The 144179-nt window shown below is 39.3% G+C and overlaps 5 protein-coding genes, 1 long non-coding RNA gene and 1 pseudogene across 8 annotated transcripts; 5 read left to right on the forward strand and 2 right to left on the reverse strand.

Annotated features, from left to right (window-relative positions):
- Positions 1 to 6966: 6966 nt before the first annotated feature.
- On the forward strand, positions 6967 to 36318 carry bcl9l (bcl9 like). Its single transcript, XM_044353636.1, has 9 exons — positions 6967 to 7327; positions 27188 to 27261; positions 27599 to 28040; positions 30060 to 30182; positions 30556 to 30730; positions 30956 to 31040; positions 31456 to 33865; positions 33984 to 34238; positions 35017 to 36318. The coding sequence occupies exons 3-9, from the start codon at positions 27683 to 27685 to the stop codon at positions 36207 to 36209; spliced, it is 4599 nt and encodes a 1532-aa protein (XP_044209571.1). The 5' UTR covers positions 6967 to 7327; positions 27188 to 27261; positions 27599 to 27682; the 3' UTR covers positions 36210 to 36318.
- A 492-nt stretch (positions 36319 to 36810) lies between these two features.
- LOC122983664 (C-X-C chemokine receptor type 5-like) lies at positions 36811 to 40043 on the reverse strand. Of its 2 annotated transcripts, none has more exons than XM_044353637.1 (2): positions 39661 to 40043; positions 36811 to 38136 (listed from the first exon to the last, which is right to left on the reverse strand). In XM_044353637.1, exons 1-2 carry the CDS (start codon positions 39721 to 39723, stop codon positions 37078 to 37080), a joined length of 1122 nt encoding a protein of 373 aa, XP_044209572.1. In that variant the 5' UTR covers positions 39724 to 40043; the 3' UTR covers positions 36811 to 37077. The 2 variants fall into 2 exon arrangements, with proteins under 2 accessions (XP_044209572.1, XP_044209573.1); XM_044353638.1 differs by having other exon boundaries at positions 36811 to 38124; positions 39661 to 40018.
- A 2006-nt stretch (positions 40044 to 42049) lies between these two features.
- On the forward strand, positions 42050 to 43034 carry LOC122984635. Its single transcript, XR_006403939.1, has 2 exons — positions 42050 to 42196; positions 42579 to 43034. It is a non-coding gene; the product is annotated as an uncharacterized LOC122984635 (long non-coding RNA).
- A 1325-nt stretch (positions 43035 to 44359) lies between these two features.
- LOC122984123 (C-X-C chemokine receptor type 5-like) lies at positions 44360 to 46041 on the reverse strand. The gene has a single exon (XM_044354445.1). The coding sequence runs from the start codon at positions 45660 to 45662 to the stop codon at positions 44700 to 44702; it is 963 nt and encodes a 320-aa protein (XP_044210380.1). The 5' UTR covers positions 45663 to 46041; the 3' UTR covers positions 44360 to 44699.
- Positions 46042 to 49844: 3803 nt separating this feature from the next.
- Positions 49845 to 63891, forward strand: ddx6 (DEAD (Asp-Glu-Ala-Asp) box helicase 6). 2 transcript variants are annotated; one of them, XM_044353666.1, is made up of 14 exons: positions 49845 to 49943; positions 51142 to 51753; positions 51856 to 51919; positions 52815 to 52919; positions 54229 to 54358; positions 55448 to 55594; positions 56568 to 56662; positions 56768 to 56890; positions 57538 to 57666; positions 57842 to 57958; positions 58542 to 58605; positions 59381 to 59482; positions 59598 to 59777; positions 60643 to 63891. In XM_044353666.1, exons 2-13 carry the CDS (start codon positions 51557 to 51559, stop codon positions 59771 to 59773), a joined length of 1449 nt encoding a protein of 482 aa, XP_044209601.1. In that variant the 5' UTR covers positions 49845 to 49943; positions 51142 to 51556; the 3' UTR covers positions 59774 to 59777; positions 60643 to 63891. The 2 variants fall into 2 exon arrangements, with proteins under 2 accessions (XP_044209601.1, XP_044209600.1); XM_044353665.1 differs by lacking the exon at positions 49845 to 49943 and adding an exon at positions 50099 to 50398.
- Positions 62569 to 71309, forward strand: treh (trehalase (brush-border membrane glycoprotein)). Its single transcript, XM_044354534.1, is given in 13 exon segments — positions 62569 to 62588; positions 64762 to 64862; positions 65392 to 65506; positions 65667 to 65756; positions 65931 to 66047; positions 66279 to 66425; positions 66519 to 66572; positions 67218 to 67414; positions 67515 to 67732; positions 68405 to 68516; positions 69364 to 69476; positions 70151 to 70204; positions 70603 to 71309. Coding segments are annotated over 13 exon segments (1476 nt in total). The 3' UTR covers positions 70741 to 71309.
- Positions 71310 to 98586: 27277 nt separating this feature from the next.
- Positions 98587 to 133388, forward strand: LOC122984205 (annotated as a pseudogene).
- Positions 133389 to 144179: the final 10791 nt, after the last annotated feature.

Consider the following 144179-nt stretch of genomic DNA (forward strand, 5'->3'; position numbering starts at 1 on the left):
GGGTTCTGGCTTTTACTGTATATGAAGGAGGTCTCAAGAGCTTTTTGGGTGGGAAAGGTGCCTGTAAAGGGGTCAGTAATTTTTTTCAAAGTAACTGTTGCTTTTTGTTCCTTCTCTCATTATTTGGACCCAATGAATGTTATGAGAAGGAAGGAAGTTTTGTTTTGTCACAACCCTGGATATATTCTTTCATTTTTGAATTTTAAAATGGTGAGGGTTATTTTCTCTGAACCTTAGCAAAATCAATGGGGAGTGTCAGTGTACACATGCACACAGGAAGCCTGGGTGTGCTCAGAACAGATTTTTAGAAACAACTATATTTCATTTTTTATGTCTAATGTGCCTCCGGAGAGGAAGAATAAAGGTAAACAGACTAGAATGTGTATACATGTATGAGAATAGATGTAAACTAAGTAATTCAGTCACAGATAATTTTACAACAGTTCGAGTCTGCACACACCAACGACAGTGTGGAGTTGTACTCAGGAAAGCCATAAGCTCATACTTTCACCACATGCTAACCACTGACACTGTCACAAGTGTACAGTTATATGCTTCCATTCACACGCACGGTAGTCACATAAATAAACATAGGTAAACAACAAATTATCTGCATGGCCTATGAATTTCACAGAGTGACATAAATCTGTGACGAGCTGTATCATGTAGGTTTTTCCTCTCGCTGCATGGTTTTTGTAAGGTAAAGACATTAAAGCATTACATTTTTTTTTTTCAAAAACAAACTTGAACCCTGGAGTGCCTTCCCCATCTGGAAGCAGTAGAGGGCTTGTCTAAAAGATAAAAACGATATGAATCGCTGCTGGCAACTCAAATGTCCAGTCTGGGATCAATTACATAGACAGGATTCAGAGAGAGGAGGGGAGCTGGGGGAGACACTCGGCACAGATTCTATATCATGGTCTGGTCCAGCACAGGCATGTAGCCCACATAACACCCACACACAAACACACGCTAAACAAACTGCTCTGTGACCTGCAGCTTGTGCGCACAGTTCCCAGTGTCTGGTTATGGATTGGCTGAGACCGCATGCTGCCATGTTCCCGCCCCACTCGCACACTGCATTTAACAAGCAATGATGGCAGTTCCAGATGAGGCCGCTCTCAGCCAGCTGCTCTGTCATGTGGGTTGGGGGCAAGGATTTCTACTAGGATCAATAGAATAAGCTGGTTGTCTCTTTTACAGCTCTGTGTAGTTTTATAGTTTAGAACGATCTCATAGGCTGCATAGACGTGAATTATTCAAGTTTAAGTCTTACTTCCTAGCTCAGTGTCAAAGTTTGTCTACCACTTCTGTACCCAGAATTTATCCATGAAAACATCTGCCTAACAGTCTCAACGAAATGCATTGTGGGATGCTTAAGACGGGGAGAGAGGGGAGGAGAGTCGTAATGGAATGAATATGAATAACACAAAGTAAAAACAGACCAGGAGGGGAGAATGGGAGAAAGACAAAGGGATTTAATAGGATCCAGACTGTTTTGAGCTCTCACTGTTTCAAAGGGAGACGCTGCCATATGTACATATATACGCTCACTGTGTTTGTTTGAGACCTGAACAGGCACGGCCAGACATTCACAGCTTTACAAAAGGTCACGGCAACACCTCCAGTCCCCATAACCTTTTTTTAGGGTCAAGCCTCAATTCACAAATAGTGCAGGACCTCACCTCATGTGGCCCCATTAAACTTCATAGGCATGGCCTGCTCTGTGTCTCCCATTACCCTCACAAATGTAAATACAGTCGCTACTGTGTAACGTGTAATTGTACAGTGACAGATTTGAAGGCTTTTTACATGTAGTATAGTCACTCTGAGTTGAGATAAAACATTATTTATTAGATTTATTAGTTAAAATGAAACAAAATGCTCAATTATACCTGCCACGATGACAGAATAATGTTTATACTGCACTTTTCTTTCACTTTAAGTTTTTAACTTTGTTATATTAATTTATTAAATATTTTCTGTGGTCTAGTGATTTAGTTTTTCCACAGAAGAAAAATATATTTGAACACTAACCCAAAACAGTTTTGAGCAGTGTACACTGTTGCGGAGGTTTCAGGATACTGTGCCAACATGCCACACAAGTGGCAGAGAAATCTGGATTTGGTCTGATGCTAATACTCTTTAAATCACTATAAATTCACTATAATGTTTTTCTTCTGCTGCTTCTCAGTGAGTCATACCTGTGTTTGTGCTGAGTAAAGTCAGTCACTGGATTTCAGGACTGGTGAGGGGACTGTACATGATTAAAATTCATCAGAGTAACTCTACTGCCATCTACTGTTTACTCTTGTTTTCCACAGTGAAAAGTGTGCAGATTGTTCTGTAGCGTTGTACAGCCTCATGTTGAAACATGAGGACATTATTGTGACATATGATATGATAGTTATCTTTTCTAAACTTGTTTTAATCTTTTTGAAAACTGACTGCAGCATTTATAGCAGCTTGTCCAGCCCAAACTTACTGTAAAGCTCAAATATGAGCTCTGTAGTTTGACTAAAAGATCACCTTCTCTGTGAAGGCTTTTCACTGATTCATAGAAGACCTAGACTTATATTTGAATCATTTATATGTGTTTATTCTCACTGATATTTTGTATTCAGTTAGTTCTTTGTTTAGCTTCGTTATATTTCATGTGTGTGCATTACTGAATATTCATCCCATCCCAGCAAAGAGAGAGAATATTTTAGACTTTGTGTTACCGTGGTTTAAAGTGGGCTCTGCTGTCAGTGTGCCAATACTGAACTCAAACTAAAACATTACTTTGATACACCACCTACCTGGGCCCAATCCAAGAAAACAAGTTGGCCATCTAATGCAGAGTATTGGCCTCATGGGTGTTAAGGTGTGCCAGCAACCTTGATCATAACACAAACAAGACTGTAGGAAATGAAATTGACTTCCACAAGAACCCAGATGCTCATCTCTCCCTGGTAATTAACAGCAATACCCTTTGCACACAGTGGAGTCTATTAAATTCATCAAACCCTCAGATCAGGTGAGGACATCACCAGTCTGACTTGAAGAATGCTCTTTCTTGTCTCAGCACAGGCAGCTGAACATGTCACAACAAATTCGAGTCCAAATTCTCAACAATGAAAATCCGCTCAGCATCCTTTTCTGCTTGCTATGGCGCTCTGCCTCCCGCTCTGAGCAGCTTGTCATTTCCGCGACTGCTGGCTGCCCTTCATCAAAGACCTGTGTGATTCCAAAGTAAAGTAGAGAGAAAAACATGATTGCTGCTGACTTTGCCCATCTGGGAAACCACCTGTTTTTAGAAAGCTGTCCTGTGCATCAGTGCCTGCACCAGCCGCCACGGCAACGCCTTCTTCCCAATTACAATTACCCGCCTCACGAGCACACGCAACACCATCAGACTGACAGACTGAACAAACAAACAAATCTGCACATGGCTGCTGATTATTTGGTTATTCAGGCTATTTATCACTGTCAGCCATTGATGCATCATTGTCGCTTTCTTTTGTGCTTCACTGCTTTCTCAAGTTTATCCTACTCTGTTTGAGGTATTGCGGAACTGATTATTTATGTCCAGGCTGCTGCAGTGTTTCAATGTACAGCATAGTGTTTAATCTACTGCCAGAAGGTACATTTTGTCTGCCTTGTCTATCATGCCCTGTAAAATTGAATATCCACCTACTGTGTCAAGTACTGTGTTACTGTCTCATTGTATGCACACATAAACTGATGTACAGCCTAAAAGTAAACAGAAATATGTACTTCATGTGCATAAACATGTAATGCAGGAAGAATCATTTAATTTTTGTGAATTTGATATGAAAGAACAACCTGAAGATGTGTGACGCTTTTGTACTCAAGCACACGGATACACACATGTTAGAGCACAATACTTTGTCTGTTGAGTACATGGTGTACTATGTTTCCACTCTGAAAGGGGTGGTGGAGATTGTAGGTGAGGGACTTGACTTCCTACATTTCTACACACAATGGCATGGGCAGTGTTTGTCACCACGGAAACCATTAGTTTCTTGGCAACATTCGCATCATCTCTAGCAGACTCTAAAATTGAATCTAATGATGGGATTCCAGCAGTCGACTGAAAGAGGAATGTTTGCGAGCAAAGTGATGGGGAAAAGGTTTTGGGTTGGGTGTGAAAAAAAAGCACAAAAGGTGAGAGGGGAATTAATGATGAGGTACACAAAACTTTTTTTTGGCCTGTTCTAATGGGTCTGCACAGACATCTTGCAACTGTTTGAAAGATGGCTTTCTAAAGACGAAAACTAGACATTCAGGATTCAATTTTGCCATCTGTAATATTCTTGACTGATAAGCGTGAGGTAGCCAACATGCATCTTCATCACGAAATGTCAATCTGTTTAAAAATAAAACCACATTCCCGGCATACAGGCAGCAGTTGCAGAGCCACAAGTTGTTTACCCACATTAGTAATTCGCCCACTCAGACTGACCTCTGTGCCTCCCAAACTAATGCATTTTATAATTAGTCATTTGTAAGTAACTGTGCTCCGCCTAAAGAGATGAAGGGTGATCCTACCAACTGCTGCTGTCTCGATCTACAAACACTTTGTGGTAGGTTTAATCGACTGTATTGTATGTAGTGCTTGGTGTTATTACTTTAAGCTTCTCAGGATCCATATTTTCATCGTCATCATTACTATGATAAATTTATTTTTTCCCCAAATCCCTTTATTTGCATATAATGCTCTGGAAGGTCCCCCCCTTAAATACATCTCCCTGCTTATTTCTTCCCTGTAGCACCATCACATTCCCTAAGGGTAAACCAATTTACATTCTTGTTTTGCTCTTCAGATCCATGCCAGTTTCCATGACAACATAGTTTCACTTTCTCATCCTCTCTGTCTCACTCTCTCTATCTCCCTCCTCTCTCTCTCTCTCTCTCCTGTTCTCTCATTCCCCACTGCTCCTTTCTTATGTTCTCTTGACCTTCCTCCAATGTTTCATTTTCCTTCTCTCCAAATACCAGGGTCCAATTCCTCCTCTCCTCTCATTTCCTCACCTAATTGAGCTCATTCCTCCGCTTGCCATATACCAGCAGAGAATAATGGACTCAGATAAAAACATATCTCAGGGGGAACGGCAGGATAGAATTCACAGCATCTCGTTGCATTTTTATGATAACACACAAATGCAGCATACTCTGTCTGCGGGCTATTTCATTTGCTCTTAAATATCCTTGAGCTGGACTGTATAGCAGGAGGGATGCCCAGAGCCAAAAATGACTGAATCAAAATATTGTGCAGCTGAGTATACTCTCCCTTGATTAAAAATACACCTGTTTGGCAATTAGTGTGTCCACAAAATAGAGTATAGCACTCAAAGTGAAAAAGAACTACGGGAAAAACAAGATGTCTCTACCAAATAAAATGTCCATTTTCTTTTATTTAGATATTTAAACAAAGAGAAAAAAAAACGTGTCCATCCTAAATTGAGTCGGAGCTTATTTCCACTCTAATTAGGCAGATAATGACAGAATAATATAGAGTGCACATCTCTTCCAAATGACGTAATTATAATCTCAAGCTATATAATTACACGATGATAAAGATATCTGATGCCAGCAGGTGTAATGGTGCTTCTTCAGCTGATTAATGTCAGTCTTGTCTGCCTTGTCTGGGGAGGAAGTCATGAAAAAGGTCGTCAGTCTTCTTCACGACTTTGACCATTCTGCCTGTGCTCGCTCCACATCTGCGAGTTGATGACTTGCAACAAGTCACTTTTGTGGTTTGTGATTATTTTCACTGCTTTGTTTTGACCGTTGGATACTGCCGGTTTGTGCTTTATTCCTATCCCTCCCAGTAAAAAATCATCGCTGCTCCCTCCACACTGATTCAACATGTGTAGACTATTTGTTCTTCCCTAATATTCGACTGAATGTCAGATTTTTTAAAAATAGATGAAGGCTTTCTTTGTCACCCCTTGAGCACAAAAAAAAAAAAAAAAATCTTTCTCCTACATTGTGGGTGGTCTAGAAACCTACATCCTCGAGGTCAGAGATATGCAACTGGGAAGTTATCGGTGCAAATCCTTGTACCAGTGAACATCTGGACAAAGTGTACGCGATGTGCTCTCTTCTCTAAACAATGTCTCATGCTCTTTTGATGGCAGCAATTACTTTGGTAGCGTTAAACAGTAACCAACACTGGAAAGGTATATTCTTATGCAGCTCCTGAGTTGTTAGTGCTGTTAATTATTTGAAACTGCTGGAGTAAAACATGTGTTATACTTAATCAGCCTTTTGGGTAACAAATTGTATGAAAAATAACATAAACTTCAACCCCCTCTACCTCAAAGCACAGTCAGTAGCCTATATTTGCAAGAAATGTCTTTCCCAAAGTTCACTTAAGGGCATGTAGCCAAGCCTACTTCTGCTACCCATACCACCAGAGGGAGTATTCATCTGAAAAAAGAGCAAGTTTAACAGTGCAACAACTGGATCTTCACTCTGAGTAACTTTATAATGGTTCCCCCAAACCTCAAGTGTCTCAGCTCGGTTTACAGTGTTTCAGAGTGTCTTCTCAGGTCCTCTGCTGAAGGATGGAGCACATTAGTGACGTCTAAAATGGATTGATTGATTGAGCGATTTTCTAAAGTTTAAGGAAATGTGCATTTTTGTGTCTGCAATACTGAATTTAATGTCAAGGTGTTGACATTACAGCCATCTGGAAATATTAAAAAAAATATTGATGTAATCATATGTGTCATAATAATATTCAGCCAGCAGTGGATTGATTGATTGAGTGATTTTCTAAAGTTTAAGGAAATGTGCGTTTGTGTGTCTGCAATACTGATTTTAATCTCAGGGTGTTGACATCACAGCCATCTGAAAATATCACACAAAAAAAAAAAAAAAAAAAAAAAATGATATAATCATCTGTGTGTCAAAATAAGTCTCAGCCAGCAGAGAAGTCCAGTTTGACATATCAGTACAGTGACATACGGATGCCCGTGTGGCCACATTATTGTCAGCGGCTGGATATGGACTCGCAGAGAAATGCAACGTCCTGCCCTTCTACATCTTGAATAGTGGGAGTCATGAACCGCTGCAAGGTGACGCGTCCTCTGATTTCAACCGAAACTTCAACCTAGCCACGCCGTGTTATTTATCACCCTGTGAACCCTCCGTCAAACTGCACCAGCTCCTTTCCTACCAAACAGCGGGATCGGGACCATCTTGCGCAGTGGTACAGCGAGCAGAGCAAACGGTGGCGGCGGCCACTCCGGGGAATGTCGGCTGGCCGTCAGTCCTGACATCGGCCTCTTCTGATCTCAGACACCAGCCAAATGGGGTAGAGTACACAGCATTTCTAAACACTGTCACTACCGGAGCATGCTAGCTGTCGCATATTTCAGAGCTGTCTTCCTTATGTGTGGACTCGTATAACTTTCTGTTCTTTTTATGAAGTCGCTAGCGAGCCCGTAACAAAGTTCAAACCCCGTTAGCTAGCGCTGGTTCGCTTGCAGATGTGTGCCACGGCAACGTCAGCTTACAAGCAAGTAGCCTAGCGGAGACATGAATTAGCATGCTAAGTTAGCTGGCGCAGCAAGTCTCCACTCAGGAGCGCCGGGGTTCAGATCAGGGGCATGTGTCCTTAAATTCTCCCCCACAACAGTGCGGTGCTTGCCCAACTTTATGCTTTAACGTGCTCAGTGTGTCGATAAGAAGATTTAAATCCAGATGTGTAAATGACTAATATTAGCTTGTCAGCTAGCTAATCTGACAGACTCAGCCAAAGCAACGTTTGAAAGGTTTTTTGTGCTCAGTAGGTGACAAGCTGCGTAACGATACCTGTCACTTCAACACAGACCTGGCGAGGGCATGTGGGGAGCAACATGCAGCTAAAACGACCGCTGCTGAACACTTACTGCCACTTTTCTTTCACAATGCTCAATGTTAACGTTAGTGGAGTAAAGTTATATCTGTATAATTCAAGATATATTGTATTTTTAATGGGCATTTCCTGCCCTGCCCCCCGCTGTGATTCAGATAAGCTTTTACTGTGTTGGCTGGACGTCAAGCTAAGTTTATGATAACGATACCTTTCATTTGAGACGTTTTATTGGTTTAAGGTAGCCGTCAAAATAAATATGTTAGTATTACTGATAGTACAAGCCACTGTTAGAGTTGTAGTTGCTATAATTTTATAGCTAAATGCTTTCATACAGCTTGTGTATCATAATTGTTATAGCAAAGTTCCCTCACATATACCCTTTTTCTGTCTCTCTCTTCCTTCTTTGTGTGTGTGAGTGATTATACTTATGTCAACCCTATGACCTTATAGTTCACAAGGGTTAAAGGTCTCAGGCACCATGCTGAGCAATTTTAAATTCATATAATACTTAATTTAATTGTACACATTTCCTCCTGGACAACTTTTCAGGCTCACAAATCTTTTCTTGCTTTAATCCCTGAGTTCAGCCTGTTGAATGCGGCTGTGATAACACTGCACTTAAACTTGTTCACCATCAGTTCTACCACAGCTTTTCTCTTTTGGTATCACACACACAAAGTCTTTCCGTGTGTGTGTGTCTGCATGCGTGCGTGCGTGTGTCCACAAGCGCTTAATGCTGTGTGTGTATCTACAATATCCTGGTGAGCTATATATAGCACCTAACAGAGTTTGCAACTTGATCCGAATTGTCTTTCAGGGCTACAGTACACTGTGCGTTGCTTTCCACTGGAAGTGAAATATCTCCCTGATCCATCTCTCTTTTTTTTTTTTTGTTCTTTTAAAAGGACAGGTCACTGCCTACCTGTAGGCCTTTGTGCAAGCCTTTTTTTTTTTTTTTTTTTTTAAATTTGTGCTCTTGTTTTTTGTGTGTGTGTGTGTGTTTTTTTCCCCTCAGGAGCTCCTGTAAATGACGTTGTAGCGCATAATGATGGAAGCTCTGTGTGAGACAATTACTCTAATCTGTCCAGGATTAATAGACCAAATATTATTTATTTATTTCAGTCCATCCACAGTGCTCAGCGGGTTTATAAGCTGCATGGATATTTTAGTAAGCACTTCTGTACACTTGGTTTGGATAAAAACAAGTGACAGAACAGATGACGGTGAAGCGGACCTCCCCGTAACAAGGAGGTTAACGTATCAAACATTTATGTATTGCGAAACGCGAAGGCATTAATTGACATATTGAAAAAGGCCAGAATTGATTTGAATGAATAAACATGTGGCAGCCACTGCATGTCCGCACAAACTGCTCCGGTGCAAGCAGAGACAGATTTGGTGAGCTGCTGACAAAGTGTTTCTTATCTAGAAGGGTGATCTGAGAACTTTGGGGTGAGCTACAGGGAGCCCTGCTAAGGTGAGCTATGAAAGAATAATGTGATACTGAGAACGCTTCCACATGACAGAATATACTGAGACAGTGAAGTACTGGACTGCATAGGCCTAGGTCACAATCTAATCCCTAAGCAGGAAACATTTAGGTGAAGCATTTTTATGACACATTTCAGTAATTGTGGCTCACCTAAATGTCTGAGTGTCTATAGTTGTTCTGTGTCTTTCTGTGTGCTTAGTGTTTGCATATTTTTGCATACAGTCTTTGTAGGCAAAAGTACTCTGTCTGCTGCCGGTCCTCAACCTTTCAAAAGACATTAAATACATTCAGTCACTCAAGGGCCATTTGTTGTAAGTAGTTGTAATTTGTTGTAAAGTGTTTATAGCTGTTCTGAACAGCCACACTTGAAGGTGGGGTGGAAGGCCGTCTGTCATAGAATGGGGCGAGACGCGGTAAACCTTTTAAATAAGGGGACAGACTGTATATAAAGATGGACGTCATGACAGCTCGCCAAAAGTGAAGCCAAAACTTCTCGATCGCCCCCTGGTGGATGGCTGCAGTATAGGTCATAAGTCCCGCCCCCTCCGTGTTAGTGGATGGGACATGAGTCAAACTAAAAAAAATCAAAGTACACATCAAACAAAATTTTCTTAAAGATGGTTTCTGTCATTTCTGGTAGTTCTTCTTATGCTGATGTTTGTCCAAGTGCTATTTTTTCTGATAAGTTTGTTTTTAATTAGTTATTTGACGATATAGAAAGGGGGTCTGACGTTATGATTGACAGCTGTGACAGCCGCTCTCAAACCTCCGTCCTCCGTGCTTTCGACAGATCGACACCCATTAACTGGTAACTAACCGGTTAATTTTTAAGAAAAGTTTGTGATGTAGCTTTTGTTTGTGAGAGCTGTCCAGCAGTAGGTAGTCAGAGCTAGCTTGTGCGCCCTGGTTAGCTTGACTTTTAGCTCATTCTTCTTCTCCTCAAAGTGTTTTTCATTGTGTTTGATCATAGTAGCTCATGATGACATAACGTACTCGGGCTCGAGGTACGAATATAAATAATATTACGAACATTAAGAGGCTGACTTTGCAGCAGCAGTAGCATTGGTCAGTATTCAGCACGTCATTCTTTATGTCAAGCCTGAGAGAATAACTGATGAGCGGTTTCACTTGCTCACTCAGTGGTGAAGCGGTGGTCAGCTCGACTCGGCGGTGAGTGTGACGTGATTGCGTTACCACGGCAATGCAGTAACCACGGCAGCTCTAAATGGAATCATATCACGTAGGTGGTCACAGTTCTTCTCCAGAGGAAGAGGATGTTTGATTTGACTCACAATTTTTGCCAAATGTCTTAATATCCAATAAATAAGATACTCATGGGTCTGTGTGACTTCTGTTGATAAGTTTGAAACTTGTTAGTGTTCTACTAGTTAACTCAAAGCGGAAAATGCATCAAAGTAAACTTTTTCAGATGCAAAACAAACTGTTGGTGTTGGCTTTTTAACAATTTCACAGAGTAAAGGAACTATTAATACCAAGTCTGCTCTAATGCAGGAACTGAGTATTGCAATCACAATTTTCATGTTTTAGATGAAAGATAAGTTTTGTTGGTTAGCTTTAATGATCCTCATGTTGGCTCAGACTGCAGATCACATTGAAACAATATAATATCAGTTCGATTTATATCATTTATCAGCTGGAGGATTTTGTAATAGCACGGTGCTTTTATGTATGTATTGACTGCACCTGCTCAAAGTCATTATGGCTTCTTTTGATTGTTCAAGCAGTATTTCAAAATGCTGCAATATGCTTTTCCTGGCTAAAGCTGTTGGCCAATTTATGGTAGTAAGCAGAAAATCTGTATAAGTATGACCTATGACCTTTGACTAAACCTGAGCTTCTTACACCCAAAGCAACTGACAGTGCCATCCATACATCCACTTGGCAGGACTGAAACACGTTTGTAACTAAGACATGGACGTCTTAAACTGTTAAAAGTGTGTGCAGCACCTCTCTGGGTGAAGAGGTGTTTCAGAAATAGAACAAGTGGTAACAGTTTTACTGAAAACTGAGAAAGAAAACTGAATGATGAAACTCCTATAAGAAGAAGTGTGGGAGTGTTGTTGGAGAATCACCAGACAACATTTTTAATTCATGCTTTGACTGCAGAAAATTACCAAGTTGCTTCCTGGTATGTGGATGAGGAACTCTTCACAAGTTGATAGATGCTTGTTTGATGATTACTGCTTGCTATAAAAATGCAAAATTTATATTTCCTTCATGGAGCGCTATGTGGCTTAAAGAGATTTTTTTTTTTTTTTTTTTTTTTTACCATTATTAACCTAAGCAGTGTGTGGTGACACCACCTCTATCCTCTTCATCCTTGATAATCAATTAATCGTTTTAGTCACTTTTCAAGCAAATATTCCAAAAATTGGCTGGATTTAGCTTTTCAAATGTGATGATTTAATGCTTTTCTTTTTCATACATGAAATCCAGCAATTGAATATTTTGGGTTTTGGACGGTTGTTCAGACAAAATAAGAATGTTCTCACTGAAAAGACCAGCACTCGCAAATGAATGTCGGTTATTTTGTGTCTACTTGAGTAGATGCTGTTAATTAATCAGAAAAGACCAAACAAGTGCAAACACTTTGATGATCTGGAGGTAATTTCCCACCTTGTTTATATCCATTGCAATAATTACATGTATGCTTATTTAACTCAGGTGAATGTTCCTCTTGGCTTTCTTTCATGTCCTTTTTCATCTAAAGTTTCTTTCAGCTTGCATCATTGTGTCAGTCCAGGACACTCACCTTTCTACTTCTACTACCCTCAACACTTGGAAATCTGTTATAAATTGCTAAAACTCTGCAGTAGGACAATGATGATGAATGTAACATTTGTCAAATTTGTAATCTCTCTTTTTGTTGTCCTTCTTTCCCTCAATGTGGCTAATGTTGGGCTAATTATTTCGGGTAAGGTGGGTTATGTACATGCTAAACTTTTGGTCACAGTTTATGGTTAGTTTCATATTTTTTGGGGAAAAGAGGCTTTGTATATTTCTTAATGCTCCCCATGAGAACAATTCTTTACTCTACCTGGTTAATGCATATAATGATCAAAAAGGGTGAAATCTTTGACGACAAGCCCACGTATTGTATGATATACCACATGTTGAGTACCTTCTAACACTCATTTTCACTGATTATCATATTTGACCTGTGGGGGAAAAAAAAACTTACATCAGAGTATAGTTATGTACTCACAAACTCTCCTGCCAGGCTCCTGGAAGTGGTCAAAAATGATTTTCTCTGGCAGTTAGCATTTATACATCTGTTTGTTTTTTGAGCTCGTCACCTGTGACAGTGGTATTTGGCAGCTTGACATATTCCAGCGTCTTTGAGATGTCGAAGACGCTTTGCGCTCGTTTTCACTCATCATGAATTTATTTCCTCCGTGGCAGAAAAACATGTTATACAAGCCTTCAGAAACTCCTGCAGGTTAAACTGGACTAACGAAACACAATTTAATGGCTGACTGACTCTAACACACCATAAACAGACTTTAAGACACTTGCTAGCTTAGCAACATTAAGGCTACAAATAACCCATAATGCAACCCTCTGTGTAGGAGTCGGTTTTACACCGCTACTTTATCCTTTCAAAAAGAACATCTGATGTTGTGAACACATAATTGTCTGGCCGTTAGCTGAGTGTGTATGCAAATTAACCTACAGACTGACACGTGTAACCGGTCAAAAATATTCTCGGCAGTTCACCGATTAACGGTTAATCGTTGACATCCCTCGTTTCTAGCAGACTGGGAGGTGTGTGTTCAGTTCAGAATGGTTTCTGTCCATCAGCCTTCCGTTTCCAACTGCCTCTGTGCCGTAATGCCACCCTTCTGTCTGCACTGAGGCTGCAGTTTGGTCTGTTTCCTTGCTCTAGTTGGCTCTCTTCCCAGAATGTGTTGGAAAGGATGCAACCCTTGACCCTCTGTACAAAATGAACCAGTACTTCCTTGTCGCTGAACTCAGGCAAAATCATCAACTAGGTGCCTACAGTATTCATACCACTTAATTCCTATCCTGCTGAGGAGCTATTCATCTGTTTTTGTCTGGAAGAGCTGACAGATTTTTTTTGTAAACTGCTCACAGTTTCATGCCTTCAGCTAAAATCCCCCCAGTCCTGTCAGTCCAGAATATGACACAAGCATGTGCAAATATTCACATGCAGCACATAAAATCATGGCTTTGTTTAGTCTGTTAGTCTTTTAGCTGAAATATTCTTTTTCTTCCTCTGCTTAACTCACTACTTCATGTACAGTACATAATGTTTTCCCTTTGTGTAAAAACAAAGGTACATTTCAGGTCATCTCTTTGTTTGGTAAGGCATGCTACATCAAAAGACAGTGATGCTTTGAGATGTTCACAGATGTCTCGGTTTTTTTTTTTCTGTGGCCTTTCCTCTATTGCAGGCCCTCCTTTCTGCACATCGCCTACTGGTTAGCCTATATTTACCCAGCCTCTTGACATGTTATGTTGCCACAGCAACCTGCCACAACCCCCCCCCCCCCCCCTAGTGCGCAGACCTTTTGGCTGTCACCTGTGTACTGTCCCACAATGCACTGCAATTTACCCCCAACAAGTACTACTAGCAGACTAAGAATTGTCAGCACAGAGGAATGCAGCCCTGCAGATCAGACTTGTAAACAGAATTAGTGGATCAACTTTTCCAAAAAGTATAAATATCATTTATCCGTGATTTAAATGGCAGATCTTTGGACCAACTGAATACTTTCTCATTTTTATATACAAATGGATCCTGCCCTGCAGTAACCTCTTGTTATGCTTGTAGAATACATTCCCATAACACCAGGCTGCAGAATAACAAACTGCATGTTGGGAGACCAAAACAAGTGTGTGATTGAAGGAAAGAGGGGGGATATCACAGCAAGGACTAGCTAAAAAGACCAAAAAATAGACATAGCTATAGGGCTAAATGTAGTCAGTAATCCATGAACAGGGTTTCCCCACCCGCCTGTTGCAATCGAAGCAAGCGTACTTGAGTCTTCAGACCAAAAAATGCCAAACATGCAGTATACTTTCTGTTTTTTTTTCCCTCTTGCAAGACTTTTGAACAAGTTCCAGTTGTGTCCTCTCCTTGCCTACACCCGCTGACAGATTACAAATATAGCCTTCTCTTTACTTACAGAAGCTATGAGTTTTGAATCTAGTGCAAAAAAACGTTCACACAGACTGTATTAACACCAAATTGCCTCTCTAAGATGGGTAGTAGCCTCTCACTTCATAACCTGAAATCAGCTGTTGTATTATCAGACATGGATGGTTGGTGGTTTCCAATTAGGTGACCTCAGTGGTCATATTGTTAAGAGACCCATGAGGGAAAGAAAACAGAAGCATACAAAAGGTTAAATATTATTCATGGAAGAGAGTATATAAAGGCTGTAATTTATTGGGAGCTCGCAGAAGAAAAATACTCAAAATGTACTGATGGTTGTCACTCGTAAGCAGTTTCATGTTATTGGCCTCAGTTGGTTTTCCTTGAGTGTAAGTTGGCAGGGGCTCGATGGCTGATTCAACATCTTTAAACTTAGCAAAGCTTGCCTGTCATCATTCTTGTTGATTTATGTAAAGTTGCATGACTTGCAGGTCACTTTGACTCCTACGACAGACTTGTAGCTGCGTCTTCACCATTTAAATGATTTTAATTCAGTCAAAAACAGCTTACTATAGACTTAAATATGAGTTTCATTTGTGATGTTTGAAATTTCTATTTCAGACAATGCACACTGAGGTTTTTTTTTTTTTTTTTTGTGTGTGTGTATCGTAACAGCAGACATATTTGATATACAGTGCCACAGTGGGATTTAAACCACAGGAGGCAGCGGCGGTGCTATGCTGTATTCTGTGTCCGCAGGTCTTATCTAAATTAAACTCCCTATACCAACAATAGGCTAAGCTTTGTGTTTTGCTGCTGCTGTATATTCTCAGACTCCTTTCATCAGTTTCAGCTGTATCCTTGAACTGCTTTTCTCTGGAGGAGCTTAATGGTCGTATTTGTCGGTATGTGTTCAGCTGCACTCCTGCTGTAAACTGTAGTGGTGTTGATTTTAAAAGTAATGTATAAAGCAGCCCAACTAAACAGCTAAAACATATTTTTATGTCACTAAGACTTTTACATTTCAAGGAAATCATTCATAGTGGTTTTACCTTAATTTTACTACACAATGTTTGTCACAGTGCACTTCAAAGTTAATTACCTTTTTTAAAGGAGGCCCACAGGAACATTCACCACCAGAATCTTAGTGAAATATGCAGTTTTCTAACACAGTGGAAAGTGGCCATAGTGTGGTGATAAAGGTGACAACTCTGGGTTTGTTTGAAACCTTTTGTGTGTGGACATGAAGGGAGTCATTACACCAGCCACACATCCCACATTACACAAAGCAGGCAAGCCAAAAGCCCACCAGACCATGAGCAGGTTGTGATAAATCAGAACTGTACCTTTTTTTTTTTTTTAGGAGGCAGCACTTGGCTAGAGAGGTTGAAAGGGAACAAAAATGCAACAGAAAAGAATGAAAAAAGTTCAAACGTTTGTACAGTGTTCAAAATGTGCACAGTGATGAATACAGTTTGTTCTGTTAAAAGACAAGCTTAAAGTGAAGAGTCGACTGCTACATTAGTTTTGGGGAAATCTTTTTGTGTAAAACTGAGCGTTACGTCAGCCCTGGGTGAATTCTTCTTGAATATGCAACTCACAATCAGGGACTTTATCATCACCTCAAAAACTAGTTTACCATTTTCTAGTTTTCCGGTTAAAAAAAAAAAAAGAAAAGGTATTTACGCACAGTGATTTAGGAGGATGGCGGTTAGACATTCAGATCAAGTATGGAAATGTTTTGAACATATTGATGATAAGGTTGAGTGGAAACTATGCCTCAGGTGGTGAGAAGTAATTTGCAGTGAAGACGAGATGACATTTCTGGAAAACAATGACAAGCATGAATGAGAGAGCGCTCAAATGAGCAAATGTGCATCCTTACCTGAAAATATTTTTTGATAGAACAGGACCAGAAGTGAGTGGGTTTCAGGCTTCACAAAGGTGAGTTAAGTCACTTCAGCTAGTTTAACTCTGTTTAAAGGAGCGAGACCAATCACACACTTGTTTCATTATCACAAAGCCTGCAGCATTTTCAATAATTGTGCACTCAAAATTCTGCTATTCATCCCCCCCTTCATCAGATGTGAATGAAACTCTGTGTATGTTCAGCAGATAGCGCAGGATGTCTCCAGTGAATTTAATCAGGATTGCTAAAAGGCATCTTGAGTTATGAGCAAATATGTGATAGGCCGCGTCCACTTGTACCGATCAATATGGCACTTCAGATTTTGGTTCATATTTGCCCCCAAAGCAGAAACACCAATTTTGGTGAAATTCTGTCCACCGGGTTTTCAGATACATGTTTGTGGTATTTGTGGCACCCCCTATGGCTCAGGCTCAAAATGCGTTGGGAGACCTATTACCAATCACAGACTGAAGTTATGTACCAAGATTTATGATGATTGGACAAATGGTTAATAAGTTATGGCCAATATCCTCTAAGCCCCGCCCTTTGCGAAGATATTTTGGTAGATGGCGGCCATGTTTTTCAACCGATCTTGCTCATTTGTAATAGAAATGTGTATGTCAGTCCCCCAAGGCTGTTAGCCAAATTTGGTGTTGATTGAGTAAAAATACAAAAAGTAGATGTCACATTACTGGTTTTCACATATGCAAATTGGCAAAAGATCCATCATGGCAGACTTTTTGTAGAGTTGGACTTTCGTGACATTTCAAGTCAATCGGAGTTACGGTGTGAGGGGCGTGGCCTTTCCAAAATTGCATATTTGGGCCTTAATTACAGCACCAACATCTGGCTGATTAGGCTGATGTTTGTTGGGAAGCACACATGCACATCATTTCCAGTTATTGGGCCAAGTTTCATGGTTTTAGCTTATTCCAGCTGAAGGCAATTTGAGCTGCGACAGAAGACAACGGATAATAATAATAATAAACTGGCACAAACACATATTACTATAGTATTCTTACAGTGTTGATTTTCATTTCATCCTCCAGTCCTGTTAGGAAATCACTGTAATATTCCTACAAACTGTTTTTATTCTTATGCTTTGGTACATGTCGCACATAAAAAGTTCCTAATGTGTTACATACAAAATCAATTTCAACTGATAATTTTCTTTATTGTATCCCTTTTTGACAGTATTGCGTCTGTACTAAAGTTAAATATCTTCACCATAATTATGATATAATAATATAATATAATAATTATTATATAAAGACTAGAAGAACTTGGTGGACCCTTCAAGGACAAGTTTCAACTTAGATTAGTGCGTCACAGAAGATTTATTCTGGTCACAGTCATACATGTTGTGTTAGCCATGGCCTTGTCCTAAGTTGAAGCGCAGGGTGGCCAAGCACATTTTCCTCCTCTTAGGCTACATTTTGACTGGCGCCATGTGCAAATGCAGTTTGTTAACCAGCTGATTGCAAAAAAGTCTCAACTGTGGATCTCTGTGTAAATGTGCGCACTCCTGCGTCACACACATTATTCATTCATCAGTACTGTTAAACACGCCTCAGTGTTTACTGGTCTCAATCCACAGAGCAGCACTGTGGCATCTGTGTTTTGGACTTGGCTTTGTATTTTGTTCTCGCTGTTGGCCCTGACTCCCCAGGGCTCTCTAGGTCTATTAATACCAGCTCGCTCTAAAAATACAGAGGACTGTGTGACCCAGTGGGACTTAGGGCCCTATGATTTCCACGATGCGGAAAACATGGACGGAATCACAGAAATTTGATAATAAAAATGGAATCAACTGTAAATCGCGCAATAGCGTGGAATTTGCCAAAATGTGGATGCAATTTTTAAAAATCAAGGTTTTTTTCCTGCAGCGCCTAAGCATTTATTCATAGCGTCTAAGCTAAATGAACAGAAAATGGCCATCATATACTTCCATCTAAATGAACTGGGAATCTCTAATGTGTTCTGGTGTCATTTAAGGTCACGCTGCTGCAGCCCTTGCTGCTGCAGCCCTTGCTGCTGCAGCCCTTGCTGCTGCAGCCCATGCTGCTGCAGCCAATGCTGCTGCAGCCCATGCTGCTGCAGCCAATGTCTGTGTCTGTGTTTCACTGAGGACAGGGATCTGTGGTGAAACCCGGAGCGGACTTTTGAGTTGTCTTTTCTTTTATGATCGTGAAACTGGATTGAACTGAACTGATTTGGGGTTATGAGGAACACAAAACAGACTCTTTACTGAGTGGATTGAACTCCGAGACTGTGGGACGACATGCACACACTCACACACACGCGAGAGTTGCTCTGCTTACTTGATTTAATACACGTATTGAAAGCTAAATTGAGTTGTGGTCTATTTGGTTTTGCAATGCTGGTTTTTGGTGACGTCTAATTCATTGCTACTTGTTGTTTGCTTCAGTGTTTTGTATGGTTTGACGGAGCGATTTTCTTTCTGTTTCACAATTATTATTTGTTGGATGTGACTCTGGCATCCCTCTTCATTTAGAAGTGTCAAACCCGCTACCACACACACACACACACACACACACACACACACACACACACACACACACACAAAGTCATGTCGATCCTTTGATACAGCTAAGTCATCAAAAAATTGAGGAATTTGACACTAACAGCTAAATTTAGAGCAGAGCAGTATCCAAACTATAAGCCTAGCTTTACCGCTGTTATTTTGTGATTACTGTTTTTAATGGCACACAGTACAATCACTCACAAAAATGTGAAGGATTACTTTTTGGCCATAGTGCTTACATATCTGTTTCACTTCTTCATGCTAATGTCTGAGTGTACTGTGTATTGAAGCACTTAAAAAAATAGTGCAATGTTGTGTCGCATCATTACAAATTGATTGATTTATGTTCATTTCATTTGATGTATGATTTAAATTTTGAATACTTTCGTGTTGAATTGTTGAAATTTTATTCATCCACCACATGATTAAGACACTTTTCTGCTGACAAAATGTGCTTAAATTGTAAAACACAGAATTCAGGAAAATTAAATGGGAAAACACAGAATTTTGGGAAAAAATATCATAGGGTTCCAGGGAATAAATGGGAGCTTTTTTTTTTTTTTACCATACTTGCATACAGGCACAACAATTTTAAATTCTGACTTGTATTGTATTTGTATTATTGTCCTGGGATTTACACTGAAACCTGGAAACCACCCATGAGTGTTTCTTAGAATACAACATCCCTGGAGCATCAGCTTAGAAAAATAAATGGAACTCCTGTATTTTCCACACTCAAAGGCAAATACCTTTTAGCAAATTCATTTAAATCATCAAAACCTCCAGGCCTAACTGAGAACAGTAATGTTTGTTTCTATTCAGGTTGAAAGAATGTAGGTGTGTGTGTGTGTGTGTTGGACTGGTTTGTGTGTATATGCACTTGTCATTATGTTCTAAATAAATTGGCTTTATACGTAAAGACCATGTGCTATGGATTTCACTCATTGAATTATTTCCCTAATTTGCTGGGAACAGTGATTGGACACATCTTAACAAGGTCCAACAATTAAATTTGTTTTCCAAACAACTTGTGAAATGTCAAATGAGAAAAGGGAACGTAAAACATTTTATGCTGTAACACATTTGTTGATTAGGTAACAGCTCACCTTTGTGTAAACAAATGACTGATTTATGAAGGATTTGATATTACAAATAACACATGAAATTCACTGATATCTTCTTTTACAGCAGCAACATGTTTAATAATAATACACTGCGCTCAATAAGCTTCTCATATTGGACCTTTTTAAAATAAGGTAATAAGACAAAACAATGTACATCAGGGCATGAACATAATAATGCCAGCTCTTTCATATTTCTGTTTCTCTCTTGACTCTCATGGGCACACATGGGTTGGTTGGTTTGTTTGTGAGATAATTCAAACATATGACAGAGAAATACCCAGTTAGGTAATTTCTTTGAGCTATTCTTTATAAAAGCTTTTGTAACTCAGACTACAGAGAGGAATGCTAGTAACGGACAACAACATGTTGATTCATGCATAATACAGATAAACCTTTATGGACCACACTGTCGAGCAGATTTTGCAAATAAGGCAAGAACGAGCTGCTGCTGCGAGTCAACAGAGAGCTGAAAAAGCTAACAGTGACTGGTGGTGGATGTGCCAATATTGCACAACTGTGCCAGACGAGATTTAGTGTATAGAGCTATGACTGTCACATGTACTTAATCTAAAGCTAACAGAGAGGGCTGTGGATCATTATGTGTCACTCCATATCAAAGTATTGTATTGATTAATAATTGATAAGCAGTTATACCCATAACTGGGTACATTTTGGTAATTTGACAAATATTGTGCACATCATGATCTTTGCCTAATAAAGTGGTAAATGAGGGTAGTTTTCAGAGCCTTAGTACATTGAGATATTTGTCTTGACAATTCAAATAAGAGCCACTATTCCAGTTAGTCAGTATCAGCTGTGTATTAGTGGAATGATTCTTAACCCTTAACCTCTTCCACTCCCAACCCCCCTACCTTAGATCCATTTTAGAGGGGGGGGGCAGTGGATCTTTAGGGGGAGATAGCAGGTCAACAGTATATGACACATAGAAGTGGTTTACATCATCTGAAAGCTGGGAACCTGAAGATTAATTTGAGATGCAGCTCAGCACTGTGTGTCAAGTTTTTTTTTTAGTGATAAATCTGTAATGAACATTGTCTTTTGGTTAGGTGCCTATTCAAATTTTGAAAGTTTAGAGTGTATAAGGTCTTAGAACATTATGATGGACCTATATGATGGCCATTGCCATGCTCAGTTATGTCTCATAAGTTGTTGCAACAATTTTTGGGTTGATACCATTTTGTTACACAGATTTGGTGCAAAATTTAACTATTTTTGACCATTTGAGAATTGATAACAATGGTCAAAATATCACATTAAGACACCAAAACCTTGAGGAACACCATAGAAAAGTTCATGCTGTGATTTGGTAACAAAAACTCTTGACATTTGGAGATTTCAGTAAGAGTTGAAATTTTCGCCAATTGGATGGCAGGCACTTCTGTTCTCGGAATTGCTCAGAAACTCCCTATTGTCAATATACCTTGGAAAGTCATACATCCTTTGAACGCCCTAGGTCTCTCATTTGTGGTTTCAAAGTTTCATGAGGCTGTGATTATCCTAGAGATCACAATAGGTCATTTTATACAGTTAGGTCAAATGGTCTCACTACAATGAAATGGCTAGTGTGGGGACTAACATCATCACACATGAATACAATTGGGCTCATTGAATCCACAAGAGTCTCAGCTTTCCAGTCCTACCTAATTTATGCAATTGCAAGGGTGTTTAGTGACCCCAGTATGCAGAAATATTCAAGTTTTCCATTTTTAGAATAGGCAAAAATAACACGTTTATACTGCATGCAAAAAACTGCATGGTTTCTGCCAAAAACTACATGGGATTAGCACAAAGTGGGCATGTCTGTAAAAGAGAGACTTGTGGGTAGCCACAGAACCCATTGTGATTCAGATATCTTGAGGTGAGAATGGCCATGCCAGTTTTTCCCCCGCCAAAATTTAGCCTAACTTTTGAGCATTATTTAGCCTTCTTCCCAACAAGCTCACATGACATTGGTACCAATGGATGCCTTCTAGTTTCATATGATACCAGTATCTTCACTGTAGCTTTAAAACTGAGCCTGCTACAGCCTCTTAAAGACAGTAATGTAATGGAGAGTAATGGGGAGTGGAAGAGGTTAAATTACTTAATTAGTTTTCTTAAATTAGCAGCTTTATTTCATCCACTCCATTTGTTTTTGTGTCCTCAACACATGCTGCATTAGATGTTCTTTCAGCACCCCATGTTCACTCTCTGTTGCCAGCTTTCACTTCTTAATGTAATACGAAATAAATAGTGAAATATTGTCTTTGACGACCCTTAAATGTATTTTAGCGGACGGCAAATTGTTTTTCTGTTAATTCACACACATAACTGATTCATTTATGGGTGGAGATTACTAATTTGCAAAAAGCTTTGCTCCCTAAAAACCAGAGCAGCTCTTTTTTGTTCTGTTCATGTGCCAGATTTGAAGGGATCCAGATTTTATTTAGCAAAGTTATCCAGATAATTCAGTAATTCTGCTTTGTGACAGGCTCCTAATCTCTTCTTCGACTCAACATGACCAACGCCTCCAAGAAGTGCCTTGGGGCAGGTGTGGCCAGGTGCTGTAGTGCCACGATAAAGGGCCTCAGCATGTGCAGACCATCACCACAGTAGACTAATAGGCCTTTTTCAGACATTAAGACATTTTGACATGTCACAGTGGGAAAAGCAGAGGTGCAAATAATAAAATTCATGTTGGCTGAATTCCATTTAACTGCTTCAGTCTCAGGGTCCTGGTATTCTGAATGCTCACTCACAAACTATCATGGTTTAGAGTTTTTATGAGTTTTTAGTCAGTGATTGGTCCGCTGCTAGTCAGGGCCTTGACTAGTCAGTCTTTGTACATACCAGGTATGTCTGATTAGTCATAGGAGCCAGTGCCCTTTACATAACAAGCTAAACTGGTGTTTGTACATTTCCAAACTGCGTCAGCATGCACTTTTGCACAGTAAGACTTAGATCTTTTTATCAAATTTTATCCATCCATCCATCCATTATCTAATTATAACCACTTAATCCTTGCAGTGTTGTAGGCCGATCCCAGCTCACATGAAGCCAGAAATGAATATCTTCAAAGACTCGTGGTTATTTTACCCCTATTCCTCACTTATCTTACTATTTGTTAAAGGGTTAAATGGCTTAATGGGCCTGATAAAGAAGTGCAATATGCATTTTCTTGCCACTGAGAAGTTATTAAACCATAACAAGAGAACTACAGGAAACCCTGTTTGATACGGGAGGCTGCAGCCTATAAGGCCACATGAAGAGCAGCAACCTTGTCAACATGAACACAGTTAGACTGAAAATGAATGTTGAACCTGCTTTGGCAGCAACTGTTTGACTGGATAAGGGGGAAGGAAATGGAGAACACCTCCCTTAAGGGACATTAACTTTGATTTTACAACCTTGATTTTATTGCAAACTAATTGCATAGCAGCCAGGTTGGCTTGATTTAATTCATCATTCAAATGTCAACATAATTAAGTACTAATCATTTCTCAAGCTCAGCAGTTGTTATGTTCATGCGTTGAGGTCAGGATGTAGAGAAGGCAAATGACACCAATTAAGTTCAGTGTTGGTTCTCCAGGTGTGTCTGATTAGTCGAAGCCTTTTTATAAACAAGAGCTGTGGCAGAACATGGAAGTCACAAGTGTTCATTGATCCGTATCAAGTACAAATACATGTAGGTCATGCTCTTTACTGTGGTACACCTCAGTCATCACAAGTATAACCAGGTGTTTTTAAGAAGTTGCAATGTAAAGATTATCACCTCTGTAATCAAGATGATTTTTTTTGATTAATGTGCCTCAAATTAATAACTTGCAGATTCAAATTACTCAAATTACTTAAAAAAAACCTTTAATGCCATGTCACAGGTCTAATCTGAAATACAGTGCTGTGCAAATATTTTAGGCACTAAAAGTAAAGTGAGGATGCTTATAAAAACAATGCCATAAATAGTTTTTATTAATCAATAATGTCATACAAAGTTTCTTCAGTGAACAGAAGAAACCTAGGCTTTATCTTTAAAACAGCACCGGTTCTCCTTGGTACACCTGCATACAGTTTTACAAGGTACTTGGCCGGTTGGTTGTTCCTGCATCTTGGAGAAGTTGCCACAGTTCCTCTGTGGGTTTAGGTGTCTCAGTTGCTTCTGTCTCTTCATATAATCCCTGACTGACTCCATGATGTTGATATCAGTACTCTTTGGGAGCCATACCATCTGTTGCAGGACTGTTTGTTCTTCTTGTCAATCAAAATAGTTCTTTATGACTCTGGCTGTATATTTGGGGTCATTGTCATGCTGCAGAATAAGTTTGGGACCGATCAGACACCTCTCTGATGGTATTGCATTATGAATAAGAATCGAAATGTCTAAAGTGCCTAAATCCTTTGCACAGTACTGTAAATGGTATAAACAATCATGGTTCATGGGTCTTTATTGTATACTCTTGCACTTTTCTGTAGATGTTGCAACACAAATCAGGTTTGGAGACTCTTCCAAACAATATTTTTGAAGGCCTGTAAACACTTCTATTCAAATAGAATATCTTGGCTTGAGTAGAGTAACCTGCTTTGAGACCTGTGATCACATAACAGTTCAGTTAAACATTAATTTGCTTACCAAAAATTGCTTATACTTATACTACTTATACTACATAAAAAAAAATCCAAAATCTATGCAAATATTTTTCATTTCAAAAGTTTAACTGCTGGACACATGATGTCTCCTACTTCACTGAAAAGTCAGTTCTCAGTGTATATGCACTGGAGGTTTCAAGTTTCAAGGCATGGCTACCTTGTGATTGACAAGTCACTATCACGGCGATAACGTTGGTTACACACTTAACGTAACGTAACCCCAGATTAGAACAGGAGTATAGGCGTAGCTGTTGTTATTTGAGTGTGTTTTCAGTTCATGAAAGTTAATTCCAACATTTTGGTTGCCTAAAAAAAGTTCAGTGTTTGGTTGTACTGAAAGACCCTCTAAGGAGTCTGCTGTTCAGTTTTTCTGATAAGTACATTTTGTTTTAAGCCTGTTTTTCGCCAAAATTAGCATCAGCAATATCACAGTTAAGCATAGACTGTAAATACACCGTGATAACCAAGCTAGCAGCTAACACTAGCGTTAGGGTCAGCTTCCCCCTTGTGTCCAAATATGGTCACTTCTGGCTCCGCAAAACCAAGATGGGGACAGTGAAAACGCCAACTCAAGGCTTCAGAACGGGAGTCCACAAACCAATGGGTGACATCACGGTGCCTACTTCCATTATTTTTTTACAGTCTATGGTCACAAATCATGCTTGTCGGTCCACACCCTAAAATTGGATTTTCAATGAGCACAGAGAAACTTTCCACTTTCAGCAGATGAAAGTGAAAGCAGCCTTCTAGTGTCAAACTCTGCACATACATTATTCTGCACAGAGAAGCTCAAACACTGAACTGTAGGAACAAGAAGAGAAAAGCATTTTTGAGTGGAGGGGGACTTTAAATATAGCCTCCATACATGCAGCAGGTAGTAGGGATAATGGTAGTACAAAGCCTGACTCCAGGTTTGCAAAATATTTAACCAAGACACAAAATTTACTAGACAATGACTTGTACATGTTTTAAAGTTACAGCCCAAACTGGATACATATGACCTCTGTAGGCTTTTCACTTTGTTGATCATGTCACAGACATCCTTGATATCTACTAGATTCACTTTAGATAGGCCTATCCTGTCTTAATTGTCTGCTGGAAGGTCAGCGTCTCACCGCGTGATTAGTCTGCCTCCACTTTGTGTTGCACAAAGCAAGTGAGTCACACTTTGTCAACAGAAGCGACGTCTGACTGTCCCTGTTTTGAGTTAATGAGTGATGAAGGCCTCAGCCAGTGAACAAGGCACCTTTCTGTGCTGATTTGAGCCGGCATTAGTTAATGACTAATTGCAGCATTGTGTTTACCATTACCTGTCAAGGTGAGCGAGTTGTAGAGATGGTTCTGTTAGAGCGGGACAGCTGACCTGACTGACTACGCCGTGTGCAACAGCGAGATTGTGTCATCTGCCAAAAATGGAAAACAGTGGAAATGTTTACATGAGATCTGCATTATGTCAGCCAAATATCTAGGCTAGATGTTTTTGAACGGCCTGTGATGACTGTTTTGAGCAACTATTGTTCACCAGCAACAGGTGTGGAAGAGTCTAGTTGAGACCTGCAAACTGTTTTAATGCTCTGTGCACAAGCAGCCTTTGTCTGATAGTTGGTGTAAAAACATGCGTACAACCAGTTTATACGCTGCACAGACATTCTTCGACACACGGAGAAGTGCACCCCAGTTACAAAGGTTAAAATCAGAAGCTTGGGGGGGGTTATGGACACAGGCAGGTGGCGATGTCAAGAGGGCGTCAGCTTGCAGCTATGGACTTGAACCCAGAATAAAGCCTCATGTGTTGGGAAGTTTCCACTATTCTAAAATTTGAGCTTGAATCCTGCTCAGTTTCAAAGCTGTTTTTTATTCCCCAATTTTACCAGTAAAGCTAGAGGCAGAAAGCTGAGAGCTGAGGCATAAGCTTTGTCATCTGGACTCTCAGGTCACACTAAAATGGATTAAAGGCAAATGTTTGTAATGCTGATAAAACCTTGAGGTTTAGTGCTGTGTCTAAATAGGCCTTAACTAAAAATCTATCATGAGCCAGTAATGAGTTTTTGCCGATATGTGCCTCAACTCTAAGTGCGAAACCGAGAGAATGAGTCTGTGTGAGTGAGCGAGCAAGAGAGAGACAGGTATTGCTACAGACACTGTTGTGGAATGTGTGGTGGAGTTTTTGTGGTTTGCAAAGTGTTTGGTAGGGGGAGGGACCTAAAACGCTGCTGAGCTACTTCTGAGTTGCAGATCCCTCCCCCAGTTCAAACTCAGTCTTTGCTTTCTTTCCCTTAAAGGGACAGTTACCGCAGAGTGTCTCTGGCCTTGCTCCCTTATCAATCTTGTGGCTTCTTCTCTCTTTGCTCATGAGGTTGATGTTGACCCACAGGCTGTGAACACATACACTGACAGATAGCACTGACTGTAAAGGTTGCTATCTGCCTCCACTGATGATATTACTCTCTTGTTGTCCCTCAGGTCCATGTGTGGTCAGTGAAGCGTCCTGGAGAGCAACATGGCAGTATGTCAGTTGAGCGTCTGGGTGAGATGAGGTGAGTTAACAGGCTGAAAAGTTTGCTTTAAAGGCCTAACCCGGAACCAGGGTGTGTTTCCAATCATCCACTCAGTACAGGCTCAGTATAAGGTTTATTATCAGCTAAAATAGGTTTAATGAAGGTATGTATTTATAATCTCTGTCAAGAATCAGTTTTCTTCTTCATTCCTAAGTCACTTTTTGTGCACGGGCCAGATTCGTATTGCTCCCAGATGTGGCCTTATAGAGAAATTTTAATTAATTTGAATTTGCCTTAAAACACAACTTTTAGGGCCCAACACACACTTTCAGTCTGAAATGCTGATTATATCATAATTTTTTCTTTTCTCCATCAGTGTTGCCTGTAAGCAGTGTGAGCTCCACTGACAGGCACAACTATTCTCCATACCAGACCTCAACCTCAATCACCAGCCAATCAAATGCACCCAGACAATAAACTGGCCAATCATGGCAAGCAGGTCACAGGTGACAGCCGATCTCAAATAGCCAGTGTAAACCAGCAGGCTCAGCAGCAGCAGGGAGCTGCTGGTCACCTGGGCCCAAAGAGCGTCAGTGCCGGGAGCCATGCAGTCAAAACCAACCAGATTTCCCCCGGCAACCCTGGGCTGAAGGCTGTCAGCCAATCAGTGAGCGGCGGCGGCGGCGGTGGTGGTGGCGGCGGCGGCGGAGGTGGAGGGATGCTGAAAACCAAATCCAAGCGGGAGCGGAGCGTCTCCATTGACTCTGGTGAATCAAGAAATGCCATTCCTCCAGCCCTGGAGACAGATGCCAAAGGAGGTAAGGCACACATGCACAGAAGAAACTGTCAGAGTCTCGGACTTATAGACTGCGTGTTTCTGTTCGAAGTATGCAGAAGTTCACTTCCTTTACCTTCCTATCAGCCTAATCTTTACCCGAAATACCAGATTACGTACATTCACCTCCTCCACAGCAGGAAGTGAATGTAAGGACTGAGAGGACAGAAGAACTTGTTTTCTCTCTTGCTGAAATGCCCTGACCTTTCAGTGAAGCGTCAGAATTTCCCCCTGGCTTTTGATAGTTGTGCTATGCCCGCGCTGTAGTGACGTGTCTTAGATGAAAAAGCATCAGGGCTTTCTGTAGTGCTCCAAGAGAGAGACAGGTCATGAGGTTGTGTAAAAATTTAGTAAGCCTAGAGAGGTTGTTGTTGTTTGTAAAGCAGGAGATGCTGAGTGGGTAGAAAGATTTAAAGTTCCTTTTTGTGAACGTCCCAGTCAACACTTGTGTTTAATTTGCGTTTGTTTGCTGTTGTTCTCTTAGGCATGCGTGTTCACGTGAGTGTTATGACTGCAGATGACATTTACATGATTTTGTGAAACTCATCTGGGCTTCCTGTACATGACTTGAACCTCCTCTTTAAACACACACACACACACAAACACACACACACACACACACCTTGATAGACTCAGAGGGAGGGGTGTGGTTCCAACATAGAGCTGCAGATTCTGAAAGAGGGAGAGAATGAAAGACAGGGTGGGTCTTTTGAAGGCAAATCTCTTCTTGCTCCATTTGACCACACACACACACACACATACACATACACACGTTCCTTTTCTCTCTCTCTAGTTCTGTCATTCCCTGTGATCTAATTTCTGCCTGTAGAAAAACAAAAGTGCATTGAAATGAAATGCAAGCCCTCCCTCTTTTTTTTCCTCAAATCACTTTGCTGCCAAACCTGGAGAGGGTCAGTGACAAATAGTCTGAACATAGTAGCAGACACGGCTCAATAGCTGAGTTTCTTGTTAAGATAAACTAGTTACTGTTGGCAACAAAAACATTTGCAGAGAACAAGACATCAGCTCTTTTCATACTGCCTCTCTGAAAGGTAGCAGTCCTCCCTCTGCTGTCCTTTCACTGTACTGTCATAGCATAACTCACTTCCTTCCTTACTGTACATTTAGTCTTTTAAAGGTGCAGTGTGTAGTGGCATCTAGTGGAACGGACTTGGCAGAAATGGAATATAATATTCATAAGTATGTTTTAATTAGTGTATAATCACTTGAAAATAAGAACTGTTGTGTTTTCGTTACCTTAGAATGAGCCCTTTATATGTACATGGGGAGCTTCCATCGAGCCCGCCATGTTGCACCGCCATGTTTCTACAGTAGCTCCAAACAGGCAAACCAAACACTGGCTCTAGAGAGGACCTTTTGCGTTTTCCACGGCTAATTCTCTTACATGTTTGGAAGGGGAGAGGTGGGGGGGGGGGGGGGGGGGGTATTCAGTTTGTTGCAATCTGGAACCTCACCGCTAGATGCCACTAAATCCTACACACTGGTCCTTTAGGAGCTTGTCCGCAAAAGAGATAGTTCAAACATAAGTGCATGACCCCAGGTTTCACCTCACAGGCTTATAATGTTTTCAAAAAATATTTAAGTTGGCTAATAGAGACATGTTGGTCTGGTCAACATAATCCATAATGTTACATGACATGACTATGGTACATTTTGCGAACATCACTTTATGTGGCAGCTAATTACTGTTTTTAATGGACCATTTGATGATTGATTTAATGTGGTTTTGGCATTTAACATCATGTTCTGATTTAAAATGACTGATTACATTCATCAAGGCAGCTGGAGGCTGGAATTCAATAACTTGTAAGGCAAACTGCATTAGACGGAGTAGTACAGTAGCCTCTAGCTCTGGAAAATACAGTGGTGGGTTAAGACCATTAGCAGTGAACATTAAAAACAAAGACATTGGTAATACCTTTTAAAGGGAGAGTACTATGACTGTTTTTATCTAGATATTGATGTGTGTTTTATCTTCCAGAGGGTGTTATGCGCAGTAAGCGGCGCTGTGTTCTGGAGAAGAAACAGCCATATAGTGGAGATGAATGGTGCTCTGGACCTGACACAGAGGAAGATGAAGACAAGCCACACACTGCAACCCACCGTGAGTCTGTCTGCTTCTACAGAGGGTGAATGTAGCACAGTCCTCAATAACAAATGGTATCACTGTGACCACAAGTGTGAAGGCCACATAAATAATAACATGTAGGAATCCCCTTCCACTTCTCAATTTTATTTTCTTTGAGAACAGGTTAAAGCCATAAATTATCCATAGGTTCAGATCCTGCACACACTGAAAGGAAGAAGATGAGAGCTTGGAATGCCATGCTATACCTTCCCACTGATTTGACTTTACATGTGGTTTAGCTCCATCTAGTGTTTAGATGTTGTATATAAAAAGATGTACTAGGGTTGCAATTAAACACCAATATATCATTTTAGACTGATTAAACCAGTGTGCTGATGATTTTTCTCAGGGGAGCGAGGGCTGGCAGGTCCTATCCAGGGGCTTCCTGATCGCCTGTCTGCAGGATCCATGTCTGAACCTGGGGGTCCTGTAATGAGTTGTGGAGTGGGACCAGGGCTAAAGGCAGAGCCACCTCAGTCTTCACAGCAAGTGGTGTATGTTTTCACAACCAACCTAGCCAACAGGTACAAACTATTTGCAGATCTGAAATGCATTTTTTTTTTTTTTTAGCAATAATTCAATAATGTTTCACCTGCCAGTATTTATTTGCACTAACTGGAAGTAGAGATGTCCACATGTTCTTAATCTTATCAACAAATAGATTTTGATATGGTTTTTTAGATTTCAAAACTGAATTATATGACTGCAGTGTTCATCTAATTTGTAATATTGATGTATTATTTTGACAGTGCTGCAGAGGCAGTAATGAAAGGACAGACCGATTCCATTCTTCTGTTTCACCAGCAAAATGTTCCATGCACCAAGTTGGAGCAGGTCAGACATCTACAACTCAGTGGCAAATTAAACAAAATATCAACTTTGTGTCAAACCTATACTATGGTGAAGTAAAGGTTTATAATAAAGACCACAGGTGCAAACTATGTGGTATGGGTAATTTGTTTAGCTATTTTGGTCTCAGATACCTCTTTGTTCCTGTTTCCATCAGCAGTGGTTAGGACCGGTGTGAATATTTGCACCAAAAAAGTGAAGTGCACTATGTGTTGGTTTGGAAAATGATTTTAAATAGTAAGATTATTTTAGTAATTATATAACAAACGATTACATTACAATAAAAGTGATAATGATGATAATTCATGATAATAATATAACTTTAGTAACAGTGTAAAGTAGTAACAGCATTTTTTTCATAGCCTGAACCTATTTCTTTTTCTCCTTTTGTCTGCCACAGGGCCACCCATCAGGGAAGCTTCCTAATCTATCTGAGAAGGTGAACTCCAGCAGCTCTCCACACACAGGCACCCCTAAATCCCAAAGTGGAACTCCACAGCCAGCCTCTGCAGGAGTTGGAGGCCCATTGCATCCTGCAGGGACACCATCATCAGCCGGACACTCTGATAATGAATCTTCTCAGATTAGACCTGGCGGAGCTTCCAGCAATAATAGCATTGTGGCCCATAGATCAGAGGGAGGGAGCACGGCCACACCTACAGGCCCAGTCCAAGGAACTGGAGATGGGGAGGGTGGAGGGGGTATGCCCCTTCCTGTTGCTACTGCTTCTCCCTCGGGGAGTCCCTCCATCCTATCTGCACATCTACAGAGTGATACAGGCCAGAGGAGCGGCCCAGGGAACACAGATGGTCTTTCCAAAGAGCAGCTGGAACACAGAGAGCGTTCTTTGCAGACGCTAAGAGACATAGAGAGGCTGCTTCTACGCAGTGGGGCAAGTGGAGGCCTTGCAGACACAGGAGGCTCCAACAACAATCCTCCTAATAATGCCTCCAACCTAAATAATAACAACAATACTGATAGGAGTGCTATTCTTGAGGATAGTGAGAATGGCACTAATAACCCTGGAAATTGCAGTAGTGGTAATATGGTACCGTCAGCCTTGGCTCCGATGGGAGGAATGAAGAAATATGAAGAACCCCTCCAGTCTATAATTTCTCAAACACAGTCTCTTGGTGGACCTGGCCTTGACAGCCCTCAAATGGACTCTCACCATAACCTACCACAACACCAACATCACCAGCTGTCTTCACCTGGGATTGACATGGGTCCCTTACTTGGACCAGAAGGGCTGACCCCAGAGCAAATAGCGTGGAGGAAACTTCAAGAAGAGTACTACCAAGAGAAGAGACGACAACAGGAAATGCAACCCACCACACATCCTCAGCACTTTAGAATGATGACCGAGATGGGCATGCATGGGGGTCCCATGATGATGAGAGGACCCCCTCCTCCCTACCACAGCAAGTCTGGAGACCAACAGTGGGGCCCTGGCAATATGATGGGAGGAGGAATGGGTGGAAATGCACGAATGATGGACATGCACCAAGAGGGACCTCGTGGTCCAAGGTTCCTAGGACAGATGCAGAGAGGGCCACCGGGGGGAGGGGGGTTTCCTGGTAGTCCAGGGGGAGTTTTATCAATGGAGGGTCTAGGACCTCAAAGGGCCACCAGGCCAGGGATGATTTGGCTCGATGATATGCCCAACAACATGGGTGGTGGAGGTCCCTTTCATGGGTGCTACCCAGGTGGACCTCCTCAGCACTTGCAGGGTGACCCAGAACATTTGTTGACGCGTGAGGAAATGTTTCGCATCATGGAGAAACGGCAGATGCAGGGGCTTCCTAGGTTTGAACTTGATCGAATAGCTAAACAGCAGCAACAGGGAAACCTGGGCTCAAGAATTACGGAGAATCCTGGGGGCCCAGACTTCCCCAATTTGGGAATGGGCCGGGGTCCACCCTCCACTCGAGGTGATTCTATGGACTTTCCTGGCTCACGGGACATTATGGGCTCTCCTGGAGGGGGTCCTCAGATGAGAGACTTGGTGGATTCTCCTCTAGGGAGCAACCTTACTATGAACATGAACCCACAGATGAGTGTTCAGCAACAACAGCACATGATTCTATCTCAGAAGCTCCGAGGAGGTCCTGCAGGAGGGGGGCCTTTAGGTGAGATGTTTAGCCCAGGAGAGATTTCACGAATCAGAGCTTCACAGAATGGAAGAGGAAATAAGGGAATGATCCCAGGACCGGATGGTCACTTTCAGTTTCCCAATCAAGGTCCTTTCCCTGGAGGACAGGTGGAAGGACCCTATCTTCAACAACCTGGCCCTGAGATGTTTGGGCCTGACCAGCAGAGTTCTAATCAGATGGGAGGTACATCACGACTTAGTCATATGCCGATCACTGGAGGCCTCAGGGGAGCAGATCTTGGTCCTAGGCACCCCTCTGACCTGTCAATCAATGTCCACCCACTGACCTCTCCTGCAGTGCCTCTTCCTCGTCAGCTTAAATCTCCATCACTCAACCAAGAGCCTTCACCTCTTCTACCTTCTCCCTCTGCTCCAGGACTCAAGTCACCCTCTCAGATCTCCTCCGCAGGGCATCATCCACCTCTTCCCCCTGCATCTGGTGCTGGTACTCCTTCCTCTTCTTCCATGAAGTCTCCCCAGATAATGGGGTCTTCCAACCTTGGGTTGCACTCTCCGTCTGCCTCTCCTGGACGACTCAAGTCCCCAGCCATGGCTGTGGGCTCTCCAGTGTTCCAGGGCTCTCCAGCTCTTCCAAGTCCAGGTGGTCCAACCAGTGGGAGGGTAGTGGGCAATGGAGGAAGTAATTCCACTGAGACAGGTATGATCACAATCCAATATGTTCGGAACACACTGCTGGGATCTCTAATGTCTGATCATCATTAATGCTGTTGCTCATATTTCTGTGACAATAACTATTTTTTTTATGTTCTTTGCAGGCCAATCACTTCCTCCCAGGAGTTCAAACTCTACCCCCATCAGCCAGCCAGGCTCTATGAATCCTAGTATGCCATTTACTTCTTCTCCTGATGCCCCTCCATCACAGAATCCTTTGTCTCTGATCATGTCTCAGATGTCCAAGTATGCCATGCCCAGTTCCACTCCTCTCTACCACGATGCAATCAAAACAATTGCCACTTCTGATGATGAGATGCTGCCAGATCGACCTCTTCTATCTGGTGTCAGCATTGGAGGTATGAAAACAAGAACACACTGTGACTGTAATTTGTCAGTTGATTTTTTTTGTTTGTTTATATTTAAAAAAAAACAAGAAAATATATAATAAGAAGCAACAAAAAAAATGTGTGTATATATATATATATATATATATATATATATATATATATATATATATATATATATATATATATATATATATTTAAGCAAGAAAACAACACAAACAAAATCATCTGGAAACATATATATCAAAATCTTAGTATGTTCAAACAGGAGTAGGAAGAAGTTCAAACCTTTTCTAGCCCTACCCTTTTTTGTACTTTAACAATAAACTGCTGTTGTGATTAATATGAAAAGTCAACTATCCTCTACCAGTGTCCATGATACCCATCTCAATCAAATTAAACAAAAACAAAACATTCAAACAAAACAAGAACAAAACAGAATAATTACCACCAAACAAACAACACAAGAACAAATCAATCAGATAGGGAACAAACAAAACATCACAAGTCCATCCCATATCTGTTTAATATATTGCCATGTCATTAGAAACAGATTGAATTAATGATGAATGAGGTGTGTTGTTTCCTAGATCTGTGTTGCTTTTCCCATAAAATCCTTCACCTAGTCCAAACCCTCATATTATCCTACCTCTCGTATATAGTGCTGTTTTCAAATATGAATAGAACTCCAATTAATATTTCATGAGTAAAATGTGTTGAGAAAGAGGGCAGTCTATTTTCAAATGTTAATAGTGTAATTTCTCTCATGCTGGGCTTGTTTTATCACCAGGAAACATGGGGAACCCCCAGACCTCCCAGATACTTGTCTCCCAGAGCTCCATTGGGCCCCACAGTGATCCACAAAGCCCCATGGGTATTGTAAGCCAAGGTCAGCAGCACCTGTCCCATGACGCCTCAGGACCTGTGCTTTCTTCTCCAAACCAAATGGGCATGCCTGCCATGAATTCTGCCATGATGGGAGGAGGAGCACCTGACGGAATGGGGCCCTGCAACGTTTCACCCATATCTCAGAACCAGATGGCAGGTTTTCCTCGCATGCAGCCACCATCTCATGGGCCCATGCACTCACCTATTGGAGGAATGTCACAGAATTTCTCTCAGTCTAATGAGGCTATTCTGCCACCTCAGCAGTTACACCTGCTTAGCAAAGGCCATCCTCACCAACGTCCTTCTCACCCCGCAGACTCATTTGCCTCTTTGCCCATGGGGGATGGCCCGGATCTAAGTGAAGTCATACGTCCGACTCACACAGGTATCCCTGAGTTTGATCTCTCCCGTATCATTCCTTCTGATAAACCCAGTAGCACGCTTCAGTACTTCCCTAAGAGTGAGCCACATCAGAATCCACATCAGGGGCCACCATCCCAGCAACCTACTCCACAGCAGCTCCTCAAGCAGCTGTCGTCTTCTGGCCCTCCACACAGCACTGGCCCTTCATCCAACCCCCACTTAGCAAACCTACAGAATATGATGGCTGAACAGCAGTTGCCACCTCACCCCTCACATGGTGGAATACGCCAAAGCATGGGTATTCTTCAGGGGGGGTCTAGAGGAATGATTTCTGGCGGGGGCATGGGCCCAATGTGCCCCCCTGGGCATATGATGGGAAGGATAGGCATGGTGCCCCAACAGCAACTCCAGCAACAGCAAGCCATGATGGCTAACAGCCTTCTCCACCATCCCTCCAATCCATACCCTGGCATGATGTCATCCCAGCAGCACCCACACAATCTGATGGCACAGCAAAACATTATGATGATGCAGGCTAAGCAGCGAAGCATGTCAATTCCAGGGGATCCCTTTGGCCCCCAGGGTCCTTTAATGTCCCCTCAGGGTCCCATGATGGCCCCTCCCCACCCACAGTCTGGTATGATGGGGCCTCAGTCTCTCAGACAGCGGGGAATGTCTCTGGACAGTCCCATTGGCTATGGCCCTGGAGGTATGGCCAATATGCCATTTTGATCCAGCTCATATAAACTGTAAAAACAAAAAAAAAAGGTAACCTACCCATTGTGTCGAAATTTTTTCATTGTTACTCTTGCAGTTGTTTGAAAAGAGGAATTGTAAAAACGAGATATCAGTGATAATCTTAATATTTTGGATTACACCTGATTAGAAAATTGAATATTTAAAAGCACTGTAACATGGTTCAATAACAAATCTGAAGCCATTTTCTAAAATACTGTAAAATATGTATATTTCAAAGATGTGTGTATTTGTTTTGGGAACAGAGTGGTGTTCAGGAGAGGAGTGCCTCAAATTTCTCTTTGTTTTAATATCATTGATTTATTTTCTTCAACTACCAAACTGTTGTGCAAAGGAATAATATATATATATATATCTATATATATCTCTCTCTATATAGATATATATATATAATACCTACAATTATATGTATATAATATATACTTGCTGTATATAAGAAGCCATTTGTGATTGTTTGCAGTTGTTCTGTATAACAGTGTTTTAATAGAAGTCTAAAAATAGAATAATACTGATGTCTAAAGGTGGTTTTAGTTTGTTTATTGTGTTGTTGTTTGATAACATTGACAAGGGGACACAATTGATGTAAAACATTTGAAATCTTTATTAACAGAGCAGTAGCTAAAATACAAGCAAAAACAGATTTTTCCCAACAACATTTTAACAACATTTTTTTTTTTGACTGGGTAAATAAATCATCTTTTAAATGCAATCAAAACAACAATGGGTACTATATTGTCAGAGTATCTGATAAAATTGAAACACTCTCCATCATTACAAGTGAAATACTGTAGAAAACAACAGAACAGAAGCATTTTAGTTACAGCTGATAATGTATCAGGGTGTATTAGATTAAGATGGTGCTGCTGGTGGTCGCTCCATCAGAAACCGATGGTCGACTGTGACCCCGAGCTCTGATGAAAGGCAGACAAACACGACGGCAGCCCAACTGGCAAAGCAACTCTATTAACTCATTGCGAAACCGCACCCCAACAAAGGCGTACAAGAAAGGATTCAGACAACAGTGTGAGAAACCCAGGCTGCGTGTCACCTCAAGAGCTGTGTTCAGTAAGTTACGAGACTTACAGTTTTCATGTGTGATGATCTGGAAATCTACCATTGTCCTTATCAGTAAGGTGATGTTATATGGAAGCAAACAGAAACAAAAGATGAGGGTAATAAGTAAAGCTAGTCGAATGGCACCTCGCGTCGCTTTGTTTTTCTGACTTTTGCGCAAAGTAATTACTATTGCTGTGTAGCAGTAGCTCATGACAGCCAAAGGTAGGAAAAAACAAACATGATTTAAGATGCTATTGGTCAAAACCCAGTTGCTTCCATGGATACCGTACTGATAATAGTCACAGGACAACTTTTCTGTCTCTGCGTATTCCTCTGTCACAGTAAGAAACACAACATCAGGTATTGACAAACCCAAACAGACCAGCCACAGTGAAATGCATGTTTGGTGCACTGTTCTTGGACGTCGACTTTGCAGGCTAGGAATAGCATGAACAATAGCCAAATACCGATCAAACCCAATGCAAGCTAGAAGGAAACTCCCAAAGAGGAAGTTGAGCTTCTTCACCAGGCCCATCAGCTTGCAGAGAAACTCCCCAAACAGCCATCCATTAGCGAACTTAACCATTTCAAAAGGAAACGTACAAAGAAGCATCAGGTCAGCCAGGGCCAGGTGCAGCAGGTAGATCTCAGTGATGCGTAGAAGGCGCCAATGTCTCAGCAGCACTGTTATCATCAGGCCGTTCCCTGCCATGCCCAGCAGAAATATTAAACCGTAGAGCACAGCATACATGGTCTCCAAGCCCAGGTCATCATCGCAGAGGAATATCTCTTCAGTCGGGTATGTATAATTCTCAAGTTCTCCAAGGTCTGCTACCTGTAAAGGTAACTCAAAAGAGGGAAAATATTACTTTCAATTAAGGTTTTATTAATCCATTAATACACAATTGTAAGGTGGATTTATTTTGGCTAAATTCTGGTAGTATGTTGCTATTAATAATGAAATGAAAAACCAATCATCACATAACACTGATATGTCTCTCAGTTCCCACCAGCTCAGCTCAGTTCTCAGTCAAATTGTTTCTCAGGAAACGCTGAATTGACCAGATTTTTTTCACTTCCCTTTCACAGTAACTAACAGATGTTTTTGGCAACTATGCCAAAACATCATACTTTGGCTGTATACTAATTAATCGATACTAATGATGTTTTTTTGGGGTTTTTTTTTTTTTAACCTAATTTGCAACCAAATAGTGCTAGTGTATATTCTAAGGTATTGAAACCTAAATTGTCACTTTAAATGAAGGCTGGTATTCTCTAATGATGGGATTAAGTTAGTGAGCCGAAAATCAATAAAAAATGTATTGATATTACAATAATTAGGGTAAAACTCTATATTATAAAATGATATCCATAATTTTAAGCCTATGTATGTAGAATGTGCTAATGTTACACTAGTTTCTTAAAGTAGCTTCTAAAAATATTGGCATTATTTAAGATAGAGGGGTAAATATTTTCACTATTATCACATCATTTCATGGTATTTTTCTTATATAATTGTTTTCTGCCTTTTAAAACGGGGAAATCCTTTTCCAATAGGTAAATGAACTGTCTCAGTTCAATCTATTGTTGTCTTGAACGATTGTGATTTGGAATTAGAAAAAATCACAGATAAAATCATGCTAGTGTTTTCTTAAATCATATTATTTCTACCTTCTACATCAGTGTGATGATAAATGAATTGCAAGCTATTTGAAGCCTGTGATCAGAAAATAGAGTTAACCACTGCTCTCTCCCCTCATGAAAATGATACAGGATGCATTAGAGTGAATTTCTTCCTCCTATTACCCCAGTGAATCAACAGGAAAGAAGCAGCATCCCCCACACACATCTGTTTAGCTGCCTTTTTTTTTTTTTTTTTTTTTTTTTTTTTTTTACAGTTCAGTAATTCAACTTTAATTTTCCTGCCAGTCTATCACCTTATTACAACTACTTTGTAACAATTTACAAATCTTGTAGTTGAGTCTTAATCATGTGAGGCTGCTAGACAATGTTCATTACTTTAAAATCTTGCTTTAAGATGCCAGATGCCGCAGCTGAGGCTTATAAAATTGTAACGAGTTATGCTTTACTGTTTTAAAAAGTAGATTGAAGCTAATGTAGTGTCCACCAGCATTTTAGAGAATATCTCAATACAGTCTAAATCACAGAAAGACAGCCTGTTGCTAACTATTACACCAATTTTCCTAAGGTTATAGAATTTACAAATTGAAAATGAAAACATGCTATAGTCTAATATCTTACTATTCACTATATATATATGTCTGTAATTTAAAAAAAAACAACCCTTTCAGAAACATTAGTTACTTGAGAAATTTACCATTCACTTCAACAATTTTTCATAACAACTTACCCCAGAATCAAAGAAGAATGTTTCAGCCATTGTGGTTTCTGCCATTGTCTCGGTCACTTGCATAGCTCACTCTGCCGTGGTGAAATGTGCTTGTGCTTCCTGTTTGTACTGCTTCTTGAATATTCACTTAGTTAATTTCTTTGTTGGGGGTGCATTTGAACCAAGTCAAAACAGTTGAAAGCTACATACCAGGCTTTATATAGTAAGTATGCAGGAGCAGTGATGCGAGTACAAGTAACTGCACCCTGCAATATATTCTGTCTTATGGCAAGCAAGTGACAGTTACAGTCAGTCAGATTTATTTGGTGATGTATTTGGAGGATTTTTGGTAACAGCCAAACAACGTAACACATCTTATCTGATTACAACATCCAGCTTTCCTAATAATAAGAATGTGTTGGTGTGAGATCATACAACATAGTCCAGTTTTGTCACTGGCATCAGTTCAGTGTTTTTTTTTATTGAAACATTCAACACATACATCACGAAGGTATAAGTCAGCTGAAGTTTATTAAGAATTTAACTAAAGTATCGTGGAGATAGTTGGGCAGCAGTGGTTACAGAAGTGGATTTGTTACAGGAAACTCCCCTAGAGGATAGGTTCTCAATTTTTCAGTTCTGTCTTACAACAACAGTCAGGTGTCTGTATGAACATTAAAACAGATTTTGTTTGCTGTAATCACTCATGCTGTTCATACTGACCATTAGAAGATCACCTCCAAATGTGCTTACAGTGTAAGTGATGGGGGGGGAACAAGATCTACTAAAAAGACTGTAACTTTGAATGATATTGTAAGTAAGTAAGCTTTTATTTATATAGCACTTTTTAAAACACACAGTTACAAAGCGCTTCACATGCACATGCAAAATTGAAACATATAGATTAATAAAATAGACAAACATGACAGAGAGAAATCAACCAAAATGAAATAAAACAGGACATGGGAACAAGAAGGGAGGTCTATAGACAGGTTTGCTGGTTTGCTGATATAAGTGGGTTTTGAGGCGCCGTTTAAAACAGTCCAAGGATTCAGCCGATCTAACAGGTTGTGGAAGATGATTCCACAGAGTTGGGGCTAAGAATACAAATGCGTGGTCACCTTTTGATTTGCGGTTTGTGTGGGGGGATAGATAGAAGGCCAAGATTTGAGGATCGAAGAGGTCGTGAACTGGAATGGGGAACAAAGAGCTAAGAAATGTAGCTAGGGGCAAGGTCATGGAGTGCTTTATATGTAATCAGCAGGATCTTGTAGTTTATTCTGAATTTTACCGGAAACCAATGGAGGGATGCCAGAACAGGGGTAATGTGGGACCTACGGCTAGTTCTGGTTAGAAGTCTAGCTGCTGTATTTTGGATTAACTGTAAACGTTTTAGAGAAGACTGACTGAGGCAGGTGTAGAGGGAGTTACAGTAGTCTAACTGGGAGAAAATGAATGTGTGGATTGATTGTCCAAGAACAGTAGGGGGCAATATAGGTCTTATTTCTTAACCAAAGAAAACAGGACTGGACGAGCTTATTAACATGACAGTCAAATGTCATATACTGGTCAAAGATGATACCGAGATGATATTGACTTGATTTGACCAATTTGGACAGTTGAAGCTTCATATTAGCTGCAGAAAAACACTTTTAAATACATTTTTGCACAGAGGGTGGGCTGTGAATTTTGTCACTTACATTGAAAGTGCAATATGAAGGAATCTCTTAATGGCCAGTATGAACATGAGGAATGATTACAGCAAGAAAAACAAGTGTCAGTGTTCATTTGGGTACCTGAATGTTGCTTTAGGACAGACTTGAAAAATTGTGAACCTGTCCTTTAACCCCCAACTGCCTCAGTGGAGCTGCTCCATGGCCAGCAGATCTGTGGTTGTACTGGGCGGTTTTCCCGGCGTGGATGTGTACATCTGTATCAGTGCTAACAGGGGATTCCTGAAAAAGACAACTATTGCTCAGCAATAGTTCTGTGGTTAAAAAAAGGTTCAAACAAGATGCAAAGAGGCATACATGTGGTAAATGACACACCCGGGTTTCAGTTTTCATCTGACCAATAACAAACCTGCCATGACACTTTGTTAGAGTACACCACGGTCCTTTACAATCCACGTGCAAAAAATAGCTTTTATGACATATCTGAAAACAACAAATCCCTCAAAAATCAGCATCTCTATTTCCAGCCAGTCTATCACCTATTGCATTTAAACCGTTTCGTTTCCGCACCGGAATGACAGCAGGAGAGATTTGTTTCTCCCGAAACCGACTGAAATTTCTCATTTTCCGGTTACAAAACCAAAATATAACTATTATTATTATTATTATTGTTATATTACATGTAAGTGAGCTATATTTAGGGGAGACCAGGGACAGTTGTAACATGGGACAGTTGTAACAACCTTGAATTCCTCCAATCAGAAACAAGCTACAGTGATTAAACTTACTCTGCACGTGCTCAGTTAGATTGTCTTCTTGCTTACTAAAAAGGAGCCACATTTGAAACTCCCAGAGAAAGTTACCAGCAAAAGTGTTTTTTTGAGGTAAAAATTTAACTTTTCTGTTGGATACTGTCCTGAGATCAAATGTCTAGGAATCCAAACAAGTATTTTTAGAATCACTGTTTTGTAAGCTACAAATAGAAATGGCTAACATGTGTCAAACTAGCAGTCAAGCTAGTTCACATGAAGTGAAAGCATGACAGGTGATACTAGGATGGTTGTAACGCCTTGTTACATCCATCCCTGAACCAAGTTTAATCTATATTTTAAAAACCTAAAGGCCTACATAAACTAGGTAGATAGATAGATAGATAGATAGATAGATAGATAGCAAATTAAATGTAAAATGTCATAAAATTACATGCTAAGTTAATGATAATCAGTTGCATGCTAATAGTAAGTAGAAACACTTGTTTGCTTACAGAAAGAGGAAGACAGACAGGGGAATCCCACTTCTTTTGCTGTAGAGGCTTTCAGATGGCATAAAACAGGGCAAATCAGTCTGGACAGTGGCCAAATCATACGGCATTTACCATGTGACCCTGTACTGAATGTTGTCCTCAAACTAATCCATTTTGACTTCATGTTTAAACCTTTTTGGGGAAGTGTGTTCTACCCATTAAATAATAATCTTGCATTATAATTTGATGGCTTCCCCTCTTTTTCGTCATGTAGTGTGAAAAAAGGTATTTATTGTTTGTTTGTTTTTTAAAAAAGAAAAAAATAATAGTCACAATAACATGAATGATAAATAATCTTTTTCAATTGAGTATTTGATTGATTAATTATGTATATTTTTGACATGTTACAACCGTCCCTGGCATGTTTTACCGCTGTCCCTGTACACTGGGACAGTTGTAACAGCAAGAGAGATTTGTTTTTCCGTTTTCCTAACAGAAGACAGAAACAAAAAATACGGCCAAAATTTCTCATTTTCCGGTCACAAAACCAAAATATAACGGGATTATTTATTTATTTGTTTGTTTGTTTGGTTCTTTTACGTGTATCTGAGCTAAAATACCGAGGAAATACAATACAAGTGAGTAAAAACAAAACATAAAGTTCGGTTTAGTTACTTTCCATATGGGGGTGCTTCCGCTAATGTTGCAGCCCTGTCTGCCTGTCCTGTTTGTCATATTTTCTGTGATGTGACGAATAGCATTTAAAATCAAATTTAATCAGTAGGAGATGAGGAAGTATCGCTGAAAACAACTATATATATATGTAATACTTACAATTATATGTAGACCTATATAATTTAGGTCCTGTTTACACCTGGCGTTAACATGCGTCTCCACATGCGTCCTGAGTGACCACTTGTGTTCGGATCTCACTTCCCCGCTTTATATCTCTATATGCAAATAAACACGGACATCATTTCCGTTTGCAAAGACTAAACGTCCGTTATTAACCGGCAGGAGGACCGGACGGGGGGTCGGCTCCGTCCAAAGCTGTCTTCAACTTGTTTGATAACAGGATAAACAATTTGGTGCGCATTTACGCACGAGGCACAGCAGCATAACTTCACTGATTATTTAAATGTCCGACACGCCGACAGCAGCGGTCAGGATCTAATGTTAATTAATATTCCGTGTTCTTCTACACATCCAATAGGTCAGCTGTTACACACAAACAGTCCAGGTTCATACTGTTTGGAGTAAATCAGTCGTCCTCCTGATAAATCCTGAGCTCATTATGTCGAGCAGCGTAGCAAAACTAATAACTGTAGTTATCAACTTGACAGGACAGAGGAAACTATCCAGCAACGTTTAGCTTCTGAAATATTTTTTTTAGACAGACAAGCGAAAAATTAATTTTTATTTTAATCGTTGATTTGAAGAGGAAAACCGGTTAGGGGAACGAGAAAAAACAGGAAAAAACGGGAGATTGATTGGGTTTTTAATAAGTTGAACAGCTTTGGACGGAGGGTCCTGTGCCTAGTCTGCCGGAAAATAGAGGACGTCAGTTGAGTAGGCGGTTCTTCAATGTGGTCCAGGGCGCATTGCTTGGTCTGATCGGATCTCAATGCGTCCTCAATGCGTCTTGGGTGCATTTACACCTGTATTTAGAGCCGTCCACTTGTGATCTGATCACCGAGACGCATGTTAATACCAGGTGTATAGTATAGATAGATATAGATAGTATAGATATAGAAGAAGCCATTTGTGATTGTTTGCAGTTGTTCTGTATAACAGTGTTTTAATAGAAGTCTACAAATAGAATAATACTGATGTCTAAAGGTGGTTTTAGTTTGTTAATTGTGTTGTTGTTTGACAACATTGACAAGGGGACACAATTGATGTAAAACATCTTTATTAACAGAGCAGTAGCTAAAATACAAGCAAAAACAGATTTTGTCCAACAACATTTTTTTTTTTGACTGAGTAAATAAATCATCTTTTAAATGCAATCAAAACAACAATGGGTACTATATTGTCAGAGTATCTGATAAAATTGAAACACTCTCCATCATTACAAGTGAAATACTGTAGAAAACAACAGAACAGAAGCATTTTAGTTACAGCTGATGATGTATAAGAGTGTATTAGATTAAGATGGTGCTGCTGGTGGTCGCTCCATCAGAAACCGATGGTCGACTGTGACCCTGAGCTTTTATGAAAGGCAGACAAACACGACGGCAGCCCAACTGGCAAAGCAACTCTATTAACTCATTGCGAAACCGCACCCCAACAAAGGCGTACAAGAAAGGATTCAGACAACAGTGTGAGAAACCCAGGCTGCGTGTCACCTCAAGAGCTGTGTTCAGTAAGTTACGAGATTCACAGTTTTCATGTGTGATGATCTGGAAATCTACCATTGTCCTTATCAGTAAGGTGATGTTATATGGAAGCAAACAGAAGCAAAAGATGAGAGTGATAAGTAAAGCTAGTCGAATGGCACCTCGCGTTGCTTTGCTTTTCTGATTTTTGTGCAAAGTAACTACTATTGCTGTGTAGCAGTAGCTCATGACACTCAAAGGTAGGAAAAAGCAAACATGATTTAAGATGCTATTGGTCAAAACCCAGTTGCTTCCATGGATACCGTACTGATAATAGTCACAGGACAACTTTTCTGTCTCTGTGTATTCCTCTGTCACAGCAAGAAACACAACATCAGGTATTGACAAACCCAAACAGACCAGCCACAGTGAAATGCATGTTTGGTGCACTGTTCTCGGAAGTCGACTTTGCAGGCTAGGAATAGCATGAACAATAGCCAAATACCGATCAAACCCAATGCAAGCTAGAAGGAAACTCCCAAAGAGGAAGTTGAGCTTCTTCACCAGGCCCATCAGCTTGCAGAGAAAATCCCCAAACAGCCATTCATTAGCAAACTTAACCATTTCAAAAGGAAACGTACAAAGAAGCATCAGGTCAGCCAGGGCCAGGTGCAGCAGGTAGATCTCAGTGATGCGTAGAAGGCGCCAATGTCTCAGCAGCACTGTTATCATCAGGCCGTTCCCTGCCATGCCCAGCAGAAATATTAAACCGTAGAGCACAGCATACATGGTCTCCAGGCCTTGGTCATCATCACAGAAGAATATCTCTTCAGTCAGGTATGTATAATTCTCAAGTTCTCCAAGGTCTGTCACCTTTAAAATATAAAGAGGGAAAATATTACTTTTAATTAAGGTTTTATTAATCCATCAACAATCATCACATAATACTGATTTGTCTCTCAGTTCCCACTAGCTCAGCTCAGTTCTTAGGAAACGCTGAATCGACCTTTTTTTTTTTTCACTTCCCTTTCACAGTAACTAACATCCTACTTTGGCTGCATACTAATTAATCAATATCAATGTTTCTTTTGTTTGTTTGTATTTTTTTTTTTTTTTTTTACCTAACTGGCAACCAAACAGTGCTAGTGTAGATTCTAACATGTCAACAGTGTGTCTGGTAGAAAAAACACAGGTATTGAAACCTGAATTGTCACTTTAAATGAAGGCTGGTATTCTCTAATAATGAGGTTAAGTTAGTGAGCCAGAAAATCAATAAAAATGTTGTATTGATGTTGATTTGTGTGTATTGATATATGTATTGATATTACAATAATTAGGGTAAAACTCTATATTATAAAATGATATCTATAATTTTAAACCTATGTATGTAGAATGTGCTAATGTTACACTAGTGTCTTTAAATAGCTTCTAAAAATATTGGCATGATTTAAGACAGAAGGGTAAATATTTTCACTATTATCACATCATTTCATGGTATTTTTCTCATATAATTGTTTTCCTGCCTTTTAAAATGGGGAAATGCTGTTCCAATAGGTAAATGAACTGTCTCAGTTCAACCTGTTGTTGTCTTGAATGATTGTGATTTGGAATTAGAAAAAATTGCAGATATGTCAGTAATAAAAAAACAACCAACCCTGTCAGAAACATGAGTTATTAGAGCAATTTACCATTCACTTCAACAATTTTTCATAACAACTTACCTCAAAATCAAAGTGGTATGTTCCAGCCATTATGGTTGATTCTTGGTCACTTGAATGTATAGCTCACTCTGCCGTAGTGAAATGTGCTTGTACTTCCTGTTTGTACTGGTTCTTGAATGTCCGCATAGTTGATTTCTTTGTTGGGGGTGCATTTGAACCAAGTCAAAACAGTTGAAAGCTACATACCAGGCTTTATATAGTAAGTATGCAAGAGCACTGAATCAAGTACAAGTAACTGCACCCTGCAATATATTCTGTCTAATGGCAAGCAAGTGACAGTTATAGTCAGTCAGATTTATTTGTTGATGTATTTGGAGTATTCTTGGTAACAGCCAAACACTCTCACACATCTTCTGATTAATCTGATTACAACATCCAGCTTTCCTAATAATAAGAATGTGTTGGTGTGAGATCATACAACATAGTCCAGTTTTGTCACTGGCATCAGTTCCGTGTTTTTTATTGCAACATTCATCACATACATCACGGAGGTATAAGTCAGCCTGAGTTTATTAATAATTTAACTGAAGTATCATGGAAATAGTTGGGCAGCAGTGGTTGCAGAAGTGGGCTTGTTACACAAAAATCGCCAATTTGGTTGCTGTATGAATTCAGATTGGGAAGCCTCTGAGGTGCCCTTGGGCAAACCCCTAAAGAATAGGTTCTCAATTTTTCAATTCTGTCTTACAACAACAGTCAGGTGTCTGTATGAAGATTAAAACAGATCTTGCTTGCTGTAAACATTCATGCTGTTCATACTGACCATTAGAAGATCCCCTCCAAATGTGCTTATGGTGTAAGTGATGGGGGACAAAATCTATGGTCCTCATTTTGAGCAAAAATGTATTTAAAAGTTTATCTGAGGCTTATATGAGGCTTCAGATGTCTGTGTTAGTCAAATTAAGTGGATATCTTCCACAAAAACAGTCTTCAAAATTTGTAATTGAATTCACGGTTGTAAAAATTTCCCTCCTTGTGTATACACGGACAGTTTTCCTGTTCAGCTTGAGTGGAAGGAACGTAACAAAAAGAGGGACTATGGCACTAAAAAGACATATTGACTTGATTTGACTAATTTGGACAGTTGAAGCTTCATATTAGCTTCAGAAAAAACTTTTAAATACATTTTTGCACAGAGGGAGGGCCGTGAACGTTGTCACCTACATTGAAAGTGCATTATAAAGGAATCTCTTAATGGCCAGTATGAACATGAGATATGATGAGAAAAACAAGTGTCAGTTTTCATTTGGGTTCCTGAATGTTGTTTTAGGACAGACTTGAAAAATTGTGAACCTGTCCTTTAACCCCATTGCTCTCATTATTCTCAGCAATAGTTCTGTGGTTAAAAAAAGTTCAAACAAGATGCAAAGAGGCATACGTGTAGTAAATGACACACCCTGGTTTTAGTTTTCATCTGACCAATAACAATCCTGCCATGCCACTTTGTTAGAGTACACCACGGTCCTTTACAATCCACATGCAAAAAATAGCTTTTATGACATATTTGAAAACAACAAATCCCTAAAATATCAGCTTCTCTATTTCCAGCCAGTCTATCACCTATTGCATTTCAACCGTTTCGTTTCCGCACCGGGATGACAGCAGGAGAGATTTGTTTTTCCTGAAACCGACTAAAATATCTCATTTTCCGGTTACAAAACCAAAATATAACTGTATTATTATTATTATTATTATTATTATTATTATTATTATTATTTTATTTTTTCGTGTATCTGAGCTAAATTTACGGAGGAACGACAATAAAAGTGAGGAACACAAAATATAAAGTTGACTAGGTTTGGTCCCTTCCCATATGGGGGTGCTTCCGCTCACGTTGCAGCCCTTTCAAAAGAGTTTGTCATATTTTCTGTGATGTGACGAATAGCATTTAAAATCAAATTTTAAACAAAAGGAGATGAGGAAGTATCGCTGAAAACGAGTAGGTGGGGGATTGACGCGCTGTTAGAGACTCTGATTATCTGATGAAAGGTTGATAATTCTCAGATATCGTTTATTTGCAATGTCAAACAGAGGTCAGCTGACATTATGAAGCGTGGTGGTGCACCGTAATTCTAAAACAGCAGAAATATGTCAGCCTTTATTAGGCAGGTGAATTCTCCGGCCAGATGTAGTTGGTAGTTAATGCGGGTGTAGAGCGGTTGTTTACGTCGGTTGCCGGGGAAACCCATGGAAACCACGTTGACATATGTTACGGTATGTGAGATTTGTTTTCCTAGGATGGTGAAGTCATGACCCGCCCTACTCTGCTTCTGATTGGCTAGCCGCGATATTCTTACTCTAACCCTAACCAACCCAACCAACGAAGGCAATGAGTACTAGCCAATCAGAGGCAGAGTAGGGCGGGTCATGACTTCACCGTCCTAGGAACAATAAGGCGAACAGCATATGTGATGTCAATAAGTCAGGGCGCAGGTTTGAGAGGTTAGAGCAGGTTTTTGCAGTTACTCAATCTCCAGTACAGTTACAGCGGAAAAGATCATTCATGCTGATGTGGATAGGTTTAACAGAACTAGGCCTACATTTCCCCAAACCTCATTTTTTTATGCTAATGACACCACACATAACAGTGGAAAAAAGTTACAGCCTACCAGAACTGACAGAATTTATTCAAACACCAAATGAACATGCACAAATTATTCCAGTTCTAATTATAGTGTGCGTATCACAAATGTCTAATTTTTCTGAGAGTTGAGGGAGATTTTGACCTTTCTTGGCTGGAAACAGTCCTGGAGACTAGATTTGTCTGCATCTGTATATCAGAGCAGTTCAATTAATTGCCTAGGTGATTATCTGAAACTTAAAGATCATCTCCAGACATGTTTTAAGATGTATATAAAATACTCTACTTTGAATAATAATAATAATGTGGGTCTGATATGTTTTCCCCCCACAAAAGGGGTAAGTTATCTTGTTAAAATCCTTTAAATTACTTCTTTTCCCTCATTGAAATTTCCAGAATCTATGTATATGCAAATATATTTAATCTCAACTAATCGCTGGACACAAGAACTGTAAAGTCCATTCTCAGTGTTTGTGTACTGGAGGCTTCAAGTCTCCACATCACACTTTTCTGAGTTTAATTTTGGACCAGGATTGACTCCCAAACTATTTATGATGTCACAAATCCTGCTCGTAGACCTGCCCTTTAAAACTGAATTTTCAATGAGCACAGAAAAACTTTCCACTCTCAGCAGATGAATATAAAAAAGAAGCCTTCAAGTGTGAAACTATGCACATACATCATTCTGCTCAGTGAAGCTCAAACATCCAACTGTAGGAACAAGAAGCAAAAGACATTTTTGAGTGGACTGTGCCTTTAACTTTTACGGTGAGTATAAATGGGCAATACCAGATATCTTTCTAACATTTTATACCTTAGTTTTGTGGAACAGATGAAAAAAAAATCCTTCAAATTTGGGATAAACTACAACCAACCTCTCATCAGATCATTCACCCCACCCACCGTTTTTCAGCCGTTACTTCCTCATCTCCTATTGATTAAATTTGATTTTTTAAATGCCGATTGTACACACTGCCAAACTCGAGAACAATTGGTGCAGTGGATTTAGTAATTTCAGATAGTATGACAGGATTGTTTTGACAGGACACCGTGAAGGTAAATCCCTGATTTGAGATAAAAAGCAGCTGATTCGTTTGACGGGGGCGGGCTCAAATACGAGTGGAAGCCATTTTGAACGGTTGAGAAGACTCTTTCGTAGTCAGCTAAAAATTGATACACCTAGCAAACACCGCAGAGGGAACCGGTTCTTTAACTTGTCCAAGGTAAATGGCTGTGCCTATAAACTATGACTATGTGTGGACAGTTATTCACCAGATATTCAATTATTTCGCGGTGGCTCTCATTATTATCTTTAACTGTCAGTTCGCCACCGTTAGCTTGTGTATGTTAGCCAGCTAACGTTAGCAACCCTAGCACGGCACTCTCGGCTCGGCTAGATAACTAGTTTAGCTTTGTTAGTAAGATAACATTTGGACAGTGTCAAGTATTATTTGCACACACGTTATCACACACCGAGTGAAATAAACATCTCTGAATTCGGTTTCGTAACGTCGATGACTAAAAGAGTACAACATTGTGCTAACAAGCCAACCAGATGTCGGTCACTAGCAGAAGGGTAGCTTAGCTTCTAGTTATTTGGATCAAACAGATAGAAAATGTTCCTGGTAAATCCAGTATTCGGGTAACTTAATTCATCAGACAGCATAGTTTCAGTCTGAGATAACTGTACAGCACTGATGTGCTTGACTTTGTTAATATCGACGCTGGCTTTACATTGTTAGCAAGGGTTAGCTTGAACTAAATAACGTCAACAGCCTCCTATGTGTCGGCTAACGTTAGGACAGCCGGCTACTGTTACAGCAGCTAATCAGCGCACTTTCATGTTAGCGTTAAAGCACTTCACCCTCCAAATACAACATATTATAGTACGCCACACAGCGTCAAACAGTTATGTTATTTCTTCGACGGGTAAGGGGTTTCTAACGTTTTGTTTCCTGTGTTTCAGGGTTGTAAAAATCTGAGAAAGGACGCAGCGGCTCAGTCAAGCTAAACAAGATGGCAAGCTGAATAGTCGGCCAATACTTGAACGCTAGCAAAGCCCTCCTGGAGTATGGTTTTCCAGATAACACTGGCAGATTACATCTATGCTAAGCCCTAATTTGCTCAAGAAATACATGCTTAGAAATCTTCTAAGGTTTGAAAAGAGCAGTTTGTTTCTTGTCACTTGATGTCCCAGAAATAATATTGTTGAGGTACCTGCTGAGACAAAGATTTGAACTGAATTTATATTTAGATAATTATTGAAGTCTCAAGAAGGAAGGACAATCTTAAGTTTTGAGTGGTCCCAGCTGAGAGGACTCACTTCATCTAGACACTGTTTGAGGTCCATTGTTTGAACAGAAGAATTAAGCTAAGTAAACATGAGCACCGTCAGGACAGAGAACCCAATGATTTTGGGCTTGTCCAACCAGAATGGGCAGCTCAGAGGCTCAGTGAAGCCAGCTGGAGCACCTGGTGGAGGTGGAGGAGGCCCTCAACAACAGCAACTAAACCAGATGAAAGGCACAATCAACAATGGTAATTCCCAGCCTGCCCCCACAACTAATGCGGTCATCAAGTAAGTTATTTGACAGAAACCAAAGAATCTCTGCTTGACAACACAGTTATTACTGTTGGTTCTTTGGCATGCTTATCGCTTACAAGAACTTTACTTTTACAGACCCGGAGATGACTGGAAGAAAAATTTGAAATTGCCCCCAAAAGACATGAGGATGAAAACTTCGGTTGGTACAAGATAGTTCCCCTTTTATTAAGCAGAAAGTAATTGAATTGAGAAGTGGGAATTATTTGAAAAAGATCAATTTTAGTCAGTTAATTTGTAAAATTGAAGTAGTTTTTGGGTGTCTTGGACTTACAGGTACAGTTTTTAACTGGTGCTGTTGATGGGCTTCTTGCTAAATGTCACTGTCCTTCAAGCACATTAAAACTTCATGTTGTCTTAGTCTTTAGTCTAATCTCACAATGTGAAGCCAGTGTAGCCCCAATGAACACTATAAAGGCTTCCAGCCATTCTAGTAAATTCTGTTAAGCATAGCCATTTTTATGAAGACTTATTGTACTTATTATTACCAGCTGAATTTAAACATTTGCCTTTTTAATTTGTTTTTGTTTTTTCATTCAGAAAAGAATGCCTCACAATATACATGCATTCACTATTAAGTGGTAACCATGTATTGGCTATTATTCAATAGAATGTGGTCCTTATAAAGCATATACTTGCACCACAGTCACAACAGTATCACTGTTGTACTCAGTCATGCTAATAATTACCTTTTTAAGTGGTTGCAGTGGTCCGACCTTAACTTTTTTTCTTTCTACGCAAGTTCTGAGAGATACTTGCTGCACAACTGAGCCATTTACAAATTTTAGTTTACAAAACAAGTTTTCTAAGGTCTTTACCTTTTGTGTAGCTGATGGCACAGAGCTGCTAATCGATTAGTTTGAAGAAAAGCATTTATTTTCATTGGAAGTCTCTGAAATTGACACTTTGGCCTTCGGTTTTCTTAGTAATAACGTTCTCCCCTTTTATTGTCAATGGGAAATAATTCACAAGTTCACAAGACCATGAGCCAGGTAGATATTAGCAACCAAATGCTAATTATTTTATGACAATTACAGGATGTGACTGCAACTAAAGGCAATGAGTTTGAAGATTATTGCCTAAAGAGAGAGCTGCTCATGGGAATCTTCGAGATGGGCTGGGAAAAACCATCTCCAATCCAGGTACGTCCAGATACAACTCAGATTTTATACCTTCTTACTCCTCAGAAATACATTGTCTTTGTGTTTAACCTTGCCTTTGACATGTTAACAAAATGTTCTTTGATACGTTTACTTAATTAAAATCACATGATTTAGTATTAATAATGTAAACAGTTGATATAATTGTTAGTCTACATGTTGTTGACTGTAGGATTAGGTCTGATTAAATGACAGTACTGTGTTACTGAAATATTTTGTGAAGGGTTTCTTGTGATAGAATTGTAGCTCCAGTGTCTGGTTCCACGGTAATTCTAACATTGGGAATTTGTTTAAAATCTGGTTAGTGTGGCATCTAGGATTAGAAATGGGTCTGGCTTAGATTTGGATTTGGGCAGCAGTCAAACTCATGTGATGCAGCAAATAAGAAAGTGAGCCTTTACACTTGAAGTTAAACCCTTTAAATGCCAATCTGTCACAGAAGTGTCATTGTTTGACTATCTAAGTGGAAGCGTTGCAAAAAATTCAAATTTATTTTTTGGTGAAACTTAACAACTAGTGGAAAAACAATGACTTGAATATTGTATTGCACAGCGTTGCCGGGGGGCTGTCCCCTGAAAGTCACTGAGCCGATGCATCAGTCGATAAACCCGAGTCGAGTCACATTTTGTCAGTTAAATCGCTGCCTATTTTTCAAACCACGTCATTATAAACAGTAACACAGGGTGACAGCATTACAGGCTGTAAACCTGGGCTGACAGCGCTGTCAGCAGGCGGCAGGAAAGATGCTCTGTGCTGTGCTTGGATTTTATAACCACTAATACTAAGGATGCACACTTTTTGTTTCTGTGACTGTGTGGAAACGTGATGTTTTCACATCACAAGTGATGAACAACAGAATTAAAATGCGAGTCTTGCAGGTTAAAAAAAAAAACAAAAAAACAAAAACACAACTCATTTAGGCTGTTGTCGGGCCGGCTGCTCTGCAGGTGCAGAGACATGAAGAATTATCATGGGAGGCTGTATTGAGGAAAGAAAGAAATGAATGTTTAGTATGTAGGCCTACAAAATATATATGAGATAAATATAGATGAGAATACAGGTCACATCACCTGTTTCCTGTCTGTGATGAGTAGTTACTTGGTGTGCAAATGAGTTGTAACATTCAAGGTCAATATTTTGTTTTTTTTTTATCTATTTACTTTTCATGATGTTGTAAATGGGCAAACCTCTATCATTTAAGTGTTGTAAATGTTTTATCAGGACAGACATAACCAGCCATAAAAAAGTAGTACTTAGTATTAATAATCAGCTATTATTGCTTCTTTTGCAGGAGGAAAGTATTCCCATTGCACTGTCGGGAAGGGATATCTTGGCCAGAGCCAAGAATGGCACGGGGAAGAGTGGAGCCTACCTCATTCCCTTACTTGAACGCATTGACCTGAAGAAGGACTGCATACAAGGTGAGGAAACTCCTTTTCTGCAAGGTTCTGCTCACAGTCAATGTCAGGAAGTTGATTCTTGACTCTCACCTACTTTAAGATCCAGTCAATCATTTCATTGACAGAATGGGGATGAAAAAGGCATGAAATGGAAAAATAGTGATAGAATCTTTATGTAGAGCTGAATTTTTTTTATTTGACTAGTTTATCAAGACAAATTAATCAACTATTTTGATAATCAATATTTTTTTTTAAGAAATTATGACTAATATGGTCTCAGCCTCTCACATCTAAATATCTGCTGGTTTTCATATTCTTCTGTGGTTAGTAAATTTAATATCTTTGGGGTTTGGATTGTTGGTCGGACAAAAATACATTTGAAAATATCACTGTGGATTCTGGGACATTGTTATGGACATATTTTACAGTTTTGTAAAACGTAGACCAGATGATCAGTTAGGTCAAGAAAAGTAATTGTCAGATTACTTGGTAACAAATATAACAGTTGCAGTTGTGTGATTGTATTTAAATTGAACATCAGTAAAATGAACAACTAAGGACTGGAAGAAAGGGGAAATTATGTGATTAATTGCATTGTACTTAGAATCTTAATTATTATACAATGCCCATAAAATGTTTTCACCACCTTTTTATTTGAACTTTTAATATTTCACAATTAAATAACAGGATGTAATTTGTCTTTACAACACAGATGAATAAAAAAAAATGAAAACAAATGTCTTACTTCATCTAAAAGTTCAGTGCTAATACAGTCCTATCCACCAGCCTGTAATTACTGCCAAAGGTGAAGTGGGTGGATGTGAAACAAAATAAAGTAACTGAATACATATGCCCATCATTCACACCATTTTGTATTCTTTTTTTAAAATATATATTCAAGATAATTTTCTATCGATCAGTGTAAAAAGGCCTAACTACATCCTCTGCATATAGAACGAAACATGGAAAAAGTCTCAGGGACTGCTTGCTTGGAAAAGCCTTGATCATGTGTCCAGATGAAGTGTTAGCTGGCTCAGGGTACACAATGTAAATGTGTGACTCCTTTTTCACAAGATGTGTTTTTTAAAACAGATGGTTTCTCTTTTTCAGCTGTGGTCATAGTGCCCACCAGAGAACTGGCTCTGCAAGTAAGCCAAATATGTATCCAGGTCAGCAAACACATGGGTGGGGTGAAGGTGATGGCAACCACAGGTGGAACCAACCTACGTGATGACATCATGAGACTCGATGAAACAGGTAAGTTTTAGTCTACTTGAGTGACCTTTATGTTGACATCCCATATGACTCTTCCTGTTTTCACAAAAGTGAAAGTTCATGCTTACCTTATGTGACTTATTGACTAGATCATTACTATTGGTACTGAAGCTCTCATTCTAAACTATCCTGTCGTAATGTCTCTGGGTGGTTTGTGTGTTACGTAACATTTCACTGCAAGCAAATGTTTCATAGAAGCATGCCCACTGATCTCTGTAAAATGAAGGCTCCACAATTCAAAGTGGCATTTGTGATTTTAATCGCTGAGGGTTGCACTGTGGTCTGAACAAGAGACTAAGTTATACGTACAGTACAGTATATTATGAGGCACAGATGATGGATGGTCATCTCTTATGACTAAATGATACGGGAGTCTAGAAAGTCTGTCTGACCTTGTCAGTATTTTACACACATAATGAAGGGGCTCTGTCCTTTTTGGTTGGATATTGGCAATCTGAATCTCCCAAGAAGCTATCCATTTATAACTTAATGGCCACATCATGAAACAAATGTTGAAGATTGATCTCTTCATTTTTTTTATATGAAGCCATAATGAGGCCATTATTACTGACTACCATTTTTCTACTTCAGTATCAGGAAATAATATAAGGAAATGTATCCTGATAACTAGTTGGTGTAAGCTAATCGGATGTTTTTCTAATATCTCTGGGGGCTGTACAGCTGAATTATAGGCAGGAAATGGATGTTGATCATTCCGATATGCCATCCAATCAAAACACATGTTTTGTGTCTGAGTGGACACTGTTAAATGTTGGGAGATTTCCCCTAAAGTAGTGGATACAGCTCACTGGACCACACATTTGGTAGTGACATTATACTACACTGAAACAAAAGGGCTATACATTTTAATTCGTCAGCCAATAGGCCATCTTGTAGTGCAAGTTGAATGTACCTTATATTCATTTTTTGACTTATATTTTATTTATTTTTGCAGTACATGTGATAATTGCTACTCCTGGGAGGATTTTAGACCTTATCAAGAAAGGAGTGGCCAAAGTCAGTCAAGTGCAGATGATCGTTCTGGATGAAGTGAGTTTTATTGTTCATTTTACTTCTATGTTTGACTTAAACATTTAAGCAGCCGTTTGAGACAACTCTGTGTACCTTCTTCTCTCATGTCCTTGTCCTCAACAGGCTGACAAACTCCTGTCTCAGGACTTTGTGGTTATGATGGAGGAGATGCTGGGCTTCCTGCACAAACAGAGGCAGATTTTGCTTTACTCTGCAACCTTCCCTCTCAGCGTGCAGAAGTTTATGGTACATCTTTCTCATTTGTTTTAAAGACGTCAGTCCCATGCAAGTGATGGGGGGAGCAAAATCTGTAGTTGTCCTTGTTCTGTGTAAAAAAATGCATCGCAAAGTAAATCTGAAGTGAATATAAGGCTTCAGAAGTCTGAGTTAAATCAAGCAGGTATCTTCCAAAGTTGGTCTTTGTACTGAATTCCCTCTGTGTTCCTACGGACAGTTTTTTTCCGTGCTGAGCTGAGGTGGAGGGATAGTAACACGAAGGGAATTTCATACTAAAAAGACAGTGTTGGAAGACGTGTACTTGACTTGATGAACTCAGACTGCTGAAACAACATTAACTTCAGAGCAACTTTGGAGTGAATTTTAGCACAGAATGATTACTGTGGATATTGTCCATCTTCTATATTGGAAGGGCATTTTTTAAAAAGTCTTTTGAGCCAGTATGAAAAGGAGGAATGATTACAGGCAAGCAGAAATGGTTTTAATGTACATATGGGTGCCTGACTAATTGGAATGAAGAAGAATGATTTGAAAAGATGTAAACCTGTCCTTTTTAAGTACATGCGTCATTTCCCTTTTTCCCCCGATCCACAAATCTACCTTCACAACGTACAGCACAACCTGAATAACAACTCTTCTCTTCACCTACTTTGCAGAATTCGCACTTGCAGAAGCCCTATGAGATCAACCTAATGGAGGAGCTTACACTGAAGGGTGTGACTCAGTATTATGCTTATGTAACTGAAAGGCAAAAGGTCCATTGCCTTAACACCTTGTTCTCCAGGGTAAGTGTTGCTTTTCTGTGTTTAACGATCCTCTTCTAATTAACTAACTCTAGCTGTGTCATAAAAACAGCACTGTAAAAGGAAAACTTTATTGTATGCTTTTAATTCAAAGGGCACATTTGAACTTTGATTTCACTATTATTTATTGCTGTTTGTGTTCTTTTTTTCCTTTCAGCTCCAGATCAACCAGTCTATAATCTTCTGCAACTCCTCTCAGAGAGTGGAGCTCCTTGCCAAGAAGATCTCCCAGCTTGGTTATTCATGTTTCTACATTCATGCCAAGATGAGACAGGTCAGCTCAAAGTACTGGCTCAGAAATGCTTATCAGCTTCAAAACAAAAAAACAACACAGATTATGATGGATGCATGCGTGCAACAGCTGCTACTATTACTTTCAGGGTGCATAAATGCGGTGCATCATGTAGACGTGCATGTGACTCTACTTGCCGTGCTGCAACAATTCACACCATCGCCCTATTTTTGGAGTGTGATCTTGTACAATGAGAAACAGTCCTGACACTTAAGTAACTGGACAACATCTACAAATAGCTTTTGGACTATACCATGTTATTTGTTACCTACTGTTGCCTTGAATATATGATAAAGAGATTCACGCTAGAGCCTACTTGTGCAGCTTAGCTTGTGCTTCATAGTCATGTTTTACTGACGGTAATTATGAAGCTTGATACTCCTTACATGGTGCTTTTTCACAGCCGAAAGGTTAAAATGTACTCTGCATAATCCACTTAGCATAAAGTTTACATAACATGCTGCTGTGAAGGATTTTCTGTGTATTCTGGTGTTTAATTTGATGTAGGTGTCTATACATGAGTGCATTTGGCGTCTAAAAGCACTTTTCTCTTTCCTGCTCTCAGGAGCATCGCAACCGCGTGTTCCACGACTTCAGAAACGGCCTCTGCCGGAATCTCGTCTGCACTGGTAAGTAGTTAGTGCCGCGTGCAAGGACTCCTGCGTTATTTTATGAGTAGAATTATGAAATCTAAAAGCCATTTTGTTGCAACTGGCAGTACTTTGAGGCTGTCTACATGTGATCACCAGGAGACTTGCTTTGTGCCAGTTTTTGGTGTGGTTTGTGATGGTGGTGATGCACAATACTCAGATTTTAAACTTTTTTTTTTTTTAAAGTTTTAAATTATATAAATGTCAACACTGCCTGATAAACACATGGCATTCCATCCAGCAGTTGAGATATTTCACCATCCCTAAAACCAACATGAACAGCTTTAAGCACTTTTGTCTTCTGTTGTAATAGGACAACACGCTGTATGAAGTAGTTCTTTTCTAGCATAACCCGGCCCTGAGTCACTCATGTTGTCAGTGATTTTTTTTTTTTTAATTTATTTATTTTTTGAACTACCAAAGCTTTAGCTAGCCAGCTGGAGCGCACTAATCAAAGCCCAGTGTGCTCATGTTGCCTGTGGGAGCACAGCACTTCAGTTCAGATTGCACAGTTGGCCCTGGTTTTGGAAATGATAAGATTTTGCTACCATGGAAGGATTGAGAGAGTATGAAGAAAGCGAGACTCGAACTTTGAGTAATTGTGATGACTCATGCACGCAAATGCATACCTAGGGCCTTACTGGTTCAGGTTGACTCACTCAACAGGAGTGTCTACCTTTTTTGTGGTCGTGACAAACAGTTGGTCCAAATGTGACATGTTGACGTAGGTTTTTATTTCTTTTGTTTCCTCTAGACCTCTTCACGAGGGGAATTGACATTCAAGCTGTGAATGTTGTGATCAATTTTGACTTTCCTAAACTGGGAGAGACGTACCTTCATCGCATTGGTAGATCTGGTAAGAGCTCATATCAATAAGTTTGTTTGGGATCCTGCAACCTTTTAATCTTATTTATTTTTGGGTAGCAAATAATGATAAAACTATTGTAAATCTTCACCTCCTTAATATCCAGGTCGCTTTGGACACTTGGGTCTCGCCATCAACCTGATCACTTACGATGATCGCTTCAACCTGAAAGGGATCGAGGAGCAGCTTGGAACAGAGATCAAGCCCATCCCTGGCATCATTGACAAGAGCCTATATGTGGCAGAGTACCACAGTGAGAGTGGCGAAGAAGTCAAGCCATGAGCCAGTGAGTACACAGACATTAACAATCCATATACACAAGTACTTACTGATTCTGGATAAATCCAGGATGATTCAGCTGTTTCTGGATAAATCCAGGATGATTCATCTGCTTTTCAGGCAGGCATTATGTTTAGCTGTGCCATTGCCCCTCCATTGAGTATTGTGGTATAGTTTACTGGCACAACTAAATGGAATTGAGCCATCATCAGTGTCATTACAGTGAGAAAAGTCTAAAGATGACAAAGGCAATCCACAGTGATGTAAAAAATGAGGGTGTAGAAAAATCAGATATAACTCCAGTTGCTTTAAAACTCCTTAAATGCAGTTGTTGTTGTTGTTCTGTGACAAAGCTGCATTTTTGCCAACTTGAAAGTTTGTGTTCAAGCCCTTCCTTCCTAACAAAGTGTCTGACCTCAAGTGTCCTTGAGCCAGGTACCCAATTTCTACCAGCTGCAGAAGGGCTGTCTTTCATTTAAGGTTATCTGTTGAAAAACCAGAAGTGAAATCTTAAATGCCTTTTACTTGAATCTTGCCTAACATACTACATCCTTGGGTTTAGATTCAGCAGTACTTTCTGTCTTGAGCCTCCTCGTCATAATTAATGTTACGTCATTGCAATGGCAAAATGTTATGTATGACATTGAACTGTTAATGAGACTGATTATAGGCTACAAGTAATCTACAAAGGGATCACATGACTTATGAATGATTCCAGTATGCAGTAATAAGTGAAAATTGCATTAAGCATAGTTATCTTGGAACACTTAATACGGCCATCACATCTGTAACCACAGTAATGTAAAAGGGGCTTGACTGACATAATTACTTGAATACAATCTGATTTACCTTCTTTTCACTCTCCTCTACAGATCAGTCCATCCTCCATTCCCCTTTGTACCTTTTTTCATCCCCCTCCCCCTGACATGGAGTTTTGCTTTTCTTTTTTTTTTTTTTTTTTTTTTTTTTTAAATGTACAGTTTCTGTCCGTCTTCCTTTTTTGGATGCCACCATAAGGAATGTGTATTTTGATGGATGCGTTTTGGAAGAACTCATTTGCCTTTTCATAGGGCTCTATGCTGCACCACCACACCCTGAAGACATAAGCACCCGGAGGAAAGTATGGGACCAAGTCGAAAATATATCAATGCACATTGTGATTATTCATATCCACCAATGACACAAAGCCAGCACCAACAGACCCCTATATGACACCCTCCATTCTTCACCTTTTTATTTTGGAAGTTTTAACCAATTTGTATCAAGTGCCTTAACAAGCAGTTCAACTTGTTCTAAAGTAATAACCCTTCATTATTTGTCATCTTGCTCACTTCATACCACAAACTCATATTCACCTATTGGAAAATTTGTTCCGCTAATTTAATGTCCGACCACATGGGTGAATTCATAACTGTTTTTGGTTGGGTCATCCGTTGGCAAAGAATGGCGGCGGTCAGGAGGGAGGCTGGTCTGAATTATCTTTTCGCTGGCTTAGCTGCACTTGAGTCTGGCTGATATGTGAGGACTAACTTGGATTTTCCATGGACAGAGATGCTGGATTTTTTCCAAGAGACAGCCAGACTGTCCAGTTGCTTGTGAAGAAGCTTCGTGCTTCTAAAAGACCCAAACCCTTTCCTCTGTCTTCAGCATCAGAACACTAAAAATGAATAAGCACTCTGCAGCCTCTCAACAACCTGAGTCATGAGGATTCCTGTTTTGGTGGAGTTTAGAGGGAATGCTTTTCTTTTTTTTTTTTTTTTTTTTTTTCTTTTTTTGTCCTGTTTCTCACCTTCCTATGGATGGCCATACTTAACTCTGCGAGACGTGCAGCCGACGTGTAGGGTGCAGTGTACACCTTGTGTATATACCTTCATTTTAAGATTGTTTTAAACAAGTTCATAAGGCTGGCTGACAAACAGAAAAAGCTTTTTTCCCCCCCTTCTCTCTTGTTAGCACTGGAGACTGTTTCCTTAACTGTCAGTTTGTTTGATCTGCAATATTGGCCTGTGAATTTATTTATAATTTTAGAAATTGCAGAATTTATTAGAACCTAAAACAGTCAATGACCTTGTGCATGAAATGTTTTTTGGAGGCCAAGTTCATCACTGATAATGTTTAAGCCCCTCCAAATTTGATGGCGAGTGCAATTTTTCAAAGCTGCACTTAAACAGAGATTGTTTAAATTGTTGCCCTTATTCTCCTGCTACCAGTGTTAACAAGTGTTCAGTCTAGACAGATGGCTTTGTTAAGCTTGTGCATTTTTAGTAATGAATTCTTTGTTGTTGTCACCAGCCTTAACTTGTGAAACTGACACTTGAGACACACTCTCAGATCTCCAGTCAGAGTGTTTCTGTTGGAAGAGAAAATTATATTCTATCATGTAGTAGTACTACTTGCTGCAGTGCAGCTGAATTGGCAGAGAATTTGTTTTCTGGGGGAGGTGTTAGCTGTTACGTTTATGTGCTTTTTTAAGCACAGTTTCATTACTTCACAAATGTTTGGGAGGAAGCAGTGGGTTTTCTTTCCCCTTTTGAAGAATGTTGGCCGAATGCATCAAAAATGAACCATCTGACCTAAAATGTAGCAGGAACTCAATCTCTGTGCATTGCAAGTTAGCTGGCTTTACTGAGACCAGCCAAGAAAAGATGCTGCACTCAAAACAACTTGAGCAGGCTGGGCTGCACTTAAAGTACAGAGAGATGGATTCAGGCAATAACACTGACTGCACTGCTTTTTGTACACTCATGATGCCCAAATGGGGAAGACGTGCATGATGGTGTAAAACATTTAAAAAAAAAATGGCAAGGAAGGGGAACAGGTGTGAAGGATTACAAAATTACTATTACATGGACTGCTTGTTTAAAAAAAAAATAACTTGGGCACCTCACACTGCTGAGTTTGGCTTATTTCTCTGCCCTTTAATTGCTTTGATATTTTGGGTTTGGGTTACAGTTGCAGTTTTTTATGCAGCATGATTACAACCTTTATTTTGCATTAAGGTTCTCTGACCATTTGTTTGTTCAGCTAGAACCTTTTTGCAAGTGAGGTTCCCTTAATTACGGTGAGATGCTCTTTTGACTGTTCTAATCAATGAGAAGTATTATTGCACATTTAATTTGAGCTCTTTTTAAAAGATAACCATGTGACAACGTTGATTAGTTCATATTCACCCATGACTTTCTCATTGGTTAGGACTGTGATCCCTGTTCTATCAGTTCTGTCGTCCCCCAAGTCGTTTTCACATCAAATTTGGCTGTTTTGGCTTTTTTAGGGTGGGAGGGTTGTATTTGTTTAAAAAAATATCCAAATTAAATGATACATTAGCTGATTGAACAGGGATCTAATCGTACAGATATTTGGCAGCGGTCTGTTTCTTGTCAGCCCACTGGCAGTAATCGCCAGAGCAAATGTTTCAAGTCTAAAATCGACGATCCTTCGAGATTTAGTGTGTTGCTTCCTTTGATTGGATGCGGTTTCACTGCCAGTGGCTGTCATTTTGAGAACCTTAAAGTCTGAGACAAGAGCATCTTGCCCCAGATTGGGCGACTAATTGGATAGTTTATGTGACTAAATTGTCTCATTCTTTAAGGTCTTTTTTAAATTTGTAGGGGGGGGTTTAAATTAGTGCATTTGCTGCCCTGATGCACATGTTAATCATCTCTTGATAGTTGTTACGCATTGAAGATAACACAGCTTTTGTGTACAATTCGGCCTGTCCCATCACTTACTGTCGAGGAGGATGTGAGAAGAGTCCTTCAGGGAATTCTCTCAAAACTTGTGCATCAGTAAAACAACATGGGGAGGAGCCTTTGGGCATCACAAAAACAGGATTACAAAATCCAAAGTTAATGGAAATGGGTATAAATGGTTTGAAAAAGTTGCCCTTAGATTTGGATTTTCTTTTTTTCCAATGAAATGTTCAAGAGGAGTACAACTTATTTTAAAGTCTCCAAATTTAAGTGAAGCCTGAGTTCCTTTTTTTTTTTTTTTATTTGATGGAAATTTGGTCGTTATTTAATTGGCAGATTTTTCAGTGAAGCTCATTTTACAGTGGCATTAAGTTTGAAGGATGTCATGAATAATATGAAAGTTTTGTTGAAAATAAAGCTCACTGAAATTTATTGTGTGAAGTGTTTTTATTTTCCTTTGTCTACAGTCCTGTTGGAACAGCTCTGCAAAGCTACTGTAGGTGTCAGTATGTTACCGCTGCTCAGTTCAGTCTGTCTTAATATAAACTGACCAGCAGGCAGTTCTCACACCACAGTCTCACTCGTACGCTGGTGTCACTGCAGTTATCAGCTCAAAATGTACAACTTGATGGTAGTTTGTTCATTAGTGGATTTTCTTCCACCGTGTGACAGTAAGTTTAATGACTGAAAGCGTGTATATATGTGTGTGTGTGTGTGTGTGTTTAGGCACCTTTGACAATCCTATATCTTTACCTCTAAAGGTTTTACTTGGAACTTAACCAAGAATGAACCTTTTCAGTCTTAAACTATTGTAATTCTAAATATTGGCATACCTATTTCTTTTCTTTATGACTTAAGTTTTCTGGCTGTGTTGTTGGAATCCTTTCATAGATTTTCCCCCACATACTGTGTTTTTAACTTCCCAAAATAGAGATTACACTCCAACGGCAGGAAACAGATTGAATTTTCTTGGCAGCTTTCGGCGATGTTGCTCTTATTCTGCAAAATGTTTGAGAGAACAGAGATAACAGTGTTCTGCTGCTGCTCAAAAAAAAAAAAAAGTGTTGAATCCTCCACCTATTGCAGCCAGCAAATTGGAAGTTTTCCATATTTGTGTTGTATTTACTCCCTCAGCATTAAGTTGTCAGCAGACCTTTGCCCCTTGCTTATTTTTAGTGATATTGATATGGGTTTTATTGCTTACCTGCAGGACTGTGATAGGATGTGTGTGTATTGTACTAATACACATTTCCCCTTTATCATGTCTGTTTAATAATTCACATTTCTTTGAACTGATTTCAGTGAAGTATACTGTAATGGACCCATATTGCATCAGGTACAGAAAGCTTAACTGTTTGATGATGACAAGTACTTTGTTGACATGAAGCTGAAGGCTGCTCCTGGTAAGTCAAAGCCTGTAAAATGTGATTTTTTCTCCCCCCCCCCCCCCCTCAGGAGCTTCACCATGTGACTGCTTCTGTTGCTTCCCTGTGCCTTCCTGCAGATGTTGTTTTGTCTGCTTTCTACAACTTTTCAAATGAATCTCCAAACATTACTGTCTCACCTGCCAAACTGCAAGAGTTCCTCAGTGCATACTTTAAAAAAAAAAAAAAAAAAAAAAAAAGCAGGGACAGAATTTGATTCATAGACTCCACAAGACTGGAATGACAAGTGAGATCCAGTTATTGGAGGGCTCACACTCAGATAATACTTTCTTTTAACTGCTTTGTTGACATGAGTTGACTTTTACATGCAGGCCAAAGTTTCTGGAAAAAAGTAGTAGACTAAGAACTATGTAACTGGGCTGAAAAGATACGTAATCTGTGGAAGTGTCTTGGCAGAAAGGTGATGACAATGACATTCTTGAGATTTCTTTGGCACCCGAGATCCTGTTGCAGTGTTTTCAAGCACCCACCCATACTGAGAGATTTTAAACTGACAATGATTTTCTCCTCCAAATCCGTCTTAGTGTTAAAGATCACCCAGAGCTCCACTCCCCACATCCTGTCATCGTGCCAGGGGGGCGCTTCAGGGAATTCTACTATTGGTGAGTGAATGATGAAACCTGTCTCTCAGTTGTCTGAGAGCTAGAGTGGAGTCTCACCAGGAGAGATCACACAGCCAGACCCAGACAGGGGTCTCTGCTGAGAGCCCATCTCAGTTCTGCCATTTGCAGACATTGACATGAGCTGCTCTGTGCCTAACAGGGACTCCTACTGGGTCATCAATGGGCTCCTGCTGTCAGAGATGACAGACACGGCCTATGGGATGATTCAAAACTTCCTCTACCTCAACAGGTACGCTTTAAAGCACCTTTCATCTTTCATAGCACTAAAAAAAAAAAAAAGTCCACCTCGCTGCAGGTAGTTCAGTGGGCTCATTTTGAATAAGTCATTTAGGAACCCAAGCTGTACACTTGGGGGATTTCAAGATTTGTGGAATAAAAGATTTTTTCTATCACTCTCCTACAGATATGGCTTCGTTCCAAATGGTGGGCGGATTTACTACGAAGGGCACAGTCAGCCTCCATTCCTCACTCTAATGGTGGAGAGCTACTATCAAGCAACCAAGGATAAAGAGTTCCTCGGGTGATATTTAGGCCTGAGCTGATGTCCTGCCAGACACATTATCATTCTTCAGCTGCCTCATGTCTTTTTCAGGATAGAAAAAAAAAAAAGGCATATAAAACATCAAAATGTCAGCCCTCACGTCTCTTTATGCCTCCAGTGTTTTGTTTTCACTGCCATGCTTAATTAGATTGTGACACCTCAACTTGTGTGTGTAATGATATCAAGGACTGTGAAAAGTATTGTGAATTAAAACATTTCTCCCTGCTGTGTGTACATGTACTGGTTTAGAGCAGCTTTACCAGGAGCACGAGTACCAATTTTTGGTTCTAAGGTAGTGAAAGTAAACGGGGCAGAGCATGTACTCAACCGATATCATGTACCGGTCGGCTTGCCCGGGTATGCACAAAGAAATTTCTGTGAATTGTAAAAACAACTTAAAGACATGCGTAGGGTGTGGACCAATTACTGTATTTCTTCTGTTCTTTGTAGACCTGAATCCTACACAGATGATCTGGAAATGGCTGAAGGAATTGCGGATGGTAATGACTTATCAACATTCAAACACTTGGTGGCTGAATGAATCCCCTTTACGAGCAAACATCGGAAATATTACTCTGCAATGGTCATTTTATTCCATGAACAAAGGATAACACTCTGGGGTGCGGAATGAATGCGCTATAGTTTGTAATTGCTCCTCAGCAGAAAAATGGAATATATTTCCCCGGATTCAAGGATCTGTGCAAAATAAATTTGCTCTGAAAATACCTCAGTACCATGTTCTAATGAATATTTAATGTTAAACACATTCATTCTTCACATTGCTGCTGAGTAATTGGTCTACACATTTTAGGGAAATCTATTTGAAGGATAAACCTGTTGTCTAAAATGCTGATTTTTTTTTTCTTAGTGCTATTAAACTGTGTTTGCTCTCATTTCTGAAGATTTTTTTTTCTCCGGTAAATATCCAAGGTCATTGAGTTATTTCCTCCTTCTTGGAAGATACTCTTAATCTCTTTTTTTACTCGAAGGCTTTTGAGAAATGTTGTAGAATTACAAACAAACATATTACTAAGAAAATTTTTTTATTTGTTCCATGTCACGTTAAGATAGTAGACATTCATGAGTAAGTACCAAATTTTAGATGCTGTTTTGTTGTGGCTCTAATAGTGATTTCATGTTTTTTCTTGCTAAGGAGCAGCTGTGGATTGATCTGAAGGCGGGTGCAGAGTCTGGTTGGGATTTTTCATCCTGCTGGTATTTAGACAGTGATGGTCACAATAACAGCACTCTCAGAGAGACCCGCACCACTCAGATCCTGCCCACTGACCTCAACGCCCTGCTGCGCCTCAGTGAGAAGACTCTTGCTTCATTTCACAGGATAGTGGGTGAGCGTATGAGCAGCATTTGACCTTGTAACTAACTCGGGTCTGCACACTGATTTTAGCTCCTGGTGTTATATAATGGTGATGTGCTGTCCTCTGACAGGTAATAGTGACTCAGCTGCACTGTATGACCAGGCTGCAGCCTGCATACTAGAAGCAATAAAGTCAATGCTGTGGGATGCTGAGCGGGGAGTCTGGTTTGACTACAACCTGGTGACACATTCCAACCACTCTGAGTTTTACCTCTCAAATCTGGCATCTGTTTGGGCACAATGCTATTCTTGGCCTGAGATGAGAGAGAAGGTGCTGCAGTATCTGAAGGTTGGTGAGGACATTTATTTAAATGGTCAGTTTATTCAAATTACTTAAGATACGGTACATATTCTCTCACTTACCTCTACTGGCATGTAGCCATGCAGATATTGTATTAGTTTTTTTTTTTTGGGCAGGATCTGAGATCTCTGAGATTTTTGAGCAATTTGACTTTTCAGAAACAATGCTCTATCTAGTCTGGATACACAGTCAACAATGTTTATGGGGACTATTTCCTCAGTGGAAAGTAGTTAGAATTAAAAAATTGAGAATGAGTTAAATAACCAGTTGCCCTTCACCTCCATTATATTGGCAACAGAGATAGACATCTCAAAAAAATGACAAATAAAGCCAAAAAATCTCTAGGGCTAAGTGAGAAATTATGTATTTATGCCATTTGCATGAAAGAACCCTTTAATCTCTATTTATCCACATGCTGCAAGGGTGACTGAGCATTCAGCCTTTTTAAAACAATTATCAATACAGATGCATAAATCCACACCTGCACAGTATGACTAGTCTCCTCTTCTATGGGCCACTGCAGCTCCACTCTAACAGTTAAGGCTTTAAATATTTTGCTCAAGGGTGCCACATATGCTTTATGAAAAGTGCTCATTTGCTCCAGCAGATGGCACACACACACTACAGAGGAGTAACCCTTACATGCTTGTATGGTTGCAGTAAAGTGGTGCTCTTCAGTTCCCCAGTGGAGTCTCAACATCACTGAGAGAGTCTGGGCAGTAGTGGGACTATCTTAATGCATGGCCTCCTTTATAGCACATGCTCATTGAAGGTAGACTGAGATCAGTTTGTCCACCACTACAAGAATCTCCTCCAACCCACAGTGATAATTCACCAGCTGTTCAACATGATGCCCATGATGTCTTTGCGTAATTGTTTATTAAAATGTACATCAGAGTCAAAAGTATTTGGACAAACTACACTTTTTGTTGTTCTGGCTCCGCACTCTAGGATTTGGGATGACACAGTGAGTATAAACTTAAAATCCTGACCTTTAATTTCAGAGCATTTACATCCACATCACATAAACGGTGTAAGAAATGTAGCCCTTTTTTATGCAAAGTCCCCCAGTTAGGTTAACATACATAAATTAAAAAATTAACATACGGTAGACTTAAATTAGTAACCGTATTTAATATTTGGCATCAAATCCTTGGCAGTGTTCATCTTCGGGGGCTTTTTTTTGCCTTCAGTCTGGTCTTCAGTAGTGAAACAGCTGATCAGTTGGATTGAAGTCAGATGACTGACTTGGCCAGTTGTGAAAATTTGACAAATTTAGACTAGAAACTTGTTCTCCAAAAACACTGAGTCAAGAGCTTGTTGTAGTTTCTCGAAGATGTTTTTGCTTCTCTTCCTCTCGTCTAGTCTGTATGTTTTGTCCTGCTGCATAATCCTAAATCTGGGGCGTGTATTCCCTGCAAACACACCAAAAAGGGTCATGAGTTCACCAATATGATTAAGGCTGAAAGGCAGTTCTTTAAATCCAATATGCTGGAGTACAGAGCCAACACAATGACAAACATGTCACTTACCTAATATTTCCAGACTGTACTTTAGCTTTGAGCAGCCTCGTGTTTGAAAAGACATTTTGGGTTTATTTTAAAATCTTGTATTTTCAGGTTTATCCAAATTGCTTTCAGAGGAAGCTAAACAACTAGCATTTGATTTAGCCCAGTGGTGGATCAAGACAAACTGGTTAGCATACATAAAGTATGAAGCCATGTTTGAAAAGGTAAGTTTTTTAAAGGATAGGTTCACAGTTTTTTGAGTCTGTATTGAAACAATTTTTAGGTGCCCATATGAGCCCATATGGTTTTGCTTGCTGTAATTATTCCTCATGGTCATACTGTTAATACTGCGTGAAGTGATGGGAGACAAAATCACAGTCCTTGTTTTGTGCAAACATGCATTTAAAAGTTTATCTAAGGCTTCATCCACCCAAATTAGTCAAATCAGGTGGATATCTTCCAACTTTAAGTATTTTTAGGACAAATTTCCCTCTTTATGTTTCCCTGTTGAGCTGCAGTTAATAATAGTAACAAACATTTGTACTAAAAAAGCTGCTCTGGAAAATATCCAATTGTTTTGACTCATTTGGATGGCTGAAGCCTCATATTAGCCTCAGATAAACTTGAATACATTTCTACACAGAACTGAAGGGCTGTGGATTTTTATCTTGCATCACTTAAATTGGAAGCACAGAAGCAATGTATGAACAGTATGAACATGGGGAATAATTACATCAAGGAAAACCTCTTTCAATGTCCATATGGGCACCTGAGAACTGTTTAAAAACAGACAGGAAAAATTGAGAGCCCGTCCTTTAAGGTTTCAGTATTTTCGGTGCTTGTGTTGCGCCGTGATAACACAGCTGGCTCAGAATGTATAATTTCTTCCTCTTGACAGTATGACGTGAATGGAGATGGCAAACCTGGTGGTGGAGAGGAATATGAAGTTCAGGTATTTCCTTTCATGTGTTGATGGTAGAAAACTAATGTGTTTATAGTCACACATGTCTTTCTAATTTCATGCCAAGCACTGTCGGTTCTTTCTACCTCCTGCTTCTTACATTCAACACATTTGCACGCTCATATATACATTTACACTCTCCCCTCCTCACTTCTTTGTCATTTTGGATCTTTCTTTTGGTATAATTTCCTACCTTGTTGGGTTGTGTTTCTCATTTTGATTCTTCACTTTGGTTTTCTTATTATTCCCATCAGCACAAATAAGTCCTTTTGTTGTATTTATCATTGGATTTTATCACTGTATTTTTATGCTTTGCTGATGTGCTAAATACAGTTATAAGACTGAGCAAAAACATCCCTTACGCTCCATTATCTTGTCCTTTACTGTAGCTGGGTTTTGGTTTGACCGACAGCGTTGGCCTGCAGCTCTTGGACCAGTATGGGGCGACTCTCACCTCAGGATGCAGACGTGTGTCCTCTGGCCTCCTGCTGCCTCTGGTCATCTCAGTCCTTCTCACGCTCCGATGAATCAGAGGTGACAACCGAGGCTGACTGGAGGTTGGATTTTGTTTTTCCAGGTTTCAGTACACTTACATCGTGTCCACTGGCAGACTCCAGACTTACACAAATTGACATTAAAAATTAGACTAAATTGTGCATATTTTAACAAGATCTGATATTTGTTCCTCACTTCCTATGATCAGGATTTTTTTATTTTTATTTGCAGAAGGAACCAAAAATCCCTTTTGATGAATATTTTAGTATTTATCCTCAGAGGTAAATTATCTCTGGCGATATCTGAAGATACAGATCATTTAGGCAATTCTGGACTCTCTCCAGTAATGCAGGCTGTTTCTGCTCGCTGTTGCCTGGATTACAACATTAAGTAGTCCCAGATATTGAACTGACATTACAAACAGTTATTCACCTAATTTAATTATAAAGTTTATTGCTGCACTGTATCTTAAGTCCAAGTAAGGTGTTCCATTTGCATTTAAACTCATGTTTACGTTTAAAATAGTTCATGTGAGAAATAAAAATGTGAAGTGATTTTATTAATGATATAAATAAAAACGTAGCACTCTCTTATTAGTGACTCTTCGAGACACTTTTATTCATTTTTAAGTTAGCCAAGGAATTTTAGATGACACTGCATTAATTACATGTGAAATATACTCTCAGTGCTCAGTGTATTAAATGCAGTGTCATAGACAAGGGTGAGGTATGGAACGTCTATGACTGAAAACTTTGTGCTGACAGTGTTTTTCAAAGGCATCCCTCTACCAGGTGGGCATTAGACAACATTCAACATTACACCATATGTTAAAATGACCTTTGCTCCTTTCTAAAGATACATACTGTAGTGCAGATGTATATGTTGGCAAAAACACAACAATAAAACAGAAAACACATTTCACAAAGGTAGGTACTACTGTAATCCTTATTTCAAATCCTGATTGCATGTAGATGAAGCTGATCTGATAGCTAGATGGGAGGTAGAGTGAGGTTTTCCTTTTCATTTTTGGAAGATACCTAATCAGGATTAAGAATGAGAGATATGGCAGGTACCTACATTTTCCATTTTGTGAGATGTTGAGTTGTGCACCTAAGGGCTTCCGTAGTTATATGTTTAACCCATCAGGCATTAAAAGAGTCTAGTCTGACATTAGGGGTCAATGTGTTTAGATGAATGACAACTGTCGTTTACTGCAGTTTGAATTCAGGCTGTAACACCACAGAAGGTGGAATAGGTCAAAGGGCTTTAACATTTTTTAAAGACACTGTATTGTAATAAACACACCGTTAATTTAAAAGGAAACTTTTTTTTTTTTTTGCTATTTCTGATTGTTCCAAGGAAGTCATTCTGTCTTTGCCATTTCTGCTTACATCTATGGTGAAATGCAGGTCAAGCATGAAATTAAGTCCATATAGATATTCAAATAGTTGTAAAAAAAAAAAAAAAAAAAAAAAAAAAAAAAAAGTAATGAGAAATTTGCTCCTTGAAAAAAGAAAATGCATCCTTCTTGGCTTTGAAGATATGAGGCCTAACCTGGGACTTCACTGCACCTCTCTCCTTAGCATGAGTGCACAGAACAGATTGACTGTGCAACTTATACCGGCAAAAGGCCAATATGTGCAGCGGTCCGTGCAACCCCAAAGATCACACTCTGGTAATGTGCTATTGTGAGTCTCATCTACAAGCCATATCGCTGGCCTTTTTTTTTTTCTTTTTTTTTTTTTTTATTCCCACGCATGACTGTGACACCTATACAGTACCAGCCATGTGTATTAAGCTGTTTAGAGAGGTTTAAGCAGCAAGCAGCAGTCATTATGTTTTCAGCCCTCGCCGACAGCAGTAACTCAAGTAGAACCTGCTCCTTTTGATAACTCACACATTACCATGTCGTTTTAGAGGAAATGTGTTGTGCACAGTTAATGAGATCGAGCTGTAAAGTGTGGAAGTAGTTGTCTGGCAGTTAAGTGGCAGAAGAGGTGAAGCTACATATGTGTGTGTGTGTGTGTGTTTTGTGCGTGCGCGTGTTGGTGCATTTAATTACACAAATCTGAAGACGTTATTTTGAGAAGCACGTTGCATGGGCGGTCTGTGAATTGTAGAAGCAGCGGTGACAAGTGCATTACATGTTGTTGTGGAAGTAAAGGTCAGAGTTTCTTGTCCTCACCAGTCATCAAGTAACTACCCTTGCATACAAACTAGCATACACATACAAACTTGTTTTTCAGTTGAGGAAGTGCTTCACATTTCCAAGAAAAAACTTTTTTTCTTGAAAATTTACTTGACAGTTTTGTCAACCAAGTTTTTTTTTTTGTTTTTTGAAGTAAGGTGAGGGAAGAGTATTTTTTATTCAACATACTGTTTCATCAATCTTTGATATTCTACATGTGTCCTTAGAGGTGAGACCGTATCAAACAGCAGTGAAAGTGAAAAAAAAAGTAGGAGTGGAGGACAATAGAGGTGGATTCATATCTCTGAATGTCTGTGTGGCTTTAGACAGAGGCCTGCACTTCATTACTGCTCCCTGGCTCAGCCTTCACTAGCCCCTGCAGCACACATCACAAAGACTGCTCATTATCCACTGAGTCCTCATGGTGCCGCTGAGTCCCACTTGGTGCTGCAGGAACCCTGCTCTGCACTGCCAGGATAATCCTCCCCTCCCCCCCCCCCCCCCCCCCCCCATCCTCCCTCCCTGGGATATGCAGGAAGGGTGGCTGTCTCTCCTCTGATGGTGAATCAGAGAAAGAGATGGTTCCTCTGCTACCACTGACTCTCATTCAATATGCTTAAATCAATAACTCATTGAGGGATCGTGCCTGTCTTCCTCTATAATGCATTTCCCTAATTATGACCGTTGCCTCTGCAAAAAATTGGTTTGTCTCTGGCTTAGCGGCTAAATTGTTTGGAGATTAGGCCAACTCCTTGACCTCTAAACTGGAAGGATTGGCTAACTGGAGGCATTATACGGATAGATATGAGATAGCTTAGTAATATTGATTCTGCACTGTCCGCAGATATCAGGCTTTTTATAATCAATAACTCTTGAGGAATCATTCCTATAGAATTTCTCCTGCTTAAGAGGAGATTTTAAAATCCAATCTAATGGAAGGTAGAGAAAATGTAATATTGTCTCAGCTGATCTGCACCCTTGAACTGAAGATGGGGAAGAATCTCTCAAAAAAGAAAACTGCATCAAAAGCAATTCACCTTGCTTATGCAGTTCACAAGTTTCATATCCTTTTGTGAGGGTCCTTCACTCTTATATATATATATGTATTATATCTTTCTCTATGATACTGTCAAGTACAGCTGTGGATATAGTCTGACTTTATGTTTCGAATAAATGGATCAACTTCTCACTCAGACTTTCACATAGCAGTTCTGATTCAAAGAGGCACAACTTATAAATCTTGATATGTATTATGAGGTGGTAAGGAGTCACTTTGGTCATATTTTTATTTGTACCACTAAATAGTCTGTGTATGGAACTGCAATGGCTTAAGGTACTGTATTTGAAAATGTATTATTCTCTCGAAATCACACTTCAACTAAGGAAATTCAAAAGATCAAGGCTGTTTTTATAGAAATGGCCAGTTAATTAATGGCAGGGCTCAACAAACCCTCTTTGCACAAATGTGTTTTTTTTCTGTTTGTGTTTCAGATGTTTCAAAGCAAGCCCGTTTTTTTTCTTGAAAATGTCCAGACATCTCAGAAGGATGAACACATAGTGTCTCTATTTGATGTCCTCCCTCATGTCCAACACATTTAGGACTGTTGCCCAAATGTGCCACTGTGAGGCGATAGAGCTCTTTGTTGTATTGGATGATATGCCTTGTTTTCTCAGTCATGCCTTTTCGTTCTGGTGGTCATACAATATGGATACCACAAAAGCCTATCACCATTTGCAGTGTGGCACAGTGTCCTTGCCTGCTGATAGAAAGCTTTTACTGGGCACTTTGCATGGTTAAAGGAAAAAAAAACAACTAATCAAATGCTCCGAGTTTGTCTTTGAAGATGTTTTTGTTGTGTTTGAACCATAAGCCAAGAGAATCTCACACAATATTTCACACTGATTTTCCCATTATCCAGCTGAGTGGGGTGTCAGTATGATGACTGGTTTAGATCAATAGTGTGCTGTTGGTGAGGACTTGAATTGTTAGATTTAGGGCTGTGTACTCTTCTCTACGAGAGGGAGATGGTTTTGTTTTGTCGGAGTAATTGAGTGATCATGCATCTTGTAGTGTATATGCCACGGTGAAAACATATACAAGGTTATCACGTATAGGCTTTCAACTTGCTTTCACAGAAAGATGAAAGCAGTGTTGTGTTAACTGGCTGGGCTTACTGTGTAATGGCAGGACGTAATGTATGACACAAGTGTCTGAGCCGTTTTTATAGCATTCTTCCACAGAAAGATGAAAGCAGCGTTCTGTTAACTGGCTGGGCTCGCTGCGTAATGGCAGGACGTAGTGTATGACACAAGCGTCTGAGCCATTTGTGCACACAGCGAGTGTGACGGCATAGTGGCTCCGTCATGGGACGCAAACAAGGCATTCAGACATCCAGGCAGGGGAGGCCATGCCTGGTGAGTGGGATGAGTCAGAATCAGGAGGGAAGAGAAAAGCAAGGGAGTGAAAGGGAGCACATGAGAAGTCTTGCTTATTACAGCTGCACAGATGGCGCAGCAGATGAGATGGGAGGGATAGATGGATAGATAAGGAGTGAGAGTAAGACAGAGAAAGAGAGAAATGGCACGAGAGCACGTGTTTGACAGTGTACATAAGGAGCGCCGGATTGGAGAACTTCCAAGGGAAACACTTTAATATTTATTGTTTTGTGGCTGGTCGGAAACTTTCTTTCCACCTCCAATTCGTCAGCAAGAGAAATGGCTGAGGAGCCGCCTGTGAAATATTAATTTCATTGCAGAGAAGTGGAATGCTGAAGGTAGAAAGGATGGAGTGGCATATGGTGGGGTATCCTGAGGGAAAGAACACTGGGTTCACAACTCCACAGATGGGAGAGGGTCGGAGTGGTGTGGACACACGAGGAGGAGTGGAGGAAAAGGAGGGAAATTAAATTATTGGGAGGAGGATTCAGTGGAGCTCATGAGTCTGCATTTGCAAGGGAGCAATATTTGAGTCGCCCAGACTTTGTGCTTTGTAAGCTGTTATTCCAGGCATAGTCAATATTCATTCAGTCTGTCTAGCAGTGATAAATGCAGAAGTAATAAGAGAAAGATGACATTTCTATTTCTATTCCATTAAAAAAAAAAAAGGTAACCTTCACAGTTCTCCTCCCTAGTTTTAAGTGATATGTTTGACGATCAACATTGTTCTAGATGATCATGTTAGATTTTAATATGCAAATTCAGAGTTTAACGCTAATGTTTACATAATTGATATCTGACACAGATTTTAGATGATGAATTACATTTCAATCTGGAGTTTTATGAGCATTAAAGGTGACTTGTGGAGTTTTCTTGAAAACAAGTAAAGAACATTTACGTACATTTATGTATGTATTCTTGAAGTCTAACAATCGTGTTCAATGTATCTCCTGCCTCATAAAACATTTTTATTTGTTGATTTTTTTTTAAAGGTTTGAAACCTACATTGTTTACATCCATGTTTACCTGCTAGCAGTCTTGTTCTTCCTTGTTTTTGGTGGCACATTGCTGCTTTTCTCGGCATGTTACTGCCACCTGTAGATTAGAGTAGTGTGAAACCACTGGCATGAGAAAAAACAAAACAGATACTTCATGATTGGTTTAGACTTTAGTGCAGAGTTATACACAGATACTTGACAGTAATTAGAACCCATTGAGAATGAATAATCTCATCTACACACTGGTGGTGCTGAAAAACACTGAGCATATGGTTCCTGGGAGTGTATCTACTGTATGATCCCCTGGGACCTGTATTCCCTCCATGCAAGTTTTTTTTGTCCAAGTGAAAACAGCCTCATGTTCCTTCAATCTTAGGTTTTCTCAACATTCATACTGCCACTAATGTCAAATTTGCACATGTTTTTTTTAAGGTTAATCAAAAGTTTGTTTAATTAAGATTATTTTGGGAGCAGCTCGCGTATTTTTAACATACCACATGTGAATGTTTAAAACATTTCGGGAAAACCATTTCACCTCTTTTTACCAGAAACTCATGCACAATTCTGAAATCCAATTACACCTTAATGTTACCCTGCGACTAAAATCTGACAAAGATAGCAGCCTTCCTACCAGCTCTTGTCTTTTATTGTTTTCACAGATAATAAAATGATTATTAAAGCCCTTGCTAATAGGATTGAAACCATTACACCGTTTATGATACATCATAACCAAACTGGATTCATTTAAGAAATGCATTCATATATCAACACTCGCAGGTTATGTAGTATAACAGACTGTGTAACGCAGGGTAGCAAAGAAACAATAATTGACTCATTAAAGCGTCAAACGTCATTTGAGTCCACTAAATCTTTCTGATGCCACAATGGAGTCATTAAAAAACAAACAAACACGGATGGATGAATCTACCAGTTTCATGGGAGGAATTGCAGCCACTAAGATAATGACATTACTCAAAAATACCTACTTTTTTCAATGGTCCCAAATGCAATGACAGCTCTCCTGGTTCATGAAAATATATTTTTACTGAAAGATTAAAAACTAAGAACTAAATACACCATCCTACAACAGTAGAACAACCAAGGTGACCTTCACTGTCGAAATTGTCCCTTCATTCAGAGATCTCAGCAATTAAATTGTTGAATACAATCACTGATGACCCCTAGCGTTAATCTTCATCTGAAGAGCTGGATGGACCTTGAGCAGAGTTTCCTGGTGAACATTGCTGAACAGAAGCTGGAGCTTTATTCTACTTTGGCTCATAATGTACACAGGAGATGGTGGAGGTGAGTCACATAACTGCAGTACAGAGCTAACACCTCGAAACAGTAGAGAAAGTACCGTTTCTTTGAAGTATTGGGTAACTTAATGAAACTTTACTGGTTGAGAGTGAATAGCAGGAATACTAAGAGAAAACTGACAGGATAGAGTGATTGCATGATATTTTTATAAATAAACAAAATGAGTGTACATGAGAAACGTCGTCTTCTTGATTGAACATGTGCTAAGTTTGATTTCCTGCCACACATCTAAACTTACAGCATTGCAGAATGCTCTGTCCTGATCTTTTATTTTACAGGAGAGGAAATAAATCAATGTTCATTATAAGACACATGATTTGTATTTCAATTGAAGTAATAAACACATAATCGGTGTTCTGGTCCTTGTGTACCGGTTTATGAACAAATATGTGTTCAAATGCAGACTGCATCATCATTAATATGAACACCTTCGCAAAATCTGTGTTTGACGATGAAGCTAATTAACTCTCTTTCTAGAAAGACAATGAAGGATGTGCTGAGGTGATTTCTGTCACTCTCCCTCTTTGTTTCATGTTTCTCATTAGCACAACATCTGAATATTTACGAAGGTCAGGTCAAGACCATCTTTGTCCACTGGAGACCTGTTGTGTCCCAGTGGAATAGAATAATGAAGAAACCAATTTCCTCTTTTGTCAAAGCTACATGAAGCATGTAATCAGCAAAATCCTACCAAAACACTCTTCAGGGGGAAAGAAAGAGGGTTTTCATTTTAAGGAAATATTGGAGCTTCACAGCTTTTATTGCCTTTGATTGTCATCTATTCTAAATGAAAATTTGCCGGGTGTTATGACATATTATAACCCAGCATGCTATTCATTGCTGTACCTTTGTGAATTTTCCATTGGCCACAAGGAAATAGCTCTTGGTTCTTTTCATCCACTTTAATATCTGATATCAGAATTCAGATAAAGGAAGCAAAAAATCATTTTCACATCAGATGTGTCACCTTTACTCTTCACCTCTGGAAGACAGTGAAAAGGAGGTGCATGAAAATGAATTTTAATGAATAACACATGATGACGGGGGGACTCTTTATTAGTGTTGCAGGGCAAGAGTTTCCCTCCTGTTGTGGGCCTGTGAATCAGTGAAAACGCCCTCCCAGGTGTTGCTCTACCAGATGGGCTCTGGATGTGATGATAATATATTCCCCAAGCGTTGGCTCTGCCTTTGAAAAATGCTGGTGCTGGGAGAGATGGCCTTGTGCTGTTTGAAAGGCAAGCCGCAGGGGGGACAGATGCTCTGATATTCCAGCAGGGGTATAGCTGCGGGGCCTCATGGCTGTTCTCTGCCTAGCAGGGGGAAGTTCGGTTGAGTCACGCCTACGCTGCTCAGCAGGAGAAGCTGGGAAATGGCAGGCAATGAGCAGCGGCATGCTCCTCGGGTCACGTTGCTGCATTTACCAACAAGGGCGAGAGGGGAGGAGATCTGATCACAGACTGTACTAATTTACAGTGTCAGGGAGTCGGTGTCTTGTTCAGTGCTTAGCTGTTCAATTAGACACTGAAAGCAACACATTTTTGGCTTTTGACCCTTACAAAACAATAACAAGTAATTAGTTCCACAAGAAGTGCCTGATAGTCAGATTTGAGTAGAAATAAAATCTAAACTTGATTAATTAGTTTAATATTACTGACATTTTGCAACTCAGCTGCTGAATCTACGATTGTTTGTAAAAGCAACATTGTTATCTAGTTGGTATTTTTAATTAACCATATTATAAATAAAGCAGATAAGACCAACCTGGGGGAAAAAGTGTGAGACTTTCTCACATCACATTATTCCACTAAGATGAAAGAGATTTCAAAGTCTCTTCCCTTGTAACAGTTACATCATATTGGTCCCAGTTCATCCCTTTGTCTCTTCTGAAGTATCAAGTTACATTTCCATTAAGTTCGAATAAATAGACAAGTTTTGCTATGTGAAAAAAAAAAAAAAAATGTGACCATGACTTGTCAGATCATCGTGCTCTATTTTAGTCCAATGAAGGATTTTCAAAATCTGGTGTCACTAAACAACTTAAGACAGCTTCTTGGGGCTTGTAAATCTCTGTCTCAGAGGAAGATGACTAATTGCGGTTTTGGACTTGGCTACAGATGTTCATCCAGAAAATAGAGAGAGACAGAGAGAGAGAATAGAGAGAGACTTCTCAGGGGCAGTACCTAAATACAGTGCAGACAAAATACTGTGAACACCTCATGGAAAATTACCTTTAAATGCGAAGTGAAACTGGCATAAAGATTTACTAGGCTGAATGCCCATTACTAGCATTTATCACTAATGAATGCAGACCGGATACAAGTCAAGTGCAATCAAGAAGCAACAGAGACAGATTGCTGTTTGGGTTTGTTATCCAGATCTGTCACTGGGCTATATATCAAATCAAACCTGAAATTAGCTATGCCTATATGTGTTTTTGTTAGCTCTGTGTTAGTCGTTAGCTGCCTAGTTCATCTGTTTTTAGTACACGTTCTTCAGAAATGTTTTCTTCTCTCTTTTCTCCTTTTCTTTCTCTTTTTGTATTTTTATTATAATGGATCAAATGACTGTGTATATGTGAAAAGGTTGTTCATAATAATGAACCTGCAATGAATTATCACCTGATACTGCAGTTCCCCTCAGCTCTACAGAGCTTTTTAGCATCTTTCAGCGCTTATTTTTTTTCCGGCCTGCAAATTTCCATTTTGGTCCTCTCTCAACGCTATAATAGCGTTGTTTTTCAATGTAGAAGGCAGCTGTTTTCAGCAAAAAAAGCTCTAAAATCTCACTGTATTCTACCTGCCCAGCACAAAACGGCTGACAGACAAAGCTGGCAACTAGCCGGTGAACATAGTGGATCATTTAGCGGCTAAAGAGCCAGATATTTCAAAAACAGAACTAAAAGGAGTGCAGATATTGGACTTACATTTGCCAGGTGGCCATAAACACAGCACCAAATGAATGCTGATGTTGGTTCTGTGTCTGCTGGATGTGTAAACTGTTTGCAAACAAGTTTGCCATGGAGACAGAGTGCAATGTGTCATACTCTGAAAACCGCACCTGGAGGGGAAAACAACCGGCACCATAATATGCAACCAAGGGCTGAAAAGTTAACAAAATGCCTGTAGCTAGCTAAAAACATTGGATTTCAGCATGTCAAAGGATTATTTTAGCACCCTATGTCTACCAGAGAAGAAAAGGTAGTTTATAGCATATGCTGAAACCTGTTACATATTATGTGCATATTATGTTGTCACGTCTACAGTAGAGATAGCACAACTGTATAGCAAACTCCACTACATAACAGGCTGACACTATTCACAGCTGATATGGCGACTGCAGTTTGTAAACAGAGTCGAGGAAATTACACGCAGAGACATTCAATTATTTCTCATTCAGGCTCTTTTTACAATTAGCATTGCAGCTGAACGCAGGTTAGCTATTCTGTGATTTAAACGTCTGTTACAAATACTGCATACATTTCAGTTAAACAGCTGCTCTGTTTTTACTTTCATGTGTGTCCTCTGTGACTAGCAGCGTATCCAGGTATATGTGTCAATTTTATGGAGGTTTTTTAGCTACAGGCTGTCCGTACAGCTCAGGTCGGTTCTGTCTGCCCTGTCACGTTATCCACTTTTGTCTTTTTAAAGGGTCAGTTTTTTTGGTTTGGCAGCTTATACAAACTTAGTTTTGGGTTCTTTACCCTGTTGGTAGTGCATCCCACCACACAGCAGCTTTTAGACATTTTCTGTTGTTTGCTAGCAGACAGAAATGACAAGGAGGCACCTTCACTCAATACAAAGTCAATGGAGAGCGATGAATTGTTTTCCCTGTGGGGTGGGCTGGACCTAATTGTGCTCTGTCTCTATATCAACTTAGGTGATACGTCAGTGTTAGAATTGAAAAAAACAAAGACAAATGCAATTAGATTTCTTATTTGGCTAATGGAAATGCATAGTCATTGTATGTGTCCACGAATGAAAGTTGATAAATCTAAATTCTTCCTAAAGCTCAAAAGAGGCTAAATCATCTTTGACCAAACTGCGGGTGCATCAGTGTATGACGAGGTGAACAGTCTCAAAAATCATTAACATGTATGCCAGACACATTCAAACGTGTGCATCATTAGAGAAAAAGTGTACAAGTTTTGAACTTGAGCAACACACACACACACACACACACACACACACACACACACACACAGTGTGCAGGGAACTGACAAATGTTGCTGTCAATGGCAACCAACCAAATATGACCCATATTTGTAGCAGTATTTGTGATGCTGATTTAGTTGCTTCATATCTAGTAATTATTTATTCTAACCCTTGGAAATAGCCACTGGAGGCAAAACATGCAAGCTTTATTATGAGTCCTTGAAGTTGGGGAAAGCTGGTATTGTTCCATTCAGTTCAAGGTGAGAGCTTGGTGATTACAATTACACTCGTTTGGTTTCCAGGAGCAAATAGAGGCAGTTCTTTGATAAGACATGTCCCTGCGCTGTGCTGTGCAGTGCTGTCCCTGGCCTCACTGAATTGTGGAGAGGTCCTAGATGCAACCACTGAGTTTATCACTCTTAATGAGAGACTCTGCAGTAGGCCACACTCCATTACGCATGAGCCAGATGATAAATTACATCGCTTTCCATGACTCCCTGACCCCAAGGGATGTTTAATTAATCAGAAGCTGGACATGGCCACCATTAGTCGAACGAACAGCGGCCAAGGCTGCCCTGCACACATTCTCACTCCACACATCATTATTTGTCTATCTCTCCGGCTCTCTCACCTTGGCAGTCAGGTGTGAATATATAGAACTGGTGTATATATATATATAAATATATATATACAAAGAGAGAGGGAGGGAGGTATCTTCACAACCTCATGGGGGCTGTTACCAACACTAACTGGTATTTGAATGTGAGACAACCTCAGCTCTTAATCAGGTTAGAATATAAATAATTGAGTCTCACAGATTAGCTGAGGGGAGGAGGGAAACGAAGAGGAAGTGTTGCTGCACAGGTAGAGCAGCAGTTCCCAAAGTGGGATCGAGGAAATCCCATGAGGGATCCTGAAGGGGGATCCGGGGGGTTCCTGACAAAATTAGGAGTTGTTTAACTCAAATGAAATTCAATTCGCTATAAATTATCACAAATGGAACAATGTATTAGGCGGACTATTCCAATGATGTTTTATTCTCACTTCTATTATTTGCTCATTTACAGTGGAGGCAGTTAATTCAGCACTAAATCAAGATTAAATTGATTGACATGAAATAGTTCAGATCCCTTAACATTTCTTACTATCTAATAAAGACAATGTATGGACTATGAATGTATTGCATCCAGGGCTGCAACTAATAATTGTTTTCATAATTGATCAATCTGTCATTTGTTTAGTCCAAAAGTCAGAAAATAGTGAGAAAAAAAAGCTCTCAGAGCATCTTCAAACTATTTGTTTTGTCCAACCAACAGCCCAAAACCCGAAGATATTCAATTTACAATCATAAAGAGGGAAAAAAAACATTGATACCAAATAATTTTCTGTCAAACAGCTACTGAATCAAATAATTTCAGCACTGAATTTATTCAATCACAGCAGCAATCTTTATTTTAAAAAAAAAATCTGCATCAGTACAAAGTTAGCATCAGGAAGTGCTTCTCATTAAAAAAAGTTTTACCTGCAAATAGAGAATAGTTTATATTATACAGTCCATTTAGCAAACCATGCTCTTGTGCATTAGATTTATAATGCATTTGTCCTCCTTTCAGGGCGTCCATCGTTTTCCTTTCATTCATGTGCATTATAAGAATCAATTAGTGGACTCATTGCGTAATCCTTCACAGTGAATAAGTACCTTTATTTTAGCATGGTAACACAGCGTTAAGTGCAGACTGATTTGAAAAGTCTTCTCTGCATTACTTCAGGATGATTTAACTTAAAATTGAACAGAAACAGGGAAATTAATGAAGACTTGATGTTCACTCTAAATGTTTCAAGAATCTGCTATTGATTTTCAAGTCATATGCAAATGAATGGGAACCAATGGCAGCCTCGACTGTAAAAACTACAGTATGTTTGGACATGATTAGCAGTAATATAAAGTATAGTTTTAGTGCTATAAATGAGCTAAGACATGCAAAATCACTGGTTTGGTCCATTAACTTCTACTAACAACAACCACATTTTCAACATTACATGATGTGACTGTAAATGTGAAAATATAATTAAAACTAGATTCTCTCTGTGATCCCATAAATGTTCCTGAACCACATTTTTTAACTACTACTACTACTTCTACTGTTTGTGACAAAAATCCTGTGCTGTCCTGAAACTCAACTCTTATTTACTCTGGAGATGGAAAGCTCATTCAGCCTTCCATCTCCTTCCAAGTTTATGGCTTCAAAGTACTTTAAGATACTGGGTTGGTTATGATAAAGTTGTCTTCGGCTTAGACAATGATTGTAATGATTTGGGCATCATGACTGTCTGGCGGATCAAGGTCTTTATCCATCTTTTGATGCATTTTTGTTGGCGTACACTGAATACAGAACGCAACTTGTAACACAGAAAAATATTCCTCCAAATAATTTTCTCAAGTTTTTTCCTCACTTCATAACAGCACTTTCTATTACATGTAGATTGTTATATGCCGAGCTTCAACACAGCACTAAAAATTCATCAAACTCAAACAGCTTGAGTGACATGTTTTCCACTTCCTGCCCGGAGACCCTCAGCATCTCCTGAAGCTTTTGTTTCAGCTTGCCAGTCTTTATCCTACTCCCTGTACTATACATACGTCTGTACCGAACACATGGCTTGTATCCCTGTGACTCAAGAATACTCTGCTGTGATTTGACATTGATGGGGGCAAATGGTTGCATGCGTGTACCTCCATCACATTTATATTATAAGTGGCAGAGCTGTGAATAGAGTGGAGAAAAAGAGTTGGGCACGAATTTGGCCTCCGAATTTCACTTTGAAAGTGTGAACGTGCTTATTACTGAAATTTTGATGTAAATCTTGCTGTGAAAGGTCACAAAGAGACGACTGAAATATGTGAGCTGCAGGCTGCCAATTGGTGCCGCATTTTAAATGGGGCTCCAAGATACACACTTACTGAGCTCATATCACCTTTGATATCAGATGGAGGTGACAGACATTTCTTTAGTCTAGTTTCACTAAACTGTTCCGCAAATTTCACTGAGCACTCATCTTGTGGCATATGTGGCATCCATGTATTTCAGCTCTTTGGACATTAGGTATTTTATTTCCAATGACACGTAAATTGAGAAAAACAGTGACAGGTTTATAGTTGTGGGCTCTGGCTGAGGTGTGAGTTACAGCCTCTGTGTGGCAGTGTGTGCTCATACTGTCCCTCTCAGACGTGGCGGGCTTAGCCAACTCTGCACGAACAGCCCTCCTGGCTCCTCTGGTTTGTCTCATCTGCTCTCTGCATGCTGAGCATCTTCCAATCTGGCCGCAAGCGATGGAGAGACTGGCGCTCTCGGTGTCAGCTCTCCTCAGGATTGTCAGAAGTCCTCTGTCAAATCCCCCTACTGGCTGGCCCTGCAGGCTCCAAGGAAATTAACCAGGAGGAGAGACTGGGGGAGGGGGGTGACACTGACAGGAACTTTTTCTCTGTTTGTGCTGCAACAGTATTATTCTTTCACAAAGGATATCCTCCCATTTTATTTGGGTGAGTATGAGGGGCAGCTGAGGAGCACAAAAAAACGAAATGGACTTCTCTGTGTGCTCGGCTGGCGACTGACCGGCAGTTCTCTTGACATTTTTAGTCTTACTTCCTGGTGCACTTTCCTCAGAGTAACTCAACTTGGACTGTCCATGACTCGTTTTTGCACAAATATATGAAGATTCAAATCAGGCAAGAAATTAACATTTTTTGCTCACGGGCTACAATGGCTTCCAGTTTTTCAAATTCACATGCAATGTTTGACCTTTTGAATTAAAAATAACCCCCAAACTGGCGCTGGATACCTTCCAACAAGGCTGTGTGGTAAATAAATTTCAGCCAATGCCAGACTTGACCCGCCTTTGCCTTGAGTTTATCCCCCACCCTGACTGCAAAACAAGCAGCTGACTAGAACTGCAGCTCTTCAAGATCCATATTGCTTAAACACATTTTTTTTTGAAACACCGTCACAGTCAAAACATCATTTTATACCGAGCAGCACAACAAATTCACTTTACTGAAAAGATTTAACTTGTGTCAAAAGGAAATGACTTCTTCAATTTAATTTATATTTCATTATAATATTAATATTTGATTAACTGCCACCAAAATAACACATGCCTTTAGTCAAAACACTTGTCTAAGAACATTTCAGCATAGCAGAGGACAGTTAAATTGTGCAGAAGCGTCAATTACTATGACAGATGTATTGTTAAGTGGCACAGTGATTCACATCATACCTGCCCAGAAACCTGCTGTATGTAATTACATAATGGAAGCGGCAAGCTGTCCGCCCAAACAAAAACCTGTATGATAAATCTGATCCAGAGAGGCAAAACTCACTTCAACTTCATATATCTTTATGTGAGTAGAAGGGCTGGGTGATAGGACAATAAACTGTGAGGGATGATTATGTATATATATATATATATATATATATATATATATATATTTAATGCATAGTGTTTGGTGTAATGATTGAAATTTGTATATGTTTGGATTGAAACTGAAACTGATTGAAACTGAATTTGAATTAATTGTATTTGTTTTCTTGTCCTGCAGAGACTGCAGATGGAAATTAGCTACCAGCTAAATCTGGCAGAGTACACCTCCTGTCCTTGCATGGTTCACAGTTCCTCTGAAAAGTGTTAGAAGCGGTTGAGTTCAGGGCTCTGCTCAGGCCAGTCAAGTTCTGCCACACCAAGCTGGAAAAAAGAAAATCTTCACAGGATTATTGCAATATTGAAAACAGGAAAGGGCCTTCTCTAAATTCTTTCCAGATTGGAAGCACACTGATGCACAACATTTCACTGTATGCTGCACCATCAAAACTTCCCTTAATTGCACTAGACAGCTCTAGACCAAAATAACAAAAGGTTGTCCACATACTTTTGGATATATAGTCTAAATTTGATACTGCATACAGTACCAGTCAAAAGTTTGGACACACTTTCTCATTTAAGGGAATAGAAAGGTGTGTCTGTATATATCAAGATATGTACAGAATCTCAAGCACACATGATGAGGTCTTAGATGAAGGAGATTATCTACTTGAGCATAATAACTAAATGTGTTAGTATTATGTGTTACCACGTCCTTGTCCTGCTGATTGTATTATTAGATCTGACTGTACAGGCACTTTAGAAAGAAGTCATTTCTGTAAGACTCTTGTTCAGTCTCATCAGCGCTTCCCTCATGTTTGCTTCATGGTGTCTCTAACATAGTAGACTTGCAATCTAACAGTATTGCAGTTTTCCTCAAATTGCTTGACACTGGTAGAGTACATTGGAAAAAGCTAACAGAGCAAAAAAAAAAAAAAAAGCTACACCGCAGGGTAAAAAGTCATTGACAGAGATTCTCTTAAAGATAATTACAGTGACAGCGTAAGATCTATGATAATAAGCCTTTGCCAACAGACTGCAGCTTAACAAAAGCAGTTGCTAATGCATTTATACAAGACATTCTCTTGCTGGAAAATAGGGGGAATTTCAATGTGCAGATAAAAGTGAATCATTGCCTGCCTGTGTCTATACTTTATTTTCCATGTTGCCCCCTGTGACTTCAGAATGAATTCTGAATAGAAGTTTGTCCATATGCCTCTTAATGTGTGGCTCTTATTTCCAGCTGTTAAGAGGTTCCTTTTTGCTGATTATAATGAAAAGGAATTTTGATCAAGAAGACATGGTGACGCGAGAGAGATGGAGGAAAAATGGGTTTGATCTTGAAGCGGGGAAAAGGGCGTAGGAGTCCTCAGGGCCTCGGCTTCTTAAAAGGTGCTTGTAGCCTCCGGGGAAGATGATCGCTCACTCTCGCTCTGTGTGTCTTCATCCTCATCTCCCTCCACCCCCGCTACTCAAGATCAATTATGATTGACAAGCGCTCCGGTTCAGAACTCGTTTAAGTTGCTTGATCTGTGGGTTGATATCAGCCCCCCCACCCCCACCTCACCCCTCTCCTCTCCTCCCTTTTTACTCCTACGTCCCATCGTTAGCCAAATCTGGAATCATGCAGAGTACCTGAGGGATGCGTGCTTTCACTGAAGTCCTTGCAGCATGTTAAGCACTGTTATCTCAAGAGGACTTTCAATGACTTATGCATTGTTTGCCATGTCAAGTGATGGTGCTAGATTTTTCACATTGCAATCTGGTTGTTCACAGCGTGTTATGCAGAGCTGTAAACTGATATCCTAAGCTTAGAGAATTACCTCGAGCTTGTCCATTTGTTATATGTTTTTCAGATGTATGCCAGAAAACGGATTATCCTCACCATCTTGCTTTAGCTAGTGCAATAGATCACAGGCACAACAAAACATCCCAATTATTACTCAGTGTAAACAACCGTCTGTGCCTTGAGTTAGCCTAACCTATCCCAAATGAGCATGATGATGAGATTTGTGTACAAAGTGTTATACAAACCTTCAGATTTGCACACGACGTCCAGGCTGGATCTCGCTCAAATCACAGGCAGCCAATTCTCCCGTGACTCAGAAATTGACTCAGAGACAAAAATAATCAAATAGCTTCATTCAAAAATGAAACACCAAATCAAGACAAAGAAGCAGAAGTATCGACTCCCACTGAGGACAACGATTGAGAAAGTTGTTCAGCTGTTTTACAATTGTGTATTATTTTGGGAATCCAATAGCCACAACCTTTTAGCCAGAGATGAAGTCATTTTTAGCTATGCTAGCAGCGGTCAGATGGTGGGTCATGACTGAAATATCTCAACAGCTATTGGATGGATTTCCATTAAATTTTGTACAGATTCCTAATGACTTTTGTGATCCCTTGACATTTCCTCTAGTGCCACCATAAGGTTGAAATATTTGTTTTTTAAGTGAAATATCTCTTGGAGGGACTGCCATGAAATTTTGTGCCAACGTTCTCGGTGCTCAGATGAGGAATCCTGATGACTTTAGTGATCCTTTGACATTTCCTCTAGCATTTATATTTGTGGGTTAGAGTGAATTACACAGATTCATTTCGAATAATTACCAGATAAAAGAAGGTTTTAGATTCTTTCTTTCTTTCTCTCTCTCTTTTTTTTTTTTTGGTGGGTCGCTTAGATTTAAACATCAGAGTTATTGAATTTATTTCGAGCCAGTTCACCAAAGCCGGGCGGCGTCTGACCTGTGTCCAACCCCGGTCGAGAGGAGGCTGATGCAGGTTGACCCGCAGACATAAACTCCAGACGCGACTGTGCCGGTCTGAATGGGATATAAGTCCTGTTAAAAGAAGTGTTACATTTGTCTGAGTGACCAGCAAATCAACTTTCTTGCACTTTCATTTGGACTCCATGCTGCACAGACACAGTATAAGAAGCAGCACAGCGGTTCTGACTAATTTTCCTTTAACCACAAAAGCTAATGCAAATGATGTTGAGTATTAACGTTTAGACTTTCTTTTGGCAGCAGCTGTGTTGTGACTCTCTTCTATTCTTGATGGATTAACAATAACTCCCCTGGACAAATACATTTTCAATTTAAATGACGTGCCTTTTCACTTCGTTCTGCAGATCCTCTCTTATCACAGACTCTCCCCAACTGTGCTTATGTTATCCAGAAAAGTAATTCCAAATTACCTTATTGTAAAATTGGCTGTTAAGCTCCAACTAATATATTACAAGCAAAGTTGCTTACACTAGCTCATTGTTCCTGTCTGTAAACACATTCTAGGTCCTCCACGCAACACACCATAATGAGCCAGATATTGACCATCATGCAATTTAAGTCATGCAGAATTTTCCCTGAACTAATCACTGTGAAATTAACTGCGATAACCACAGCTAATACTACATTCTCAAGCCCCTGTGACTGGCTTTCTGTCCATACACTTCATTATTTCCCCTTCCTATTGCTTTGAATGTGTGCTCATGCTACTGGAAGGGATTTCATGGGGAAATAAGCCTGAGAACTCCCAAATTAGGCTAAACAAAAGCACAAAGCTCACCATTGGGGGATACTATTAAAAGTGCTGACAGTTTTGTTCTTTATGAAATGAGACACATCACAGCTGTTTCAATGAGAAAATCCCACCCATAGCTTTGCAATTAGGGTATTTCTTGGTTTACTCAAGGAGAGGATTTGGTTACTTTCAACATGAAATTCATGAATTCGAAGAATACTGATAGAAGTTTTATGCATCAGCGGAAGGGTTTTCTATTTATTTGGTTTCACAATACCCTTCGGCCTATTCAAGCATGGCTAATAGCCATATTTGTCAAATACCCATGAACCCATCAAGTTTAAACTATTTAGTCAAAATGGAAAAAAAAAAATCTTATCTTCACAGTTGCAACTGGTCCTGTAGCGTCAGACCCATAAAGGACAGTGCATTTGTTAATAATAATATCAATATTCCTCACAATCTTTGTGGAGCTGTGAGCGTGAATTGAGGTCTAGCTGATTGGTTTTCATTCTTAACAAGGGCTGTGGAGAGGCAATTTAATTTCTTCTCCTTCCTGTCTCCTGGGAGACAATTTTTTCTTTATTTTTCTGCTTTCCTCTCCAAAAAATGTCAACATGACTTTGTCAGCACTAAGCACATTCTCTGCTGTGACAGATATCACCTGACCCCAATTTATGAAAGGCACGGAAGAGACACATTTCTGAAGCACAGTATGAATATATTATCATCCCGAAATGTCCTGTATTCAGCATTTGAGAGTTATACTGAAGGATATGGTGGAAATCTAAGCAGCCTTCACTTAACTTAGACAAAAGTACTCTATTTGGATGCAAAAAGAGGAGCCCATGAATACTCTTAACATGCAGTTGTCCCTCAATCTGGTCACAGAAACTGTGAGATGACTGTAAAGCTTATATCAAATGACAGTGTCAATAGAAAAGGTGCATCAAAATGAGCATCCAAAAATAAGTAAATTAATAATAAAAAAAAAAAGCTTTTATTTCCAGACAGCTGAATTGCGACATCCCATCTCCCTGTTGACGGCCCCTGGCATATCTACATGGAGTTCCTGTCTCTCCTTTTCAACACAACAGCCAGCCTTGAGTTCAAATGCAGCCTATCTTCTTGATAGTGCAATGTCATTATGGCACTGATATTAGCTATGTGAGGATGGATCTCGGCCTTTCTCAGCTAAGCAAGGCAAATAGCAGTTATAGAGCAACTGTCTTTCTCCCTCTAATGGTGTTTTCTGCCACTCAGAGAGAAGTGCCTGGGTAATGTTTATTGAATTCTATTCTCAACAACAGCCATAAAAGCAGACAACAGTGGTTGTGGACTGAAATCTTGAGAAGGCAAATCTATACGTTACATAAACATGCACTACACACACACGCACAGATGGAGACGTGCACACGCAGAGCATCTCAGACATCTGCAAAGGTTTGACTGCGTGTGTGTGCATGTGCACATGAATGCGTGCACAGACACACACACACACACACACATAAACACACACATTGCATCCAAAAGACATCTGCCATCATGTGACCACGAGGCATTCAGATGCTACCCTCCAATGAATATAAAGTATAAACACTCCTCCAAATTCTCCACCCCTGGCCTCTATTTCATGCCATTATCTTGGCATAATAAACACATTAGCTTCTCCCTACCCAATTCCTGCTCCTAAGATGAATCTTTCCCCACTATATAAAATAATTTGCCAACATTATATGTGCTGATGAATAATTCATGAGGGTTCATAGAGAGTTCCAGCCCCATCTGAGTCCTGGAGGAGGCAGAGCTGATAGACACCAGGTTCTACAGTTGGACCGACTCTCAGGGAAGAAAGTGGAGGATTTACTGAAAAATTCTTCCTTTGAAAATGATACATAGTCCCCTACATTCACTCTGAAGGCTACTTATTCACACAGGCATGAGGGCAATTCAAATGAAGACGCAGGATCATTTGATGTCTATTGAATTTTTGTAATTGCTTTAAGTGAAATGATTTCTAAGCTCTCTCTGTCTGGTCTTGTGTTGCCTGTACTCTGTAAATTTACTGCAGATTTCTCCACTCCAGCTAAACTTCAGGAAAAAAACTACTTCTTGTACCAGTGTGATTAAAAAATTAAAACAAAAGAAATCCAGCTGTGTAAATGATGTAAGCATATGAGGACTCAATTAAGGTGTCAGCAGGGAAGAAATGAGGATTTTGAATGTGATTTTTAGGGAAAACAGAGTTTGATAAGAAACTTTCTTTAGACTCTATTAAACAAGGTAGTTTAACAGTACTTGACCTACATGAGCATTTTATAATCAACTAAAACACTTCATTACAGTTTGGGAAATAAGCTCTATGTGTACAACATAAAGTTTTCTGACCTTGGCGACTCCTAGTGGTGGTATCACAAGTGACACTGATGCTGACAGTAAGTCTTTCCACTAGACTGCATTAAATTTCACTGAGACTGTTTCATATTTTTAAGAAAAAACAACTCATGGTATCAGAATAATTTCAACAATTTTATAATTGCTTTAAAATTCTACACATATGGTCTTTAAAAGACACCATTCTTGACCATTAAGTCTACCTCAACAACTTACCTGTAACTTTTTGTAGGGCAAGAAGTAATTACACTACTTGCATTGATACATACATACAGTATCATGAATGACAACCAATGCTATTGTTTTCTGGGAAAGACAGTCTCAGCATCTAAACCAGTTAAGGTTAGGATTTTGATTTGATTAACTTTATTATATCCCAGAGGAAAATTGGTTTGCCGAACAGCTGAAACAGATCTAGCCATGGATTAAACCCGCTATGGATGATGACTTGAACACATCATTTCTCTTGCCTGTAGTCATGGTATGAATGTGATAATACACTCAGAGGAGTCCTGATATATGGAAATAATTGACTCAGCGAACGAAATGCCACTCTTTTATGATATGGGATGGCATTTTTCTAATATTAAAAGTGATTTTAACTGCACTGGAAATATCCTGCACTGTCTGTGTTTGGCCAAAATATCAGACCCAGGAGTGCAATGACCATCAGGGTGTTTTTTCCTGATACGGTGTATACGTATAAAAGGTGGATTTTTCCTCAAAGTTGAAGGGGATGTTAGTTACAGCTACCGGTTTTGTACTGTTACAGGATGTAGTTTCTTGCCAGCAATCACGTTAACATTATTATTAATTAAGTTAATGTTACAGCTGCTCATACCACTGTGTGTTTTGTAGAGATGGATTTATTTATTTTTTTAAGATTTTTTTTTTTTTTTTTTTGACATTTTGCCTTTTTTATTTGAGAGTCAGTGTAGCGAGACGGGGAAACAAGGGAAGGGAGAGAAGGTGTGACATGCAACAAATGTCCCCTGGCCGGGAATTGAACCGTGGACGTTGCAGTTATATGGTATGTGCCACCAGGATGCCCCGAAATAGGGTTATTTTCAAAGCTACAACAACCAGATGTCAAAAGAAAAGGGACATCGCTTTGCAAACAATGCAGATTCAGGTAAGATTTTACATAAACACCAATTTATTAAACTTTCATCCCATCTGAGCATTTTCCCTAACAGCTTCTGTACGCTGCTCGCTCTTATTGAGGACTGATTGAATAAATATGTCAGCTTTAATCATGTGTTGCTGTAACACTTTGGTGTTTTGTACGCCTGAGGCACGCTCTCTCATAAATAGTGGCAATAAGCTCAGAGGGCTTCAACTTCCAAGGGATCTCATACACAAATAGGATACACACGCAAATTTCCTCACTCAATCTGTTATTTACAAATGCTAATCTGACATGTGAAACTGTGGTAACATTAAAATGTATAGGTCTGCATTGAGGCATTGCTTTACCAGGGCCTGTGTAGGTATACAGTAACTTTACACTGTACAGTTTCAAAACCTACACGCTCAAGATCAACCTGTGATTAGCCATCTAGAGCTGCTAACTCCTACCTGTATGGTGCTGTTAGTCTGCCTCGGTACTCACGACCCTATAAAGCAACTCAAAGAAAGGCTGTAATCTTCTCTTCACCATTTGTGGAAACCAATTTCCAGAGAAAACATTTTTTGCCGCAATTTTCATCTTCTTGGTATCACAAAGTAAATTTAGGAGCATTAGAAACGGATTACAGGTTTCTTATGAGTGACTGCTGTCAAATGGTAAACCCCAAGTAAATCTTTATGTTGGGGCCTACGTTGAGGCCACCTATTGGGTAACTATGTATGATTCAGATTGAAGAAGTATAATTTAGAATGTGCTGCTGCAATCTTTGAGGCTTTTGATTGTAATGCTAGGCCAGGGTTTGTATTTTTAGCCACATTAGCGGCATGGCTATACGGCTGTCAATGTCGGTCTGTCAATCGGTCCACGACTTTGAGAACAGAAGTTTTTAACTTCAGCTTCAATGTTTTTAGTTTATTGCAGCGACTGAGTGATGCTATCCATTCGTGTCATTCAGGGGATTTGATGTGTGAACCCACAGCACCAAGACTGATTGCCTCACACATGATGTGCTGTCACACTGCGGCTCACCCATGAACACCATAGGTAATGTGCTAAAAAATGTGTTTTGTAACCAGAACATGTTTTAAAGACTTATTTATGTATGTATGTATGTGGCCACGTAACCTCTTTCATATTAGCATGGCACTCAAAATGTATGAGAAAAAGGCACACATGAATAGATGTCTGCAATACAAATAAACAAAGAACATCCATAATAGTACCAGAAGTGAAAGAATCACGTCAGCTCTGTGATGCCTCTGTTTTCAAATACAACAACAAATAGTACAAAATATTGTTATATTATGGCTGGATGAATCCATGAAGGATTCATCCTTGTCAAAACCTCATTCATACATTATTAGGCTACGCACATGCAATGAGTCACACCCAGTGTCTCAGATAATTGTAGACACAGGCACAGAGACAGAGACAAAGACCAAGAGCAAAGCTGGCTGAAGATTTAGGTTTAAATTGCTCACTTTACTCTCTACAAGCCTTCAAAGGGCAACCTTCACTCTCTCCAGATTCACCGATTTGCTGTTTCTGCCTCAGTGGCAATAACCTTCAGGTCAACCCAGACTCTTCTTCCTTCACGCCAGCATGAAACTGTGCTACCCTCATCATTACCATCACAGAATTCAATACAGATTTTTAAAAAAAAAAAAAAAATCCAAGTTATATTTTCATACTACTTTACAAATCCAGAGAGCAGCAACTGTGAGAAACTGAACTGACAGAAGTACCAAGGCCCAGAAAATAGCATATTTTAGTAGAAATTTGTGTTGAATATTAGAATCAAATGACACAGTGTAATGTGAAAGGGTTGCCAGTCCTACCAAACACACTGGGAATCAACACTAATGGGTGGGATGTGGCATAAAACATCAAATTCCAGGCACTTAAGTGGAATAAAAAGCCTTTATTAAATATGGGCTATTACATTAAAAATACATCATCGGGTTATTGGCACATTTGCCTTCCTCAGGGTGTCTTGACATACAATGAATTCAAACCAATAGGCAAACTATTACAAATAAGCAAACTACTTGATGGTTTGGGCCTGTATTCATTAAAGGTTTTTTAGTGGATGAGAGCATATTTTTTCCTCTAAAATCAAATCTAATCTATGCTTGTCACCATTTATCTGTTGTTATTTTAAATGGGTGTAGCTCGGGAATAAACTAGCTATGTTGGAAGCTGACATCTCCATTCTTAATCCTATCTATTAAGTCCTGCAATTCTTTCTCCAACTAGCTGAAATAGCCATTAGTGAGCACAACACCAGGGAGATCTTGAACCCGACTATGCTTTTCCTGCAAGGACAAAACAAAATGTCTGCCATGGAGTCTTTCGCATGGATATATAAAGAGAGCTGGATACAGTGACGGAGGCAGGGCCCCGTTCATTAACAATGCACCCATGGAGCATGCTCACTAGAGACTTCCACCAGCCGAGACAGCTAACTTTCGGTTTCCAGCCTACTTGAATGGGGATAAAATGATTAAATCATGCAGCTCTTCTACGCTTTTTAAATGTGATCGGACTGAAGAGATCAAATTCTGATCTATCTGCAGATTTACAGATGTCTCTGTCACAATGTAAGTCTATGGGAAAAAGTCTTTTTGGGCCCAGTAGCATCACATGACATTGTAATTACACGATTTGGCCACTGTGTCAAATTGGCTTCAAAGCCCAGCGCTCTTTCTGAGAGCTGGCTCTTTAGTGGTTAAAAATAACTTGATGCTGCTTTAAGTGATGGCCATGATTGCCCACTTCATGTAACATGTATAACACTTTGTGTACTCTGTATCTGTATTTTTTTTAAACATAGTGCATTGACCTGGCAACTGGTAGCCATCATGTTGTCATCTTAATGTTGTCCTTTGGAGAAAGTCCTGGTAAAAGTTTTGCTATCATTTCTAATCCGCGCCTGGAGATGTTTGCTTGTTGCTCTGTCAATTTTCAGCAAAAAATCAGGCAAGTTGGAAAAACATTGTCATCAAAGAGAAAGACAGGCGAAACTTTACACTTCTAATAATGTGACAAAACTGCTATCAGAAAGGGACTGCAATTTCATCATATCATATTTTGATTTGCTTATGACAACCGTGATTAAGGAGGATAGCATGTGATAAGCAGTAATGGGTTGTCAGTGTATTATCTAGTGTCAGGAAAAGGTGATAGAGGAGAGGAGGAAGGAGCAGCAGGAGGCAGGAAAGCAGAGAGGGAGGACAGTATCACATGGAAGAAAAGTGTTGCTGACAGTGCCATCTTTCCCCGAGGCCAATAATGTTATTTTGTAAAATAGATTTACAGGCACAAACCAGACAAAACAGACAGTAGAAATCGTTTTCAATAACCAAACTGTAGCAAAACTGAATACAAAAGACACCAGTTACACTGTTAATTTACTACAGAGGAGACAGGAATAATCAGCGTAGAGAGTATATTCTTCTAAAGGTGACGACATTGAGCTAAATGCAGACTTTTTTCTTATTTACAGAGCATTTCCCTCTGGCTTCTACGGACTGACTGACCGGAGAAGTCAATTTTCCACAAGCAGTGAACTGAAATGTTCTTGCACTGCTTAGCTTTATGGATGGTTTCCAGATGGTCAGTATACAAACCTTCCTGGAAACCTATTTGTGAAGGGACTGCAAGTAATTAATTTAGTTTACTGTAAGATAATTCACAAATAGTGGAGTAATTATTCTCTCTTTGAAGCCATAGTGTATAATAAATCTTAAGGGATGTATGTGATCCCTTTGTTAATCTGAACCTACAGTTTGGTGTGGTATATTATTATTATTATCCATTCAGCTGCAAACTAATAACAGATGACTAATGTTAGTTGTCTAGTTTTATATTATACAATATTTTCCAACAGAAGATCATTAAAAAATAATTTATAGATCTAATAATTCTTATGTTAATGCACATACATGCTCACATGCAGTATTCATACTGTTTCACAGGCTCCGCAGCATTTATTTTTCCTGAATAACAACGAGAGAAAAATGTGTTTTACTTGATATTAAAAAAATTATAATCTTTAACAAAACTCTAAAGGTGTTTTGACCGTTAAAACACAATTTACAAACACATAATAAATGGTATTCAATGAAAATTAATACAGTGTTATTAAAAATTAAAACTGAATGGAGTTCAGTGGTGAGAGTGGTTTTATTTATATCGAGGAACACATCCAAAACCTGTTCTCATGAAATGGAAAAGGCGAGGTGTTTACATTGTATTTACTTTTTTTAAATGACTTTTTAATATTGGAGATAATAAAAAATCCTCTTCCAGGTTCCAGCCACTCTGCATTTTATTTTTAATAATCAAGAGAACAGAATATACAACAAATTACATGATAATTAAAATGGCTTTCACACCTGCATGACAAAAGTTGTAATCCTGACAAAAGTTTGCTCATAGGAGGAAAACAAGCGAAAGCACTGACAGTATGGTGTGATGTATAATAGCTACACAAGGCTTGTTTACATTTGTTTACATTTGCAGTCTTTGGGGCATTTCTCTTGAGGTATGATGTAATATTACAAGAATCTTGTGTTTCCATCCAAGACATAGAAACACTGATCGCTTGATAAACACATTTAATTTAGTGAAATTAACATAATTCTTCACTGGAATTATAGCCGGTGATGTTTAGGGTAAGTGGTCGCAGTGGATTTGACTGCAGATAAACAAGGAAGACATGCTAGCACTGTTTGGTCAGGATGTTTTCAGTTTGTAATTTGAATCAGTAATTAAAAATATAAGTGCTGCAACAACTTTACATTACAATGCCAGTATGGCCACCATGAGCTAAACTGTCCATTCATCCATCCACCACTTACCTGGATCAGAAAACTAGTGGCAGTAAGGAAGCCCAGAAACCCGCTCTACAGTCACATCCTCCGCTCCTCCTGTGGGACTAGATTCCTGAGCAGAACCATCTCAACCAGTTTCTTCAAACTAAAAGCAAGCAGTGATTCCACTCCTTAATGTTTGAGCTCCTTATCCTATCTCTAAGGTTGAGCAGAGACACCCAGAGACCCTTAGAAGAGGAAACTCATGCGGGTAACTTGTAGCTGCGATCACATTCTTTTGATCTCTACTCAGAATGTGTGACCATATAGGTGACGGATGAAAGTAGATTTGTCTTCAGATTCAGCTCTGCCGAAGTTGCACTGACATGCCTGTCAATCTTGCATTTGATTTGTGAACAAGATCCCTGAGATACTTGAACTCCCTCATTTGGGCCAGCTTCTGGCTCCCAATACAAAGAAGGTAAGCCACTTTTATTCCAGTGGAGTATCATGGCCTCTGATCGGAAAGTACTGAGTCGCACTTGTCTTCAAACCACCAGTATGTGCTGGAGCTCAGCAATAGAACTACATCGTAAGGCCACATATTGTCAATGAAAATCACAGAATCAATGAGAAAGCACAACCTCACTATTGAGAATGCATTTGACTTGTGTCCCATATTCTCACTCCCCCACTAGAGATCCCAAAGGACATGGTCATCAGCCTCCGGACCACACAAAACATATAGACTGGACACAAAGAAGTGTTGGAAAGGTTTCAAAGGCAGCAGACCTTTTCCAGTATATTCAACCTTTAACACATCCGCTAATGATCTACATGCACGCGCTGTTGTTCTGAAACCACAGGCACGGCAGTACTGCAATTATATGAATCTATACTCTGCAGTAGGAGTAGCAACAGAGAGTGCGGGTGGCTGTTGAGGAGTCTGAATTGTTCTTGTGGTAACCGTGGCTGTGTTTGTGTTTTCCCTAGAGGCTTCACAGTGGTAGCTGTGAGAGGGAGCCTGTGAGGCACTGCGACATGATGAACAGAGGCAAGAGAGGGGTTGGCTGAAACCTAGCGGAGTAGAGGTATTTAGACCGGATCCTAAAGGTAACTGAGGACAGTCAGACCTGGTCCAAAAAGACCAGAAACAAAATGAAATTGACCAGAACTGACCATAGCAGCTGTCGTTTCTCCCCCAAACCTAACTGTTTGAATTCTCTGTCTCTGTTAGAGCACGTTTTGCATCTTAGAACATAAACAGTCCTTTCATTATATCGCAGAAATTCAGGCTGATACGTAACACTTACACTCGCACCTCTTGAGTTAGTGGCAATCTGACCTTATATGCCCCTTGTGTTGACACAATATTGAGCTATGTCGTAGATCATTTGCTATTATCTACACGGCCTAGCACATTCAGAACATTATTGTCAATGTCAGTTTTTTCCTCAGGGTGGTTAAGTGGTCAGTATAATATAATTTACATATTGTTTCACCCTATTAAGTTAATCTGATCATGACCTGACATTAACACATGAAGCTTAAAAGCCATAAACACAAACCTGTGCTTTGTACCTCTGACTGTAAGTGCAACCTGTTCAAAGAGAATAATATGTATTCTTGCAGATTAGAAGCAGATCAAGCCTTCTGGCATGAAACATGACAAGCAAAGCAGGAGGTTGTGAAGTTGAGGAGGTGAAGTCCAAATAAGGTAACATCCACAATCCCTTCAAAAAAGGTTTAATCACTGTAATCACTGTTATGTCTTCTACTTGAGGCCAAGTAGTGCTGACACAGGTTCATTCCTCTTCTGTTTGATCAAAGTCAGTTTTTTACAGGGAGGTATCCCATACGGATTTATGCCAAGAATGAGTTATAGCTGTTGAATCAAAATGCAGTAAGGCTGTAGGATTGCTAATTATATCTGCTGCTTCTTTCAGGTTTTTGATATCTTGGGTCATTCTATTCTTTTTTGTCAATTTCATCAGTTGTTTTATTTGGTTTTCAGTATGCATTATAATGTTTTTATTTTATGCTTCTTTTGTAAATATCATTTTTGTGGCTTCATTTACACATGGTAAAGCACTTTGTTAACTACTGTTTCAAATGGAATACATAACCTAGTATCTGCCTTTTTAGTATAAAACATTCACCACCTGTAAGCTTGAGAGGCGGCTGTTGAAAGCTTTTAGTTTCCTAATTAACAAAGAACAACTCAAGCTGTGGTCAGCTTGCAACACTTCTCCGCTGTCCATCTGTATGTTCAGTATGTTGCAGACACTCGAAGATTTGTCAAAATATGGCTTCATATGCCATTTTTGGCTGAACGTCTGAGCTTTAATTAGAGTAATAACGACATGGAAGCAGCGTATTTAGTCATATTTTGGCAAAATGATGAGTGTTTGGAGCATATTGAGCATACAGATGGAGAACGGAGAAGTGGATTATGAGTGGTTTTAGAACTTTTTAGTAGACATTTTAATACTGTTTTTCCACTGTGAAAACTTGTCATCATTGGAACCACTGAATCTGTTGTAATTGGCAGAATTCAAGCTGACTACAGCCGCTGTTCATTCTCAACGAGGAAACTGAAAATGTTTCACCATCACCCTAAAAGCTCACAGGGATGGATGAGCAAAAGTCATGTTTCTATCCAAATGTGTAACCTCTAAGTAGATTTCTAAAAAGTAAGAAAAAGTAACTGCATCACTGTGTTCGCAAAATAAAAAGCAAAGAAGTCAACAACATAAGATCTGAATCTGTGTGTGTTTCAATCAACAGGTGTTATGAAAGTACTGCATAGTGAGGAAGATGTGATATGATCACTGACATCAGTAAGACTGGTACATCATGGTAGTTCGTTGCTTTTTCCCACCTAAAATGCCATTTATGTAGTTTTAATGAATTAATTAGTCTTCTCTGTTCACATGCAAAGTGTGGCATTTGTGAGCTGTCATGAGGATATCATAGGGGAATGACATGAAAAGGTCCTGGGTTGGATTTGAAATGTGATGTGATTATTACAAGGTATGAATCGACCGCTCAGTTACCTGGATCCCCCCATTCTTTATGGGGTCAGGTAATGGTGAGTGGTGACAACATACTGAAGCTTTGTCTACCAATAAAGAAGGAACCACAATGTCATGTATTGAAAAAATAAAAAAATGTAAAATAAAATATAAATCCTGAATGTCCTTCAGTCTTTTTTGCATCACCTCTTTATTGCTATGCCAACTGTTTCACCTAAAACAAGTACAAATATCTATTTGCAAAGTCCAGGCCAGACTGGAACCAGAGACATTGCAGTTCATGGTTGGCATTTTATCTACTAGGCCTCGGGGCACCCCACAGCTGAGGACCTTTGCTGCATGTCATAAACCCCTACCCTTTTTCCTGCCTCTCAACTGTCCATCAAAGGTGAAAATACCACCAAAAATGAAACAAGCAACAGACATGTGAATGTTAGTCTCACCAGGTGGCAACTACCACAGCTTGAGGCTGAAGTCAATGTGGAAGAACCTTAAAGTGCAATGGCACCGACGGCCACTAGATGCTGGCTCCAACAGACTCCTATTCAAAAAGCCTCAACTTCTTTCTATACATACTAACACAATCAGTTTTTTCAACGAGTCATTATAGTCTGAGTCGTTAAACTTGGGCCCTGTAATAACTGTGCTGCTCATTTAGGAAATTATTGCTCTATTAAAAAGATTGGAAGACTTACAGTAGCTTTGGTGTCTGCTGTGTGGGCGTTGATTGACAGCTCTGGGATTGGCACTGAGCTGTTAAAGAATAAACTGATTTTTCTGCAGACCTGCAGATCTACTGTGTTTGTGGTTCAGGAGACACTAGCAAGACTTACAGGATGCTGTCATGCAATGTTTGGTAAGTTTAATGTTACTTGATACCTGCCCTGTTAGCACAGTTTAGCTAAAGTGGCTAACTTTAGCCCAAGTGTGCACAGCTCAGTGTCCCAGTAAGCTAGCTTCAGTCCAAGGTAGCAGGGCGTGTTTCCAGAGTGGAAAACAGAAAAGATGGTGCTAACCATAAGCTGGGCTTCAAACTGGCTCCACATTGTTACATCCATCTTTATATACAGCCCATGAATTTTACTGGTATATGTCAGCAAGTTCACAGAAATGGAATTACACACAACCCATGTAAAACCCATTAAGGCATTACGTGAACAAGAAGCTGAAAGCTACAAGCAGCCCAGAATCTGTCTGCTGAGCATGTTTTACGAGACATGAAGTAAAATAAAACTTCAGTCTGTCTGATTTAGATTGTTCTATGTCCCCCTGGGCTTTATGTAAGAACAAGTAGTACGTGTGCCGGACATCACTGATGTTATTCACTGCAGTCACTTTGTTCTGTTTTTCCACAATTAGGTTTTCAAATCAGGCTAATCCACAGAGAGTTTGATACTGTTCACATCACAGCTGTTGTTTCTTAAAAATACAGGTGCGGTTCCATTTTCCTGCAGACAGTGTGCTGTCAGAATACACATTTCCTTCACAGTCAAATATTTTCTTAATCATAGATGATAGTTTTATTTTAAGTAGAAATGTCCAAAACCTTTTTCATTCACCTTCATGGTCTTGTAACCAGCTTATATTCACGGTGTTATCAGTCAATTCCAGGATGCACCTCCTCTCATATTGACTCCTGTGGCCCTCAGTGTAGAGAGCGCACAGGAGAGGAACATGAACACGACAAAAACCCTGAGGTGAGACCTGAGTAAAAGAGTACCGCTCAGACACTTTAGCTGTTTAGCCTCTCTCTCTGAGCTTAAACTTACAGTCCAGTGTACACTACTCACAGTCTCACCCACACTGAATGAAACAACAGCAAGTTCCCTGAGCAACATTTGTGGCAGATTTTAAGTGTGACAAACAAGCACAAACAACTCCAAATAAAGTTCAAGGAACATGAATGGATGGACCGACGGACCGGGGCCGATCCATAACTCTCATTGATGAAATATAAGCCTCACAAAGAGTCCCCCTGGCATCACGAATGTGCACAAGTGGAGGCCCATCAACAACACCACAGAGAAGCTACAGACTGGAAGTAGCTGTGGATCAAGAGGAGCAATCAGTGGACTACATGTTGCGTGAAAACAAGCGGGGGACTGATTACCTCCAGTCGGTTCGCCCTGGAAAACTGATGCCAAATCAATTCTTCAAGGTGCACCTTTGACAAACACGCTGCAATGATTTTACCAATTGGAGGAAACTGATGGAGCTCTTCCAAAGCGTAAGTATACTGGCACTGAATTCAATCTGACAACTCTGTCAGTATGACAGCCGTGTCTGCAGAGACTGTGAGAAATACAGTGTTTTGTTTCAGGGTTTGCCACTGTAACAACCCAATGTCTGATATTTCAATTCAGTTATACAACAAGATGAATGCCAATAGATTAAAATCAGTGACAGGATAATAATGGCATGAATAAGGACTGAATAGTTTACATGCAAGAAAATGGTAACAATTGGGCAGACCACAGCACATTAAACAACAAATTAAGACAATTTATAATCTGACATTCATGTATGACTGAAAAAATCTCCCATTTTAATTGAATGTGTTGATTTATTCATAATATATGAAACAGGGATTGGAGAAACAGCTTGTCTCCACTGGGAAACTCTTGGCGAGGGAGGTAAACAAATTATACATCGTCTTCTCTCTCAACAGATGCAAAGTGTATTCTGACATGGTGTACATATTCCCCAAAATTCAACCTGACATATTTGGTATCTCTGGAAACTTTTTTTGGTTCAACTAGGAGGCATGAAATAAAAACCTTTGGGTTTGAACAGTGTTTGTCTGCTCAGCGTGAGCTTGTAACGATGGAAAAACTGTTGGGGCCGGCAGAGTTTAGGAGGTTAAGTAAGTGAGCACAGAGACCACTGCCTCGCAAGGCTCTACCCTGGTTATCAAGCTGTACATGTACCACACTATTACTACAATGATTTACTGCTCAGATCTCTCTGGTTTCACTGTTTATAAAATTTAAAACCCACAGAGAATTATCACTTCACTGCAGTTCTCCACAGCTCTACTGAACATTTTAGCAACTTTCAGCTTTTGTTGTGTTTTTGGTCGCAGCAGCTGTTTTCATTGAAAAATCTCTAAAAAAGCCTCCGTTGACGATCTGCCCACCACCAAACAACAGACAGAAACAGTTAATGACTAGCTGGTGAGCACAGGGGAGCGTTTGGCAGTTAAAAAGCCAGATATGCCCTATAGGAGTCGGTGGAGATCAAAACAGAACTAAAAGGAGAGTCAATATTGGACTTATAATTGCAAGGTGGAAACAAGTATAACTCCAAATCTGTGCTAATATTGCTCTGTACCAAAACAGTGTAAATGTACAACTGATTGCTAATAACAAAACTACTTCAAGTCAATGGAAAAGTCTGTTTATTATCATCTTTAGATGTAGCGAGAATCAGAAGGTTTATCTCCAGACATGACTCAGAAACAACACAAAACAAAACAACAAAACTCAAGGTGTACACGTCATACTCATCCTTAGGTCTACTGCTTGTCTTTAAATCTCTCAGTGGTTTAGGACCATTAATGTACATCTCTCACTCTGACTGTATTTCTCAGAATCTCGGGTCATCTGATAGCAATCTGCTAATCATTTCCAGAGTCTGAACTAAACACGGAGGAGCAACATGTAGTTTCTAAGCTCCATATACTGTAGTTGAAACAAAAATTCAAAAGACTTCCACTGACTTTGACTACCTTTAAAAGCACATTAAAATGTTTGTTCTCCACTGCCTTTGACTGAATCTCTGAATCTGACTGCTTTTTAACCTTTTTTCAAAATTTTTTTTTTTATCTTTCAGCATATTTTTCAATCCCTTGTGCTGTACTTCTTCTTTAATGTCTTCAAACAGAGCACTTGAACCTCTTCACAAAACTTGAGCCATTCACATAATATTCACAGTCTATTAATTTTCTACTGTCGAGCTGCTCTTCGTAGAGGAAACAACTACTTAAATCTAATTTTGTTTGTGTTTTTGTTTTGTTGAAATGATACATTATGACAGCCTCTCTGCAGAACAGATGACTGATCTCGCTAACACAATTTCTTCTCGACTGCGTCTGAGAGGTGCTTTGCTATAAAGGACTGCGATTACTGATTGACAGAAACAACCATTTCTGTTCTGAGCCCTGATAGAAAACATGGTGATTTCAAAGTCCAAAGCTTTACTCCTGTGTGCCCGCTTGAAACTCCTGTGTATTTTTCAATTTTCTCTATAACAAGTCAGGTGTCAAACTAGAAGTGTAAGGGTAACCTGAGGGCAGAGTGGTCCTATCTGGCAACACACAGAGCCCAGCATGACACTGTCTCAGTCTACAGGAGCTAAAGGCTGATTGATGGCAAGAGCTTCTTTCTCGGTTGAGGGAAGGAAGACCAGAGAGCATTACAGGGAGGGGAAAAAAAAAAAGAGAAAAGAACAGATATTGAGCGTGAAATGAGCATGGAAGTCTCATTAAAAATCTCCATGTGGCTTGCCAATGTTTAACTTTATGACAGACATTAGATCTCTGTGGTGTGCGGATACACATTGAGGGGTGGTGGCGGTGGGAAAACGCACTTCCAGCTAAATCAATTGGACAGGTATGAGATTAGGAGAAGCTATAGCTCATCTATATGTGAAAAGTTTCCCCCTCCGCTATCCCTGGGTACAGAGAAGCAGCATGTGGCCCTGTGTGATACAGATGCAGGCTGTTGGAGGTCCAGTAGCAGGTGACCTCAGTATCGCCTCTCTGCTGGGGCTTGTTTATATACTGCTCCCTTTTTTATCACACCTCACTGCAGGTCTAATTAACAGGCTTTTCAAGAGAGTCCAGGGCCCATCCAACAAGGTGTGCTGTGCATTCATACCCCAACACCAGTAAATGGAGTCCCTCAGACCCCAGCCAATTAATCCTAATATAATTAGAAAGCGGTGAGGTTCAGGGAGTCAGATATTTATATCAAAATCACTGTCTTTTCTCTCCGTCATCCCTGCCTCACAGTTATCTCCTGGAGGCTCGGTTTGATATAAAACTCACAGATTACTCTTTGGCACTGATTCAAGGATATGTCCTCTGTTAAATTAAATGATGAAGCAGGCTAAGCCTTTTTTTTTTTTTTTTTTGTGGAAGTGAAATTAAGCAGGGACGGGACAAGGTTGGAGGAGCTGTGGATTATGCCATTTACAGCCGGAGTTTCTCTGTTAATTTACCGATTCCATCTCAGTCAAAACTTCAAAAAATGGTGTGAAAATTAATATCAATGACCACAAAAAAAGAGGCAAGAAATCATTGTCAGATCAATGAATAAATTATGAGCTCAAAATAATTGCTATATTGTGAGGATTTCTGGTAATAAATTCGGTCTTTCTCTTTTAACTGTCAAGCTCTAAATCAAAATGCCAGTGCATCACTTCCAGATAAATGGGAGTGCTATACAAAAGTCACTCCATTTTGAAATTGTATTACCAGTCTGGCCTTTTGTGCAATCACCGACCTTTTCTGTGACGCACACTGTGTCAAAGATCAGTCGTCTCTTGTCGAGTGCTGGAGAAGCTCAATTTGTGACAACACGTTTATAAGAACGAGAAGGTTTCCTCCAACATGCAGCTCAGAATAAGTGTCGAATAACAGAAACTCAGTTCTGAAAACATCACATTTTGAGCTGTTATTTTCATGGACCTGTTAATCCCTCAGACAGTCCCTCCACAGATCTATTTGACATGAGTCTGCTCTGTTAGTAGGAGTAGTAGTTTTAAGCCCAGAGCAAGAATTAAACACAGTCGATTTTGGACAAGCTGCTGGTTTAAGTACTGCCTTCGTTCTCTTTTCAGTCTCTCAGCAGCAGAAAGCTTCACTATGCTGGTACAGGTGATGACCTATTTTGATCCAAACGGTTCAGGTCACTGAAATCGTTTAAGGGGTGCGTTTTAAATGTCAAGTGGAATCGATCAACAGAAATAACTGTTGAATGTTGCCAACACAAATAAATAACATTTTACAGCAAGCTAGGAGTCATTTATCCTCTGAATTTTTATCGATTTTTTCAAAGTGTGGCCCAAAGACCTAAAACCCTGAACTATGTTGCAAAACTGTACGGTGCCATTCTTATTGATCGGTAACCTTCAGTTCCTCTTGAACATAAAATGACTTGGATTTTGGTGATGGTAGTAACAATAGACAAAAGTTTATATTATATTTTAGGCAGTTTGCTTTTGTGTGTAATTTGGTGAAAATTGTGGCAGTTTATATGTTGTATTTGGCTCATTCTGTGCCAACAATATGTTATTTCTGATGACACCACTGGGGGGCACCAAAGTTGGAAATTTTCAAATGACCCCTAATACTAGAAGTCCAGCTCCATTACTCACAGTGGGTGGTTATGTTCTGATATGTGTGCAATAAAAATGAAAATGTCTACTGCTGTAATATAAATCTTTGATGATGTGTGATAACCATTAGTGTTTTTATTGACATATATAGTATAATAATGGCGATTATTGTCTTGCCCCTACTGATGGGCAGTTGATAGGGGGTGGGGGGGGTGCGGGGTGATTATCATATTTCATAATGCAACAGTCATTTGTCATTTTTCTGTAATGCAGAGACATTTTTATCCATATACATTTTTAACATGGAAGTTGCAGTAAAAACCAAACTCTTTACCATACCTCTGTTTCTGACATCCTCAATCCACTGAGTAACTCGTTCTTTAGTAAAGAGCAACTGTTCAAACAAAGCACAACCAAGTTCAGCAATAATTTAACATTACTGTTTGTTGATGTTCAGTGGAATCCTATGAGGATATCATCATTATAAAAGTGTTAAAAAATGTATGATTCACATTCAAGTAGGGGTTTAAAAACTAACGAAATTAGTTATTGAAGTTGATTGTTGGTCTCATGTAGCATAACAGATAAACTTGATTGTGTTTATGATTGTTTGAACATTTCTTATACTTGTGTCAATATGATACTTGTGTTTCGGTACTGATTACTGTTCCTTTGGTACTGAATGTTCAACACCAAAATGGTACCTCTACAATGTTTTTCTCAAAAAATCATTATTTTCTCACTAACAGAAGAAGCTGAAGTTTTCAAATGGTAAACGTTGCCTAAACTCAAGCAACCTCGAACCAGTGCAACCTAAATTATATCACCTTTCTGATCAAAGTATATGTAAACACGATTACGAATCTGATCAGACATTTGATGCCAGCTTTCACTAACTGACTATTTGAGATATTCTGAACTTCTGACACATTTTGCTCAGCGCTAAAGAAGCACTGAGGTTCAGCTGAGGTCTCAGCCCTACGGAGCACCGACACTCTCCACACAATTCTGAGAAATTTCTGATATTTTTCCTTTCCAATAATATTAAGTGCTCATACTGTACACTAGCTAGATTTTAGGACTTCAAAGTTTAATTTACATGAAAGCATTTTGAGTCATGATATTACCCTCCTAGCTGGGAGCCCTGCAAGTTGTTTGATGACCCTGAGTGTTCACATATTTATAGTGAAGGTCGGGCTGTTGTCAGCCTGTTCTTTCTGTTGATCCTGGCCCTGTCTACCACACTGCTCTCACCCCCGTGTTGATAACAGCCCTTACAGCTCTTGAGGTGCGGTTTTGCACTTCAGCTGCAATCTCCTGCTTGCTTCAACCCGTTGTCTCACCTCCAGCCGCGACCAGAGCTGTCACCTACATTTCACTCTCACCAGCTGGTTCCTCTATTTCTCCAAAACCTCCTGTTCCACAAGTCATTTATCACCCTGTTTGGACAACCCACGCTCTCCTCCCCCCTTCCTGTAGCAAAAGCATGATTTCTAATTAAACCTTCTAACTGTGAGGTTAAGAGCCAATTTCATGCACCTTACTCTTGATAAATAGGCAGTGGCCCCTTCACTCCTTCAGTCCTTTCCCTATCTGTTGTGCCCAGTCTACTCTGGCATTACCAGTCTTTAGCCTGCTCCATTCCTCCTGAGTTGAACTTTTTCCAGATAAGTTTCATCAGTAATAACATCTATTATTCATCTTTTTTTTTTTCCAGAAATGTCATTAATGGTGAGTCAATGAGGGAGCAATGAAGTGAAAAGACATGAGTATAGACCATTTATGGCTAAAATGATTCTAATAGGCAGAATAGGAAGAATATCAATCCAAACCCCTTCCAAACACATTTTTATGAGCTCCAGGGTCGAGGTTTTGAAACAGAAAACTGTTCTGCAAGAGTTCAGATTTTCTGGCGGGATTGTGTTCGTGCATTAATTATTTGGCTCTTATAAGATTCATTGATTCCTCCCGATGGAATGTAAAACATGATCCAAAAGGGGGAAAAAAAGGCTGCTCATTTTCTGAAAGTAGAAGAATAGGCAGGGGCATTGATTAGGGTCTTTGACGAATAGTCATGCCTGAAGGCTCTGTTGGACTGGGGATTAATTACTATCTTTGCTCTGGAAAAGGAAACATTGATCTGAGTGCGTGAAGAAAAAGAGGATTAATGACAGGCAGCTTTATGCTGATTAAGATTTAGTCAGACAGAAAAAAAAAAGTCAGATTTGAAAGTCTGACACTGCAGAGTGGGATCATTTGGGGTTTACTTTGAAGCCTGTGCATGAATTTGATACTGAACAAGATGGCTACTTAAAAGTGACCTGTGATACCTTTCAGTTTTTTTTTAATTTTCTTTTCCGGTATATTGATCAAATGTGTATGATATATACTGTAAGTCTAAGTTACATAATGAGACAAAGAGTCCACAGCCATGCAAGGCTGTACTGGGACAGCAATGCTTTGAGCTAAATACTAGCATAACCCTGCTAATATGCACACAATGACAATGCTAACATGCTGATATTTAGCAGGTGTAATGTTTACCAAAGTATGTTTGCATGCTAACATTTGCTAATTAGCACTAAACACGGTGCAGCTGAGGCAGCTGATGGAAGGTCATTAGTTTTGCAGGTATTTGGTCACAAACAAAGTGAAAATTTGAGAAGTCAGGGGATCACCAAAGTTATTAAAAATCATCCTGAGGGGGACATGAACGTGCATACCAAATTTCATGGCAACCTATGTTATAGTTGTTGAGATATTTCAGTCTGAACTAAAGTACTGGACCAACTGACTGAATGTAATTTCCATACATACTTGCATGATCATCCAATCCATCCATATAACCCACATTTCCAGTATAAGTAAAGTCCATGTTCTTAAAGGTTAATTCTGGTTTGTTACAACATGAGTCTTACTTTTGTAGTTTTTTTCCAGTTATGATAACACTGAACAGCAATATAGCTACAATGAAATTGTGATGATGTTTACAGCAGACGGTTTGGGTAATAAACCCAATCTCCTTCATTTTCTCTTCCAAATAAGTTTGTCCAACCTGGAGGTTTGTTTACAACCTCTCTGATTGTCTCACTGCTCATATATATGAACTTACTTATATAAGCCCAACTCCATAAATTCTGTTTTGTTGCTTTCTTGTTTTATTATGCCTTTGTTTTTTATACTTTTTAATCTACAGCATTTTTTTGTTTCCATGCTGATTCCTCTTTCTTTTCGCTGCAATGGCCCAAGTTCCCCACAGAGATCAATAAAATTTAATCTTACCTCGTCTTATTAAGCTTTAATCTCACAGTCCACTTAGTGCATACAGAGGTAATTTAGGAAAGTACACATGACCCAGCAAGATGTCCGGCTATTTAAGAACAAACCATTGTTCACGTTTTGTTGATACAGTATTTCTTTTTTCCTCATAATAATTGGGTTTTGTGTTATTTCTTTCCAATTCTCCTTAAATCCTCATGTTTAGGAAGCAGCTCCACAGAGTGTTCAGGGTGTAAGGTCAGCCTGAAGCAGTTATTAGGGTCAGAGTTTATCTCAAAGGTTAAACGAACAAAAATGACACCAGCTGCCCTGCCTCTGCTTACACACAAACAAACCACTTATATTCTGAAAGTTAGATGGATTGTTTAGCTGCTTAAGGACAACTCAGAAATGCTTTCTATTTGGATATTTAGGCAAACAATTAAAAGCTTCTGACAATCATCTGCCTCCATCATGAGCCAGACAATGCAGACTAGTGCAAATATAAGGTAATGACAGACCTCTAATTTAAAAGAAATGCTATTAAATTTATATCCACACATATGTTCTGGAAAATGAATGACATGCTGGTTTTCATTTTGAAAGAAAGCCACATGATTCTGATGTTTCTTTTTTCATGACTTGTTACTTGTATGTAAACTTTGCCCTTGATTCTACGCTTTGAATAAATAATGTGACTCTAGAAAACATCTCATACCATCAAACCATCATTTAGAGCCCATTGGGTGCTCTAAAAATTGTATGGATGTCAATCTAAAACTGCAGCCGGCATTCCTTCCTCTATAAGTCATCTTCTCGGCATTCAGCTATAAAAGGGAAATCCTTTCACAGAGCTCTGTCAATGGGGAAGTGATGAGTCACAAGCAGCAGATAATGACGGTGCCCATTTGGGAGGATAATTTCCAAACCTGTCATCGGAGCGAGAGAGAGAGAGAGGGGCTAAAATTCACAGATTTATATTTATAGTGAGATTCCTATTGCCAAATATGCATGACCATTTTATACTTTGTTCATTTGTTTTTCACTGTGAAGGAAATGAAATTATATTTATTTTCCCTGCTGTTGTGTAAACAAAAATAGAATGACAAAAAAATTACACAAGTAAAAAACTAAATTTTAAAAGCAAAAGACAAGCTGCAAGATATATATTTTTGTACAAAGTGCAAAACAGCAGCCACATCAATGTTTTATACCGGGGAGTGAAGTCATTGATATATGTGCTGTCTACTTGTTTCATATATAATAGAAAGGTAATATGTACCAAAAAACTTTTGTAAGGTGCTGACCACTGTAAGTAGATTTTGGGGGGGGGGGGGGGGGGGGGGGGGAGAAAAAGCAGCTGCACACACATTTACCATCAATCTTACTGGTAAAATATTTTAGCTACCTGCTTTCAGCATCACCGTCGCAGAGGCCCTCTTGCTTTATTGCTCTTGGGAAAGACATTCATTCAGACACTTGATCTCCATGTTGTTCTCCAAATGAATCACAAGGTTAGACAAACCTGCATAGTTTAAAGAGGCAGTCAGAAGCAATAATGATCATTTAAGCCAACAGTGCTGAGAGTTACTTTCATAATGTTATTTATAATGGCTGGTGTGGAAAAAGAAATGTAACCTGCTTGTTTTGAGTCATTTCTATAATCGTGGAATATTAACGCTTTGAACCCGTCTACTTCTTAGTCATGATCCAGTCAGATCAGTCAGATATCATACACACATGGCTGGAATCAGGACACTGTACTCTTTGCAATAATATAGGTATCTATGGATTAACAGCCAACAAAAATCAATCCAATACAGTTATGACACAATCTGATATGACTGAAAAAATGTAGTAAGTGGACCTTGAGTTAGGATTGTTTAGTCAAACTACTTCCATTTTCGTGGTTCACCTTTAAGTCCTATCAGTGCTGTGGATGAAATCATCACAGCTACTGTGCATCTCAGCAGATCCATCTTCATGACAACTCAGCACACTGATAACAGGATTGAAAGCTCTGGAAAAAGCATGTACTGTGAGTGGACGTTGAACTAAGTCCATAAATTTACTTCCGAATTCATACACTCCTTATAACTTAAAGGGGCACTCCAAATTCGGCCTAATACTTGATAGTGGAGTTTGAAAGATGTGGGCTTTTGCCATGTTCATATCATATCCGAGTTATCGTAATTACAAGTTTTCAATTTCGTGTCAACTTCCAAGTGGTAATTATGACTGGGAAACTAAAAACCAAACAAACATGGACGCCTCCCGTCAGTCTGGCGTTCAATGTAATTAAACCCAAACTTAATGGATGTATTGTGATTTTGTCAATGCACAGTATTTTAAATCCTCTCACTCAGTTATCATGCATCCTTCCTGAGCGGTCAGATGAAGTGAATGCTCATAAGTCATTCACATGAGAAATCGTTTTTCCCTGCCCATGTCTTACAAAAGAGGTGCATTATGGGATTTGTGGGATCCAGTATTTTTGGAGGTTGACCCACACTAAAGGGACTAAAAGTCAGGGTATCCTGGCCTTTGATGCATCCGTTTTGTTCATTCTTTTTTAAAATCTGTCCCTTGTGAGACCTCCAGATTAATGAAAGTGAAATGTTAAATTGCTGGCGTGCCCCTTTAAGATCTCACCCCGGGATCACAGTAAGCCTGTAAATAAAAGGAGATAAAATCGAGTACAAAGATCCCATGGTTCAAAGAGGCAGATTGAATTAATCAGTCAAGGCAATTTATAGAATGCTCGTCATGTAGATCCACCATAACTTCCATTTCATTAAGAAGCTTATATTGAAATTCTCACACTATAAATATCTTCACTTCAATCGCATTTCTATTCCCTCGCACCGTATAACTCCAGAAATAGACTTGTTAGTTTTAGTGAGACTGTTCCCTGATGAGACTCTTGGAAGGACGTAAAATTCAGGGCAACATGTGGTCTTGTTATGATGTTACCCGGCAGTCCTATTGACTTGAAGTATTTGGATTTTACCAGGTGCATGGCAAATCTCTTGGTTGAAATTATAACAGCCTATTTGCCATGTGGCCGACAGCGGTAGTTTGTAGTTTCAATTGAATTTTATCTCAGCAGCCAGCTATTTGCAGATCATTACACAGGGAGTGCAAGCCCTAGATTGCCACTAGAGCGACGTCGGCCTTGTGCTGGTTTGTTTGCTCATTCATTTATTTATGCTATTCAAATCTCAACACCGTTGCTGTTCATTTGGGATGCTAACAAACTGGTTCAAGGTTGTTGCATTGGGACAGAACAAGAGAGAGAAGGAGAGAGAGCTAGCAGTGCATTCAGTGCCAGCTTGCTTAATTTCTGTGCTGGCAAGCTTTATCACACACCCACACTATGTTGCCATCGTATAAAATGTTAATTCGAGAAGTGTAACGTTGTGGGACGAGGGTTGAATCGCTGCCAAAACATGCAGGGCCAGGACTGTGGAAGGCAAAGGCCAACACCAATGAACTAGAGAGATACACCGCTGCTAGTTTAACTGCCTGTGGCCAGCTGGCCACAGCAAAACACAGATGAATTTTTCTGAAGCACTTTGACAGACAGGCACGAAGTCTCATCTCTCCACAAGCCTGAAGTAGTCAGTGCACTGTCAGGACTCTGAACCTGCACCCTTTACTGCTGGAACTCCTGCAGAGGAAACAGACATGATCTTTTCAGTATTAGTTAAACTGCCTCACATGCAAACCAGATGTAACAATAGCTAACGTGAAACTGATGTTACATCCTTGTGGAACATTTTCTCTTTTCATTCGGCACACCTCCACAGATGTTGAGAGGCTGTCTTGCTTCAGCGTTAGTTGCCCTGAGGAACATCTGGCACCACCCACGATCTGCATTGTTCCCCATGCAAATGTGTTAGAGGAAGAGGATTTCAGAATCATCAGGAGAAAAAGTGCTGATTAAAGGTCCACAAAGGAGACATATTTTTGTGGATAACTATGTGAACTTGGGTGGAGGAATGTGCACTTTTTTTTGAAGTGTCAAAAGACATTGCAGCTGTAAAAGTGCTTATATTTTCAAACACTTAATTATTAACAATTATTTAATGTTTTAGTTTTGAGGTTTGTTTGTAAATGCCATGTGATTCCTGTTTTGCTGGTTTTAATTTGTTGCATTGCATTTTACATTCAGAAGTAGAAATTATTCATACATTCCTAAGGACATGATGGTCACTCTCATCGTTGAATGATACAAATGTCAACATTGACTTCTAGTAAAACGTTAGGCTCTCAGTATTGAGGACATGAACACTTACATTGTTCATCCATCCCCCACCCCCTACTGTCACATCTCTTACATTTCACTGCAACATATAAATATCACACTGCTTCATGCACTGGCACTGAATGGTGCCACTAAACATAAATTGCTAATGCAGATCAGCTGCATAACTCTGCACAGCCTCCATCTGTGTGAACCTGGTGATCTCTGAGAGTCTGTTGTTCTGTTGTTTGCCTTTTGTAGTGCAAGTTTTTGGCATGGCACCTGGTTTAGGATGCAACAGGCTAGTTAAACTGAACCCCGCCCCCCACAAAAACATTTCTGGTATTTTACTGTATACAGAGAGATGAACAACTTGAGACAGATAGTTTGATGTATTAAAATAGCACCTCCTAATGAATGCAAGTGTGTGTGAATCCCCTTTTTACACAATATTATTTAAAAGAAATATTTTATATTTGAAATCAAGCTGTTTTTCTGACTAATGTTTATTGTTTTATCCACATTTGTGGTGTAGCTCTATGGATGGCACTGCCTGACGGTCAGTTATCTCTCTATTGGTCGGTCCATCAACCACTTTGTACAAAATTTCATGGCATCTCATCCAATAGTTGTTGTCTGGAACAGACATTCATGGTGCTCAGATACCAGAATCCCAATGACTTTGGTCGTTTTCTCTGACACTCTCTCCTCTGACTTTTCCTCTGGTGCCACCATAAGATTGACATTTGATGTTTTGAAAAAAATGTCTTGACAAGTATCGGATGGGCTGCCAAAAAATTTGGTACAGACATTTAAGTGCTCCTCAGCCTCTGCTGTACTTTAAACTCAGATGGTTAACAAGGCAAATATTACACCTCCTAAATATCAGCATGTTAGCATTATCAATGTGAGCATGTTCACATTTAGCTCAAAGCACCACTGTGCCAAAGTACAGCCTCACAGAGCAGCTGTAGTGCAGCTGTGGACTCTTAGTCTGCTTATAAGGATAATGATTTTGTTTGTTATGTTTGTCTCATCTTGTTCTTGTGTTTTTTGTTAATGCATTGCCAACATTATAGAATAGTATGTGACCCTCCTGAAAATGGGATGATGCACCTGCAGGGGCTTAAAGATACAATTCAGAATCCAATAATATAAATGGATTAGGTAGAATTGATACTGTAGATATGACGGCTAGATTAGAGAGAGCGAGAGAAAGAGAGATAGTCAATAGAATGAGGAAAAATAATCAATAAACAGTTTGTAATTCTGATTAGTACCTGATTTAAATGACATATTGGCATATTTCTCGGTGACACGTACAGATTACCAGCTGATTGGAGTTGCAGATGAACGGCGCTCGGCTCCTCCTCACCAGCTTTAGCTGAAGGGATTGAAGAGGAGAGACAAAGCTGGGCCACATGTACATGAAAAAAAAAAAAGTTTTTAACAACCTCCCAGATGGATAAGACAAATGGTGGGACTGATCAAGTCAAGTCAAGTTTATTTCTAAATCAATTTCCAGAAGAAAAAAACGCCATCTGTGACAAAGAACTTTACAGACAATAAACACAGATAAAAAAAACAAGGACACGGTGTCACAGATGAGAGTCAGAGACTGAAGAATGCTGGTTCAATGTGTTTTCTGTAGATGTACCATATGCCTCCTAATGGGCACTAGGGGGCAGATTGACTAACCATGTGAGTGTGTGAATGAGAGAATAAATGAATGAAAATGTGAGTGAAATACTGTGTGGATCCACATGGGGCTAAAAACATAAATGATAATAAAAAAAGGGGCAAAACAAGAACAAAGAGCATCACTAAGTCCAACAGATGTGGCCGGAGGTTGTGTTTTGGGAGGCTTTGTGTAGCCTCTTGCTTGTGTGTGTGTGTGTGTGTCTGTCTGTCTTTCATAGACTACTTTCAGGGACAAATTTCCGACTAAAGACCAATTAACTGGGGACAAAAGCTGTCTCCAGGAAATGAGTGTAAATCTATGTAATGTCCCTAAAAGTGACCTAGGAAAACATGTGTGTATGTGTGTGTGTGTGTGTGTGTGTGTGTGTGTGTGTGTGTGTGTGTGTGCGTGCATGTGTGTGTGTGCAGCCCACTGGAGAAATAAGTAAATGACAGACTGCAGGCAAATAGATAAAGGGAAACGAAGGGCTAGCGGATGATGCTGTTGAGGGAGGAGGCATTGTAGTGGAGGGCGGTCAGATGGACTCCTGAAGTGCTTCTTGGCACGCCTCAGTGGAAAAAGCCACTGACTGAAAGAGCTCCATTGCACTGACATTTTGACATTGAGAGGGTGGAGGACATTGTCCATAATAGCAGACTGCAAACATCGTTTTCTCCACCACTACCCTGAGTGAGTCTGGTTCATCCCTCTGGCAGATCTGGCTTTTCTCAATTCTCACCTTCTTGTTCCAAAATATGTGTCCCCTGAAATAGTACTGACTGCCCCCTCCCAAATAAACACCCCCTATCCTTTCAAAAGCTTATGGACTCTAGTCACAACAGTCTGACAGAGGAAGGATCAAACGCCAGAAAATGTATGGATGTAAAAAGATAGAACATGAATGGATGAATCCTTTAAATAATTTATAATAAATGTATAAATCTGTGAGGCTGTACTTAGGCACAGTGGTGCTAAACATGCTCATATTGACAATCAACGTCCTTAGTTTTGCAGGTAGGCCTATATGTTTATACATCAAAGTATTGCAAAAAAATTACATTTTAATCATGAATGTCGTACAATTTCATGGCAATGCAAGTGTTGAACAGTTGCATTGCCATGAATTGCACAACTGCAACTGTCATTGCAGTCTCTCGCTGCTAACATGGTTTTGGTCGCCTTGCACTCGTACTAGCACATGACATTGATCACTCTCTCAATGCACTCACATTACCATCTGGTTGTAGATACAGAACTTAAAGGGAAACTTTGGCATGTTTCAGTCTGGACCCTACGGTTTTTGAAATTGCCGGCAGCTGCTAAACGGGCTGCAATGTAATCCAACAGGTCAATAGCGTCCCGTTAATGTACGTCCTTCTCCTTCGTTAAAGGAGAAGTCTCGTTCTGAAATCTCATGAGAGTTGAGTTATTGACTCAGTTGTCAACTGAATATTCAGCCATGACTTTGAAAATATTTTGGATAAACACTAAGCTATGTTTTCTGTACTCCATCACAACAGACTCCCCCCGGCTCTCCTCTCACCATCTCTGTCACGGCTGAATATTTAGCTGATTTTGACAACAATTGAACTCTCACGAGATTTCAGAGTGATACTTGTCCTTGAGTGAGACTTGGTTAGACACAATAATAAACAGACCGGATCAAGCGAAACGTAAAGAAAAATGTTTGATTTCTCTGTATGGTCCTTTCCATAATGTTGTCAGACACTTATAAGAACAATCTGAACCTGTCAGTAGCAAAAACAAGCACTTTTAGTGGATGTACACTGACAGGGCGCTATTGCCCCAAAGGATTACATTACAGCCTGTTTAGCGGCTGCCAGCTGAATCACTCTCACTCAATACTGGACCAATTTCAGAATGGAGAAGAGCTGCTTTGGCAGGAACTTTGGCCGTTCTTCCATAGCAGCCCTGAACAAATATTACAAATAAACATTCACACTGTCTGTAGAGATATTGACATACTGTATCTGAGAGAGCACATGTGTATATAAGTATGGGATACAAGCAGGGACATGAATATTTATGTGTACATTTCATGTATTCATGTTGCAGTGTAGAGTATATACAGGCAGTGAAAACAAGACAATAAATACAATAAATACTGACTATTTTATATCTTTAGGTTTTGGACTATTGGTCATACAAAACAAACAGTTTAAATATGTAACCTTGGGCTCTGGTATAATGTAATATTTTTTTCACTATTGACATTATATAAATATAACAATTGATAATGAAATAATTGATAGACGTCTTTTCTTCCTTTTTTCCCCTTTCAGTCTTTTGCCATAATCTAATAAAACATTTCATAGCTGCTCAGGAGAGAAATATAACCTCATTGGTTTGTTGAAACCTCAATGGATGGAACGAATGAATGACTGCAAGTTAGCCAACTGGAAACCTTGAATGGAAAAGTAGTAATGCACAGCAATAGCCGTATTTCATTTATTCATATTCATTTAATTTAAAAAAAAAATTCAGCCTGTTAGCTCGCTAGCTAATGTCATTAGATATTAGATTATATATGTAGTTTGAACATAGAAGTCCAACATAACTAATTAGAAATAGTATTCATTTTGATACCTCTATAAAATTTGACATTTTCAGTGGGCCTCAGTGTAATAAAATATTCATGGAAAAAACTAGATATGTGGCTCTGCCTGCTGTTTTTTAACACAACCAAATTTATTATTTCTGCCTGAAAAACAACTCTGCCTCTGTGAAACCTAAGTCACCTCAGGAAGAAAAGTCATTTCATCTGCGTCTGTGATCCTGTTTTCTATCTAAGTGGCTCTCCAAGTGCTCAGAGGATTGGACCTCCTCCACATGGCGCCTGGAATCAGGGGCTCCTTGTCCCATCAGAAATCTACCACCAAAGGTGAAAATTACTGTGCTCTAGTTGGGTAAAGCTTGCAAATGTATCCTTATACCCCCAGGACAGTTTTGTCTGCATTGGTTAGCAGCTTCTGTCCTCTGTGGTCAAAAGCAAAAAAAAAAAGTACTTCTGCTTCTGCAGCTCTGAGGTGAATATTCTCTGGGATTATTTGAGTTCAATAACAATCTTACAGTATATAATAAAATAACTTGCATGTAGATTCATATAGTGAGAATTAAGTCTGAGTAATCAATAATTAATTGTAAGGCACAAATCCAGACACATATATTGTAGTAATGAGTCGTTAGCTGGTACTTCGTTCATTTCATTCAGTGGAAGCCTCTACAGAATATGCTTTAATTTTAATTTTTTTTTTTTTAGAAATGTTCAGGCCTGCAACTACTTATTTTCATTATTGATTAAAGAATAAGGCTGCCAATTTTCTGTTGCTACTGAAAATTACCAGCCTTATCCTTTAATCTAGTGATTTTCTTTCTTAACTGAATAATCATTTAGTCCACTAAACATCCAAAACATCAGAAAATAGTGAAAATTGTCCATCATATGTTCCAATAGCTCAAGGTGGCATCTTCAAATGGTTTGTTTTGTCCGTACCCACTGTCCAAAGACCAGAAATATTCAATTTACAAAGATATAAAACAGAGAATAGAAGCAAATTCTCACAGCTGGAACATTTGGCATTTTGGCTCGACGAATGCTTAAACTATGAATTCATTATCAAAATTGTTGTTTTAATTTTCTGCTCATGAATTAATTGATTAATTGACAAAATATTTAGTCTGCACTACAAATATGGTAATAATCCATTAGGGAAGCTTTTAAAAATTTGGACTTCAGTTTATTGTCATGGATTCAGATTGAGCCACTTCTTAGCTTTAACAGTAAAATATACATTTTAATTTGAATAATGTTCCCCTGAAAGGTCCCAGTAATGTATTCCACTCCACTGTAATCTCTCCTCAACCAGCCAGTGCTGTGTTCGTGTAAAAATGCCTGCAGCCACTTTTCTGTCAGGGAGCGTCTTTGCCACCAAGTGTCACTATTGCAACACTGTGCTGTTTCCTGCGAGTGCTCACCCTGAGTCTGTCTGAGGAAGAGGTGGGGGGGTGGTTAGGGGGGGCTGGAGAGAGATAGACAGACCGAGAGAGCGAGAGAGGCAGCTGCTGGGCAGATCCTCAGTCTGTCTCTTACAGTAGTTGTCTTCCTCCTCTCTCGTCCTCTCCCTCTCGCTCTCTCTCTCTCTCGTGGCTCTGCATGCCCCAGAAACAAGGTAGTTCCGTCTAATTGCTCTAATGGCGTCCCATCCTCATTAGACTCTTGACCTTGGCTGTGCGTGATAAGAGTAGGTCAGCGTGGATTAGAAGTGGCCCCCTAGGTCTCCTCCACTCTCCCAGTTACCACTCAATACCTCTGACTCAATTCACTCCCCTGTAAAAACCTCAAGTGCCTCCCCATTTGAAACTGGTCTTGGTTTAACTCTTGAGTATTACCTCTGATATTAATAGTGTACAACATGGAAACCAGACAAACACACAGGTATGACGGACCAAGTAAAACACAGACATTATTCAGATACTTAAAGCTGTCACTTTGTGTTAGTAGTAGGGCTGAAGTGAATGACTATTTGAATGATATGAAGCCTGAGGTGACGTCATTGGTTCTTTTGTCTAGAGCCAATAGTATTTCATTTGCTATGACATTAGATGAGGAAAAGCAGCAAATCCTCACGACTTAGAAGCTGAAAATAGGTCATTTTATGATTTTTTTACTTGAAAAATTACTTAAACTATGAATCAATTATCAAAATAGTTGCCTATTAATTTTCTGGTGATTTACAATTAATTGACTCATCATTTCAGCTGTAGTTAGCAGCATTGTTACATGACCAGCTTTTTGTCTGTCGTAATAATGGTATGCTGGATGGTTGCATCTTTTGTTTTTTGATAATAACATTTCATACCAAAATATACTGTAACGTTCCCTTGAACATGTACAGTTTATGGAAATCGCTGTAAAGTCTGATACCATCGAGGTATCAAAACATTTGGACAGCATATTTGATTGTAGTAGATAAGAAAACCAAAACACAGGCTTTGAAGAGAATGACCAGAGCCGCACTTGAGCAGATTTTTTGAGAGATAGAGTACAAAGAGTGGAACAATAGCACTTATTCAATTTTGAGTTTGGACACATACAGATTATATCTTGACCTACATACACGATATATATCAGCCTCTGGAAGACATGCAAGATGATTTGTTGCTAATGATCGTTTGCTATGCGAATAATAAAAACAAAAGGAATTTGGTTTTTCTGTAATAGGATATGTAATAGGTCATATGATAAAGAGATGGAAGGGAAAATGTGGCACAAAACCATGAAATGCTAACTATAATGATCCCTCGCCGTGGGATATAATATTCACACCTTTTCTAATTCGTAGCTCATCTCATCTCTAACAGACTCTGTGTTTGAGGGGGTGGAGGACGCCACAGCGGAAACAGTGGCAAACAGACAGATATAGACAGAAAATGTTGAGTTGTACCCCCTAAAGACAAAATGTAACAACTACATGAAAAAGACCGCACTGGAGTATCTCTGCAGGCAAAACAGCAATGATTTGGTTCCATAACACCATTATTAGATTCCTATCCACCTATGCAATTATACTTAGCCAGTTTCAGCTCTATAGCAGAAACCAGTCCCTCATTTTGCAGGCTGTGTGTGTGCATGTGTGTGTGTGTATACTAGATCATATAGTGTCTGCATTTATGTGGCTAAGTATGTATGAGAGAGAAACAAAAGCAGTGACACAAAGACAAAGAGAGACAGTGGACCAGAGAGACTGAGCTGTACTGCGTCAGAAGACAACAAACAGCACTTTCATCCCTTCAAATTCAGTCCTCCAGAAACAGAGTGCCCTGCAATCCTACCAACACTTCCTGTCTGGAGAAGACCTCTGTTACTGAGTGCTTTGAGGCTTGTGGTAAACAATGTTATTATGCTACCTCTGCGAGAAACTCCAGCTTAATGAAGGATTTACTTCCTATGACCAGCGCTGACTAGGGACCCGATGATTACGAATACTTGTGGCCTCTGGCTATCATTATGTTATGGCTGACCCTTTTCTTCTAGCAGCGATGTTTTCGAAACTCAGCATTAATTAATAAGCTGCGAGCTGCATTCATTCAGCGGAATCTAAGACATAATGGGAAAAAGCAAAACAATATAGAGTCATAAAATAATGGGCTTAGCAGTTTGAGAGACAATCAAGTGCAACCTTGGCATCTGTGTACTGAGGTTCCTGCTTCCTGATGATCCCAGAAAAGAGACTATTGTTCAATACAGCTTCCATCATACCTTCTTTTATTTATCTCTGTTCCTTTTTTCATCCATCCAGACATTCTGTAGGGACAATATTCAACTGGAAATGTCAACAGCAGGGCGTGAAAGGGCTCATATGTGAAGCAAGTCCACATGATAATAAATTTTTAAATATTTATGGTCTAAGTATATTTTAAAAATGCGCAGTGGCACGCCAGTCCTTAAATTGTGTTGTTTCCGTATTAGATTTAATTTATATCAGTGCTTTTATTGACTATCTCTTGTGTTTTATTGTTTTTTTTTTGGGGGGGGGGACATTTGGGATAAAAACTAAATGCTTCAACAAACAAGAGAAATGCTGCCTCGTCTCATTATATCAAATCAACAGGGAGCAAAACTGTCTGACTAAATTACCTCTCACCAGAAATGACATAAGAAAGTCCCTAAAGAAATAGAAAAAGAAAAAAAAAAAAAAAAAAAAGAATTATCACTGCCATCGCACTGTATCAGAGGAGAGCTGAATCAGTTTGCACAATGGTTTATGGCAACAAACCATGAAGCAAGATGATATCCTTGTTCAAAGAAAATCAATTTCGGGCTGAAAATGATGGAACTGAAGGATACTTTCAGTTGGGAAATTCTCCATCCCTCATGCTCTCCTTTTCTCTCTGCTAGTGTCAGATTCAGTTGCAATGAGATTTTTTTTTTTTTTTTTTTTAAGTGTTTTGCCTTTTCTGCCTCTTGATCTCCCTCAATTTGCTATGAAGATGTTTCCTATCATGCATGGAGAATTGATGACAATTATCAACACTCTACATGTTAAATTCATTTCACTATCTTTAATATATTTTTGGGAGATGACTGCACAATCCTTTTAGAGTCTTTTCTACTCATTCATTCCCACATCACTGGCAAATCATATATAAATAAAATCCATCCTCATCTGCTTCAGGAAGGTGAACCTTTTGATACCTTGTAGAAGGGCGGAATATTAATAGTGTGGGAAACAAGTAAACAAGCCTCAAACAGGGGAGGGAAAAGTAAACCCTTACTGGCTGATTACAGCATAATCTGTATGTGCGTGCGCGTGTAGCAGGGGGTTTGTGTGTGTGTGCATATGTGTGTAAAGGTGTGTGTGTGTGGAGGAGAGATGGACAAACCCAGGGGTCCGTTTATCTAAGCTGACAGAAACAATTTACAGCACTGCCAAATAGGGAGTAAGAGCCCCTCACACACAGAGTGAACTGGTGGGGAACCAGACAGAGAAAGCAGAAACATCTCAAAAATATCTATAAACTCCACCCCTCTCTAACCCTGTCAGATGCAGAGAAACTTGCCCGTGCCTTTATCTCCTCAAGACTGGACTACTGCAATGCGCTCTTCACAGCGATCCCTGGCAAGAGCATCCAGAAGCTCCAGTACATTGAGAACAGCGCTGCCAGGATCCTGATGGGAGTGCGAAAACACCAACATATAAAACCAATTCTGTTTTCACTGCACTGGCTCCCTGTCTCCTTCAGGATTGACTATAAAGTCCTGCTACTCACGTACAAATCCATCAATGGACATGTGCCTCCCTACCTACAGGAACTGACAACCCAGTCTCACAATAATGGCTCTAAAATTGTGAGATGCCTACATTTTTTTGGTCGTATTCTTTTCTATTGGCCTGCATCCATGAGACATGACTGTCAAGTTTCTGTCTGGGAAAACAAACGAAAATGGTTGACATTCCTTGTATTCTCAGTGGAAAATGCAATATTTTAAGATAGTTTCAGCATTAAAATGCATGTTGATAACATTTCTAGTAAGAAATGTGTATTTTATTCTCATAATCTTCATTCAGTGAATGTATATGATGTATAGTTTGTCAGTTTTTATGAAGATTCTTCAAGTTTTCTGTCGTGGTTGTTATGGATGCTGCTATCGCTGAAACCACGTGGTTGCATGTTGTTCAAAACATAGTCTTTGCATTGTGTAGTTATCTGAGTTATGTTATTTGTGTTATTTCATGTAACTGTTTGATGTCGTCAACTAATCAGAAGGTTGGTGGTTCTCCTCCAATCTGCATGTTGAAGCGTCCTTGGGCAAGATAATGAACCCAAATGGCTCCCAATGGTTGTGCCATTGGTTAGTGAGTGTTTGAAACATTGTAAAGCACTATATCACTCCTGATGAGTAGCCTGGCACAGCCTCTGCCATCAGTGTATGAATGGGTAAATGCTGGCATGTGTTATAAAGTGCTTTGAGTGGTCGGGAGACTAGAAAAGCTCTATATAAATGCAGTCCATTTACCATTTGTGACTGAGATGTGTACTGAGCTGGACATTTTACAACAGAAACATCAACATAATATGTCATGGTTCCTAAATCACCTCAAATATATCACAGTTATTTCTGTGCTGACATTCCTTGTTAGATACTGGCAGAAATACATGCTGACACCAATATATCTCATCATATATCAGTGTTGCACAATTAGGTCATGTGATGACAACTGAGCCTGTTCCATTCACTGATGAAGACCCTGAGATGCTGTTGAAAGACAGTAAGTGGATGTTTGAATTGAGATTAAGAGTTTTGTCTGATTTAATACATAACAATATGATTTAACTTTGGTTTGCCAGAAATTGATGATGATGTATGTATTGATATTACAGGCCGAAACCAGTTTGTTTTCAGTGGATGATTTTGTGAGCTGGGGCAGTCACACATCAGTGTACAAAGGTCATACGTGCTGACACACATCCTGTACAGAGGCTTTCTTTATGACTCAGAGAAACTCATGCATGCATTTCTCATGAGCAGGCTGGATTATTGCAATTCTCTGTTTATGAGTCTTCCAAACTAAACATTTCATGGATTACAACTTATCCAGATCTCAGCTGCACAAATTCTTCTAACCAGGACAAAAAGATCAGACCATAAAGCTCCAGTCCTCTGGAACCTTCACTGGACCTGTTTCAGAATACATTTCAAAATTCTCCTTTTGGTTTACAAAGCACTTGCTGGTCTGGCTCCACAGTTCATCTCTGACATGCTGTCAGTTTATAACCCCAGCAGATTGTTTTTAACCCTCCTCCATGAGCCTAGAGCACTCTCAAAGTATGGTGAGATGGCATTCAGTATTTATGCACCTAAAGAATGAAACAGTTTGCTCGCTGAACTTAGACTTGCTCCAACACTGTGTTCTTTCAAAACCAAACTAAAGACCTTCCTTTTCACTCCAGCATTTTCTTAAATGTTTGTTTGTTCGTGTATATGTGTTTTTATGTGTATGTGTGTGTGGATGTTTCTGTTTATTTGAACATTTTTTCTTTTTTTTTTTGTTTTTATGTAAAGCACTTTGAACTGCTTTTGTATGAGATGGTGCTATACAAATAAATTTGAATTGAATTTCAATTCAGTTTAATTAAATTCAATGTAGAGAGAGTATCATACAATTAAAAAGATGATTGCTTTAAGTGTTTCCCAATAGATAACAAGTTTAATCCGTGTGCACCGACAAAAGGTTACAGTTAAACTCATGAAAAATATGACAGGGACATATTTCAACAGGAGGAGTCGGTGCCCCACAAACAGCCTTTGATGAAACTACATCCTGTGATCAGCACATAAACGAGCTGTACAGAAGTCGGCATCCAAGCGATGGGTGCACTTACGGTAAAGGCTGAGGCCAGCGTCACAGAATAATGAGCGAAAAGAAAAGATGCTTAACAGCAGATGCTGGCAAAATATGCATGATTAACACAACGGCTGGTGAAAACAACAGCCAAGTGTACAATGTCAACCTCTCTAATATCCTCTTCCCGTGTCACTAACAAACACCCACACACACAAACACACACAACAAAGGCAAATAAGTGCTGCAGCAGCCAATATTGGAGCCTGAATCAATCCTGACCAAGTACAAAACAGAGACTAGACTCCACTTGAATAGAATAAAATAGAGATTTAATACAGCATAGACTCATCCCAAACACACTCTGTAGTGAGCAGTAAATGTATGAATCATCATTTTGTGTCATTTCGGAAAGGTGTAGAGTCACTAGGGCAGCAGCTGACTTTCATCATCAATTAATCTGCTGATTATTTTCTTGAATCGATGAATTGTTTGATCAGTAAAATGTCAGAAAATGGTGAAAAATGATTAATATAATATAATTTCTTAGAGTTCACGGTGATGTCTTGAAATGTCTTATTTTGCCTGATCAACTGTCCAAAACCCAAAGATATTCAATTAACTATCATGTATGACACAGAAAAGCTTCAAATCCTCATATTTAAATAGTCGCAACTGCAACGAATTATTGGAATATCAAAATAATATCAATTTTCTGATGATGGACTGATCAAATAATCAACTTGTCATTGCAGCTCTAAGTGGGAATTTTTGAGAGCAACATACAGGAAATATATTTCACCCTCAGAATTCAGACACACAAATAAAATGGCAGACAGTAGATTTAGTGCACTTACCGGTAAACAGGGACATGGCCACTAAAACATTATTCTGACCGTTCAGGTCTATTCAAGAGTGGTGAATAGAATTAAATAAAATATAGTGTGATATAACAGAATAGATCAGAACCAAGAGACAACTACCATGGCTTGAGGCTGAAGCCAGTGTGGAAGTATCTTAAAGTACAATGTCACTGGCGGCCACTACATGCTCCAATAGACTCCCATTCAAAAACGAGTCATTATGGTCCCAATCCCTAAACCTGGACCCTCTATTAAGTGTGCTGGTGGTCATTTTGAAAATTGCTGCTCTGTTAATAAGATTTGAAGACTTATATTAGTTTTGATATCTGCTGTGTGGACATTGATTGACAGCTGTGATTGACAGTTGGCTCACCTGCTGCTCTCCTTGGCTCCAGGACTCACACTGAGTCAAACTACTGTCACAATATCTCATTAAGTTTAATGTTACCTGATTATGATACCGGCCCTGTTAGCACAATGTAGCTAAAGTAGCTAACATTAGCCCAAGCATGCACTGCTCTGTGTTCCCAGTAGGTAACGTTTGCTTCGTCTGAGGTAGCGGGGTGTGTTTCCAAAGTGTGAAAGGCAACACCCCGCACTCCTTATCTGGAAGGTTCTGGCTGCAAACAGAAAAGATGGCGCCAACCATAAACTGCAACTCTGGGCTTCAAACCGGCTTCAATGCAAACCAACAGGTGACGTCACATCTCGCTAAATGCATCTTTATATACAGTCTATGGTCCTAACAGACAAGACTAGACTAAAATAGAATAGAATAGACTGGACTAATCTAAAATAGATTAATAAGATTAGAACAGCACAGATATAACAGGACAGACTATAATATGACAAAACAAAATAGAAAGGCACATAATATATCAGAAGAAACTACTCTACAATAGACTATAGCTGAATAGAATACAGCAGTGTCCAGTGGGAACCAGTGGTCCACGCTGCATCACATACAAGAAAGCGACTGTACAACAAGCGGAGAAATCCTTGTGAAGTATAAAGTTTTTGAGAACCTTTTGTCATATTTTCTATTCCTTCTTGCGGTTTTTCCTCTCTCTCTGCACGACACTTTACCGAGTGAGAGCAGGGTCACTGCAGCCTCTGGTTACGCTAATGGAGAGAAAACAAAATGTCGTCAGAAGAGGGTGAAAGGGTCTTTAAGTGGCCTTCTCTTTCTTTACTAGTCTCCAAAGCCTCAGTTTGGAGTACACATGATTACACTTTTCTCTGCTCAAAAAAAAAATAGAAAAAAAAAGACTCTCTGCTTCTCATAGCCGGTCCACTTTCTGTTGCATAATAACTCGCCTGAGGGAAAACCTGGCTGTGGGAGGTAAATCTTGGCATATTGAGAGACATCCAAATCATCAGAAGCATGTGTTCCATAAAGAAATCTGTACGTTTTTCCAGGAACAGTAATGCTTTGATGTTAATGTGATTATGAGAACGATGAGGTAGACTCGCTGTCGGTCACGTGAATATCTTAATCTAATTATGTTGCTTCAATTAGGGCCATATTCAGAGCATTAACACCAGCATTAAGACATCGAGTGCTGCGGTTTATTGAACAGTTTGTACAGATGTTGAGTCCCTATTCTGAGTCATACCGATCATGTCGTTTTCCACATGTCGTTGTGACACTTGCTCAACATACATCCGGTTGTTAATTTTTACAGCTCCTATCTATACTTACATCCGTCCTCCATCCTTTCTGCCTTGAGCCTCGGCACTGAATAATTTCTGTGAAAGTTGCAGGGAGGGAAATAATGTAACAACATTACAAAGAGATGATTGACAAGGCTTGCGTGCTATAGGGCAGCAATTATATGACAAATCTATTGAATTAAAAAACGCCATGTTGATGATTGAATGAGTGAAAATATTAACTTCGAATGCAATGCATTTAATCAGCTTACTGAAATTCTTCTCATAATCAACGCAAGGGCATAAATGATTGTGTGCATATAAATAGTGTAAGACAAAACCCACTTGGTGAGTTTGTGTAAATCAATAAACCTCCTGCAAATAAATAAAAATGCCGATATAAGAGTCAGCGCTTCTCTTTCATTTCTATTGCAGTAATGGACTGGAGTAACTATCACAGCATTTTAAAGCTTTTTTCCTCTTGGGAGGCAGTTTCACCACGAATACATTTTGCCATTCAGATCATGAATATAGAGGGCTACTATGGAACAGCTTCATACCAAAACCCCCTCGGCAGAATATCGTTACTGGAGAGGTTTTAGGATTTCCACTGATTACAGATACATACAGAACATGGCCCATATGCTGCAATACTCCAGTATGTGTTGGATAAAAATAACAAAAGTTCTTAATAAGGGTGGGTGATATGAATAAATAAAAATTTTTGCCTTTTTGCGATCAACAGAAAGAAGCAGCTCAAGTGACCAAAATTAAAGGGGCGAGCAGCAACAAGCAGGTTTCAGGTTTGACAAAGCTGAGCAAAGTTGCTTCAGCTAGTTTAATTCTGTTTATAGAAGCAGTGAGACCAAGCACATACTTTCTTCCATCATTACAATGCATACAGCATTTCACTGTGCACTCAAAGTTCCGTCATTTGTCTCCGCCTTCATCGAATATGAATGAAACTCAGTGTGTATCTTCAGGAGATAGCACAGGACGTCTCCAGTGAGTTTAATCAAGATTGCTCAAAGGCATCTGGAGTTATGAGTAAATATGTGATACACCACGTCCACTTGCACTGATGAGTATGCCACTTCAGATTTCACTTTTTAATACTAATTTTGGTGAAATTCTGTCCACCAGGTTGGAACCAGAGAATTTTTAGCATTTTTCTTAAAAAATACAGCAACCACAAGGAACTCTCAAGCATTTTTCTTAAAAAAAAAAAAGCCTCAAAACCATTAATTGATGATCAAAAATTGTTGGCAATTGATTTTTTGTTGATTGACTAATTGATTAAACATTGCAGGGAAAAGATTGTGGTGTTGAAAAGGTCAGCGGTAACAAAACCTTTTATATCACCTTTCCCCTAAACTCAACCGAAGTGCTTTTGTAGCCTAAACCTTACAAAACACATGACACTGGACATGAACCTCGTTCACAAATGTGAAAGTCCTGCAGTTTGTAATGTTGCGATATAGCGCAACGACACATTGACTGACACAACTAAACTATTCTAAATAAAAAATGCTGCCAGTGAATGTAATTCAGGCAGCAATCACAATTCCTCTAAAATGTATTTGGCAAAACAAGTAAGTGATATATAACTCTTAGACAGAGGGTTGAACAACCAGATTGGAATAAGCAGTGAGTGATACTGACTTATGTTGTGATATTTTAGAACAAACACCTAAATATCAGCATATAAGGATATAATGTTGGGATCACTACTAGTGCTTTAGGTAACATTTTAAAATATTTTTTAATAAGTTTTTCATATGTTGTCCACCCTATTTATATAATCAACAAGGTTTAACTTAATATTAGAAGTCTCGCAGTATAATACAGTACAATTCAACAGCACACAACACCTCTCTGATACTGAACAACAAAAACGGAATATTACACCTTTCTTGAAGGTTGCATTTATAGCAGTGCTGATGTATTAGAATGCATTAGTTTTAGGTAGGTGAACCTAATAAACTGGAAATGAGTACATATTGATATTACGCTAACCAAACTCCAGACAATACTGTATCTTATATTCCAGTATTGATATATCGATTTATTGCCCACCTTTACTTCATAATGATTAATGGAAAGAAATGTGCCATCCAACAAGTGTGCCTGCAGTTCACGCATGTGAATGGAAAATGAGAAAATCAATAATCATGCTAATGTTACCATATACACTCTCATCTGCATTTGTGGCCACAGGTGCTGAGCTTTAACACTCTACAATTCATGTTGTATGCTCAGAGATGAGAGATGAAACATTATGCAAATGAGCCAGTCGTTCCCTGTAGCAAGGTGCTCTGACCTTCATCCCACAAAGCCGCTCACACTCATGCTTCATTTTGATCAGGAAATGGTTTATTATAAAGAGGTTTTTTTTTTAAGGGAAAGAAAAAATATGTGAATGACTGTGATTTGAAAATGGAGCAAATAGCAAAAAAAAAAAAAAAAAAAAATTAGTGACCTGGATTTACGAGAGGATGAAGTGTACAATCACTGTTTAATTCTCCCATTTAATTATAGCCCACAAAAAACATCTTGACAGGAAGCTGGGGTGAGAAAATCCACAGCTTCCATTGTTTGCTTTGCTATTTCACGAGTGCCTCAAAGTTCCTCAATGAGTCTTTAGGTCCCACGCGTTGTGGTGAGATTATCTTCTGTGGTAATCGTGTGGGTGCCAGTGGCCTGACAGGGTATGTATAGGAAGGCAAGTATTTAATAAAGGGTTTCTCTTGGCTCTTCATTTCCATTTTTATAACAAGTCGTCAGCTTTGCCCCATGTAATGAGGGTATTTATTCTGTACAAAAGAAAAGGGAGATTAGAGCATCACAGGACGGGATTATAAAAACCTGAGACCACAAAGACAGGCAATCACTTCCAGAAAATCCCTCAACATCTTCGAGCTTTCATCTGCTATTTCCCTGTTTACTCTCCACAGCCCTTCATCTGGCTGCCTGTCTTTGTTTCTCTTGCCCTCACTCAGTTCTGTTTTTCTGCTTCTTGTGCACATACTCACTCTTTTTGTTTCCTTTTTTAAACCTAAAAGGACATCAGGAAACTGCTGTGATTAATAAATACATGAAAGTAATATCTGGTCCAGTTATAGAAAACTGTTACCAATTACTTTTGTAGATACATAGATCTTCTCTGCTGGTCCAGTTTTTGTGCTGTCTGGCAGTTTCTTTCTAACACTGATTATTGTGAACCTGCTACAAATTGGCCAATGAAATACAAAGTCACTTAAGTACAAAGCAATGTCAAGGACACTGAAAGCAAAAAGTTGCAGGGGCAGTGATAGCAAAATGAAAAATTGCCTACAAAAAAAAATACCCAAGAGAAATGGATGGAAAGAAAACAACTCCACTCCCTGACTGCATAACCCATCCAAAGGCTAAGACAATATCAAGGCAATTTCAGTTCAAATTTAAACTGCCCACTTGTCCCTTTTTCATGAAGCAGATAGAATCTCCGAGCACGGGCCTTGAGAAAAGGTCACAGATAAGACCCGGCACTCTGATGATACACAGTGAATGGCAGTGCTGCGGTGCCTCTGCTTCAAACCCTTCTTCTATAAATTGATGTGAAAGAAAAAGCCAATCTACTCCGATAAACAAACTAACCATGAAACAAAGAAACATACAAATGAACACCATGTTGGCTTTTCATTACGATTTATCAGAAAGTGACAGAGTGAAATATTGTCTTTTTCAGGGATTGTGAATAAACATAATAAGCTGAGAAACTTCCTGTCATTTTAAGGCGGCAGCAATCTGAATATCAACAGGAAATAACTGAATGGTAATAAGATATGAGTTGAATGATGTCACCATGTTGAAGCTAACAGTGGGGAGTTTATGGGTAAATTAATTAGAAGAACAATTTGAGGAGCCTCTGTCAGATGAAGAAAAGGTCCGCATAGCAGCCAACTTTGAGACTCATACCCCTCCTGGGAGAGTTCAATGAGGTCTTCAATGATGTGTGGCTTCCTCTCAACAATGACAACCTCATCAAGGAGGGGGCATGATGCTCCTTGTTCCAGTATAACATGGATCAGTTTACTCCTGCCGAACGAGAGGGCTACGATGAGCCGGACCTGATTACAGAGCATGGTGACTTGGGTCAGGGATGTTTCTTGGACCCCTGCAACTTACCATTATTCAGCTTCGACCACCTAAGGAAAGAGGTGGCTGGAGAGATGCCTGCAATACTGCCCTTAGTGCCTACGTCAACGAGTGCTACCCTACTGGAGTCTTTATGGTACATGGGAAAACCGTTTGATGGTCAGCAAACTCGGGGACATCAGTTTCAACCCAAAAAGTTCTGCAATGGTCGCTGTAGGTCAGAGTGGTAGTTAACCATTGGCCAGTTCACTGCTCAGGTCGATACAAGTACACTATTATGAAGATGGGGATGTGCAGCTGGTTAGCCATAAGGAGGTAAAAGAATCAATACCAGTAACTAATGAAAACCAGACAGCCAAGGAATATGTTGACATTATCGAGAACGCTGAAAATGACTAGCGGACCGCAATCAGTGAGAATTACCAGACCATGTCTGACACCACCTTTAAGGCCCTGCGTCGCCAGCTGCCTGTCACACACATTAAGATCAAGTGGGATAAAATCCTAAGTTACAAAATTGGCAAGGAGATGCAGAGGGCCTGGTGGAAGATCAGGGACTGATCAGGGAGATGCTTGATCCATTGGGCCCACAACCCACCTATACATGCGCAAGGACTTACAAAAGCAAAATTATATCAGTATGGGGCAAAGGATTAATATAAAAAAGACATAATAAAAACAGAAAAACGGAAGATTTGCAGCCTGTTAGTCACAGGTATCTATCTGCCATGAGGAAGATAATCATGGTATGGAGAAAGTAGATGAATGTGTGTTGTTAAAGAGTTGTGTTGGGTCAGTGTGCAGGGCTGTGCTCAGGATTGGAGAAGTAAATCTTTCTTCAGTCAATCTAATTTTCTTCTTTTCTTTCACTTTACTTTTACCTAGTATTTATGAAAATGGTCTAATAATCAATAAATGTAAACTTAAATGATCAAAAACATCATGTAAAACATAAGTAGCCATTTGTTTCCTCTATTTGTTATATTCCTTGCTCCTTATCATAGCCAGTTACTTAAGAAATGAACACACAAATGCATTAGTAATTAACCACACACATCAGCACAGTAAAAGTAAACCACACACATACACATTAGCAACCTCATACTCTGTTTGTGTGTCCTACTGATATAAATAAGATTAAAATGCACACAATATGTGTTGCATCTATGATGGCCACATGCTGCTCCATGCCAGCCACTGAGGGAGCAGAGTTTAGCTATCTGCTTAACAGCACACCTATTAACAATTTAAAAATCAAAACAATGCTTCCAAAACACTCAACACTCATTCAGTCAGCATGTTAACAAAACACAAACAAAACAACATAGTGACCCTAGTCCAATATTCAAGAGCATAAATGACTAATTGTTCAAGACAAAAGTGTCATCAAAAAGGCTCAACAAGTAGATCATAGTATTTCACCCTTTTAACTATGTTTTTAAAAAAATGTTTTAACCTATTTCTTTAACAAGACTTTGTTTTTATAGGACTTCTTACATTCATAGTTATGACCTATTTGTAAAAGAATTTCCTTTTGTCCCTAGATCAGCTTGCTATGGAAAAAAAAAATCAATCTATCACAGTTTGTGGAGATGTTTTGGTATTATTCCTGAAAATCAGAAAGCACTCATAAAGCACATAAGCCTCCTTCAAGACTTAACAAACCACAAACTGAGTTAATAAAATGAAATTTTAAATGTGCATCTGAATCAAGATCTGCATCAAAATACACACACTGATAAAGACCCATTGGAAACATGCAACACATACGCTTCATTCAAGTTAACGCAGTATCTTATTAAGAAAATAGCTCAATTATTGAAAATCGTCATTATCACCCAATCATAAAGGTATCCTGTTGAGTTTTTGACCACTAGTAGTTTGATGAGACCCTGTTTTGTTTGAGTCTTGTGGTCTACTACAAACCTCTACAAACCTGCCAACTGCAGAGGGAATTAACACAAATGTTTAATGAATGCAAGCCACATCATTTTTATCAATCAACAGTTGGTGGTGGGAGTAAAGCCAGGCTTCTAGCTGTACATTTTGCCATGGCTGTGACGGCTATGTGCGTAGGCTGACATGCAAAGATGTCACATGCAAATGACAAGAACTGTTATTACTCAGCTTCTGTTTTCCCAGCCGGAAGAGTTTGTTGGGAGTTAAGTCAACAAAAACTATGTTGATATACATATATATATTTGTATATATAGATAGAGAGAGAGACAGGAAGATATATCAATATATATATATATCCGGACCACATTACACTGATGATGACTTATTGAGCAAACTATACATTACCTAATTATATATTTTTATTATCATTATAACCCTTATACCTATAGATAATATTTATTTATTTATTCTCTCTTTTATTTACTTGTTCTGGCCATTCACATACCTCTGTACATATTCTGATTTAACACAACTACAATTGTGTGTATGTAAGCATGAGTGTGTGTATTATTATGTATTACATTATCTGTGTGGATGTACTGTGTGTGTGTGTGTGTGTGTGTGTGTGTGTGTGTATTGTATATGTGTATATGTTATGATATTTGTTTTGGGGAAATTAGGTTGGTTCTTTTAGTCATGACATGTCAGTCTCTTTGTGTCCAGATTTGCAGCCAGGGGGAGCTTTGGGCATATTATGTGACCCCCAGATACTTGAGTGTACATGTATGAATGTACCATATATGCTATATGTTGTAAATATTATGTCTCAATAAAAGAAAAAAAAATCTCTATAAGTTATCTCTAATGCAAACCTTCTGCTCTGCTCCTTCAGTAAATGCAGGAACATGAGCATGGAAATTGAACAGCAGTTGTGTTCTATTCAGTAATGAGACGAGGCGAAACATAAGTTACCTGAATGTAACTCCAGTTCTGTAAGTATGTTGTAGTACACTGTTGTTCTACAGTATTACAATCTAGAGCTGCAATGATAAGTTGATTAATCAATTAGTCGATCAACAGCAAAGTAATTGCCAACTATTTTGGCAATTGATTAATTTTTTCTCTGGTTCCAGCTTCTAAAATGTGAATATTTCTTGATTTATTTAGTCCTCTTTCACAGTAAACGGAATATCTTTGGTTTGTGAACACAACAGTTTAGGTTGCATCTTGGACTTTAGGAAACAATCATTAATAATTTTCACCATTTTCTGACATTTTACAAACCCAACAACCAACTGATTAATTGAGAAAATAAATGACAGATTAGTCGATAATAAAAAAAATCATTAGTTACAGCCCTATTACAATGTAAACATAATAGCTGTGGGGAATATAATTAAAGCATGATGCGGCCTGATCATGTACGATACAGTGCTCTGCAGTGATGCTTTCAATAAGTGAGTATCTGCAATGGGACTCCTGTTAACCTCTTGCATCGGCCATGAATCCAGCTTAACCCGCCGGGAAGCGATGTCATGGCAAAAAGTTAGGAGGAAGAAAACAGCTAGTCAATGTATAATACACTAAAAATATGGCTTTGCAAATGTTTTGGCTTTGCAAAGGAAGGAAAGGCATTCAACATGTTTTGTTAGGCCACAAGGATCAATATGTTTTGGTGAGAAAAAACACTTTGTTTACCATAAAACTGTGCCTTTAAGAAATCCTTCAAAAATTTGTGCACCACAAACTGACTTTCAACCAAATATCTTTGAAACCTGTTGACAGGTTTTTGACATATTCTGCCAAATAAAATAACACATATGTAACCAGAAAAGTGTGGTTTAAGCTACAGGCATGATCATATTCTGATATTTATGGTTCCCAATTGACAATTACCAGTATTTCTTCTGTATTAAACCATTACTCAAGAAAACAAGAAATACTTAAACCACAGCTTTTCATTCTCCAAGTCTTACTTCACTTTGTTGCACTCAAGACTTTGCTGCACGAAGACTGTGCACTTGGTTGTTGCCTTGGTATCTGGCTTAAAGCTTTACCCAGTTTTTGAGCAACACCTTTGGTTGTGGGATCTCGTTAACGTTTGATAGCGGTGCACAAGGTGGACTGGGTGAAGAGGATGTTACAAAGAAAGAGTCACTCTTAGGTGTTCTTCAGTCTGTGAATCTCAGCAGGACACAGGCATCACACAAAACCAATCACTTTGTAAATGAGAACAGTAGGAAGCTAATAATATATCAGCTCTAGTGTCATTTTTTCAGACAGGCTTCCACTGCGGGCATCCACAAACTTTTGTGTCATCTACATTCAGTAAACAACAGAAAATACCCAAAGTAAGTCCACCAAGGAGGGACGGCTAGTTTGTTGCTCTAGTTTTTGCTTCAGTGCTGACCATGATGGATAGACAGCAGCACCAGTACAGTAACACAAGCTTTTTTTGTTGTCCCTCGTGATAATATCAGATGAGCGCTATGAATCTGCACGGACTGCTCGTCTGTCTGTCACTCAGTGAATCACAATATCTAGGACACCACCTATCAGATTTTATCCCAACTTTGGGGAATGGCACATTTTATTCCTCTTTTCTGGCATTTTCAAAAGTGCACTAGTTTGTTAAAGAAGTGCCTCATCACATTTCGTTCTCTGTACTGAATTCCCCCGGTGTGTAAGAAACATGAGGTAACACGTTTTCCACTCCTTGCTCCATTACCACTCTGCACCATTTGTGTGGGCAACATTTGTACTGGTTTATTGCTAGAGTTTGTTGAGGTACTTTTTCACACTCCAGCTGTTCGTGCAGTCTCTTTTCCTGCAGGTTATAGGTTGCCATTGTTTTCAAATAGCCAAACAAACAACTGCTTCAGACAGACAAACTGCTGCATTTGATGAATGTAATCCATCATTTTTACCTCCACCCTGGAGGTTATGTGATTGCTTCTCTCTGTCCTTTTGTCCATCTGTGACCAAACACTTCTGTGACTGGGTAGAATGACTTAAAATTTGCTTTCAAATTCTGCCTTTACAAAGTTTAAAGTTACAGCTGACTGGGGAGATCTGGGGAAGTTTGCACTGACACAATTACTTGATTAATCAATCAGTCGGCTGACTGAAAATTAACTGGCAACATTCTTAAGAGTTGAGTGAACATTACATTTATTTATCAAGGAAAAATATGCAATTTTTTTTCTATTTCTGGTTTTTAAATTATTTTTGGTTTTGACAAAGCAAACAATTTGAGGATTTTACCTTGGGCTCTGGGAAAATGTGATAGACTAAACGAATAATTGAAAAAAAAATAGATTTATGGTCAGTGGTGGAAGAAGTAGTCAGACCCTTTACTTAAGTAGAAATACTGCAATGTAAAAATACTCCATTATAACACACAAACACAAGTATTATCAACTAAATTTACTTAAAGTATTAAAAATACTAATTTTTTAGAAAACCCCCCACAGTGAATGATATATTACATATGTTTTAAAAAGTACATATTAATAATAATCAATGTGTAAGCAGCATTTTACTATTGTAGCTACTACTTCATATGCAGTTAGCTAGTTTAGTCCAGTGGTTACCAACCTAGGGGTCACCAGATAAATCTGAGGGGTTGTGAGATGATTAATGGGAGAGGAAAGAAGAAAAAACAAAGTTCTGCTGTTAATTTGGATTTTTTTCCAGACTTTTCACTAATTTTTACTTTTTTGGGAAATATTGCGAAGTTTTACTCTTTGCGCCTCGAACAGTAAATTACATGAATCCATGTGAGACGTTTAGAGGGGAAATGCTAACAACTCATTAACTACACACTTATTTTATAGAAGAGCTCACAAACCAAAAGGATGGGAACTACTGGTTTAATCTTCAACAATGCAATATAATTTATGTACAATTCTAATCTGAAAAGTAACTAAAGCTGTCAAGTAAGTGTAGCGGAGTAAAAAGTACAGTATTTCCCTCTGAAATGTAGTGAAGTATAAAATAGCATAAAATGGAAATATTCAAGTAAAATACAAGTAAAAACTGTACTTGAGTAAATGTACTTTGTTACATTCCACCATTGTTAATAGTTAGTTAAAATAATAATCACTTGAAGACTTAATATGAAGTTATTCCTTGTAATTTTAAACTTAAATGAGAGTGAAGGGCTACCAGTCTGAGGAGATACATAAACATTCAGTTACTGTATGTTTAGGCAAGAATGAACACTACAGTATCCTGAACAGCAGTAAGGGCTCTGTCTGGACGACAATTAACTTATGCCAGCTGATGCCATGTTATGTGTTATAATAATAGTAATAATAGCTATAATATTAGTCCTGTTGGTAAACACGTGACTGTGCACTTTTGCAGGTTACTAACATGACATTAAATGATTTCTGGGTAATAAAGGTCAAATTTTTAAATACTTGATGCCACCAACATAAAATTGCCTAATGCAGATTCACAGTGACTTCAGAGAAGCTTTGTGTAGAAGAGTCCATCATAGTGGGATTCATGTGTATGAGACAAAAATGCAGATTTTGGGGAAAAAAATAAGTGAGGGGCAGAGGCACACTAATTTAAACTCACATCCCTATTTGCTACCAAGTGCACCAAATTTACTTTTTGCCATTTTAATTTCAAAATCTTTCTAAGTATAAAATGTACGTGCTGTAGTGTGCTGCATGTACACTACCCTCCATTCCCACAATGTGATGCCTCACCTTTTCCTCTGACGTGACAGCTAAATTACAGTTCTGCAACACTTCACATGTCAACATTGACGAAGAATGACAATGATTTACAAATGTCTGAAATATCAATTTACTGATCACGACAGAAAAACATATTGACTGTTTAATATGGAGGACACGGCGTGAATGAGTGATTTCTGTCGGTGTCCTTTAAAGCAAACAGTGCTTTCACCCTCTCAAGGCACTAAAAGTACATAACCGATCTCTGGTGAAGCTTTCACCAGTCAAGACATTCATTTCAGTCAACTGCGGGCACTGAAGCAACACACTGCAGTTGAGGGTCATGGGAAGTCAGTAGTGAATATATGCTTCATTTATCCCTTTTAGTTACAGAATATATACACACAGGCACAGTTAAGGGAAGAGGGTTTATGTCAGAGCATTAATTTCATGATAAATGCATACAGGTCTGACACTTTTGTGACATTACTCAAGGCATCACTGAACTGCCTGTGTAATCCTGTCCTCAAAATGTCACTGTGTGCACAGTTACAAGGCTGTCTTTGGAGAAATGAAAAGACCACACTGGAGGGAGGCGGGTGTCTCGGATTGCTGTATTTGAAGCAGAGAAAAGGAGGTAATGAGTGGAGACAAATAAGGAATTAAAACATGACATCTTCCTCTGCACTGTGATTAAAATAAAGCTGTGTTATTTTTCACTGAGGGGTTATATGATTGTATCCATATCCTTAAATACAGAAACCAGATGCTCAGTCAACAATAAAACATTTCCTCTTTTTCTCATGGGGTTGATAGCACTTGCAAATATATTACAATACAAGACAATCTTTGAGAAAAAAAAATATTTTAACTCACTGCTCTCAGGCAGTTATTGTTTGGAAACAACAAAAAGCCTATCCCATATCTGGTGAGACTGATGATGGCTGCTTGCTGAAACAGCTGTGCTCTCCTTAGAATAAAAGAAACTGAATAAAAAGGAACTGCATCATGTATTGTTTTTCATTTTGGTTAAAGTTCCATTTTTCAGTATGTATTCACTTACATCTGAGCATTTAAAAAACTTACTGCCTGCTAAATTAGGCTATAAAACCTATACCTTTGATTATAAAGCAATATTCAGCAGCTATTTTATTGACAAAACTGCCTGCATGGATCACTGTATCAGCTCCATTTTATAATTTATTAGGGATGTGTACTGAGCAATTTCCTGAACTGATAGTTGGCCACGTTAACAATCAATAGTCGGTTAATGGTTAACATTTATGAAATACAGTGGACGTTTTCAAATCACTGATGTGACCAATGTTCGCTGCAAAATCAGAGTACATTAGGAATTTAAAGAACAGATCAAGTAAATACCAAGTTACTTGAATTATAAATCAAATAAAACAGAATAATAACCACTCCCGTCTGTCGCTATTCAACGATTGGTCAGACAAAATCTAATCTAAAAAAGTATTAAAGACAGTAAACAGTGGCACAACTTCCAGCTTCATTAGAGGAGATCAGACTAGATGTGTTGGATTTATCTAACAATCCAAACAAATGTGACCCATTTTTCCTTAATCAAAAGTGCTGTAGCCTTCAATGGTAAATAATCTGTAAAACTGTATAGATATAAAACAGGTTACCCCTCTTTCCCCACAACAGACTTCCGTTTTACTGGTATAAAATTACATGCGTACCTTATCAACATCATGGAGTGCTGTGTGCTGTTCACTGTTAGTCCAGCTGCTGGGAACAGCTGCTCAGCTGGAACAGATGTGCCACAGAGGATCCAACTTACTGCCACCCCTAAAATGAGTTTATACTCAAAGCAGGGGAGTGTCACTTCTTCAGTTCTTCACTTTTGTTTTTAATTTTGTTGAAAGCATGTGCAATTACAGTCCTGCTAGTCCTGAACATTAGCACCACAGCTACAGCAGTCTTGTCTGACATTCAACAGTGTCACCAGTGGTGTGCAAGTCATGAAAGCCCTTGTCTCCACTGACTCGTTCACTTACTTGCTCCTCCTACCTGCTAGCTAGCTAGTGTGAACTGCGTAGATGAGGCAAGACAATGTGTCACTATTGTGCAACTCTTATATTAACTGTAGACTTATCAAGTTAATTACTGTATTAACCTAACCCTGTGAGATGCTTGGAGCTTGTTTCAACTCAGTACTCGCTCTCTCAGGCTGGATCTCGCTCCCTGCCCTGAGCTGAAGGTCTAACTCGGGCTGCAGAAATCAGTCACTCACCCACAAGATCCATGTCACAGTCGGTAATCATCCATGAATTTTAATTTGTTCTTTTTTAGTAGTTTACTACTACTCGATTTTGATTGATCAATCATGCAATTCAACAGTATGTAATTTCTGAGCAGACTGTGTTGCTATGGATGCCGTTCTGGTCATAGATGGGACTGACTGCTGAACCCCCAGGCTCTGGGTGACTGATCTGAAAACCCGATTCTCGCTAGTGAGTGACTCATAAAAACTAAAAACTCAAGTCAGTAAAAAAATCAAACTTCCCATCTCTATATCCGACTGTTAAAGATGATAGTTTAGCGTTGGCGTGTGCCTCAGATAGCTAGCTAAACCAGACAGCTGCCAGACAACAACTCAGAGGAGTTTTCATAACTTTATGCTGCAGTATTCATCAACACAACTGCCACAGTAAGCAGGCTTTTTTCTTCCTTTAACAGCAGGGAGGTGCATTCGTTTTAGAGTTTGTGCATTCCTTACAGCGGTCAGCAACCGTAAGCAACAGTAACTCCATCTCATTATACAGTAAGAGGCACCACCTAGTGACGCAAATGAGTACTGCAGCGAATGTGCAGTACATTTTCTGTAAGTTACATCGCACATCCTTCTGCACTGTTGGTTAATATATTTTTAATTGATTCAATTATTAACAGCATTCAGATCTCTAGAATTTATACATTTCTGGTACAGAACACATAACATTATTATTAAATATGGCATGTAAACGTTTTGGTGGAAAAGCTTTTTAAAAACATGTTACAGATGATGACATAAGACGTCTTTGTTCTTGGGATTTAAGATGTTTTTTTCCCCTGCAGTTGCTGCCTGAGAGAGTTTATAATTTCTGCCTTGACAATGTGCTCTTGAGCACAAGAGGGGACGAGCGCTCCTTTTGCGTCTGACCTACTTTTAATACAGTATGGATTCAATTTAGCATCCAAAGACCAATCTAATGCCTCATGTGTATTTAAATGTCATCCACAGTGCTCCAGAATAACCCCATCCAAAACTTTCATACCACTCAATTAGAAAAGGTCACCAGAACACTGTTCCAGGTCTCATTCAGTTTTCATTCAAGCGTGTCTCAATTTTGCACTTAGTCTCGCCTCTCTATTTCCTACACTATTTACCTTCATAAGAAAGTGTAAAATGTCACTGGAATAATAATTCAAGTCAGGAATTGAATGGCAGAGATGTCAGATTAATACTAGCAGGTACACTCTCAAAATTAAAGGTTTCTCTGTGCTCTTGTGTGGCTTTTCTATTTTTTTTATTTCTTGAAAAAGACATTTTGTCATGTTCAGTTCTCAATGCATTTCTAAAAAAAAAAAAAAGTTGTTATTTAAGGCTACATCTGAGGAACAGGCGGTGTTTGATGCAGCAGTGGGAGCCAGTCGGTGGATCTGGTGAAGCAGGAATCACACAGCCTGGGGTCATGCAAACAGCGACTGAGTCCTTTGAGTATTGAAAGGTTTGAACAATTTGTTTTGTTGAAGCACACTCGCTGGTGCCTTTTGTTCATGGAACTGTAAGTTTGTTGGTATATTGATTTCTCTGCAGATTGACATATTTACTTGTTAGTTTCTTTTTTTTTCTGTAGCATGCTAGCTGATATTGTTTACTGGTTGCTTGGCCTGTTCATGAATGTTTACAAGGATACTGATTATTATGTTGGCTTGTTAGCTGGAGTGTGTAGCATTCTGTCTGACCAAATAATGTTACCTGTAGTTAGCATTATAGTAACGTGGTTGTTAAAGTGGACCTTCTATTAGCTTATTTACATTATGGTCGTGTGAAGCATGCTAGCTATCTGCTATCTTTTATAGGCAGCATGGTCTATAAAAGTCCAACAGTCCAAGAGTGATAACTTCTGTGTGTATTCATATACTTAAGTCTTTTCACTATTTCTGTCATATATTGGCTAAGTGAAAATACACGTTGTGAGCAAAGCAAAACTTGTCAGAAACACCTACATACAGGGAATAAAATTTCTGCCTACCTGCTACCTGGCAGTTAGTGTTCTTAAAGATCCACTTCAGAATGTTTTATGACATAAAAATCCAATGTTTAAAGTAATAATTGTGTCTGACATTTTTTTTTTTTTATTTACCATGTCAAAAATCCTTAAAATGCCATTGTTTCCTTCTACCTCATTAAAAATCCAGAATC

The sequence above is a fragment of the Thunnus albacares genome, chromosome 6, assembly GCF_914725855.1.
Source record: "Thunnus albacares chromosome 6, fThuAlb1.1, whole genome shotgun sequence".
Taxonomy (NCBI): domain Eukaryota; kingdom Metazoa; phylum Chordata; class Actinopteri; order Scombriformes; family Scombridae; genus Thunnus; species Thunnus albacares.

Excerpts from the sequence above, each read along its gene's own strand:
- bcl9l (XM_044353636.1), top strand. The coding sequence starts at position 27,683 with ATGCACCCAGACAATAAACTGGCCAATCATGGCAAGCAGGTCACAGGT. Across the intron at positions 30,183-30,555 it reads GCCACACACTGCAACCCACC|GGGAGCGAGGGCTGGCAGGT; the intron begins GTGAGTCTGTCT and ends GATTTTTCTCAG. Across the intron at positions 33,866-33,983 it reads AAGTAATTCCACTGAGACAG|GCCAATCACTTCCTCCCAGG; the intron begins GTATGATCACAA and ends TGTTCTTTGCAG.
- LOC122984123 (XM_044354445.1), bottom strand. The coding sequence starts at position 45,662 with ATGTATGCTGTGCTCTACGGTTTAATATTTCTGCTGGGCATGGCAGGG.
- ddx6 (XM_044353666.1), top strand. The coding sequence starts at position 51,557 with ATGAGCACCGTCAGGACAGAGAACCCAATGATTTTGGGCTTGTCCAAC. Across the intron at positions 57,959-58,541 it reads TTCATGCCAAGATGAGACAG|GAGCATCGCAACCGCGTGTT; the intron begins GTCAGCTCAAAG and ends TCCTGCTCTCAG. Across the intron at positions 58,606-59,380 it reads CCGGAATCTCGTCTGCACTG|ACCTCTTCACGAGGGGAATT; the intron begins GTAAGTAGTTAG and ends TGTTTCCTCTAG.
- LOC122983664 (XM_044353637.1), bottom strand. The coding sequence starts at position 39,723 with ATGCAAGTGACCGAGACAATGGCAGAAACCACAATGGCTGAAACATTC. Across the intron at positions 38,137-39,660 it reads CATTCTTCTTTGATTCTGGG|TTACCTTTACAGGTAGCAGA; the intron begins GTAAGTTGTTAT and ends CCCTCTTTTGAG.